Here is a 117,240-nt window from a genome sequence, read left to right as displayed (position 1 = left end):
TAGTTAAAATGCTACACTGCACTTGTGATTACTCTTCGGATACTTGTGTGATCTTAATAAGAAATTACTTCATACATCCACTAAAAACTGTTTCGATCACTTGGTTTGAAGTAACGATAAATAAATAAAAATCAAACAGTCATTTAACAAGACAAATGAAAAACACTATACTTTTGCATCTTTTAAATGATGAATATTCTAACTGTTTAGTCAAATCTTTGTCCCTTATAGTCTGTGAACTCCACAGCAAATTAAAACGAGGGCATGTGGAGCAGAGAAAACAGCACATTAAGTGAACACATCTTGCTAAACTAAGGGATCCTAAGGAGCTCCCTGTGGATGTTCTGACAACCTCAAAAGCAACATCAGCAATGCACTAGCAGTGAAGCAACCCCGATCTGTTACTGTGATGTTTGGGTTACTCTGATAGCAAGAATTATTGGGATGATAACATGTTCATGATTGAAAAAGCAGGCAGAGAGGGTGGACTCATTTGATATATCACCAGGTTTATCTTAAATCAAATGCTTCTGAAATTTAATAATCTCATGTACACCTCTGTTCGGTCTCAATTCAATGTTAAATAAACAACAGCAAATCATCACAGAGGGAATCCAGTATATGCGTTACTGTTTATTGTTCTTGAACACAATAGAGATATATAAGGGGAAAAGGGTTAACTGCTCAAAAGATTGACAGTGAGCTTATCTGCACTTATCTGCACTTATCAAACCTGTCATGTCTGATGAGGAGAAGACAACCATATGGAAACGTCTGTATGCCATGTGTTCTGAAGATACAAATGTAAAAAAGAAAACGCAGATCATAATGAACTCTGAATACAAATCTCTGTGTGAGCACAGATAAAACAGAGGACTTTTATTTTCATGCCTAATTAACAAACATCTGTTCAGCTCAAGTATTCGTTTTAAAGTAATAGAAGAACAAGAAAACTGTTTCTCTATGTTGCTTTTGAGACTGGAGAATGTCTGAAGGGAAAGATATTTGCGCCTCACAAACCGTTGAAGTAAATTGAAAAAGCGCAATATTGCTAATACTATTTTAAATCAACAAGTGTTTGTGTAGATGAAGCTGCACCAAAATCAAGTTCTAGTCAACAAAAAATTGACAAAACACAAGACAAGACTCAAACCAAAGTTGGTTTGATGGATGAGAGGCTTTCAGGCCCACCACACAGCTGCCGTGTCTGTTGATGGGTACAAACATATGGCTCGGTCTTGTGCCAAAATCTGAGAGTTCAGGGAAAAAAGAACCATTGGAATATTCCATCTCTATGGACATGCTCATGTTTTTTGTGCTCACGATAAATAATAGGCGTAATAAGTAACATGAGAACTCTGTGTCTTCAGATTTAGATGGTAAATATAGATGTTAGCAGCAGTCGGAGCACAATATACATCTTCCAAGTGTGTGGAGAGGGACACGTTAAAAACTGTATCAGCTCATGAATATTAATAAGGTAAAGTTAGCATAACAATCCTTGCTGAAAGGCAGGTCAATGAGCGTTTAATGAGTAAATGATCACACATTGGATGAGTTCATTTAGCAGGCAACTTTTTTTGGAGACTTCTGCTGGGTCCCAAAAAGCCTTTATTTATGCAGCCTGCAATTTACCTAAAATGTGGGGGTCATGGGCTGGAGCAAGAAAACTACTAAGTGCTAAGTGAGTCATTTGAAACAATCTGACTGTTGTAAGTTTTGAAAATTTGAGGACTGTAAGAAATAGTCTGGCATCAAAGAATTTAAAGGAAAATATAATTGAGAATTATTTCTGGTTTCATTCATTTTACACCTGTTCAACTGTTAAATCTAATTTACGTTACTCAACTGAATTGCTCATGATGTCATAACATTGACCTCATCGCACCATATCAGTATGCCCACACATACAGTTAGGTCCATATATATTTGGACACAGGCACAATTTTCATACTTCTAGCTCTGTATGCCACCAGAATACAATTAAAATGATACAATCAAGATGGATTTGAAGTGCAGACTTTCAGCTTTAATTCAAGGGGTTGAACAAAAATATCAAATAAACATTTTAGGAACTGCAGCCATTTTTATAGACAGTCCCATGCCACCACACTGCCTCCACCATGTTTTACAAATGAAGTAGTATGCTTTGGATCATGAGCTGTCCCAAGCCTTCTCCATACTTTTTTCTTCCCATCATTTTGGTACAGGTTGATCTTCGTTTCATCCGTCCAAAGAATGCTTTTCCAGAACTGGTCAGGCTTTTTTAGGTGTTTTTTGGCAAAGTCTAATCTGGCCTTTCTATTCTTGATGCTTATTAATGGTTTGCACCTTGTGGTGAACCCTCTGTATTTGCTCTCGTGGAGTCTTCTCTCAATTGTAGACTTTGACAATGACACTCCTACCTCCTGGAGGGTCTCCTTCACTTGGCTGGAAGTTGTGAATGGGTTTTTCTTTACCAAGTAGAGAATCCTGCGATCATCAACCACTGTTGTCTTCCGTGGACGTCCAAGCCTTTTTATGTTGCTGAGCTCACCAGTGCATTCTTTTTTTCTCACAATGTACCAAACAGTTGATTTGACCACTCCTAATGTTCCGGCTATCTCTCTGATGGATTTGTTTTGTTTTTTAAGCCTAATGATGGCCTGTTTGACCTGCATGTTGAGCTCCTGTGAACGCATGATGAAGGTTCACAGCAATAGATTCAAAATGCAAATACCACACTTAGAATCAACTTCATACCTTTTACCTGCTTAATTGATGAAGAAATAACGAAGGAATAGCCCACCGCTGTCCATAAAACAGCTTTTGATTCAATTGTCCAATTACTTTTGGTCTCTTGAAAAAGGGGGGTAGCTACTCTCAATAGCTGTAATTCCTAAACCCTTCTTCCAATTTGGATGTAAATACGCTCAAATTAAACCTGAGAGTGTGCACTTTCAGCCCATATCCATTATATCACTATAGCTTGAATAGGTTTAGGTAAAAAAAATAAACCTAACAAAAATAAAAATTGTGCCTGTGTCCAAATATATATGGACCTAACTGTACATCATAATAAGAAATCATCTAATGTAAACATTATTATACCAAGTCTGCCTGCACAGCATTTAGGACTACAATCTCAATGAGAAAAAAATGATATGATATGCAACTTGTTGTGGCTTTAAAGTATTAAAAGACTTGAACGGGATATAGGGGATTCCTCAGTATTATGAAGCAACACATTTAAGGAGCTCACTTCATCCAGGCCAAACAATAAACTCTTTTGCTACAAGATTGTCAATATTTATTGCCTTGTTTGCTGTTCAGGTGAGAAGGGAATGGACAGTTTTAATGTTAGAAAACACTGAGGATTTCTGTCAATAAATAGGTAACTGGGCCTTAAAGATTATATATTATACATTATTATGTATGTGGAGTAAGTGGAAAAACTGACCCATTTAATTCTTTTGTATCCATAAAATCAGATTTGTATCTTTTAATATAGTGTTTGTGAGTAACTAAGCCAAGTTGCTCAGCCACTGTTACGTATTGAAGAAACACTTCAGTCTATTTAAATGTTTCCTGGCTGTATTTTTGAAATGTATCTTCTGTGTTAAAAGGGTTTATTTTATAAACGATGCTTTCAGCCGTAAGTGCTTTACTTCCAAAAAGGTCTCATTTGGTTTGTTTAAAAATCCTTAAACCAGCGGTGACATAATAGTAAAATAGTAATCCTTCACATATCAATAGAGGTGTTTGCTATTTTTTGATATATGGAAACAATTGTCGTAGTTGTCCCTGAAGGTGCCAGTAAATGATAACACCTCCAACAACAACTTACATTTAACACTTATTGAGCCAAAACAATCCCGCCTCTGGCATAAACAAGCCTGCAGCAATGTTTTAATTACAGCTATTTATCTTGGCAAGATGACGAGGGTAAGCTTAAAGTTCAACAACATTTATATGTGTAAACACACTATAAAAATATTTGTATAGATACAAATATTCAGAACAGACATCATAATAATTTTCCGCACAATGCCACATTCACCCCTTCCTCCATGTCATATTTTCTTGTAGCAGATGCTGATGAAAAATTGATAAATCTTTGCACTCCTGCGTTATTGTGGCTTTTGATCTTTGTTTTAGCAACAGACTGTTCTCTGTCAACATCAGGGGAATGTCAACCTCAGGGTGTTGTTTCGATTTGTTGTCCTTGTTCTAGGTGTTGAGCTTTCATCCAACTCAGAATTTTAAGGCAACCAGGTAACTTATTTTTTTAAGTTGAACCAACATTTTTATTTACAATAGCCAACTAAATTTGGGAAATGTCTTACTTTTTAACAAAAAATGTAACGTAAAAAGCTTGGGTATAAAATCTACTAATTTTATCTACCAATCTATTACTTTTATTTTGTTTGAGTAATTTTAATTGAGCAAATGATTAAGTAAATCCAATAAAATTGTATGTTTAACCCATTTAAATTGGTAAAATTAAGTTTACTTATTAATTTTGTGTTGAGACTATAATTTTTGTAGATATTGCTACACTGGCAGTTGATCTAGTTCCAGCGTGCTTTGCATCTGACTGCGTTAGAAGATTCATTTTCCAAATTAACTGTCCTTAAATGCAAAGAAAGACTTCTTTGCATTTTGTGTTGATTTATGAAGGAGAGTTTTGGTATTATGTTTAAGTTTGGGTTTTTTGACTGGTTACTGTTGTTCGGGAGAGCGGTGCTGTGCCTAGGATGAACTATAGCAGCACAATTTACTTGAACAATATCTGTGCTAATTGTTACTAGGATTTTATTAAGTTATTTTTTTCAGTGTGAAAAAGTTTTTTAAAGTTTTTCTTTTTAGGTTGTTTCAAATATGAACATTTTCTTTGTCATTTTAAGACCCACCATGGGTTAAAACTAACACAATATTTTTTAAGTTTATGTTTCTAAATAAAGACAGTATAAATATATACAATAGTAAGCAGGACAATAGACCTTCATCATATCAACTGAAACTGGTAATGGTCTCTCCCTCTTAGCCTCTACAGGAGCAGATGTTCTATCATCTTCTGCTCCCTTGTTCTTTTCAGATTAGGTGCTGTTATTTGATTGCTCCATTTAAGAGCTTTGGAGTGCACTGGTGAAAAGTGTTATTCCCTTGTCCTTGTTTGCTCTGAATACTGTTGAAGAATAACACTTCATGAAAAGAAAGAGCAAGATTGTGAAGATGTTCCATTTATAACCATAATTTTGGACAGCAGATGTTACTTTATAAATTCTATGAATGTATGACAACTTATATAGATCAACTTGCCTTCATGAAATAATGGCCCATACCTGACAACAATCTTTCATAATTTTTGTTCTCATTGTTTGAAAGACCATCACCCAGATGTATGTCAGTTTGATTTTATTGTGTGCAAAATACACTGTATTGGGACGCCCATTTTAAACATGTTTATCTAGTAATTCAAATCCAATCAAATATTAATGCTACATATTAAAGAAGTTTGTTTCCAGCTTTTTTACAACAGTGTTGGAAATGACTGTACCCCTGTGTACAAGTCATTGATAGGTTTGGATGATGAGTGTTTGGCTCAAAGGTGTTCATGTTCTTCCACACTAGACTGAAGGCAGCATTTGGTTTTTAACTTTTGCTTTGTGCACGAGGGCATTTTCATGTTGGAAACCATGTAAACACATTTGAGTAATTGGCAATTTGACTCCAAACCTTACAGTTAATGTGTCAATTTCACCGTGTGACAACTAGCCGACCTTCCCTACTATATATTAAACAACTGTCATAGTCAAGGATATTTTTTTAAGGAAAATAAGGTGATGAAACTGAATAAGGTATTAAGTGATATAAGTCTTGTGTGATACAAATATAAAACATTTAAGAAAGTGCAAATTTCATCCTGTTTGTTTAATTTAAGGATAGCCAGCAGCAGTCATTTCATAAAAATTCAATTCGGTTGATGAAATTCTCATATTAAATGCATGTTACTAGGCATCTATTAGGTAATGCTTTAGTACCAGCAATATCATCCAGCTCAAGTAAATATTTGCTATTTGTCAGAAGGACATTCATGGTAATGCGTTTGAGCTGCGGGCGCCCTTGCATTGAAATATCGTAATCATCGTTGAAGTGCCGTAAGGGCCCAGTACCTGGAGTTAGGATCCAGACAGACGCTTCACTGAACCCGCTTCCCGATAGCTGTACAAATCAAATCATTGTTGTGAACACACACCCATCTTTATTACTAGTTCATATCTGTCACCGTGGATACCTTTCGGGTTTGGAGGCGACAGACCACATTTTATACTGTCGCCTCGCGACACCTATTGCTTTGGTCTGCATGGACCCTCATAAAGACTAAACTGCAAAATGATCTAATTCCAACCTACACGACCCTTTACCACAGCTGATTGCTCTAATTATGTCTGTCCTCATAGAAAATGAGAAACACTCAGGGGGGTGCTGGACACTTTACTGCGTCTGGTCATGTTTTATTTTTTATATGCTCTTTCAAACCAATAATATATCATAAAAGCAAAGCATGCATTTCTCTGCTTCATCTTTGTTGTCCGAGCCCATGGCTGTTGTAGGTCTAATATGTTTAGTGGTCATACTGTAGATTCTCTGATATGTTTGGGATCCATACGAGACGTTGTCTGACTGATATTTTTATTTTTCTGACTAATATTTTATTGATTATTCCATGTATAATTTTCTTTATATAATCACAGCCAACCAGTCAAATATAATTAATAAATAATGTATTGTGCTAGGTAGCTGTATACTTTATTAGCCATTCATTCAGCCATGATTATTACTTAATCAAAACAATACCAATGCAGTTTGATTACTATTCATTGGAATGCACAATTTAAATAACATGATTGTTTTTGCTAATGAACTCTTCAATAGTAAACCCATCAAAACCATGGAATAACACAATTAGAATGTCCATCTATGCTGTACTATTTTTTAGTTGCTTTTTAATCATTATTTGGTCCAAGAAAACAATTTAACAAATAAATATATATAACGAAAGACATTCAATATGTTGGTCTCCATATATTTTTGTCTACAAAAGTATTTTCAAACATTGAAACATACTATACACCTTCAGATTAAAATACTTGTTAGTTCATGAGACACGCTTCAGTCAAGTCATCCTAAACTTTTGATCAGCAGTGTAGATACTGACCTGTTTGTTTCTCATTTTTTGTTAACTAAATAGATCCAGAAATAGAAACAAAAAAGGTAATCTCTTTTTGGATGACAGTATATTGTGCATTGTAAATTTTTGTACTGAATTTAACTGTTATTTTTACAGGTTTTCACGTTGAATGTAAAAAACATGTAATTGTACAGAATTTCACAGGTTTTTTTAAAGATTTCCTTCGTCTTTTTGAAATATGCACTCCAAAAATGGTTGTGTTAATTTTAACATATTGTTTGTCTTATCCTATTTAACACATACATAAAAAACCTGTTGTCCAAAGAAATGTGGACAAACTGTGTTGTTTTTAACACAATTGTTTTTAACATAACTGTTTTTAGAGTGTGGTAAAAACCCGTCAAATTACAGAAAAATATATAAAACATATAATTTCGCGTACATTTTTTATTTACTGTATTTTTTCCTGCCCCAGCTGCCAGATAATTGCCATTTTTTGACAGGCTTTATTTACAGTGTGCCAAGTTAATCTGGCTGAAGCAGTTTAGTAATGTCAGAACACCACCAATACCAGAAGTCTAAAGTGACTTCACTGCTTTGAAAATTGTTGCCGTCACTGTAAACAGGCAGTGAATCACAAACTTGTCTCTCCTGCGCAAAACAACCGGTTGAGACCAGCATCAATTTCCATATTGATCGATGCTGGTTTGGTTCTGATCTAGCAGGTGGGCTAGCAATTGTGTTGCAAAACCCTGTATTGTCAGGATAACAGGTTATCCTGGAACTTCTTTCCAGGGGCAAAATCGAATACTCAATAAATCAGCAGTGCCACAGACAAATCATCTCTATCTTTCCTCACAGGGCTCCTGAACTATTTGCGTGTTCTTTACTTGGCCTCAGATCACAAGAATCCTGTGAATCAACCATGTTCGCTGAGGTTAAAGAGTGTGGACTGACATGTCAGATTTTTACACCATCAAGAAGAAATTAGTGAGAGACAGGAAGAAAGCATGCTTTCACAAAGACACTAGGAAAGGCTCTATTGGTGCAGTGGGGCAGATGATACTGGCTGTCTGGGGAACATGTCTCCTCTCCCAGTGGCATTAAACTGCCTCGCAAGACGGTGCACTGTCATTAGGGTTTGGTGGGAAAAGGATCAATATTTACCTTGTGGTGTTGGTCTACAGAGGCTGTCTCCAAGTGATTACCCACAAGGATTGCTTGACGATGTTTGAGTCATCTATTGTGCTGGAGGCCAAACAAGACAATTAAAGTTTGTGAAGAGGATTGGGAAGAGATGTGTGCCAGTTGGGAGCACCCATTAAAAAGTTTCTTTAGTTCTTTATTTAAAGTTCATCAAAACTTAAAACTTCATGAAAAAGTATTTAAAGGGAGTTACCTCAAAAATGAAAATAATTTTATCATATACCTTCAGGTTGCTCCATATCTGTGTTCTGTTGAACACAAAGGAAGATATTTGGAAGAATGCTTGTAAACCAAACATATCTCATCCTCCATTTATTGCCATAGTAGGCAAAATAAATACTATGGGAGTCAATGTGGGATGAGATCTGTTTGGTTTCTTCCAACTATATTCCCTTGTGTTTTGCAGAGCAAAGACATTCATATATAAGTTAATAATGACAAAAATTTAAAGACGGTTCACCTAATCATTTATCCACCATTATATTCAGCCCAACCCAACATGTATGACTTTCTTCCAGACAAAAAATATTTAATTTCTATAAAAATGTAGAAAATTACAAAATGATATACCTGTCACATACATTTTTTATTTCTTAATTTTATTTATTGTGTATTAAATCACATCAAAATACGAGTGTAGGGAGGCAGAGAGTTTATGACCATTGTATCAAAATGTTAAATGCAAAACCACCACTTTCTCCGTTAAATTGTCAAGCAAACACTACGGTAATATCACGGTTATGGTCCATACCGGTGTATTGTGACACCTAGAGCAGGACGGAAGTCAAACTGAAAAATATGTTACAAAAAGCTGTGCTATACTGTTAATACAATAACAGCTGAATTAGGTTATTAGTAATGACGTGAAACCATTTTCTATTTTCTTTATTAAGGGGCATTACGCTTTGTTGTTAGATGGGAAATAGAGTTTTAGCCTTAATATCACTTTTGCCAGCTCAAAGACAATTTAGTGCTATTGTATCCTTGTATCCTCCTGCCAAGTCTGAGGTAATGACAGGTGTTGAGAATGGACTTGAGCGATTGGGTTTATTTTGTTCTCTCTCTCTCTCTCTCTCTCTCTCTCTCTCTCTCTCTCTCTCTCTCTCAGCAGAGACATTATTTCTCGTTAAAGGGAATAAGATCAAAAATCTCTATGCTGCTGACATTTAAATTAGGCAGAAGGCATTTGTGGTTTCCCTTGTGTGCTTCCTCCACGTTGTTGCCCGAGGTTGCTCACATCAAATATTAACCGCTGTCTTATGTACCTGCATCGCAGCCACAACAAATGGTGTCCCTGAGGCTGAAAATGTCAGTGAAACCTTTACAGGCTCTTATTTAGCTCCTCCAGGGAACCGAATGTAATGGCAGCATTTGGCCTCTTCATCTCATAATTTTCTTCTGTCAGATTCCCCTGCTGTCCATTTTAAGAATACCTTTTATAGCCAGCTGACTGTTTCATCCTGAAGCCTTTCATCCCTTGGATTTTGCTCTACTGCGTCTTGACAGGGTTTAGGAATGGTCAGAAGATATTAGATGGCCGCCATTCTTTGTCAACGTAAAGGTCTGCGTGAGGTATTATGACGAGGAATAAACTGCAAACAACAAGTGGAATATCAAGCGATTAGGATACTTTTGACCACCATATCCTTTTGTGTAATATACCATCAGACATTAATGAGCAACATATCGCTGCTGTCCTTTTATAACCTCAAATATTTCTTTTTTTACCATAAATCATTATTGTTAATCACAAACAAGCCATTAATCGTCTAAACAACACACTGATCTGCTTTGTTTAGCATGGCAAGATGAACATTCTTCATACAATTAATTTATATGCATGCAACAATATGCATGCACTTGTCTTACAAATTATTTGCCGTTTGTAAAATTAACAAAACGAAACTTCTGTAGGTCTTAAATCATGCTCCAATAGCGCCATCACCTGTCTGGGAAGTCTAACACCACATTTTCTCTTCCACAAAATGCCTTTTTTTGCAACAAACATTCCAAAACTTGTTTTAATTTCCGACTGTAGTAAAAAACGAACTAAAATAATTATTAGGATATTCTTACATTTACTAAACTGATATTCTTACATACAGTCATTTCACCACTGTAAACCATTAACACATTAAACAGAAAAAGTGTCAAAGCACCTTTTGTAACTACATTGCAGCAATTCAAACCATTTAAAACGGTTGTTCATATGACGTTATAAACTTTTAAAAAATTGTTTTGTAGGCACGGATCATTTGATAAATCTGTCATAATGTAACCATTGGTATTTTTTGTTAACCAAATGCCCCTTACTGGAGATGATCATTTTATGTTCATCTCAAGTCCATCATATTAACGTATTTGTAAAAGCCATTTCAAAAATTTAAATCTTTGTCATATCGTCAAGTAATTCATCCACAAAGTCACATACCAATATATCAATCATCAATTTATTAAAACCATTTATGTACAATTACAGCGAGAACATTCACTGCATTAATATCAATATTTCATAATTCATAATGCACCATCAGTCTAGTTTGATGTTTCAGCATCATCCGCCTTTTTGTTTGTGCTGTCCTTTCTGATGGGGAAATTCAGTGATGTTCTGAAGCGAATAGGGATGACGGGCTCTTCTGGCGTCTGCTCTTTAGACTCTTGTGACTCTATATGCAGGAGACCATCTTGCCCAAGTGAGCAGGTCAAGGTGGCTGGATCCAGGTGATCAGGAAGCTCCACACCTTGGACAAATCCCTGCGCCTGTGAGTCTGCATTTGTGCTGGTGGATGAAGAGGAACCTTCTTTCTCTGTCTGCTTGGCTCCCATGACCTCCAGTCGTCCCCCAGATATTGTCACAGTGACATCTTGTGGGGAGAACCCCTGAGTGTCCAGAGTAAGAGACAGGTCGCGCTTGTTGTTCTGCTCTGTTTCTGCGCTAGAGGAGCACGGATCATCTAGACTCCGGAAGAACTCTCTGTGGAGATCCTCACTCAGTTCCTTTAGCAAGCCGCCTCTGATCTCATTCCTGAGGCTCTGAATCAGTTGTGCTCTGCGCTGGAAGAAGTCCTCTCTGAAACTGGAAAGAGCCATGATGGGTCTGGGCCATAAAAAGTGGGAGTGTGTGAAGAAAGGGTCATCTATGAAGAAGGTATTGGTGGAAGACTGGGACATTTCTTCTTCTTTCTGTTCGTCTGGGAACCCAAGAGCGTTTGGAGGTTCTTCTGTGTCTTCTAGGCTTGGTTGTGCGCTGACCAGATGCTCTGTTTGCATTAGGTCTCTCCAGTTTATATATTCTTTTAACCGCGTTGTAGAACCTCCCACTGTAGGTTGTTTTACAGCTGTGAGGTCATCAGTAAGAATTTGAAGCTACAAGTAAACTGTTCACTCTCATACTCAGAAGGCTATAATAAGTTTGCAGTTGTAATCTGATGTCACTTTTACTATCTGTCTAACGGCTCTCATTGGTCCTGCTCCCCAGTTTGGGAATGCAAAATGACATACAAAGAGAGTGAACTCACCATACTCATTTTACACCCGAATGTGTTTATGCTGACTACATGCTGAATGCACTCATGATGTCATTTCCTAAAAGCAGGATAGATAACATCAAAAGTTATAAAGTAAATATAACCAAGATAATAATAGTGTTGAAAGATATAAGATAAATGACAAAATGTGTTTTTAAAAACTGAATATTTTTTCATAAACATTAAATATTATTTAACTTCACAACACATTAATGCTTTATTTGCATTCATTCATGTTTTTAAAATGTGTACATTTGAGAAAACAAGAAGATCAATGTGAATGCTCATATTTAAATTAAATTTTTTATTTTCAAAATATAAGTAATGTTATGTATTAAAAAAATGTGAATTTGTCTGATTTCATCAAAAACAAATTTTGTCACTTTCATCAGACCTCTGAAATGTCATATTTAAAATATCACAAGACAAAAATAAGTCATGATGCTTGTTTGTCTTCTCTATATAAGACGTGTCCCCCACATTCCCCATGAATGAGGAGTTTCCCGGTGAGCTAATGCAAATAGAATTCAGCCGTACACTGAACAGAAGCTGTGACTAAAGCTTCCTAACATTCAGAGAGAAGAGCAGACATCTGTGCCTTGACCACACATCTATATTTAACACAGAGATATATTTACCTATGACACAGTTAAGACTAATGACACGCATATGGAACCACAGGCCCAATGTAATAACATTTAACCCTGAAACTAGAACAAACAAAGAATAAGGTGAATTATTTCATCTGAAAGAGTGTAATTAAAACAAAAGATATCAACAAAAACAAAGTAAAAAGACTATTTGAGTTTTCTTAGCTAACACTTCCCATTTTTGTCCCCATAAAAAGTTACTGAACTTGATACTAAATTCATTTCTAACCACAAGTTGACACAAAAGTTTGTTGTGGTACACATGGCCTTTTTCAAGCTCAGTATTTTAACTCCACTATGGAAAGATAAAACACCTTTATTCGTAGATTAAAATGGACTCATTCACTGTGATGTTATTTTGCTACATTTTTTGGTACGTCATGAAAATGACAGAAAATAGATTAAATCTACTGTTAAAATACCCAGAAATAACATAATAATTTTAAAGTATAAAATGAAACACTAGGTGGGGCTGTTAGGTAAACATCCGGATATAACACAAACCTGAACTCATGCGGGTGTCGTGCACAACAGTGACTCCTGAGGGCGCTGTAGGATTTTATTTTTTCATCTCCCTCCCAAATCATTCCAGAAATCATACAACTGGTATAAAAAACTGTTAAACAGGATACATAGACACAATCACATAGGCCTACATTAAATAGAAATGAAAGACTTTAAAATCACATTGTTTTCTACAATCCCCTTAAGGGGACTTCACGTTTACTTTCATCGTTGTTATGTTTTTCTCACGCAGCATTAATATGCTCACTATAAACATTTTATGCTTTAGATGCAAAACCTTCACTACACAGAGATCACACGGGCCTTCCACTGGACCTGTAAAAACTTTGCTTTTATTATGTCCCAGCAGGGAGGGTTTTCCCCTCTGTTCACATCAGAGCTAAAGAGGAAATCTATTAGTCTGACAGCTCCCCCAAAAAGCCTGGCCGCAGCCACTCCCCAGAGACCTTCCCACTGACGGCGTGCGGGTGGAGGAAGGGAGTGTTGTGATGGGGAGAGAGAGAGAGAGAGAGAGAGAGAGAGAGAGAGAGAGAGAGAGAGAGAGAGAGAGAGAGAGAGAGAGAGAGAGTGAAACAGAGTGGAAGTTGCTGGGGGGTATGAATTAGGTTGCAATTAGCTTTGAAGATTAGCTTTTGAATTAGCTTTTTATCCTGAACACGTTCAGATTATAGACACTGAATTGAAACAAGAGAGCAAGTGTTTCATCTCGACAGCACTGGTGCTGAAAAAGAGCAATGAACTAATGCTAGTTATTCTGAGGCAAGGTCAAAACTGCAGGGAGTTAGATCTTAACCTTCAAAGTCTACAAGCTACGGCTTACCAATACTAAAAGAGCAGAATGAGAGAGAGAGAGAGAGAGAGAGAGAGTGTATTTTGTCATTTGTTGCAATCGATGAAATATGACTGAGGCAGTATAAGGCTGTCTCTACGTACACATAAGTCATCATGTGTCACATAGCACTGTTGTAACTCGCATACAAAGCAGGTGAGCTTTAACTCCTTGTGTTACAAAAACACCCAAGTATGACTGGAATGCAGTAGAGGATTGTGGTATAAAGGCTATTCAAACCCCTTTTATGTTTTGAGTGCAACCTATGAAATGTGATCAAATTTGATTTAGGTAAAGCAAGTTTTACAGATAAAAATAACAACAAAACAAAATACGTGCGCTGCTCACTTTCATTCGACGAAAGATGGTCAAGAAGCTTTTACTGTAGCCTACCAGAAACGGAAACATCACAGAAGGTACGAGTAAAGATCAACAGCTGCTTCTAAACAGGTATCTGGTTTACATACCACATGCTCCACTGCTGTGCTCCGAACTCCAATAAAAACAAGAAGGTAACCTCTGTCAGAAAAAGAGCTGACTACCTTATCTCATGACCTGGGAGTGAGGTTTGCGTGAGAAGGCTGGCCGCAAGAGGAAGTGAGATGTGTGAGAATGGCAGTCACCGCAGTCTCATCTCAGAAGGCTCGCCGTCGACTCATGCCTGCCCTCACTTTCAAACCTGCTGCTTGTCTTCTCCCTCGCGCTTCCTGTCTCATTTCAAACCAGCCTCGGCTGTCTGTAATACTGTTTGAACCTCAAAAAAAACACAGCTGAACTGTACAAGGTGCTCTCAAACACTGAAGTAAACCGATTCTGTGCTTCAATTATCTAAGTTTACGGGAAAGAAGTGATTTTTGTCTAGTTTATGATTTTCTTGGAGACAGTCCATAGGTGTAATGAATTTTATGAAGTAAAAACTGTATATTTTATCCCCTACCCAAACCCCTAAACCTAAAGATCATAGAAAGCTTTTTGCATCTTAAGATTTTCAAATTCAAGCTTTTTTGCCCATGACGACCTCAATTTTGGTCCCCACAGTGACACGATTCCCCATGAGTTGGTGTCCATTCAGGTTTAGGTCCCCACCAGGAAATAAAAACAAGACCACACGGACTTACGTACACACACAGAATAACATCTGGTCTGGTGGCTGTAGATGCAGGCCCATTAGAGTGCTATTCAATAAAATAACAGTTGCTCTTGCTCACATCTCAAGGACAATTCCTGCCTTGACCTGAGAACAGCTGCTGTCTAGTGAAGATCCTGTACGTCTTTCACTCTCAGAAATATAGAAGCCATTAAATGCCCCAGCCTGCTGCCCGGACACACCCCTCGGTCCTTAAACATTGTGTGCATGTAAATGCTTATTATTGAAAGAGACACAGAGAGAAAAAGAGAGCGAAGGGCTCTTACAGAGAGAGAGATAGAGAGAGTTCCAGGAAAGTAGATTAGAAGTCAAAAAAGGTCAACATTGAAAAGTATGTTTGGTTTGTTTAGGTATAAAAGGTAATCGTTATAGATTTTTAGTTGTTCTTTGTTTAACCTAAAGTGCATTCAAGGTAAATTTACTAGTATGCTCTACCAGGTATGTAAACAGTGTGAGACTTCTCAAGATAGTTTGTGTGGAAAGTACAGTTGCAAAAGATGCAAAATGCTGCTTACTGGAGTAACCAGGTGTGCATAAAGCAGTATATAAATCTTTATTATAAAGCATATCGTTTGAATATTGTTTGACATTTTTTCATATCATGCCTGTGTGTGCATGCCAGTAATTTCTCATGACCTTGAGCACTGAAATGCTCATCAAAGACTGAAACTTCGATCTCTGCCACCATTGCTGCCACTTCCTGTCTCAGTACCTACATCCTGTATTTTCACATCATGACCCTGAGTTACCACACCTAAGCGGGTGGCCTAAGTGAGAAGCCTGACTTTCGTAATGCGCTCTGGTGCTTATGTTAATCCTCAAAGCAAGTAAATATTGGCGTACCCTCCTTGCTACTGGAAATAAAGAATTGAAGTTCAATACTAAGGCAACTTTTATTGGGGTGTGTGTGTATATGAGCATGTGTACAAAGGGAATACCAAATATATTTTGCAAAAACTTTCTGCACCACAGAAATGTGCAGGTTGTGTATAGTGTGCAGTCAGAACTAGCTCAATAAGTCTTTCAAACTGCTTAAATAGTTGTTCATACCATATTTTTGCGATATCAAACAAAAGTGATGAGAAGATTAACATATGCAATAAAATGCTAAAGTTTGTTCGCTTCAAACATTTCAATTTCACGGTGAAATCTAGGCAATTTACAAAAGCATTGCTAATTGAATGCAAGCCTAACAATCTACCCCCATCCCCATTTTTGCATCTACTCTGCTTTCTCTCTCTTTCTCTGATCCCCCCATACTTCCTGTTGTGCTGGCTAGACTCCATTGGCAGATTTACAACTGTGGGGTCAAAGTTTTACAGCAGCCTCAAATAAATCTTGTTCCACCCTCTCCCCATGTGCCCTGCTCTCTTTCCCCTTTGCATCCTCACAGTTACAGTGCCCAACCCCCTGCACTTTCATGTGTCTCCATACCTGTGTGTGTGGCACTGAGAGAGCAAAACACAGAGAGGGACAACACAGTCGGTATTTATAAAGTTACGATATTTAAAGGTCCAATATGTAATTTTTATGGAAGCTCTATTGAGGGACATGCAATATAATAAACATAACTATGTCTTCAGAGGTGTATAAAGACCTTACATAATGAAGCGTTATGTTTTTATTACCTTAGAATGACCTATTTCTATCTACATACACCGCGGCTCCCCTGGCATGGAATTCACCATGTTGTTTCTACAGTAGCCCTAAACCAGGGGTTGGCAAGAGCCGCATGTAGCTCTTCTGCCCCTCTGCTGTGGCTCCCTGCAGTCTTTACAAGGCCCTATTTATGCCTGGTAAAGAAATGCGTTTTGGCCGATCGGATCGCAAGTGGATGAAAGATGCACATAGACGTTAACACCTGCTGCTGTAATCCATCTATCTTGTCCAATTATAAACACTCCTGTGTCGGCCACCGTAATGCTTTGAAAAGGAGGGGTGGAGTGAGTCGTTGGTTGCAATTTGCAACCTCAGCCCTAGATGCCGCTAAATTTCAGACAATGGACCTTTAACATAAAATGATAATAATTGTATGTATTCCACAAAAACGCAGTTTAAAAAAATTAAGGTCAGTAAACAATGACAAAATGTAAATTTTGGGGGATTCAGCATTATTCTAAAAACAATTGCGCAACATTTTTAGGGTTGTGATCACAACATGCAAATCGTAGCCGTAGCTGATTTTGTCTAAAAACCCAAACAAAATCAAGTGAGCATAGCCGTCTGTACTTCAAACCTTCACCACCTTTCAAATCTTAACTTGCCTTCCTAAATGACTCCTCTACAAAGAAGCCGACAGGAGGCCGAGGCCCAAACTCCTTCTGTTTTCATGCCGTGCCCACATGCAGACACGGAGCGCAAATCCGAACCAGATGCAGCCGTGATTCCTCACACATACACACTCACACACGGCATGTCGGATCGATAAGGTGTATTGATTATGCCGGGTGCTGACAGACCCTGCTGCAACTCTGCCTGCTCTGATTAATTCTGAGCTACGCTGAGATGACTCGGGGTTAATTATATTTATAGAGGCAAACAAATCAAGGGTGTGTGTGTACGTTTTAAGACATGGGCTTAGACAACACAATATCAGTTTGAATGGGAGGTTGGGTTTATTTGAGTTTTCGTATGATTTATATGTACCTTTGAGCCCAGTGGGTGTATACGGGCAGCTGCTGTATTTTATAACCCTTCAGGAGTGTGTGTGTGCATATTTGCTCAAGGCTGTGCGCAATTTGTTTTCTCTTTTTTTCGGTATTGCTCTGTGTTATAAACATCTAAAGGGTGTCTCACTATATTTGAGCATCTTCCTTATGCTTTGATGCTTAGTTATTTATGCAATTCTGCTACATGTCGTGTGATGTCCATGGTCATTTCAGCAATGCATTGTAGATTGTGGTCAGATGGTGCAACAGAGATGATTAATGAATAAACAGCTTCTTCATTTTATTGTATTTTTTCTTCCTGTCTGAGATACAACTGTAATGGTTGTATGTATCTTATTGCTGAAATGTTACATTTGTTAAGATTTGTTTGTTGCTCACAAGTTAAGGCATATCTGTGTCTTAGGAGATTCTCAACATACGCCCATATACTTCCACATAAATTGCTGTTCACAACACTTACATTTACATAATATTTGTATTACAAAGGGAATCGGATATGATACAAAATGGGGCGGGTAGCAGGAATACAAGTTTGTTACAACAAAACAGCAACATGGTGGAAAAACTATTTTAGGAGAAGGCCATTATACATTTTTAACAAAGATTACGACAATAAATCTTTTTTAATTTGCAAAAAAAGATTTTAAATGTTAAACCACCCCACCAAAGTGGCACACTATGTCACATTATTCTGCTTTTTATTCAACAAAACTTGAATCAGTTCCGTCTGTTTTTTGTCAAGGGAGTTTTTTTTTTGCGGGCATGTCTGTGCCCCTGGAGTAACTACAATGGCCTGAAGTGACCTAGGTTTCATTTCTGCTTTGAGAGGGTGTTGATGATAGTGCTTGGGCACCAAATAAACAACAGCAAGAGGAACAGGAAGCCCTCGGCGAGGAGCATTGCGTGAGAGACAGCGAGAAGTGGGCTGAGGTTTCAAGCGTATGTGTTCTACAGTGCAGATCTGGGTTGGTGTGTACTACAGGGGGTGAACGGCAGGCAATGCCTCTGCGTTTCTATTTAAAAAAAATGTGGTGTAGAAAGCAAAGTTTTGGGGTGGTTGGCAAAATGGATATCTGAATCTCTATAAAGATTGTCATTCAACACAGTGTCACTCACCCATAAGGTAAGAGGAAATCAAATTTAGAATGAAAATGACAGAAGGTGTAGGTGGTGTTTTTTTAAATACAGAGACATATTGTTGGGCCTTCTGGAGGAGAGGATGTGTGTTTGGTGAGGGGCTCCCGTTCACAAGGGCCGAGCGCCCACTGCCTCCTGACTGTAATGTGAAGCGACAGCTAGTCTTTACGCACTAGTGGACTCTGTGTCCTAAAATGGACACAGGAGGACTCTTTTAGCAAACAAAAACCAGGGTAGAGGCAGGAGTATGTAAGAACATCTTTATGTAGATAGGGAATGTGAGGGACATGAAATATCTGATGCATTTATTGTGTCATTTTATTTATATCAACATTTAGCAGACGCTTTTATCCAAAGCGACGTCATTGATATAATGTTAACCTCTATTTCTTCAGAGGTGTATAAAGACCTTACATGGTTAAGCGTTATGTTTTATTACCTTAGAATGAGATATTTCTATGCATGGAATTCACCATGTTGTTTCTACAGTAGCCCTAAACGTTCTCCTTCGGCAGGGAGAACCTTACAACATCTTTGTCCTGTGTTAGTCATCGTAGTGCTTCAAAAGGGAGGGGTGGAGTGTAGCGCTGCCTCATTCGCAACCTCACCGCGAGATGTCGCTAAAAATCATATACTGAACCTTTAGAAAATACCATGGTATTAGACAAAGACATGTGGCATTACCCGTTCCCATCAAAGTAATTTATGTTTACAAAATTAAAACTGAAAAAATTTTTGTTCATTGAAATCAAAGAAAATATTGGCCTAAAAACTATTGGAAAAACTTAAACTAAATGAAAAATTTTAATATTGCCGATATTACCTTATATAGAATAAAAAAAAATATATAAAATAAAATGACAAAACTAAATAGCTAAATAACTAAATAAAACTAAATATAAAAATGAAACTAATTAAAATAAAAAAATATTTAAAAATAAAAGCTATTTTCAGTATTAATGAAACTAAATAGAACAAAAAACTAAACTATGATAGCTCTGGTTGCCATGTGTAACTGGTCCTTCTCGTCACTGATAGTCAGGGAATGAGGTTGATGCTCATTTTGATCTCAAAATGTAACAATTTTGTATGAATTTGTATGATGTGAATTATCCGAAAATGTACGATTATTACAGAAAAAGGCCCAGACCTAAACCTATTGTCACAGATCATACTAGAAAAGCGCGAATGATATCACACAAGTTCATGCCATTTTTCAACTTCCTATAATAGTTTCAAAATGTTGTCTTTGTATTTCTGTTGTTTGTTTGTATTATAGGTGACACCTGACATTTGTAACCAAATTCTTTTTAAGACCAATACACAATTACACAAACACATGCACAAAAATGTATCAATACAGACTAGCGCAATGATCTCTCTTTGTATCGTAACAGAAGTAAGACTCTTGTTCTTGCCTGCTGTCTCTGAAGCTCAGTGCTTTGATCAATAACTAATTAAAAAAGGGAATCAGCACACGGGACAAGCATTAAAAACAAGAACGTCTCTCCAACATATGCTCCAAACGCAATGTTTGACATGTTCGTCAAGTGTAAAAGTGAATTTAGATGTTAATAAGCAAATCGTTGCCTGCAATGTGCAGGAGGTAAATTAAGTGGCTATTAAAGATCGGCAGGCATGATGAGTCCACTTCTTAAACTAGCTGCCTTTTAACAAGGAGCCATTTCCATCTAATTGGTGCCTAGGATTTTAATTGCAGTTTAGAGAGTTGTTCAGTTTTATTGAGCTTGTGAATGTGTGTTTGTGGAGAGGCCTGGTGTTACACCCCAAATACAGCCCCCTTCAAAAACACACAAAACATCATTGGATGGGCTTAATAGAAACCAACAAATATGTTTTGAAGATGAATCTGAGTGTTGACAAAACGGTTTAGACAAACAGGAGTCATATACACATGAATCAGGTAAATATCAGCAATGCACTGATTCAGTATATCTCATGGAAACGTTTTTCCTGTGAATGTGGGTCAGTGGATGTGCAGAGCATATGAAGAAGACAAGAGGGGAAGCAGTAAGTGCGGTGAATAATTCATTTGTCTGTCTTCCGTGTGTGCCCTGTCCACACTTTCATCACCCTCATTATGCTTGTCATCACTGAGCTCTGTCCTCTCCACCGGCCAGCGGTGCCATTCACTCACTGCCTCTGAGAACTACTGTGCCTAATGGGGATATATTTCAACAGATTAGTTACCCTGAGAAGAGAGGACGGATCGAGTGCTTTGTGCCCATCAATCTGTACCTACTGTAGCCACGTTGGATACCAGTAGAGAAATAATGGTCTTTGTTAGGGCTTTTTTATCAAACACGCACACAAAAAGAGATAAGTCAAGTGATATGTCAAGTCAAGTGGGCGTTTTGGTCATGGACAAGTCTAGTCAATAGCTAGAGAATGTAGTCAATGGATGAAAAGCAAACATTTTAAAGTATGAGGAAATCCTTTTAAAATATAAGAGAAATGCTTCTCGCAACTGCACTAGGTTTCATTAGGTCTTCAGGATTAGAAACTGGGCAAAATGAGGGCTTTGTTTGGGTAGGTTGGACATAGACACAAGTTCTTCTATTGGAAATGCTTCAACTACACTGTGAAAAAGTAATTTTAAAGGTGCTGTGTGTACATTTTTTAGAGGACCTATTGACAGAAATGCAATATAATAAACATAACTATGTCTCAAGAGATGTTTTCAAAGACCTAGACAATGAAGCGTTATGTTTGAATTAGATATTTGATCTACATACACTGCAAATCCCCTTACATGGAACTCGCTATGTTGTTTCTACAGTGGCCCTAAACGGACAAACTATTACAGAGCGAGCTTCGTAAATACGTTATCTCCTTCGGCAAAGAAGCAAAAATGCGATGACATTTTAGTGTCAGCCATCATAGTGCTCTCAAGGAGGAGAGGTGGAGTGAGCTGTTGGTTGCATTTTGCAACCTGACCACTAGATTCCACTAAATTTCATGCACTGGACCTTTGAGGAAATTTACTGTTTTACTTAAATTTATTTTCAAGTTTTTTGTAAATGGGGCAAAAATCCCAAACTACAAAAATGACACACAAAACTTTAATTTTAATTTTACAAACGTTTCAATGGCTGCTAGAAAATCACAGTTTTACTGTAGACTGAGCGGAGTCAAACCAAACAGTAAAAAATATTTTTAATATAAATATCATAAGGATTACTATGATGACTCAAGAAACAAATTTAATCTCTAGACTGCCATAAAAAGTCAGATGGTCCCATCAGACTGAATGGAAATAAAAGGTAACAATAAAATATAGGGTCCTATCCTTGACCGTTCCTAAATCCTTTCAGTTATTCAGGTATTAAATCATTCCTTGAATGTTGCAAGAGCCAAACATTTTTGTGTAAGCTGTCTGACCCTGTAAAAGGCTATCAAGTCGGAAGATTTAGTCTCTTTTCTGACCATTAGACTGCATATTGGGGGTTTTATGTAGTCTGATAAAATGTCTTAGGGTGAGTTTTGTCACAAGGAGAAAAAGCATTAGGCAGGGGCACAAAATGGCAAGCGTTAGAGATCTGTCCCCTACCATCATAAATAACAATGTTGGACAGGCCAGGATAAAGCAAACAAAAAGACTAAACCGTAAAACAAAAGACTAAAACCTTGTCTTTGTTCTATACTATACAAAGTGTCTCTTGAAAAACTTTTTTAACAATTCAGAACTGATTGTTCATTTACATTAACGCATTTGGCAGATGCTTTTATTCAAAGCGATTTACATTGCATTGTACTATACATTCATTTCTGACTATGTACAATCCCCTCGAACCCATGACCTTGGAATTGCTTGCGCCATGCTCTAACCACTGAGCCACAGGAAAGCTGTACAGTAGAGAAATCTCCTCGCATCAAAAAACGAACTTCCCCACCCCACAAAATGCTTTGGAGTAACTCAACTTGTCCAGTCGAATGGAAGTACCTCCGAACTACATTCTATTCTTTTACTTAACTTTTTCCACACTCACTTGGTTTTGTCTATTGTTATCAGTCTGCCTAATGGGCTTCATTCCAGGGCTTTGTTCTGGCAGGCGAACGAGTACAGAAGGGCGGGGATGGGGGTGAGAGGGGGGAGTGGTTGGTGAGAGAAAGGGCACTTGAGTTCATTTCTTTAAAGGATATCAGTCATTTCGATATGATCGGCCTCCCAAGCAGCAGATTCACAAACACAGAGTTCCTCTCTGTGAACCAAAAGCACCAGCCGTCATATTGAGCTGTAGTTTTTCACACATGAAGGGTGTTAATACTTCAGTAAAACAACTGTAGACATGTTTGAAAGCTAATAAATGGCATGAATAGTGCAATAAAACACGAATAATTATTGTCATAAAATCGATAACAACAATGTGCTACTACATCAGCTGTGAAGTATTAAGTTGACTGAACAAGTGTTTGTGAGTCGGGAAATCTGCCGTAACTTGTTGTTATTGTTCTGTATGTTTAAAGTTTTAATGTCCCACTCTGTTTTTGTGCAAGTCCGACCCCCAAAAAAGCTGACCAAACTTGGAACGGCTTCTTGATATCAATAACAACATACTAAATAAGTGTAAACCGCACTTTTAGTCTTACTGATACGCATAACTCCCACAATTCAAACAGAAATTCACGAAAAGCACAGAAGTACTGCAAAACATCAATTTATAATTAAACTAAACCTGTTTCCATTGCCTATTGATACTAAAGGGTTAACCCCGTTCACTGCCCGCATCTGGGAGTCATTTAAAACATTCCACAAGGCTTACCACATGCTTTCAGACAGCCTTAACCCCATGAAGCTGAATTTGCTTTTCAGGGCTAAACGTTTTCAAAGAGTGTATTTCTGAAAAAAATAAGCTGTGTTTTAGCTTTTAAAGTTTTGCTCCATGAAATTGTTTCTCTTTCTCACTGAAGACTTTGGTCTAAGCATGAACACATCTGATAGTGTGTGACTGTTTTGCCTACCTTTGTATACGATGGCGTGTGTGGATGAGTTGTAAAAACTACTCTTTGAAGTGCAGGGATGCTAAAGAGTGCTAGCTCTTTCCCACCCTCCGATAGGATCTTCACGGGCGTGTGTTCCCAGCTCATTTCCTCTGGTCAAGTCTTGTGACCCGTCAACACAGAAGGGTTTTAGGTGATTGCTGTAGCTGAAACACACAGACCATAGACATTGAGTGTGTATATTTTTGGAGGATCTATTGAGAGAAATACAATATAATATACATAACTATGTGTTCAGAGGTGTATAAAGACCTTACAAAATGAAGCATTATGTTTTTATTACCTTAGAATGACCTATTTATATCAACATATGCCGGGGTCTCCTTGCATGAAATTTGCCATGTTGTTTCTACAGTGGCCCTAAACTGACAAACTGCTCTACAGAGCGTGCTTCGTAAATATGTTACCTCGTTCTGCAAAAAAAGCACTGTAGTGCTTCGAAAGGCAGGGGTGGAGTGAGTCGTTGGTTGCCATTTGCCACCTCACCACTAGATGCCGCTGAATTTCATACACTGGGCCTTTAATGCTTTACAGGGGTGACATTTCATATTAACACAGTTGCTCATCAGAGTCAGAGGTAAAAGGATCTGAAATGAGGCCAGGTTTACAAATGTTTAAGTTGTACACAAGAATATTAAAGGTTTCCTTCAAACAGAAATTACATTTTTACTCACGCAAAGTCATTACAAACTTGTGTGCTGCTGTTTTTTGACTTCATATGAGCTATGTACACTGTTAACGATTTGCTTGTATTTTTACAGTAACTTACTGGCAGCACGGTTGCCAGTAAGTTACTGTATTTTGATTTACAGTGCTGTACTGTAATAGATTACTACAGTACAAAAAAATATTGCTGTATAGATACAACACAGTACTTTACTGTATTTTTACTATATTTTTACTGCAATTTACTGTAATACCTATATTGACAAATTACTATTTAATTCGTATTGGCAATAATTACAAATATTATTATATATTTTAGCTAGTTTGGATATAAATCTGTAGTTATTAATATTATAAAACTGCTATACTTGACATTATGAATCAAAAGGCAATCCAGGCAAATTTTTTATTGAATCATTTCATTGAAACAAAAAGTATTAAAACATTTAAAACAGTATTGAAGAATGATGTATTACATTAACAACATATAATGACTATGTACAGTAGTCAACATTTAAAGTGGATCAAAAAGGCGAGAACAATACCTATTCTTGTAACTTTTTTGACCCACTTCAAATGTTGACTACTATATATATTACAACATTTAAGTGAGCAAAAATATTCATACATTACATATCAAAACAAACAATAGCAACAAAGTGACAGGATTCATCTAACACTGGCAAAGAAAACACTGGTCTGTAGTTAAAATGTTCCATTCAAACTGAGTGTCGTGTGTAAGAGTGTTGTGTGTGGCTGTGTGAGAGTGTTGTGTGCGGGTGTGTGAGAGTGTTGTGTGGGGCTGTGTGAGAGGGTTGTGTGTGTGTGTGAGAGTGTTGTGTGCGGGTGTGTGAGAGTGTTGTGTGGGGCTGTGTGAGAGGGTTGTGTGTGTGTGTGTGAGAGTGTTGTGTGCGGGTGTGTGAGAGTGTTGTGTGGGGCTGTGTGAGAGGGTTGTGTGTGTGTGTATGAGAGTGTTGTGTGCGGGTGTGTGAGAGTGTTGTGTGGGTGTGTGAGAGTGTTGTGTGCGGGTGTGTGAGAGTGTTGTGTGGGGCTGTGTTAGAGTGTTGTGTGTGTGTGTGAGAGTGTTGTGTGCGGGTGTGTGAGAGTGTTGTGTGGGGCTGTGTGAGAGGGTTGTGTGTGTGTGTGTGAGAGTGTTGTGTGCGGGTGTGTGAGAGTGTTGTGTGGGGCTGTGTGAGAGGGTTGTGTGTGTGTGTATGAGAGTGTTGTGTGCGGGTGTGTGAGAGTGTTGTGTGGTGCTGTGTGAGAGTGTTGTGTGGGGCTGTGTTAGAGTGTTGTGTGTGTGTGTGAGAGTGTTGTGTGCGGGTGTGTGAGAGTGTTGTGTGGGGCTGTGTTAGAGTGTTGTGTGTGTGTGTGAGAGTGTTGTGTGCGGGTGTGTGAGAGTGTTGTGTGGGGCTGTGTGAGAGGGTTGTGTGTGTATGAGAGTGTTGTGTGCGGGTGTGTGAGAGTGTTATGTGGTGCTGTGTGAGAGTGTTGTGTGGGGCTGTGTTAGAGTGTTGTGTGTGTGTGTGAGAGTGTTGTGTGCGGGTGTGTGAGAGTGTTGTGTGGTGCTGTGTGAGAGTGTTGTGTGGGGCTGTGTTAGAGTGTTGTGTGTGTGTATGAGAGTGTTGTGTGCGGGTGTGTGAGAGTGTTGTGTGCGGGTGTGTGAGAGTGTTGTGTGTGGCTGTGTGAGAGTGTTGTGTGTGGCTGTGTGAGAGTGTTGTGTGCGGGTGTGTGAGAGTGTTGTGTGCGGGTGTGTGAGAGTGTTGTGTGGTGCTGTGTGAGAGTGTTGTGTGGGGCTGTGTGAGAGTGTTGTGTGGGGCTGTGTTAGAGTGTTGTGTGTGTGTGTGAGAGTGTTGTGTGCGGGTGTGTGAGAGTGTTGTGTGGTGCTGTGTGAGAGTGTTGTTTGGGTGTGGGTATTTTTGTCGAGAAACTACATGACTTGCAGTTGTAACTGGACATCCTGGGATGACTTGCTTGGTTTAAAAATGACCAAATCCAGCCAAAATATCAATGGTGAGACTGTAAAGCCAAAAATAACAAAATCTGTTAGCCATTGAAATAAGTACAAATTGTGAAGTAAATGGTGAAAGAAAATTCATTAACACTTTACTATAAGGTTTTATTCCATAACATTTATTAATGGTTTAGATAATATGAACTAACAATGAACAATATATTTTTCAACATTAATAATATTTGAGAATTCATTATGAATTAACTAATGTGAACAGCGATAAATTGATTGATTTAAAAATGTATTGCCAAATGTTAAAATGTATTAACATCCTATGTTAACAAATTTAACCTTATTGTAAGTGTTACTAAAAAGTCAGAAGTAAAACCAGAAACAAATTTGAATAAAAGTTGTATTATATATACATGGTGAATACTTACAGAAACTCATAAGCCCAGGGTGCAAAAGTGGACCAAACTGTGACGTTAGAGCTGTAAGAAGAAATATATAATGATATGTTACTTGCTGAAATTTAGAAACCATTCTGTTTATTATATACGCTTAAGATAGTCAATCAAAAATGTAGCAAAATGATCATTTAAATGTTTTTCCCTGTATACATTAACATTAAGAGTTCAAATATTTGGGATTGCATTTTCTATACCGTTGGTGTAGCGAAAGTCAATGTGTTTTTGGAAATGCATTTAAAGCTGATCGCGCTCCTCTTTCCGTACAGCGTCATTACGTAAAGGCGGAGTCAGCAGCGCTCTTTAGCAAAGTACGAGCATTGATTTGAGGTGTTGGAAGCAATATCGCTACAAATATATTGTCATACAAAACTTTTTGGCAAACTGAATGTAAAACACTCTAAAGAACATCATATCTGCTTCTGCGGATATACCGTAAATACAGAAATAAGCGCCGCAAACACATTTATAAATCTGTTAGTAATGAAATCTGTATGGATCGCACTCATCACAGTTAAATATGACGTTTCATTTTGTGTAAAGCAGTTTGGTAGCTGTGTGGGCTACTTTACAGTGACTTTGTTATTTCGTATGAGATTTATTTAGGAGGAATCTTAGTTGAATTGGTCAAACATTATTTTATTTGAACACAAACGCGAGTTTTTCTATTACCAAATACAAGTCGGTTTACCTAGCTTGCCATTATAAACGAACTTCAACTATTCGACAGAAAATAAACTCACCAAAACCCTCATAAATGGTTGAAATAATCCTATATTCATTAAGTGAGATGTGTAAAACGGGTTTAAGCAGTGGGCTGATTTAGTTTAATTTCTGAGGTAGAAGCAACGCTTGTTGGCGACCATATCTCTCTCATTCCACGTTTAAAACAACACTGTGACAAACTGTTGTGCAAAATACAAAAACAAAATATTTTTTTGTATGAAACACATAAAATAAACCAAACTAAAAACTTACCAAACAGCCAGAAATCGATTATCCTCCTCCAGCTGCAGCCAAGATGTGCTCTGTGTGATTTGACGTGATGACGTTGTGGCGCACTTTCGTTACACGTTACAGCAAAGCTACAGCGAGGTTACAGCGAGACCAAAATTTACTGTAAAAGTTTCCCGCTCAATGAAAATTACCCAGAATGCATTATGAGCTGCAGTGTTTTACTGTAATATACAGATGCAGTATTGTACTGTGGATTTTTACAGTAATGTGCTGCTAATCTACAGCGACATCTAACAGTGTACAACCGGTTTGTGGAAACAACAGACTGAAAATGAAGTTAATATTTTCCATCCGCTGTAATTCTCTGCATACAGGGATGAAACTCGAAGTTAGAAAAATCAATAAAGCATTTTTGGCCAAACAATTTATTCAAGGGAAAAAACTTGTAAGGATTCATTACTGTAAATGATCACTAGGCTTTAGCACTAAGTTGCACAGTACAACAACTGGACCAAGAGACAATGAAATAAAAGCTGAAAAATACCTAACATATAATTTAGGTGTTCGGTGTTCTATGTTGTTTGACAATCAGGGCTAATGGCTTTGCCAAAACAAGAGTCTAGTAGCATTAAATGGGGATCACCATGGTTGTCTTGACTGCAAGCACCATCTTAGATATAATCTAATCCATCTATAAACACTTGTATGTAATCATAGTTAGAAATTTTCTAAATAAAGAACCAAGAAAGTGACTTTTTCCCAACTGCCCCACATTTCATTTTTATAACATACAGAACAAGAATCATGAGTCATTAGAACAGCCATTTAAGCCCTTTAGCCAAGCACAGCACATGTGATTTTGACTCCATCTAACAGTTTATTTTTTCCTTCTGTTAATGGGCCGTCCCCTCATTTGCTGTCTGATGGGGCATATAGGCAAAAGGTCTTGGCATTCACATTGCGTTATAGGAAGCCACAGTGGCCAGTAATATAGTCTACAATGATGTGTAATAAACATGCCGAGGCACAGGCTGCTCCTAGAAATAGCTCTGCTGGCCTTCTTGTGACTTGGAAATACTGCCCCACGTAAACAACTCAAGAGGAGACAAACTGACGACACCTTGCAGAGGCCGTGCCAAAGGCCCGAACACTTTGAAAAGGGAAAAGTATGAGGACTGTTGATGCCTGCTGGGTCAAACAAACTGGCGTAATGGATTACTTCTTTCACGGCTATCCAGTCTGTTTTATTAAACCTTTGCTGCGGACAGCTTATTTTCCAACTCAAACTATTCACTGCAAATGAGGAGGTTTTGCCACATAGCAACAGAGCCCTTGTTTTCATATGGAGACTCAGAGCTTGTGAAAATGCAGGCCATCATTACAAGATCAACGGCGTTTGCAGTTGTTTTTCACACAGCATGCACAGATGATGTTATGAGACCACAAAAACAGAAAGCAAATCTTGATTGAAAGCCTTTTGGAACGCTTTTTCAGCAAGTGAATAACCTCACAAAAACTTATAGCTGATTGTGAAAATTCCTCTTAATGTTGCTCAAAATTGGCATAATACAGCCGTGCCAAAACGGGGACGTTCTCAAATGCTTAACGTGAAAAAACGCTTAATGTAGCTTAAGGTACCTAAAAAGCGTTCAGTGAAAACCAAAATTCTGTTAAACCTTCATTGTAATAAACACCAGCTGCTGTCAAAACATATAGTCCTTATTTTACAGATAAAGTGTTTTCTCCCACATAGAAGTCCATTATAAGGAAACGGCTTAACGTGGCTTAATGCATCAATAAGTGATATTAAAAGAAGAAATTTACTACACAACTTATAAATAAAGCATTGAATAGGCCAACTTTTGAGCCCTGAACACAATATGCAAAGTTTTACGTTAAGCCTATTCCTTTAAGAAAAATACTTAACATGGTTTAATGGATGAATTTAGTGATATTAAAAGACAGATTTTACTACACGCCTTATAAACAATGCACACTATGTGGGCAACGTGTGATCTGAGGAGCCCTTTAACATTAATGCAACAAGCTAAATTTCACTTTATGCATCTAGTGTTTATTACAAGGAAGCTTTGAGAGAAATGTTAGTTTTCACTGGTCGTGTTTTAAGTACGTGAAGTGTTTTAGTATGTCCCCCATAACGCAGTGCCTCTCGTGCTTAACACCTTCTCGTGCTTGCATAAAGACAGGCAGGCACCAGCTGAGCTTATGCACACTCAGTGGGTATCGTCCCCTCAAGTGACACCGCGGAAGCGAATGATGGGAGGAGACGGCGGTAGGCTGGCCGGTTTTCGGTTTCACCAGCTTACACGTGACCGCAATGGCTGCTTCTCCGTTCCGTGCAGCGCATCATTCCTCCTCCGCCTAGTAAGCACTGGCAACATCCGCTGAATCCTCCGTTTGCCTGAGCAAAATTCATCCACGCCTTCATGCGGACGGCTCACCGGCTGCGAAGAACGAAGATATTCTGGAGAGAAATAAAACCTCCGGGGGTTGAACTTCTAGCGAGCAGCACGGCAGTAGGAGGAGTCAACAGGTATTGGCGCTCTCTGTTTACGTGAATATACGATTGTAAGGCTGACAGGTGACCAAATTGCCGGACTAAGCACCTCTGCCCGTGAGCGTGAGATCGCGTCTTGACAGATGCGGGGCGGAGAATAGACGCGTCTTTCCTCACTCAGATGCGGTGTGCTGGTTAACTGTAAAGCGGTCCGATGAGTTTGATAGAAACCGCATACGGGGTTCATATAATGACCGCGGTAATGAAATGCGATGCATTGTTCGCTCACCTGAATGACGAGTGTTTCATTGGGAGCTTTTGCAGCAGGTCTTTCATTGAAAGCGTCGCTACAGTGGTCTGAATACAATGTCGCGGGTAGGATTTGGAAAGCAATCCTGAGCATTAAGTGTGCAATGTCATCCTAAATGAAATGTCTTTAAATGGGTCAACAAACGAAAGCAGCACATTTCTGGATCAAATGCATTATCACATTATAAACCGATTGTGGGTGCTGAAGAAGCAGCTATAAGTTTTCGGTTTAGTTGTGTTTCCCCTCTTAAATGGGAAGTTTCTAGACCATCTGTCTGCAATAGAAAGAGGAAAGGGTATATTGCTCGATATTTGCTTCCTCAATGCGCTGCCACTACATGTCTTTGGTCGGCTGAGAGTGACACATGCCACCGAGTTTGACATTTCGCTTTTTCTGCTCAGGAAAGCACGTGCACAGTATCACCTCCTGCTTTTTTTGTCTCAAACTTTCCATCAGAGCTCTTTCTCTCTAATGCTCTGTCATTCCAAAATAGCAGGGTGGGGGAACACAAAAGCTGACTGAATCAGGACACTCTTCATCTCCAATTCTGTCGTCGTTGCCATTTAGAAATATTTTAGCAGCCGCTGGCTGCTGGATATGACTACTCTCTCTTGCGCACTCTCTATTTCTCTGTTTTTCCTTTCTGTTATCCAGTGGATGGGTTTTGGCATATTCATAAGTCGTTTCAAATTGTCTACAATAATGTCAACTGATGGATGTGATGAATATTAGCCCACTGAACCCATCAACTGAATCACTTTTTATTTGAAAATAGTGTGAATATGTTAAGAGATGCTGGCTTTTAAAGTGATAGTTCTCTCAGACATGAAAATCTGTCATCATTTACTCACCCTCTTGTCATTGCAAACACGTTTGACTTTCTTTCTTCCACAGAACACAAAGGAAGATATTTAGAAGAATGTTTTAACTGAAAAAAACACTTAAATCTTTCTCCCCAAAGGTATTGGTCTGGCTTTTGTCGAAACTAGTAACTTTGTATCAGCACCTTTTGTATTATTGCTCCTGTATGACATATCGCTTATTGCTCCCTGAACTCTTTGTAAATTGCTTTGGATGAAAGCGTCTGCTAAATGACTAAATGTAAATGTAACTGGGCCCATTCACTTGGGCTTATCAAAATAACTTATATGGTGTTCTGTGTAAGAACAGAAGTAATAAGGATTTGATATGACAAGAGGGGGAGTAAACGATGACAGAATTTTCATTTTTGGGTGAACTATCACTCTTCTGTGCTGCTCTGATTTATAGATGAAAAAAGAACAAGAGTATAGATGCTCTGATACCATTTTTAAAGACCAATATGAGTACCAATACCAAATGGTTTTTCTGGTATTTGCCGATTCCAATACCGATGAGGTGGCCATTTTCCAAGCACAACACACTCAAAATAATTACTTGGCTTCAAAAGATATAATTAAAAAAGATCTTTTTATGTGCTTGTTACAAACTTTCAAAGCACACATTTCAGTCAGTTCTGTCAGGTACAGTATGTCACATGAGGTATCGGTGTAACTATATGTGTACGAGTACGGGTACATGAGCTTGATATCTGCCACATACGGTTACTGGTATCGGTACATCCCTACTTTTCATGCAGTGAAGGAATTCTGAGTTGGCAGTCCTAAATGTTTATTCTAAAGTCCATTTCTAAATAAGCTGATGCAAGATGTTGTCACACAATACTGTTCCACAAAAGAAAGTTTTTACGGTTTGAAATATGAGGGTGATTTAATAACGGCAGAATTTAGATTTTCATTGCTGAATTCTCATACCAGCTTTGGGGCCTGATGTATAAAATGGGCAATGGGCATACACAATTTTCCTTGCAAATATTGTGATTTATAAAAGGAAATTTAGCATAAATAAATATGTGCAAACCCTGCAGATGCTCTTGACTGTACATACGCACACTACAACGATGAAATCTATATCTAATCCTAGAATGGAGTTTTATACATGATGCCTCTGATCCTTTTTAAATAAAAAAATTATTTGACCTTCATAAATAACCATCAAAATAAGTAATAATGTACCACAAAAGAAGCTGTAATCTGTTGGCCAAAACACTAAGTGAGACAGTAACACTGAAATGGCTTGTGAAAGTTGATGGGTGTTTTGCTTGAGTCTTTTTATTGCTTTGCTGTAGTTTTCTACAGTAGCCCAGCTGATGTTTGTTTCTTCCAGGTGTTTAGTCCTGTACGCAGTGTACCACAGTGCTTTTGGCATCTTTCTTCTTCTTTTCTTCTCTGGCTGCATTTCTTCCCCTCTTTCATCTTCTTGGGACTCATTCAGGTAACTCTCCCTTCCACTGCCAAAAGAAGCAGCCAGGCGAGAATGTGCGCTCAGGCGCCCGGCAGTGTTAGAGCCTCATTAGACCTGCCACGCGCTTGTGCTCTAAATTGTTAAGTCGTGGAAAAGGTGCGAATAGATTTTGCGACTGAAGTGGATTTTTTACTGCGATCACAGGGCTTGTGATTTCCCACCATGTCATGTAAGGACCCGAGAAAATTGCTGACCTTTCTTTTAAAGATATTCATAGTCATAGACTTTCGCTCTTTGTTGGGTAAACAGACAACTTGTCTGCTAGCTCCCCGTTTTCTGTTTACGCTCATGTGTGCTCTCTTGACACTTCTTGACATCTCTTGGCACAGGCTGATCTAGACTCAGCGTTTTTAAGTTTGTGTACAGTACAATGTCTCTTCTATATATTTATTTTTTGCTGCCCTCCTAACTAAAGCTCCCGATTTCCATAGTTTTCCTGCAAGCATCTTGCGTCTTCTGACAAGTGTCACCAAATGTCTCAGATTAGTCCCTGTTATGACTTTTTATAAATCCTGTTGAACTTGCTCTTACGTACAAGATTGTCCTGTGGTAAATTCATAAAAGATGTTATGTCTGCCCATCCATTTGTATATTTGAATTAAAAGGGGCCACCCAGGCTTCGCTCGCATGCCTGAAATCTGCTAAAACATCTCCGCACAGAGACAAGACATTGATGACTAAAGCATTAGAAAGAGAAGCAGGAAGTGGGTGTGTTTATTTCCTGTCAGTCATAATTTCCTTTGTAAAACATGATTTTCAGCTAAGCAGTGTGTCTTTGTTTTGAAACCCGTCGCCTGGTGAGCAACGTCACATGCAGCTTTGGGCAACCCAACCTGACGACACTCTCGATCAGAATGATTTAAAGAGAGACATCCGCTCGAAGCCTGTGACTCACATGCTTTGTGTCTGATATATTTATACTGAAATGTAGCGTTTGTAAGGCACATTTGCAATGGGATTTGGCATGTTTTCGATGTAGGCATACATTGTGAGCTCTGCAGCAGGAGACAGATGGGTGGAGGTAAATTAAACAAGCCGGTCTGGTCTTCTCTCTTCACTATGACAGTGCACCAGCCACGGCTCTGAGTCTCTGTCATTATTTAAAGGCCAGTGTTAGTGGGCTCTATCTGCCTCGATGCCCACCAGCTGCAGAGAGAGAAGAAAGCAGATTTAATTGAAAGGAAATGTAGTGTAGTTGATCATTCACTGTGGTTGAATGGGAGTTTTCTTGTTTCCTCTCTGAGTGTTTTGTCATTGAACACTATTGCTGGTGGTGATTTAGGTTCTGCATGGATCAATGCTGCAAAAACACAGAACTGTTTTCAGAGATGATGTATTTTTGAATGGAAATCCAGGAAGCGAGATAGCATTTTAGCACTTCCGGTTCCATCGCCCCAATGTCTATGTTTTAAAAAAAAGGGTTTTTGATCAATTGCCTGAAATCAGATCCGTGGTTAACAAAATCGCTAAATATGTTCACGTTTTAATCTATGACATAAAACACACCAGTTATAACCTGCTGGTGATTTTCTTAAAGCTTTATTGGGTTTTAAAGACGGAAGTTGTTAACAAGTGACTAAAAGCGTCTACTTCCTTTGGTGGGGACGTTAGACGTCATCATCGCTCATATAAATCTCACAAATAATATAACATGGGCACAAATTTCTAAAAACGTGGATGGGGATTCATTCACGCAGTTATTACTTACCAGCGATTTTTTTTAATAAAGTAAGACAAAGTTAGCAGAGCTTTGATGGAAGTGATGTTGATATAGACAGTTTCATCGAATGTGCGCGTGACTGACCCCCAGTTAACTTCCGGTTTGTGTTTGGCTAGTATTTTATTTAAATTATGTTAATATTAATTTGTATTATTATTTTACTGTATAATTGTATGATAATAATTGTATTAAATAAATGCTTTGTTGAATTTGGTTGTATGTTAATTTGATTAAATAAACACTTTGTTGAGTGGTTCCTGTAATTCTATCACATTTAAATAATCTGTATGATACATTGACATCTAGCGTTGAACTTGGCATCAGTGTAATATTGGAGAGACAAGTTTAGCCAAGTAACTGTTATTCTTTCAGAACTGTTATTGTAATCAGAAATAATCTACAGGCACTCTATCGTTTGTGAATGTGTACCGGAAATTCGGATGGGGTCGTAAAAGTGTGCATGCGCAGTAACGATTGTTTATGTTGTTAAAATGAAATTGAAAAAAGGTTTAGTCTGTTTATAGCCTCGTGTTAGCTTTTCACTTCTGGTGATTGTATTTAGGCTTAAAAAATATAAATATTGTGTTAATCTGTAAATATTATCAAAACATGTAAATATCATAAACTTTTGTTAATCGCTGATCTTATGTTTTGCAATTTTCCATAAATCTATGGGAAAAATAGCACTGGTATATATGCATTTTATGTGGTGAACTTCTGCACTACCTTTTTAATCTTTTTAGTCTTAACTCTGGGAGTTGCGCTCTTCAAACAGGTTAATTTTTACTTGCTTTTTAATAGCTTTTTCTTATTATGCACCCTGGTCATGGAATAATTAGCAAAAAGATTTACAGTTAACTACATTGATATCTATAAACGAATTTAAGATTATTATAAGGAATGTGGTAAAGCAGACATGTGATTCATTCCATTAGAAATATTTGTGTGTGATTAAGGGGTGGTGTATAACTTGTATTTTAATTGTTTGTATTTTAATCTGACTGTGGATGCTACCTTGGCCAGATCTCACTTGTAAAAGAGATCATTGATCTCAATGGGACTTCCTGGAAAAATAAAGGTAAATAAAATAAAAAATCAAAGTCACATGAGGTACTCTTAAGTTTCATGCAATACGCCTGTTAAGGGGTATCTATCTCTTTTAAAATGTTCCCCCTGCCGCGGGGAAAGGACAGGACCTGGTGTGGTCCCATCAGTTGCACTGCCCAAAGGACGGCCCTGGTAGGAGTAATAGATAAAATGAGACAATGTGATATGTGGAGGCTGACAGGTCCAAGGATTGGAAACAATTCATGGAAAGTGACACACTTATGAATTGTTTATGTGATTTTTCTTATGATCTGTCTGTCTGTCTGTCTTTTTGCATGAGCGTATGAGGGCGAATAAAAAAATTTCATGCTGGAGGTAAGCCATTAAGTATACAATTACTCAAAGACCTACCGCACTTTAGGTTTGCAAAATCATTTTGCCACACTGCTAATATGAATTCCAGATATTGGGAGACGAGTGCACTTTTTCCAGGCTGAAAAATATCCAGTTGAAGAGAGAAAGGCAGACAAGTTGTTCAGGTGGTGTAGATGGTTTGCATTATAGTCCAGAATGGATCGTCCGAAAATCTTATATCAGGTGTAAATTGTTAAAGTGTAAACTTGCAATGTGATGCTGTGTTTAGAAATTGTTAGCATTGTTATATTTGTCCAATGCAGAAACGGCTGTGTGGCCTATGTTCAGATGTGGAAAAGGTAGAAAATATTTTGGAACAAGTCTGGCGGATCCACTGATCTTTGGAGGTGCATGACAGTGGGCCTCCTCACATCTCCCCTGCGAGTCTTTTAACCTTCTCGCGGCATGACACAACAGTTCAAAGGTTCCTCTCCTTGTTCAAAACTCTCTTAAAAACACACATAGGGCGTGTAAATCTGGAACAGAAGTGTCGCTGTGCTGGTTCCCTCGCTCTTGATTTATGGCTCCTAGTGCACGATGGACACTGGTTCTCAGATTTAAAGTCCAATGAAAGAAAAAATAACAATGCCAGTTTTTTTCATGAAATATGGCAGCATTTATTGTAAATAGTTTATCAATGTGGGTCATTCTCTTTTTAAAATGTGTGCGCCCTCATAATCTTCCATCCTGTAATGACTATCCGTCTTAAATGACGTAAATTAGATGGCTTGGGCGGAGCATCCATTAATTCCTCCCCTTCAACTGTCAGTCTGCTGCCAGTTCCATATCAAATTTTTATACATCCAATCAAATCGCAGAGAATGACAAAAGCCAGGCCAACTCTTTTTCTCATACAAAATTCCATTTCACTCGGAAATGCATCAAAATACCGAAGTAAAAACGAATTCAACTTCCAGTTCACAGGGACTTTTAATGAAAACTCTGGATCAGACAACAGTCACACTCTGTTCTTTGTCAATGTGTGATCAAAATTATTTTGTAGAAAGTGATTTGGGATTAAGGATGTTAAGCTAGTTTTACAATGATGTGATGTACATTTAAACGGATGGAAGTGGAAACCACCGGACCGAAGCATAGTCGAATTATTGTGATTGGCAGATATATAGAGACTCTTGGAAACTGGGGTGAAACATAAATAGATTTTTACAGATCCCTGTTTACCACTCCAATTCTCCAAACTTACTTACCTAAAGTCAGTTTATAGTTTATTTAATTGGTTCTGTCTATTGCCTGAAGTAGTTTTTTTGTCATTTTATACCATAGTGGATTATATCAAAGGATGTTTTATTGCTCTGGTGTTTTGTAGTCTACTTCGGAAATGTTTGATCTTGGCTGCAGTAGCATCAAAAAGTATTGTATTACACTTACGTCTCTTAAAAAAAGTATGAATATGTTTGAATTAGATAAGAAAATACCAAGAAAGGGGTTTTAAAAGAAAGTGTAAGCTTGTAAAATATCAAAATGAATGGAAAACTATTTGGAAAATGTATGGTTAGGACAGTTGTGGACTGAACTTGTGGACTGATGGAGAATTGTGGGCAAAAACAACTAGGAAAAGTGAAGTTGTTTTTTAAAAACGTGCAAAATTCAGACACAACTTAGTTGTTTATTAAGCCATTTAATGCTATGAAATGCATACATTGTAAAGTGTGACTTTTATGTCCAAAAAGGTACATACATTATGGGGCCACTGTAAGCCTTGTTGGTTCATCACATTAACAGATCTTTTCATTTTGGCAGAACTTGTACTTCTTGACCTCTTGAAACAATATATAAACTGAGGGAGATGTTTCCTTCTGAGAACAAGACTTGACAGGTGGCTTTGCCAGGGGCCATTCTAATGGACATATTCTATGATGTGATGTATGATTCCTCTATTCTCCCCTTTTCATTAAGGGGTACACTACTATGCTCTCAGACAATCTGCTGACCCTGAAAAGTGAGGCGATTTGGTGGATTATCATGACAATGGTGCCCATATGAGCTCTGAGAGTAATTTTCCTATCTAGGCTGTTTTTGAGCACTCGCCATTATTATGTCTGGTCTTGATGTCCTAGGACTGTATTGAATAAAGCAAAAGGAAGTGTTTTCTCAGTTTGGTGCTGTAAGGACATCCTAGTGATACTAAACGCACCGGGTATTTATTATTCAGTTCTGTTTGACCTGATGGAATCAATGAAGGAAACACTGTGATGTTGATCAATGAAAGCCTGATCGAGCCTATCTGAGTTCCCGTTGTAAAGAAAACAGCTGCTTTAAAGGAATGTTAATCCGTAGCACGTTGTCCACAGATTACCAGAGGCTCTCATTCGTATTCGTCATACAGTTTGTTAAAACAGAGAACATTTATTTTTGCATGCAAACCTATAGGACAATTTATTTTAGGGTGTTTAAAATGGGTGTTTTTTTACTTTAATGGATAGCATGTCACAGTTGTTGTCAGTGCAGGTGCAGCCTAGCTTCTAACACACGTGCATAACTGAGGTGTAATCGAAAATATTAACACTCATCCCTAAATGAACCTCTTGTAGATAAAGAGTGCAGTTTGAAGTACAGTCTTCAGAAAGACTCATTATACTTCTACACCTGGTTAATAAAATCAATTAAAAGGTACCTATGCAAGTGGACTGGAGGTTAGACGGGGTGCTCACGTTAGGTCTGCTGATACCAGAGACACAGGATATCCTGTGGAGCAGGGTCTGGAATAGGAAGTACCGCCACACCATTGGCACCAGAGCAGGAAGTGGCTCTGAGGAGACGCCTGGCTTCTTGGCAGCCATTTGAGAGGTGTTAAGTGCGCCAGTTGCTTCTGTTGTAACAGGGACTTCCCGCTTTTGGGGAAAGTGAGTTGCCTTTCCTCTGGAAGATTCTTTCCTTTCATTGCAGATATTAATATATGTGCATGCGTTTGAGGAATGTAGTAAATTCTTCAGTATTTCCTTAATTATTCATGTATGTTTCGATCTGAACAGTATATTGATATTGATTCAAGTCATTAATTGGTTGGTTGAACTTAATTGCGGTGTGTTTATTATTGTCATTGATTTATTGCATGATGGGGACTTGTATTTCTTGGTTTAGGCTTCTGAAACTTTTATTGAAAAACTGGCAACTCTACAGCACCACTGTCTAACTCTAATCTTAAAATACACACTGTTAGAAAAATATAGCCACAAGATGTGAATTTTGAGTTGACATGATTTAAGTATGATTTAATTACCCCAATGTAAAGTTACAAAATAAACAGCATTACATCATCATGGCAACATTTAGTAAGTTGCAAGGTTGTATTAAACTTTAAACACATAAGTTATCAATATGATTAATAAGTCATAAATAAACGCATAAACTTGTGGATATAAAACAGAATATATTTTTAACATTTAAGGATATGCCTTAAAGCATTAAAGAATGGCCAAGAAGATTTACTCTTATTGTAAGTTCAAAGCAAAAGAAAGGATGAGTTCACATGGTATCAACATTGTGTCACAGATTGTGCTTAACTTGTATTGAAGCCTCATTGTGTAAAGGGGGTGCTAGCCTCTACAGTAAATGCACCGTGAAGCGAAAGAGCTGCTTAAGAGCTGCTTCACGCTTTGTTTGTCACACTGTGCTTTTGACCTTCAGTAAGACTTTTAGCCATCTGCTCCTTGGTCATTCTGGCCTCCTGAGCCCTCTCTGTCATGCTTATAAGATTAGGAAAATGCAAACTTGGTATAACACAATGCAATACAAAAACTGCACCTGTGCTTAACAACATAGTTTCAAAATGAATCGTCACCTGGCATCCTGAATGACTAAGATTGAATGTGGAATTTTTCGACGTATAAAGGTGTAGGTCTAAATAATTGTTTGATTGACCTTAGAGTTCATTCAGCTTGATCTTAAAGGAATTTGTAACTGTTTTATGAGGTGTCTGGTTCATACAATGTGAAAAGTAGAAAAGTTCATTGGCATGAGAGTAAATCATACTAAAACTTGCATGTAAGACCATTTAACCCTGTTTGAAAAAGAAACACAAAACCTGTCCTAAATTAAAAAATACAAGTTGAGGAAAAGATTAATCCAATATTCGGTGATAAAAACAAGCTCTCTTTGGTAGCCGGATCATTTTGACCAGGAATCACCACATGTGTATTGAGGTGGGGAAAAAACACAAAAAAAGCAACAAACAAATACATTATTTTTGTGAGAGGTTGTTATAGACTTTGTGAACAAAATCACCACATTTCAGTTCAATCCAACTAGTATTTTGGGGTAAAATAACTTTTTAGCCTACAAAGAATCAGTTCGAAAAACACAAAAACCAGTATTAACTGAAAAAAAAGTTGCTTTTCTTTTTGTTGATTATAGCATATCGACTGAAAGCTGAGTGAGCTGATTTATAAACTCTATTTGGTAGGTGGGTCATTTTGACCCGTAAACACAACAAGTGTGATTCTGTGACATTTTGTACACAATTCTTTAATTAATAAAAGCATTTCAAAACAAACTTTCTGGTTAAACGTTAAAGTAGGCTAGTCTGATTTTGGTCAGACTATATTAAATATTGCAAAATTATTCACAAAAAAAGCTTTTTTCAGTCAAAGACTTAGGTGCCTAAACTCAGATTACCTAAAACTATGATTAATCCATTTGAAAAAGAAACACGAACGAATATTGAATCCAATATTTGGTGATAATATTGCATATAACAAGTGATTTATAAGCTATCTTCGGTAGCTGGGTCATTTGGACCCGGGAACACCACAAGTGTTTATTTAACACATTAAATTCATACGAATTAGCAACCTCTTAAAATAGTTAGTAATAGATTGTTGTAAGCATACATAAACATAAAGCGCAACGGATATTGCATGATATTGAAGACAAATGCGCTAACCTTCTAAATTATCCAATTTATGACGCTCAAAGTTATCAAATCGGTGTGAACTACATTAAAAATATATTTATAAACTGAAAATTATATAATCATCATACATGTTTGACATTCTGTTCATCTTGCCCACGCACACTTGCATTAACATTTGCATGCTTGTCTCTCTAATCTACATTAACCTTAAACAAACTAAAGCACAGCACGTAGCCAGCATGCAAGACAATGCTGCTGAATCTAAACTTTGGAAAAAATGACAACTTAAAGAAATATCTGTGTATGTTCAGAATCTCCCATGTTATTCCGGGATACATTTGGAACATAAACACAGGAACGCATTGAATGGTTGCAATTTCTAGGTGCAACTTGAAGCCAAATCCCCCAAAACTTTACGAATTAAGCTAGATCGAATGAGAGTATAGAGAGGATGGGGCGTTGAGACTATTGAAGCTAACTTTTAGCTGATTAATCAAAAACTTATGGAGCGCTTAAAAGGAATCAAAGTCACAGTTCAGAAGCTCTCTCTCTCTCTCAAACTGCAGAAAGCTCGCGCCACAGCATGGAAACTCCTTCATTCTTCGCCGCAGTTAGGTGGGTCCTGATTTGGCTGCTTTTCTTGGCACACAACAAATCTCATGAAGTAACCCGGGGCTGGAGTGTGTGGTCTTCGAAATCACCTGTGTGTGTGTGTGTGTGTGTGTGTACCGATTACTGTGCGTGTTTAGTGCGTAAGGGATTGAATGCAATGATGTCATTGCTCTTTTGTCTTTTCTATGTGCATATTGTTCCCTCTTGTCTGCATTGTCTGAGTGTTTGACTGAGTATGTTATCTGTGGTTATGATTTGTTAGCGTCTAGCTTAATGATTTAGGAGGGTGTGTTTGTGTTAGAGAGTGAGTGAGTGAGAGCGGGGTGGAGGAAAGTGGAGTATGTGTGGTCTGGACAGGCTTGTGGGTCTCAGTCTTGTAAAATAAACACTCGAGTCCACTAGCTCAAGAGATTACGCTACATTTTTGATTGCCGCAACAACCCAGCTGGAAGCATCGCATCATTTCCTTGACCTCATTCTGGCAAGATATCATTAGCATTTGTCAGTGTGTGTGTGAGTCAGATAATTGATATACTTGTATATTGGTGAGAACAGAATCATGTGATGCTTGATGGTCGGTTCCTGTTTGTCATCAATAAAATGTTAGGAGACTGTTGATTTGTCAGTAAGTTATGTTTATGCGTTTTGTCTCAATGTGTAACAAATATAAAGGCTTCTTTTCTCCAGATCCTCTGTTGTAAACCCATCAATTGTTGCACGGTAATTCCATTTGACACGTCTGCTCCGTGGCTGCCAAATACCTGTATTCCCTGTCCTTCTTCTCCATGTTTTTAATGTGCAATTGAAGACAGATGGGGCTCAACATCTGTACAGTGTTGGCAGCACCGCTGTGTTTCTACAGCTGATAAATCGGTGAATCTGCCAGCGTTGAACGTCTCATGCTGAAATTTACTACCCGACGCTCACTTTTTCGACCTGCAGCTGGAAGCGCTGTACCTGTGGACGATTCTTGAGAATAAAAATATGCTTCCCCGTGCAGGCTCCTGTTGATACGATCAAAGCGATTTCCCTCATCTGTCCAGCCGATCAGTCATCCCTGATCCCTTCTTTTCATGATCACCGTGATGTTATGCAGTGACCTTTGCTCTCAATTTTTGGGGGGTCAGGGTCTTTAACCGCCTGAAAGTCAGATTTTTTACTCTAGCTGTTGGTTCAGATTGAGAGATTTGGATATGCTGGAGAGCTTCAGAAGAAACGTAATACGCATGAGGATGAAATGCACTGTAGAAAATAAAGTGCTGGAGTAGTAAAAAATAAGCCCGGAAGGGTGTGTATAAAGAGTACATTTTCAAGTTACAGAACAATTGTGTCAATTCAGCCAAAAAACTAACAAAGCAAAACGAAACAATATTTCATGGTGTTAAATTACAAAACATGATAAAGTTAAAGTAAAGGTAGAGATATCTACTGATTCTGAATATTAAATGAATATTTCTTAACTTAATGAATGTTATGTGAGGTGTAATGTACAGCCAGTTGTTAACACAGAAATAAGCCCTGACAGTGTGATCAGGACCCGACGCGAAATATCCCGCTTATTACACGGCTACATGAGAAAAAACTGGACATGAAATGTGAATTTTGAAATATTTTATTAGCTCATTTTTACAGAATGCAGACCCTCCGTGAGGAAAAGCCATTTACTTTCGGTTTTAAGGTAAGAACCGATATTCAAATGTCAGGAAAAGGCAATTTGGTTTAATCAGTTGTAAATTAAATGTCATATGTTATTAAAAGACTACATTTGTCGAAAAACCTGTCAAATGATTTGCTGCATCCGGATTACCGTGTGTTATTCGTTTTGAGAGGTTGTTATCTGGGAATAACGAACCTGCAAATGTTGGGACTGGCCAATCAGAATCAAGTATTCCGACGAGCCACTAGTGATATACACCGAACTAGTGATATGTCTTAATATTTTTTATATTATTGGCCGATATATCGGTGCATCTCTGGTTATTATGATTATCTGTTGTGTTGCAGGCAATTCAAAGGACTTTATTCTGTATTCTTTTCATTTTCACCTGACTTTTGTTTGTCCAACTGTGTTCTAATCGTCTCAAAGGTCTTAAGACATTCTTATCAGGAAATGGACTTTAGTATTTTAACTGGACTCTGATTGAATACTCACAAACAATGAGATAATGCCCCTGTCAGCATGAACAACAGACAGAGGCTGAACTGTAATCTGGGAAATCTGGTTCTCTGGACAGGTCAATGGTCTTCAGTTTTAAATCCCGTTGTAATTCTTACCTTCTCGCGATGATAGCGCATGGCTGAGTGGATGTTTGATGTTATTAGAGGGGGATGGAAAAGAGGCAGGAGTTCTGACGAAGAACTCTCTATTTATGCTCATGGGCCCAGAGGGGGTAAATTTCAATTTTTCATTGCAAAGCTCGCTGCTCCACTTTCCAGAGTTTTAAAAATACAGAGATTAGTCACGGCGTCACTCTGAACGCACAGGTTTTCTACACCCTTACGGAGCTTCTCAAAGCGAAAGCCAGTCTGGTTTTGATTAGCTGTTTAAAATGACAGGTTTATAAGGACTGATGCGTCATAGATCTGCGATGAAGATAGACCGAGTGACTCGATCGTTTCTTATGTTTACATAAAAAACAAACATAAGCAAGTAAAGGTTTTTAGAAATGTAAATATTTTATTGGTTTAGGTTGATTCTATAGATTTTTGGTTTTAAATGTATTATTAAATATACAATATCATGTGCATCTTGAATGTAAATGTTTTTGATCATCCCTCCTAAATATGCACATTGATTTTTTGTCTGAATTCTCTTTAGTTTGCATGCAGCTCCTGGCCGTGTACCATCTTTTATAATATGTTCTTTTCTAAGACAGCCCGGACACACACAGAACAGAAAGTACTGAGTTATGGAACTCAGAAATGCAGTCTAGTATTCATTCGGGCATACAGTACCACGCTGCTTCTGCGAGCAGTCTCCAGTGGCTATTTCTGGGCAGAGAATCGATCTACATGAAGTGGAGTCTGGGTAACTGGTCGATAGCAGCCTATTAAAGAGATGTACCTGCTCAGAGTGCCACTATGTGCGGTCACTGGCTTGTGGTATGTAGAAGAGAGTGTGTGTCGAAATAAAATACGCTTTCTCTTGTTTTAGCACTTATTAGTAGGAATTCAATACAGATACTTACACGGCTTTACATTTTTAATAGTCCCCTGAGGTTCCTAGTTGATAGTCCTAGTTGATGCTGTGTGTGTGTAAGTCACCTGGATTTCTATTGTTTATATCACGTCACAAAAATTTGGTCAACCTAGTGCTTGAAAGTTGGATTGTTTAAGATAATGGTGTGTCCAAAGGAAAATGTTTTTTGAACTAAGCTGGTACTGAAGACATGATATGTTTGGAAAGTGTGTAAACATTTCCAAGTGTATCATTTTTGTACTCTAGGCACTAGCCTATAATATATGAAAATATTTGTATATATTTTGCTTGAGAAAACTATTTATTAAAGGGACAGTTCAGCAAAAAAATTCTGTCATTATTTACTAAACACAAAGGAAAATATTTGGAAGAATGTCAGTAACCAAACAGATTTCGTCCCCCACTGACTCCCATAGTATTTATTCTTCCTTCTATGGCAGTAAATGAGGGATTTTGGGGGGGTGAACTATCCCCTTAACAATAGACAACTGCTTTTGAATTATGGATTGTATGCTTTTTACCTGAAGAAAGGTTTTGCAGGAGTAAACCATTCAAAAAGGCAAACCTAGACCTCCTGCTAAGTCAAACACCCTTTGAGAAAAATTATAAACATAAATATACATTTTATATGAATATAAAATGATCATGATTTACTACAAATAAAAACAAAACATGTGTACTACTATAGTTTGAACCATGGTAACCTCAAGAATAACAAGTTTGGTATTTGTTGTAAAACTGTAGTTATACAAATGGTAATCCATGCAAGTGTTTTTCTCTACTCAAGAACAAGTATTTAATTCATCAAATTGTTTTTACTTTGGAAAATTTTACTTCACTGCATTATAAAGCATATATCAAACTCATTCATGTCTACATTCTTTACTTATCAAGGTCTTGTGTTTAATTTTGTGGAGGATCTGTTGACAGAAATGCAATATAATATACAGTACATAACTATGTCTTCAGAGGTGTATAAAGACCATGCTGTTTCCATAGCCCTAAACGGACAAACTAATCTACAGAGTGTTTCGTAAATGCGTTATCTCCTTCGGCAAATAAGCGAAAATGTACTTTTAGTTCTAGTTACAAAGCCAGCTTACCCTCTTTGATACAAAAAAATTACATTCCTAAAAATACGTTTTATACATCATAAAACAGTAAAAAAAAATTGTATTGGCACCTCGATGAAAAGTCCATATCAGAGGGAAGAATGTTTCAATTTCAATTCACATTTTAGTTCTGTTTCAGCCACCGTTGTGTTTCACAACGCACAACTCTTTTCTATCAAGCATAGAAATACTATGTCATGACAATGTTAAGCATGAGAAGCCAGCACTTTCAACAGTGTAAAGAAGTCAGAATGCATGTTACCTCCACTTTATAGTTTTATCTGCACACTAGGATAGGGAAATATATTTTTAGACCCAAAAAAAGATCTTTAGGTTATTCTCAGGATATAGATTTTGTGCTGTATTGCTAAACAGACTCCGTGATCCATGCACAATATCTTCCTACTTTTATTGTGATTCTTTATTTTAGCTTTCAGGTGCATTATATCTATAATGTTCAAGCTAAAGATAGCTTCAAACCGATAGCAAGAGACAATTAAAGGATATGCTCTATCTATCAATAAACCAGATTACACGAACACGTAATGATCATCCGAAAGTAGGACAACCTCATCTAATCTGTATTCAGTGGAGCTACAAGATGCACCACATTTCGAATCACATATTCACATTCATGGATCCCTTGAGCATTATAGCAGGTTACCTTGCGGCATGACTTTCTATAATGGGATATATTAAATATTTTCAGAGATTTTCCGATATTCTGATGATCTCTGCCTCTCACATTATACTGTATATGACTGTACTGTTATCGATCGCTCTCCTTTTTACTAAAGGCAAGATGCACCTCGCCTGACCCGTCCCTGTAGAAGCAACTATTCAATCTCCTGCCTCATTTCTAAATCCGCCTCCTTTCCCAATACATCTCACCACCGTGATCTCTGGAAAAAGGGTTCAGACAATAGCATGACACAGGCTGATCCCGAATCAGCTCCTGAGCCCACAGGGGAAACACGTGGTCACGCTGTGCAACGACACACACTTTAGCAAATACAGTCCTCTCTTTGACTCAGGGGATTCGAGGACGGTTTGGTTTTTATCACTCGATTCCCATCAATCTTCAGCTTCCAAGGACACCGTGTTCCGAGTGCAGGGGATCCCTCCAGGGATTGCCTGTTCCTGTGATTCATCCAGACTCTCATCTCGGCTAAAGCCCAGCGCCATGTCGCGTTTAGTCACCCGCTTCGTCCTTGCTGGCCTGCCTGCTTTTACTCATAGCTTATTTTAAGCTACAGTCCTGGCTGCCACGGGAGGCGTGGCTTGGCCTGTACAGGCAGATGTACAACCTCCCTGTTTTATCCAACCTCCCAGTATTTGTTTATATGGGTTCTCGCTCTCATTTTCAATGTTTTACTGTTTCGTTGGCTGTATATGGTGTTCCGATATGTGTAACTTATCCTAGTTTAATATGCAGAGACAACAGTAATAAAGAATGTCTTGAGTTATTCCCTAAACGCTTTTTCTCTGTGTTGTCATCGAAACACTTCTCTATTTGTATGAACTTGTGGCTCAGGGGTTATAGCATGGTGCTAGCAACGCCAAAGAGTTCCATCCCATGCAAGTCGCTTTGGATAAAAGTAAATATACTGGTCAGCATAGCAACATGCATGCAGAGAAAATCCTGCAAGGTCAGCTATTTGTCTGTCTGACAGATAAACAGTTTGTCTTAAGATCGTTTGCTTGGTGTTTTTCATTACACAATATTGATTGGTGCTTTTCATGACTCCTGTGTGTCATTTTGTGCTGAAGCCATCCACATTAAAGGGATAGTTCAGCCTAAAATAAAAATCTTTCATTATATATACTCACACTTATGGCATTTAAAATATGTATGACTTTCTTGTGCAGAACACAAAAGAAAGTTACTTCCACATTGACTTCCATTGAATGGACACAAAACCACTGAGACATTTCTCAAAATATCTTCTATTGTGTTCCAATTCTAACTTGCAGGCTTTTGAACGACACGAGGGTAAATAAATGAGAACAGAAATTTAATGTTTGGATAACTATCCCTTTAAGATTATGTACACTCATATCTTATTATGTATTTAAGGGACGTTTGTATTGCCAATATTATACAGTATTGCTAATAGTTTGTCCCTCTCATTTTTCGTTTCTGTTTCAATCCCCCCCCTTTTCTTTAACTTTTCTAATGCACACAGACACATTATATTCAAGACCCCCCAGTTTATCTCATTGGGACCCCTGCTATTGAAGATTGTTGAGTTCAGCGGGTAGAGATGCTTTATCTTGTGTCACTGGGAGGTGGTCTTATTTAGATTGTTCAGGGTGGGGTGGGTGATGGGGTATAAGGTTGACCTTTAACCTTTACAGGGTCATCATCCATTAGGATGCGAAGGGCGGATGTCAGTGGTCATCCTGCAATGACTATTAGTCTTCTAGAATCATTTTTTTCTGTCTGTCGGATCTGTCAAGATCAATCCACTCCTCCATAAAACAAAGAGGTGATGCCCCCGTTCCAGTGGAGTCTCTAACCTTTACTCCAGTCCACTCTCGCACAGTCCTGTTGTGTCCTGCTCTGCTCTCTCTGTCTTCTGAAAAGACTCGGGTCTTTCAAGTAAACAGCATTCGACAAATCTGTTCAGCTCTGTGGCCTTGCATTCTCATTTATGTAATGTGAGGTGTTGTTTCAAAGTGTGTAGCTCGTACCAGTTCATTTTGGAATGCCAGGAAAGCAATTTCTGTCATGCAACTAGTCATCATGTAATCTAAAAAGATTAGAGATTAAAAATGACTGGATTGGCCACAAAGTAGATAACCTAATGTTTAAAAAGGAATACAATCACTGCCGTATATGGGAATTTGAATCTCATAACACATGTCAAGAATATCTGCATTGGGGATGACTGTATGGCCAAAAATCTGTTTCACAATAAGAGTCATTTTATTTCTCAGTGACAATATATATCACAGTCTTTGCTGAATGTTTCTGAGATTTATATTTATATTGTTGTTTTTTGGAATATAGATATTTGTAGCAGTTTGTCATTCATCAGAGTAGTTGGCTCGTAATTGCAAGTTAACTAAATGCTCACCATAGTTTTTAAATCTTTATTTAATTGTTGAAAATGCAGTGAGGATGAATAATATTAATACAGCATATTTAAGATTAAGTTTGAAAATATACAGATACTCTAATTGCATGTTTATGCAAAAAATTATGCTTAAAAGGTTATTATATGGCATTGTGTAGCACCTCTAGTTTTTAGAGTGTAATTCACTCAAAAAATCTAAAGTAGAGCAGACTGTGTGACACTACAGGCAATGGCTATATAGTCAATCAACATGAAGTAAAATTGTGTCATCTTTATGCCGGTAAAGCACATATATAACATTTGAGAACAGTTGAGAACATTGTGTTGCCCTGCGCTATTTCTGCTAGCTCTTTTAAAATGTCACACACTCAGTGCATGTAGAACCGTGTGAGAGTCAGACCGGCTGATGGCAGAGCACTCTGACAGAAGAGCTTACCTGCTGACAGAGCTTCTCTTCTTTGGTCATCTTTGTTATCTTTGTTTGGTCATCGTTGTACTGAGAAGATGTCACATGTGGCCTCAGCACTGTGCACAATGACATCTTCGTGTCCATAGGCATACAGATTCTGAAGGAGACATTCTTTTACCGTTATTATAATCCGTGTGTTCATTTGAAACCTAAAAATGCCAGAAATACAGTTAAACATAAATATGGGGGGTGAGAATAAGCATGGTTCACTAAATAATAATACTGTAATGTCTCAGAGAATTAAATATAAAACACACTCAAGCCCTGTGAGGAGAGGATGCGACATACATTGTTATACACTCTCAAGGTTATTCGATAAGAACATAAGAACCTTTTGGTTCCATAAAGAACCTATAACATCTGAAGATTATATTTGTGGAACCAAAAATGGTTCTTCTATGGCATCGCTGTGAAAAACCTGTGAGAAAGCACCTTTATTTTGAAGAGTATACTGGTGTGGACAGCCGGATTAAGAGAGTAAATCTTTTATATCGTTTGCTGTGGTACCGATGGAATCTAGAAACATTACTTTAGGTAACAAAAACAATCCTCACTCACTCTTAAAGAACACGTAGTGCTTTGGTGTGCTGTCAGTGAGAGGGTGAAGTGTGCACATACCTCTTTTTACTGTCATATTTCTCAGCGTTCAAACACAATATGCACATGATGATACAGATCACGCTACGGGTTTCCTTTTGTATGTTCACATATGTACTTGTAATCGCTCTGATGGGTTTAACCCCTGATATGAGCTTTACTAATCAATGAATAAAGACCTTCAAACTGACTGACAAGCGTGACGCTTTGTTTTCACCTCTTTTATTATTCACAACAAGATGAGAAGAGGCTCTTTTACATCACTTTGCTGCATCTTGAGAAGAGCAGGAATCTTTGAAGTCAATGAATAATATATTTTGATATGTATTTGATGTATTATGATGTTTTACATACAAAGGAACATTGAAATTCTTTGTCCAGTTTTTATAGTATTAGTATTTAGTTTTACATTCATATTTTTGGGGAATAGAAGAGGGGTAAAAGTGAAATGTACTCTAACATCTACCTGAACTCAGTTAATTCTCCTTGACAAATATACTGAATTAATTAGAGGTCCCATTCCTGTTTTTCAACCTTTAGTTAGTGTGTAATATTGCTGTTAGAGCATAAACAAAACCTGCAAAATTATAAAGCTCAAAGTTCAGCGTCAAGCAAGATATTGTCTTTAACAGAATTCGCTTTTCAAGGACGACAGAGAACGGCTGGAATCAGACTACAGCCCACTACTTCCTGGGTAAATGATGTCACTATTCCAATTGCTTTTAAAAACCTCCGCCCAAAGGAATACGCCAACAAAGGCGCGATCCTTCCTTAGAGAGGAGGAAGAGCCGCTTGAGTAGTGTTTGGTTATCAGAGATTGTAAACATTTGACTGAGCTACTTTCACTTTCGTCGCAATCCTACAGCTGGTAATAAGAATTCAGCTACACACATTCGGATAACCAACAGTCAAATAAGAGCTTCCATGACTTTATCATTGGCTGTGAAAGCTGTTCTGTGTAATACACTGATATTGTGTGTGTGTGTGCGCATATCTCTTAAACACTTCTATGAAACGTCCTTTCAAGTCCTGCTCGCATATGTCTCCTGGTCAAAACTAGCGCTTCTGTTGTTAGTGTTAATGAATATAACCTGTCTGACGTCATTCGGTCCAGTGTCATTTCCCTCGCCATAGTAGGAAGAGAATTGCAATCTCTAACAAGATTGACGTTTGCACATTTACTAGACCTCTGTTACACTTCGACCGAGCCGCATGTTTTTAACTGATAAAGTGAAGCTGACGCCATTGTTACTGTTTAATGCTAAAAGCCAAACTTTGTGAATAAACGTGCACTGAGAGGGGTTAGTCATGTACCCTGTTTATATCCTATTGTGTTTATAGATTTTTTTGTTTTGTTTCATATGTGGCAGCACCGTTAAACTTCCCAAAGTCTTTGGGTAGTTCTCTCTCTTATTTTTTCAAATCCTTAAGAATGAAAGACAAAATCTGTGAGAATAAAAGATCAGTGACTATATACTAAACCCCTGAATCACCCTGGTCTCTTACAGAAGACTGTGCAGATGTTTGTTCTTGATAGAATTTCTTGAAGTAATGATGTTGTGCTGACATCCAAGCAGCAGGTAACAACTCTGTTTTATTTGCTCTTAAAGTGATAATTCTCCCCAAAATTTAAATTGTCATTTCAAGCCTGTATGACATTCTTCTTCTGCAGAACCCAAAAGAAAACATTTTGAAGAATGTCACCCAATTGAATGGACACAAAACCAATGCCAGTGAATGGGTGCCAGTTAACAACATTCTTCAATTCACAATCTTCTTTTGTGTTCAGCTGAAGAAAGAAAGTCATATAGGTTTGAAATAACATGAGGGTGAATACATTTTGGGGAACTATCACTTTAATTCTGCAGCATAGAAACAGCCAGAGAAATGCAGGGTGGACATTAAAAAGAATACATAAAGTATAGACAGGACATATTTTACTTTCATGCAGCTTCTTATCATCTTAAAGAGCTTTTAGAATGTCAACGAGGATATGAGCCTCATGTGAATGTTTCCCTCCTAAATCCATCATAATAAATCACGTCTCTTTTAGACACACAGCAGATGCAAATAGATTCAGTCTTCCTGAAAATGAATGGTGTTGACATTTCACTATTCACTTCAGTTACACACCAGACGAGTTATTAGTTTATAACTCAAAGCCTTTGTATCGTGAATCAATTAATGTTTACACCGCCGTTAATGAACCAGACCCACAACTCCTTTCTGTTCCTGTGCTTTAGCATTTTAAATTATTCTTCATTGTTCATGTTTTAGTTACTGTTAGTTCTTTCTGTACTTCGAACGTTTTCTCAAGGCATTGATATCCGCAGGCAAATCAATTTGCATCAAAAGAGCGTCATGACCTCACAATGCCCTGTTAGCTAATAAAAAAACACAGCGAATTATTTATTGTCTCCTTTGCTCATTTACATGTAATTTGCATGCTTGATCGTAGCAGAAGAAAACACACGGTTTCTCTCCTCTACGAGCTGTTCCCCGTGGATTCATGAGGGAACTTGGCGAGCGCACATCACCCCGAACGCTTCGGTGTTATCTTCTCCACTTCCTCCTCGTTCCCACCGGGACTCTCATCCTCGCTTTGAAGTAGCAGCGCTTGAAAAAGACATCTCATGCACGCTGAGAGGAGTAATACAAAAATGTTGAGAGGAGATGGGTTATGGCTGCTCGAGTTAGAGGGATTTGCGGTCAGACTCAGAAACTCCACAATGCAGCAAAAGAACATAATTGTTGTCATTGCTCAAAATCAAGCAAGTGCAGTTACATGAAAAAGTTGCCAAGAGCGCTGCATGCTGTCCAGGCGATGCGACACGCTGTAAGTCTCTTCCAGCCCACGCATAACAGGAAGCACTTGTGATCTCATTTGGTTGCAAAAAATTACTAAAGTAACTGCATTTTGCCTGGATTGAAGTGTAGCTGGACATATGTGTGCTTGCTCTTCACAATAGCCGCCGGGTCCCTTTAATCCGGCTATTTTAGTTTTGATGTTAATTGAAGCCTGGAGTGATGGCATGCTAGAAGTGCTGGCAGGAACAGCTTTGTTTCTAGAATAAAAATAAATATACAGGATGCCGCTTTTTGCCATTTTCAGTATGGAACACGAGTTATCCATCTGTCAGAGGAGACTGGAATTGAGCTGGAATATGATGCTACAGGCTTTCGTAATGAAGGATTATGTGATGGAGACTTGCCTGAGCATGAAACAGCTGGCTGACATCAATTTAGGATGCTGCTTCATGATACATATTCCATGATTTATACAGATTCAGGTTAATCGATTTGAAAATGAATGGTTAATGTGCATAGTTTTGTTGTTGTTTGGTATATGCATTCATTGTGAGAATTGATATTGTGGCTAAACCCATTATTTTGTTGGTTTTTGGCTGTTTGGGTTTATTGGCATTGGTCAATAATAATAATGCCTGTTTGGCCGAATAGAACTGTTTATTTTTGTTTCAGTGGATAAATAATGCATACAATTTTGGTTTTCAAATAAGATTGGTCAACCATTGGATTCATTGGTCTGATGCCCAATATTCAAAAAAATCCTTTGAATTGTTATCTGTCTTTGTCAGGTGATGTCACACAAGTGCATCATGGTTATCACTGCCATTTGCAAGGTATCAACGCCGAGATGTTCTATCTTCATTTAATTTAAAAGACAAAATTGTACATTCTTGTTGTGTAACATGTTGTTATACCAAGACACAGGATAGAAACCAAAAACCATCACCACTAGGAAATATTTTTTTGGTTTCCCACTTGGAAGAAAGATTACGGACAGCATGTAATAACACATTCTGTTATGCAATTTAAAACAGATTTTTAGCCCACAGTAGTTGACGGCCAAATTAATTACAGAAAATGTTGAACAAACAGGGTAAGGTTTAAAGACCCCCCCTCTAAAGTATGTTGTTTACAATTGTGTGCAAATCAATGATAGACAAATACCGTAAATATAATAAAGTATAAGTAAAAGTACGTTTTTATTACGTAAAGAAAATGGTTAATATCGAAAAATGAGGTTGGATGCAGCAATGCCGGGGGACTCTACTATTTGCGACCAGGTAGTATGGATCTGGGTTTTAAAAAATTACAAATTATTTAAATTATGGTTCCTGACATCTTTGGTGAGATTATTTTGATATCGTATGTACTTGGTTTGCTTCTGTTTCTCCAGTATGACAATTTAATGGGTACTCCAAAATGGTGCCTTGGTGATATCACAAACCATATACCCACGTGTCTGACAAAGACCGATTCACATTGCATTGTGCATATTATGCATCTTTGTTAATTGTAAAACAATACTTCTTAATTTCTTAATTGACTTTGCAAATGTAATTTGTGTAAATTGTGCATTGCAATTAGCATATTATGTTTTCAAAATATAATATAATATAATATAATATAATATAATATAATATAATATAATATAATATAATATAATATAATATAATATAATATAATATAATATAATATAATATAATATAATATAATATAATATAATATAATATAATATAATATAATATAATATAATATAATATAATATAATTGAGAATCACTACAGACTGCTCTCAATCATTACTGACATGCCATCTGTGTTTCTTCCAAAAAATTCTTATAAAAGTCATGAAAGGGTTAAGAGTCATACGCTTGGTTTCTGGGGAGACACGCTGTTAACTCCAACGCCTTCGGAGGGGGTTTGGCTATTGGCGGTAATAGCATCATTAGGGGGAGAAGTGTTCCAAACCATATTAAAGCCTTATAGCTGTATCAGTCATGTGAAATGATATGCCTTTGTTAGGCCAGACTTAGCCCACCGTTTCATCTACCTAACCCAGAGATATGGCTTTCATTGCTATTAGGTTCCGCTGTCGTGATGGATGGTGTTGTTTCTTGTGCCAATGGAGGCGTATCTCTCTGCTCTGAACTTGTTTTTAATTAGCTTTCCTATGTTAATCAGAACGATTGTATCGACTTGTTAGTTAGTCTAGGTTTTTTTAAAGATCTTTTCCAACAGGAGTTTTTAGTTTTTTCATTGCTCATGTTATGTAATACAACTATATACTGTACCCCAAAACATCTATTCATGTTTGCAGAGTAAGAAATTTTTTTTGCAATATATAGGAGAACTACATAGTGGTACAGACATTCAGTATAAAGAAGGAAAATTACCTTAAGTGAGCAAGGTTTATCTTACAAAGACCTTAATGTGACTTCATATAAGACATTATATTAAAAACAGCATAGGTTAAATTTAAAAAATGATCGTAAACACCATTAAAGGTCTTTTTCAAAACATAAAAAGATAACATTTCAATACATTTATTGTTATTTAGTCAAATGAAAGACCAAACGAAACACAAGGACAGTGTTTCATAGTGTGAAAATGTCCTTATGTTTAGTTCTGGCCAAATTCGTTTTATCTGTGTAAGATCTGCTTCCTATGTAATGTTGAGATGATGTGAAACACTTCTACCTTCCGTGCAGAAATTTTGCACGCCATCCTCGAAGTCGGTGCCCTTTACAGAGGTTTTTACGAGATGGTGTGAGAAGATATTCCTCTCTCTCTCTCTCTCTCTGCAGTGGAAGAAGTTGAAGGGTGGAGGGAGGAGAGGTATGCATGTGGGGGAGAGAGTTCGTCTTTCCTCAGTTAGGGTCATGTGATCCGCTTGACGGATAAGCCTCCGTGCAGCGGCAGAAAGCGCTGGAGGCGCAGTACTGATTAAAACTCAGAGTGCTATCTATCATCGAACCCCCTTCCACCCTCCTCCAGCGCCGTCTTCTTCGTATTCTTTTCTAGTGTGGGCACCACGTAACAGATGGGTTTCCCAGAATCCAATATCGTTCGGTGGGGTAAAAATTAATTTGCATGCACCCATCACACACTTACAGAAGACCCCTTCTCATTCTCTCTCTCTTTATTTTATGTCCTCCTCTCTCTTCACCCTAATTTCATTTCTCTGAGACAGTCAAAGCTCTTTCTCTCTGTTCTTAGCCCTTCATGGTGTCTTTCGCTGAGAGTCCTCATGGCATTTGTCTGAGTCTTTTTTTCTCGACTTTGAATTTTGAGTCAACGTTAAAGCTTTTAATAACATTGAAGTTTTCAATAAACTTGCTAACGGTGAAGTGTCTTATTTCTTTGATGTTAGCCTCAATATGCAGATATATTAGGTTAAAGTAAAAACACTGTAGTTCTGTGAAACTATAAGTGCATTGCTCAGTTTAATTGTTGGTTTTAAAACCGTCATTGCTTTTTTATTCAGTGACTCCAATTCCACAGAAATTCCACACTTTAGCTTTTTCATAATCTCTGTGCAAAAGGTGTGATCCTGTTGTAATCCATAGGATTTTAACCTGTGGATTTAAGTTGTTTATATCGATTTGATGTCCATAGGAAATTGTTTGGCAGTTTGCAACCAAGAGAAAAAAAGTTGACCTTCATTTGTGTAGTTAGGGCATGAGGTCAAGAATTACAATTCTGTCCCTCCCTCATTTTGTGCGCAATGAGTGCACAGCATGTCTTCTTTAGCGTCTCCTCTCTCTATCTTTCTCTCTGTCTCTCTCTCTCTCGCCCTCTCATTTTCTGTGTCCCGGTGGCCTGCTTTTGAAGCCTCACTGTAATAGGATTATGTGTGCCGTGGTTGACTTTGTGGAAAAAAGGAAAATAGAGATGTCAGCACACAATGTTCTCAATGGGCATGCAAAAATAGGGCCTTTAACAAAGATCACCTGGTAACATGAGGACACACTTGGATGTCAGAGAAATAGCCTACTGTAGGTGGGAGATCACTGCAAAACAGGCAGACAAACACCCGAGAGACATGCACAAACATTGTGTGGACAAAACTCATATGTTTTGTTACTATGGAAACACATTCAGACACAGTGGCTTTTACAATGGCTTACTCATATTAATATTTTGTAATGTATGTATAGAGGCATGCACTTAGTCTTTCACTCTTTAAGGTTTAGGTTGATAATAAAGCTATATTTGCAACTGTTACATGTTGCTCTCTATAAAAAATCGAGCTGTAGGCTGCGCATTTGCTTTTGTTTTATTTTTTTCTATGTTTCTATCCTGTCTTATTCATCACTTCCCTCGCTTACATAATGGACATAAAAATACTCTTGAAGTCTGTTTCTATTGGCTCATGAAGTGATGTTTTTGAATGTGTGTTTCTGCTAAATTCAGTTTTAGCCCTAATGCATCACTGCTGTATAACAGATACTGTCGTATAATATATTGAATGCGTGTTTGTTTGTTAAATATGTTGATTACTTTGATGATGCTTTCAGCTGACTTATAAGGAAGTAGAAGTATAAGCTCTGTTTAACAGAATTTTCAATATATACCGACACGTCGCAAAAAGTCTGCAAATTCTGGTCACAACATGTGTAACCTTTTACAAATGTAGCAAACAAATATAATATTTAGCTGTGATTTTTGTCTCTGTGTCTTCATTATAGTTTGGATAGTTAGACTTTCATTAATCCAGTAAATATTTAGCGCAACAATAGGTGCTGTGGAATTCAGGACACATTCTTATCTTTGATGGATGCTATTATTCTTCTGACCACCCGCAGATAAACACACTCAGGGGGGGCATCGACCGTCAGGTCTGTAACCTTTTCTAAAATACCAGGTGTGTGTGTTTGTGCTTGTGTGTACTCATATGGCAAGGAGCCATCCTTGAGGACCACTTGTCAGATAATAATATAGGATTGTACCGGTGGTACGTCTGCTCTATATGTGTAGTCATCTAGATTAGAAAAAAATGCTTTAATACAAGAAAAAATCTGTCATCATGTACTCACCCTCAAGTAGTTCCAAACCTGTATAATTTCCTTTGTAGTCAAAGGTTCCCCAGAACGGTTTGATTTTCTTCAAAATATCTTATTTTGTGTTTGACAGAACATACAAAAATACAATATCTTTTTCTACTATTGTATTCAATGGTGCCCCAGAAATCTCAGTTGCTATCATTCATCCAAATATCTTTCTTTGTGTTGAGCCAAACAAAGACAATCCCTTTAAATTTAATCTAAGCATAAAAATATGTTTTTTTATTTCATCACTTATATTTTGGTGAAACATCGGTATAGAGCATCATAACCCTACAAAATGTACCATCTTACCCCTACAATGGCTGTACTACGATCAGATGACAATACCCTGTGATAAGTACTTTGATAAATGCCTAAATTCCACGGTACTGGCATTTCAGTGGTATTCCAAGGTTCTTTATTATGATTTTGGTGGGACCATGTACAAATCAAAAATAAAATAGGTGTTGCATGTTGATAGTAAAAAACACTCTGGACATTAAGGTCCCGTCAAATTGTACATTCTTAAAAATATTGGGTTATTTCAATCCAGCATTGGGTCAAAAATGGAAAACCCAACCGTTGAGTTAAATTAACCCAGAAAATATAAATTTGACCAAGCATTTGGGTAAATACCAATTTTAAGCCAATGCTAGGTAACCCAACCATTTTAAGAGTGTATGCAATAAATCCACAGTATATACAGGGATTCAAAAATCGAATGCAACAGCACAATTTCTGTGGCCGAGTTGAAAGGCTTTGGAGGAACAGTGATCATGTATGTATTTATAGAGTGTGCATGCTAGCGTGGCTTTCTTCCTGTATAATTAAAATGCTCCCTCGGCGTGTTCTATACGCATGATGTACACGTCCATTTAGCTCTCTCTTCCTCATAAAGGTGATGGTGTGCTCGTTTAGTGGATAGATTTATTACCTCAGTTCATCTCATACCTATAGTAATGATTTTTGAAAATTATTCTCCCTCTCTCTCTCTGCCTCCATCTCTCCCACTTGTCTCCTTTACCACATGTCTGCAGTCTCAATTCATTTCCCTTCATTTCATTTGGCTGTCTTAATGGAAGAGGGGAAGGGGAAATGGAGCCCATTACTGGGCTATGGACTTTCATCATCTCTCTCTCTTGCCTTGTCTGTCCCTCTCTCTCCCACCTCTCTCCCATGGGCCTCTAATGGCTAATGCTAATGAACAGAGACATCCTTAACAAAAAGACATTGAAACAAAAAACAACCCTCTATTTCAGAGAGGAAATTGTGTTTTACGGTTCTCCTATTTCTTTTCTTTTTTTTCACTCCCCCACTGTCTGAGTGCGTGTAAATGTGTGTGTGTGTGTGTGTGTGTGTGTGTGTCTTGCGAGCACTTTATTTCAGAGTGTAATTCTTGCAGACACGGCCATGCCAAGTGCAATGCATTGACCTCTGGCCTTGAACACAAATGCTAATCAATAAGTCCAGCAGTCCAAGTCCAAGAAGTCCTATGGGATGATATTCAAAACCCCCTCTGTTCATGGTCTAGACAGCGGTCAAGCCCCTTTAGAAATCATCTTTATTCTACACTTCTGACTCAACACCATCACCTACCCCTCAAAGCATGTCAGGATGGTTGGCAGGGCCTCATTTTCCATCTATATTTATGTACTTTGCTCTTTTCCTGCATTTGTCTATACACTCTTTCCTTTAAAAGGTTGCCAGATCCTCTTACCTTCACATCTAATGTGTGGTCTCTTTCCAAAGGTTTTGGCTTGACGTTGTTCACAGCACACTAAAAGTTCCCAGAGGAGCGTTCTGACGGAAAAAGTGTCATATTCCTATATTGTGCTTCACCTTGCATGTGCTCGCACATTTCCTCTGTCTGGCTTTCTTCAGTGGCGCTGGTTTTCTTCAGTGGTTGTGGTATGTTTGTAGCAAGGCAGCAGTTGGCCCAGCTGCCAAACGTCATTACGTGTCCATGCAATCGACGTCAATGGGGTTGTTTTTGGGGTTATCAACATTCTTCAAAATATATGATTTTGTCCTCTGCAGAAGAAAGAATGTTTTGAGGGCGACTAAATCATTTCCATTTTTGTGTGACCTTCCATTTGACATTCAAGGCTACTGCTAGATTCTTTCTTAATGGGTTATATCTTAATGGGATAGTTCCCAAAATGAAAATTCTGTCATCATTTACTCGCCCTCTTGTCATTTTAAACAATTTAAACTTTTTATCTTCTGCAGAAAACTAAAAAAGATATTTTGAAGAATGTTGGTAAACAAAAGCTGCCCATTCCCTACTATTTTATGGACAGAAAACCAATGCAAGTTAACGTTCTGTTACCAACATTCTTAAAAATATCTTCTTCTGTGTTCTGCAGAAGATAAAAAGCCATACAGGTTTAATTACATGAGTTAACAATGACAGAATTATTATTTTTTCTGGGGTGAACTCTCCTTTTAAATAGGTGTGTTTATAAATTAATTTCGTACCATGACACATGTCTTGTTTCATTACAGCAAACCTGATGTCATTGTACTGCATAGGTGTAATATGCACATATCTTTGAGACATGAGATCTAATAAAAGGCTTCAATTAAAACTCCCCATAGGCAACTTTGCTCATGTTTACAGGTCATTAAGTCGAAGAAGATCTATTAGCGAGAGACTATTTCTGGTTCTAATTCACATCACACATTGCATATGTTTTTCCTGATAAATTATGTTACAAGGTTATAGTTTGACATGGTAATATACAATACATACGGTTGACAATTGTAAATATGTGTAAATATGTGAGATATGATCAGGCAATGATAAAAAGTGAAAGGAAGACTGAAGTATGTGCGTGAGCTTTTAAAGCACATCTGCATGTGTCTCCTAGTTATGCTAAAATGGCAAAGGTCATTTCTTTTGAATCTTAGGTCACAAACCCTGGCCATTTGTTATTGCGCATTTCCCCCATTCTACCAAATGCTCTGTTCTCTCACACACAAACACTCTGTATTCTCATCATAGCCCTTAAGATATGTCATTTTTTCTCATCTTTTCTTCACGGTTTATGAAACCACTAAGTAACATTCAGGTCTGTTTTAAGCATTTACATGACACACCATGTGTGCTGTCCACAGCCATTCAACAGAATATTTTCACACACATGTCAGCGTGAGTAAGTGCTAAAACATTTGTACGTTGAGATTATGAAATCAATCTGTTGATCAGTATGCAGGAGATAATTGTCATTATTTATCTGTTTGTTTATTCTGTGCATCGTCATTGAATTGTGGTTGCCGTTACATGATAGGGCATCATATATAGTATAGAGGGAAAAGTTTTAAAAATGTATTTATGTAAAATGTATTTTCTCTGGACTTTCTATTATGTTGAAAATGCTAATGTTTTAAATGGTCAAAGGTGTCCAGCTTTGGAAAAATAGTCCTCTTTGTTCCTATTATTAAAAATAGATTTTAAGAAACGTTTAGTGAAAAATAACACATTACACATATTTTAAGTTTACTAAGTCAAGACCCAGGAGAATTGTTACAAAATATGACTGTCTAGAAATGATTGTGTCTGTCACCAAAGCTGTCAAGTATCATGTTTTTAACTGTATATTTACGTGTGCGTATGTGTGTCCGTGTGTTTTTTTTCTGTCAAAGAAATGGTGATTGTCTTCGTTATTTGTCTGTTTTCGATTAAATCTTTATATCGCAGTTAAAATAACTGTACCCAATAATGATAACTATATCGATAAAGATATAAAGATTCCTGGCTTGAGGTCCTTTGCCGATCCCGTGCCCATCTCTCCACTACGTACTTTCCTGTCTTATGCTTAGGCACTAATGTCACTAAAATATAAAACATATACGTACTTCAAAAATGTCTGCAGTCTTCCATTCAGGCAATAGTTTTGTACCAGTTGCAGAACAGTATTTTACTAAATGCTGGATCTCTCAAATCTCATTGGTCGAATTTCAGTGTTCACATTAGTTGCGTCATACCTGGTGTGACCTGTCTTGACGAAATAAAATTTCAGAGCTTTAGTAAGTTTATCAACGAACATAACTTAAATTTCAGGCTTTTTCTCACAAGAAGCTATCATATGACTTCAGAAAGCTCCCTCTCCCTCTCCCTCTCCCTCTCCCTCTCCCTCTCCCTCTCCCTCTCCCTCTCCCTCTCCCTCTCCCTCTCCCTCTCCCTCTCCCTCTCCCTCTCTCTCTATCTCTCTCTCTCTCTCTCTCTCTCTCTCTCTCTGTTCCTTTCTCTATCTTTCACACATACACAGCATCGGGTCCTCTAATCTCTCTTTATCACACATTCTCACACCCTCTCTGGCATTGAATTAGTTTGAATTAGTGGGTTCATTGCTATGTAAAGGGGACCTGTGGGGTTTAACCTACTTAGTACGATGTTTAATAATGTATGAGTGAGATTTGAGAGCAGTGTGCAGCACAATAAGGTGTCTTCGCTTGCTTTCCGACTTTGATCTCTCTCTCTCGCTGTCTTTTTCCGCGTTTCTCTCTTTTTTTCTCTCACATGCGTGCGTTCCTGCTTCAAACATCTCCAGCAGAACTCCCATGTTTCCCTGCGTGCCTTTAGGGAGATTCATAATCCGCACTCCATATGGGAGGAAATTTGAATTCGATTTATTTGTGCAGCATTTGGAATCTGTGGTGCAGGCTAGAGAATGGATGGGTAGCGTCGAGCAGAAAGATTGAGGATATAGATACAATAATACAAATGGGATCGACGAAGAGGCATGACAGGCTCGAAGACAGACAGATTTACAGATAGATGGTTGTTTTTCGTACATCGCTGCTCCCTCAGACAGTGTTTTTCTCCTCCTCTTCCTCCTCTTCCTCGTCTGCTTGCAGTTTCAGGTCGTGCTCAGATAGATGATGTTAATGAGGGTTTCTGACAGACGGTTTGTGTGTGAAGATGTTCTCTGCACTCCTGAGGGAACTCTACAGTTAACAAGCTCACTGGGGAAGACCTTGGCAGCATTTTCCCACGCTGTCAGGGTTGGTTCAGCACTCAAGAACAACCACTGAGTGTAATTGTGGTCTTTCCCTTTATCGTTCTAAGTCGACAGTTTGTTTACGCTTGACTTCAGCATGTGAGGCGTGGTTTATTTTAGATGTACTTAATGCCCGGGAGCAAAAATGAAAGAATGCAATTCATGTTCCTACTGTTATTAAGTCCAGCATCTATAATAGTTTGGCATCTGGAGTAAATGACATTATATCATGGGTTTTTATTGGGGAACCGGATATCGACAGAGCAGATTTTGACATTTATTTCCATGTCAGTGTTTTTGTCTTGTTTTCTAGTACAAATATCTAAAAAGCATTTTCATCATAAGCAATCCTAAGGGCCAGATACACTAACAGCTTGTCGCAGCACAAACGGCTCTTTTGGTGTAAAAATCCTACTGTCGGTATTTATTTGAGACATGCAGTGAAAATTGGACACAGCTGTTTTGCGACTGACTTTATTGCATATGCATTTGTTGAAGTTTCCTCTTCAGAGGCAAGTACTTAAATCAATCACACGACACGATTTACTAAGGTTTGGGCCAGTAGTTGTACTGGTATTTGGCTTTATTTAATTTAGGTAAAAGTGCTATAAACGACAGCTTGTTAAATAATGCGATATACATTAAAATATATAAAAAAACTGAAACCATCATTTTCTTTCTGATTAGTGACCATCTTCTACACGTATCTGCTATCTGCATCAGCCTAAAACCAATGCAATAATGCACATGTGCAATATTACGATAATTTCATATATTGTGTATAATGTGTAGCCATGTTATGTTTATGATTAAAACAAGTCAAAAGTCTTGGGTCAATTTTTTTATATTTCTACTAGAAAATGCGATAAAGTACTAAGTATATTTGAAGAGTTTGGTTCCAAAATTATAATTTATTGTGTTTTATTGTGTTAGTTAGCTGTATTTTTAGAGTTATTATGGCTAAAATAAAGAACAACTGCAGTTTGATTTATATAAATTGGACTGCACAAAAAAGATACATGATTTTTTTTCATGTATTTTTTCATGATTTTTTAAATTATTTACTTACATTCTCTTTCTGTCTTTCGTAGGTCAAGGAGTTTGCTGTTTTGGATTGACTCATTGTGACAGGTTTGACCCGAAAGCATTTTGTGACCTCTGAAGCACCCCTTCTCCATTCTTCTTGCATTGCATCGTCCTAAAACCAAGTTAATCAGACTTTGACTGCTAAGACACAGCCTCTGCAAACTTCTGGGTCAAACTTCTGGCTGCAATTTCAGTCTTCATTGAAGAAAATCGACAAACAGTGCTGGAATTCACAACATCTCACTCAAATACTTTGGGATTTCATCCAGAAAGTTACATAACACCAAAACGGAGACTCGTATACCTGTGAGCTGTCACTCTGGTCCAATGGCGTCATAACCATTCCACACCCTAGACAGGCAATTATTAACCAATTCCTCTTCCTCACAGTCACACACACCCACTATAACAGGCAACCGCAGGGACAGTCGGTTACAAGACTCTCCTGGTGGGATTACCAAAGCAGCACATGATGGGAAAGTGAGAATCGGCCATCATGGATAACCGCCACAGAGGTCTGGGACTCAGTATTGTTTCTGAGCGTGCCATGTCTGGAAACGGCAACCCCTGTCCAAGCCCCGGAGGGCTGGGCACACCTCTAGGGGGATTCCCCATGCCCCACTACCCTTACTTCTTTTCTCATGTGTTAGGTGGGCTTTCCCCTCCAGCCTTCCCAGGACTTCCTGTCAGTGGATATAGCACTCCATCTCCTGCAAGTGAGTATCTGTGACTTCCTGTATTTATAAGGGGTAACATGCATCTGCTGTTTGTTACCGTGGTAGATGCATTTACATGTGACATATGAAGCTTCATTTCCATACAAGCACGATGGAATGATTTAAAATCTCCCTCCTTGAGTCTGGCTTTTATAGCTCCATAAAGAATGGTCTGTGTGGTCATATTCCTATAAATGTATATGAGATATATATAAAATCAATATGCAACTACAATTGGTGATTGTTTATAGTAATCTCTGTAAAGTTTTGTTTTTTGCTCGTGTGAAGGTCAGGCCCACAGATTTGACTGATGTTACTCTAGGCTCTGCTCAGCTAACATGCATTGAGTTTGCTCACAACCTGTATACATGATCGCTGCTGTTTCGTGAGGCCTATTGCCTTGATGTGTCAGATCTCATTGGTTTATTCAGCTTATCACTAGTATCTGTTGTTTGGCCTATTCTACACTTGAGGTGCAGAAACCACTGGAATGTTCCTGGGCAAAACGAGATGCTATGCTGCCCACGGTGCCTGGGGTTATGGACGTCCTTACGTGAACTTGAACTGTGTGTGTTTGCTTGTGTCTGTTTGTGCATGAGTTTAGCATGTGAGTACTTGATGGTTTCTGAATGAAACATCATAACAGATGGTAGCGTAAGCATGGGTTCCTCTTAGCTGTTGTGATATATATATATAAATATCTAGTATTAGGACTGTGCAGGTAAATTTGTGAATGTTTTGGCCTGTTTACAGTATTAGTGTGTTTGCTCTGCAATGATTTATCAAGGTGTTTTTTTAAAACCATGATTTCAGGGCCCAGTTGCATAAACGTGGGCGCTAAGCAAATTGATTGACTAGCAATCTTACTTTTCATATTTCAATTAGCCCAATCTACCTTTTTGTGTAACTGATTTAGAGAAGAAAAAAATGAGATGACTAAATTGTAAGACAATTCTTAGCAGTTTATGCAACCAGCTAGTGGTGTCAAAATATCCAGGTATTATTGACAGTAATTGTGATATTAAAAACAATGATTATCCAATTTTTCAGCACCTGCATTAAGTTTTGCCAGAAGAGCCGCAGACTTTTTCACATCACTACACACAATATTTTGAGCATGATTCATTGGCCAAAATAAACAAAGCACAAAATTATAAAACTTAACCATGAATTTAACTTAAAAATGAATCACATTATTTAATTATTTTTACAGTTTTTTTAAATGTATTTATATTTTTACGGTTTATAATATTTATTTATAAAACTAGAACTTTTACAAAAAAAAATTTGTGACAGCCCTTATTTCAAGAACATCCTTTTTTATGAAACCAACACAAATCATAGTGTAGTTAAAAAAATCAAGTAAAACATTCCTCAATGTTTTTCTAAAAGAATAAAAAGAAAAATAATTTTTGTATTAAATTGTATTTATTATTAATAATATTTTTAGTAATTTTTATGAATGTATACATTTTGTTATGTTTATATGAACCAGTATAACAAAACATAGCAATTAACAGCGGTTAATATCTTGTATTATTTTTGCTTTTGAATATACGAAACATGCCAAGCAAACTTCCATAAGTATAAATCATCCTGTCCTGACCATTATTTGAGTAAAGTAGTTTGATGGACTAAAAGTTGTAACTTTACATTTTTACCTGCAGAGAGAAACAAGAAGTTTCAGAGCACATACCCTCTCTGTTGTTTAGTGATCTGAGAGAAATTTCTGTCCACTTTGCACACTTCAAATGACTGTATGTAATGTTTTGACTCCGTGGGTGCTAGTGCATCTTGAATCAGCAACCGCTGCAGCGACTGCTGCCAAATGCTACTGGCGGAGAGGCTTTGGCTCTCAGTCAGCGACGGCTCCCTCCTGGGCCCGGAGCTACTAATGTGCCTCTCTGCATAGCGCTATATGACAAACAACCCTCTGAAGTTCACAGGGGATAATTATTACCCGGCCCCTGTCGACTTGCGGAAAGACTCTGCAAGCTGTCGAGCGAGAAAAGGCGCACAGCAAAATTTGGTACCCCATGTGAGAAAAGAAGTCGTGATGTTGGAACATTATTATTTTGCTTCCCGAGGATGATGCAAAAGTTTGCATGGGATTACCTCCGATAAACCTATTAGTCAAGGAGACTGTATCGCCATAAATCCCAAATAATTTTCTGTTGCTTTTGCTGTAGGCGGTGTATTTGCATGAAGTCCAAATGAGAGAACATTGATGAATAGGGTGCAGAGCATTTATTTTTTCTACTCTGAAAGCATTGAGCTCGCATTCCACATGAGTGGTGAGAGATATGGAATATGGATAGATATGGAGGTGCCTGTTATTCTAGAGATTGCCCAACTTGGTTTGCTCTCGACTTGAGCAGGCACTAGAAGGGTTCCCCAGGGTGTTCCTTGTCACTTGCTGGGCTGTAATGAAGTGTCAACTGGCAGGCATAGAATTCAGCCAGCTGGAAGGCAGGGTGATTATGTGGGCTCAGTGGAGTTATGCAGACCTTTACCTCCGGTGTGGACTTCTTAGTTAGGATGAATTATGAGTGTTTCAGTGTGGTTTCATAGAAGGCAGCGGGAAGGAGAACAAATGTTCTCCTAATAAAGATTGAAAGCTAGTCTTATTCTTGTTTTGTATGCACAAAGTATATTGTACCGTAAGATTAACTTAGAAAACACAGCTTGCAAATCTTTTAAAAATTGTGAGAATATGTCTCAATTCAATCTAATTGTGAGTCATTGGTCTTTAAGAGTGCACAAACTATAGTAAGTGATCCAAGCCACATTTTAGTAGAGGTAATCGGTAGAAGAAATCATTCGACCTGTGTCTATTAATATTTTAAACATTAAGATGTAACAAATTGTCTTGCTATTTGAATGATTTTATTGTTTATTGTGTGTTGCATATTGTGTGTTGTATTTTGTATATTGTGTTGAATTGCCACTAAAAAACTCAAAATTGTGCATCTACTACTAAGGAAGTGAGCGTAGAAGTTTTATACACACCGAATAAGCAACACACGCAGAGAAGAATGTCATAATTGTTACAGCTCATATGCGTGAAGCTTCCATTCAAGTATATTTATGAGTTTTGCAAGGCTCTATAACGTTTCAGTTGGATGTCACTGGTGTCTGCAACCAGAATTCTTTCATCGGTGAATTGGCGAACTACTATTCCGGTAGCTCAACTGGAGCAATTTTAGCATTATAGGTAGACATTTACAATCTCTAAATGATGTTTTATAAACAAGGTTCTGGAGGAACACAAGCATATAATTAACATGGCTGGCTTTCGATAATCAATCAGCCAATCTTAGCATCCACCTAAAAATAGTAAAGACGCCTTACCTTCTTTCCCTATGATCTCTTGCAAACCCCTTCTCCACCGTCTCCTCACCGTACCTCTTCAGCTCAGCATCAGGTGATAGCCCGGGTCAGGGCTCACTCTGGGCCTGGGACCCATTCCATCCCACCTTAATTATCTGTAAGTTGATTTTAGTGTGTTTGCATTTAAGAGGAAGAATATTATACATTTAGCTGAAAAGCTACACTTGCTTGACTATGGAAATTCATAAACAATGCTTTAAAAACGTTAATACCTCATACAGCAATTTAAACCAAATAAAGTGAAGAAAAACTTACACCTAAAAACTCGGTCTTGCATTGAATTGCCCACTGGTGGAGTGTTGAATATACTGTAGCTATTCAACATAAACATCATAAAGCTACATGACATCATGACTATAGCAGAAGTCTTGAGGACATCTGCCCTCCAGGACCGAAGTTAAAGTGATAGTTCACCCAAATTTTTTTATTCTGTCATCATTTACTCACCCTCACATTCACTCGTATGGACACAACCAATGCAAGTTAATAGGCACCATCATTGTTCGGTTAAAATCATTCTTTAAAATATATGTTGTCTTCTGCAAAAGAAATAAAGTCATACATGTTAAAAAAGACAAGAGGGTGAATAAATGATGATTTTTTTTGTGTGAAATATCCCTTTAAATTAGCCTGATCTAAATGATCTGTCACATTATTGTTGGCATGGATTGATGGCTCTTAGCGTTAAAATGAACATGTTAGGATATCCACTAGTTTCTTCAGTTGTCTGTTCTCTCTCTAGTGAACATGAGGCTAATGAAGTGTTACACGGTGAGACCTTCCAGGCATTGTGTTCTGCTGGGGCTTTCATATGTCTTTTAACAAATCTGGGCTGGTGTTTTTTTAAGTATAGCCTTAATCCTTGATAGCTCCATTTCCTCTGATTCAAACTTCTATTCTGCCCTCAGCACCCAAAGCGCCACTTGAGTAAAATATCAAACGCAGTTTAATGCCATAAAGTGGATAGCATTACAGAAACTACCAACAACCCCTGGCTCCTAAAGAAAGAGAAAGACAAGAAATATTTAAAGCAGGTCGACTTTGTTAGGCAGGGAAATGAGGATGAGTTGAATGTATAATTTTTTTATATGTAGCTTCTGCCGTCTCATTGGTGTTTCATAAGCAACAGAGTTAGCTAATGTGAACGCGAGTATTCTTATGCCATCCTAACTTTGCATGATTTTCAGCTGATCTTCAACCTTATGGTGTACTGTTTTGAGTTATTCCTTATTCTTGTCTTGCATGACTAAAGTAAAAGAAAATAAAGTTCTACTGCACAAAACAAGACGGCTGGTAGACTTGACATCATTTCCCCATTAGGACAATGTTTCCCATAGTAGAACATGCTCCCAGATTAGCATTTCTATTAGCCAATTAAGTTTTAGATATGGGGTAAGGGACGTGAGCAAAAAAATGGCAACAATGTGGAAAGAATATTTAACACAGAAGATAAACAAATATACGTATACCTAAACATCAAGAGAACAGCTGTTTATAACAAACAGAGACTTTACTGCAGGGGCTCTTGTCAAAGCGCCGGGTCAAAAGTAAATCGCAACGCGCACTTCATTTATTTAATAGATGCAGACGCGTGTTGAATTAGCACTTAAAGACATTAACAACAGCTTTAAACAGCGGTACAAGTGAAGAAATACATAAAAAGCTTAATCTACTACACGCAGCACATCGGAATAGAGAGTGAGATCACAAGCGCCTGTTTGCTCCCGCTCTGTGTTTGAGCTGCCCATCACGCGCCTGAGTTACATCCCCCAATCAGAAATAAACAATCATTCATACAACTAGATTCAAATTGCACATTGGCTGAGATGTATTCTGTATTTATGGATCATGTATTAAACATTTGAAATTGTAATTTAAAATGTAAAATGACCGGGGTCTCTTCAAGTACCACTAGTGGACGTGTGCCACAGTTTGAGAACCACTGCTCTAGATGAAGGAAGTCATACAGTGTCCGAAAAAAGGCTTTTCTTGTCTCTTGACCATTTCCCCAAAACAGCACTTCCCCTGCTACATCCAGATCTGTGAGTTCTTCAGTCTGGTGGTTTGCAGTCCATTGCCAAAACAACACTTGCCTATGCTGCTCCAGCTGTCTGGAACAGGTTTTGATAGATGTCAGGCAGAATTCATTCACTCTCCCCTCGCAGCGTGTGTGCAGCGATGGGCTTGTTGCTGTCAGAGCATCCCTGGTTTCGCTCTGGAAGTGTGAAAATGCTGTCTATCCGCTCTGGCAGGGGCTGCCCAAGTCGTTTAACTTTCGGATGTCATTTGGATTCCCATGTACTCTGAATGAGGAGCAGACCACCAGTGTTTGTCAAGCCAGCTGTTTTTCCTCTTTATCGCAGTGGATATTCTTTATGCTGGTCGTGTGGATGATGGATCTGCATTTGGCAGCCTCCACCTGGGATGCGCCCAGGCTGGGCGTTCAGCCTGCCGGCCTGTCAGGGCGCTATTTATGTCTACTAACCTTCCATCCAGGGCCACCATGTCACTGGTTCATTTGTACTAGGGCTAGGATGTTTTATCACACATCAATTGCTTGTGGCAGAGATTGGAACAATTAGTCTCATGTAGTAATTAACAATAACTTCGGATCTCCAGTGATGCATGATAAATTGCCCACCCCTTGGGATCCAATATGGAATTAGCCATCTACCGATTTGAACTCAAACTACACTCAACTGTGGTGCTGAAGCAGGAGATGCAGGAGCGAATCTAGTCCTTTCCTCCATGACTTTTATTTACTGTGATACATTTATGGCACTGAAAACCAAAAAAGTTGCACCTGTATTTCTGAATCCCGTTGTTGCCGAGAGAATTGTCACTGCTCATTTTCATGTGTCTAATGTGGCAGTCATTCTCTGGATGCCTGGAGCAGCAGATCGAGTTTATGACAATCGTACTGTCACAGCTCATATCTGAGACTGGTACGGTTGTCATTGTTTGAGCAGTCTGATTCTGATGCATTCTGATGTTGTTTACTTGTGTCTGACTCGAACGCTCATCGTATTGATTTCACAGTTCGCCTCTGATCTGCATACGCCCGATCGCTGGTTTGATAGTTGTCAAGGGGGAAAACTCTGTTGCCCACAGACTAAAGTTTGGATACTTTTCACATTTGAGCAGCATCTTTATTATTTTGGTAGACTTTCCCCTAAAGGTTTTTTTTTAGCTCTAGGTATGGCTATAGGTGTTGTGGCTGTTGCTTACAATTCTCTGTAAATTCTCTACAAAAAGACTGGTGCTGTTGTACTTCATTGTGACGTTTTAAGGAATTTTTGCTAACTTTAACCTCGTCAAATTGTGTTGTCAGTGTTTTCACTTCCTATGTTTTTAAAGTTATGAGAGGTCTGGAATATAGTGCATGAAACAATGAACACACCAGTTTAGATCAACATTAGACGGAAAAAAAGACAGAATTTTCATAATTTCTTCAGTCTGAAGCTTTTTACAATGGATTCATGTATAATGAATAATGAAATTAAAGTATGTATGTAGTACGTAGCATGAGCATCTTTGCTCAATGAGACCACCTTAGACCCGCTCCTCCTCTATTATGACTGAAGTCTACAATCTTCAACCAATCATTTCACTATGCTTTTAAAAGGACATTACTCTCAATATGAAGGATATCAAGTATTTTCACAGAATGTTCTTTACATTATGTAGAATGATTTTCTGTAGAAAAAGAAGACTTGCATATTGCACGAAATCACCATAATTCTATTTAATAATAACCACAAATGTACGTCCATATACATCAGTACCACTCAACAAATCACAAGTTTTCATCGCTGACAGGAATGTATATGCAATTTCTTTGAACTCTTTGTTTCAGGCCTGTGTCATAGACCGCACAGTCTTACTCACTGTGAAAAGGTGTTACAAGTAGCAACAGCGGAACGTCTCATGAGCGTGTGTGGGATGTTATCTGTTCATCACAGAATGTAGTGCATCCTCAGGCTGGTCGTCATTACCATCTGATGAGTCATTGGCTCTTACTAAATGCCATATGCAGCTCGCGTGTAGCGCATCTCACGTTGGCTCAGGCAGCATCAACTAATCCCAGTGTCTGTACGACGTGCAGCGGGGGGCAACCAGACAGGGTGGTGACCGTGCAGCCTACAGGCATCTTAAATCACCATGGGTCAGGCGGCCTTTCAGAGAAGAATCTCCCCTTTTGGGTCTTGAATTTCTTGCATTCTCGCTCTGTTTTTCTGTGCTTTCTGGGACAAATCTTTCTGACAAAATGACAGCACCCTTTCCGACGCAAGTGTTTGTATGAATATTTCTCCAGGAGGTTTGGACACTCATTTTTAAGGACTGATAAGCTGAAGAGGAACTGGATGTATAATTACAGCCATTATACTGAGATATTTTAAACGAAGCCTTGGTGATAATCTTAACGAATTCCAACAACCTTAAACAGTCATGTACTCATTGTCGCCTTTATGATGAAGGCCGTTTTAGTTGAGGTGTGGAAAGGCACTGAGGTTCCCTTGAGGAGAGCAAGCTTTTAGCATGCTTTTTAGAGGCCGCGGGGTGATACTGTTAAAAGTACGGCGCTCACAGGTCGCTAAAAGCCTGTTAAAGAAACTGCTTTTATTGCTGCTATTCTGATCCCGCACTTGCTGGCTCGACCTTCGTAAATCCTTGTATTGGAAATGAGGGCAAGCAAAAGCATTAGGCATTAAAAGCGAGGGATGTGTGCGAAGGAAGGTTTGTGTATCTGCACACTTACCTTTGGGGTGAGAATCTGGGTAACAACATTGTGAATTACAATCAGTGCAATGTTTTGAGGTAAAATATCACTATACTTTAAAGGTAAAATTGACCTAAAATAAAAATGTATTATTTCATCATTTGACCACCGTCTTGTCATTTCAAACCTGTATAAATTTCTTTCTTCTGCAGAACACAAAAGAAAATATTTTAAACAATGCATGTAACCGAACAATGGCGGTACCCATTGACTTGCATTGTTCTTGTGTCTATACAATGGAAGACAATGGATACCGATGTTCTTCGGTTACAAGCATTCTTCAAAATATTTTCTTTTGTGTTCTGCAGAAGAAAGAAAGTCATATAGGTTTGAAATGACATGAGCGTGGCAAAACATTTTACTCATTACATTTCAGAGGGAAAACAAAACATTGTTCTGTTTTCCTATGGAGTAAGAAAAATAATCGAATTCAAAAGGGAAAAACAAGATTTTTACCCTACAGCCTAAACTTCACACATTCTCCCCAAAAAGATGAAATATTGTTTTAAGGATGTTAAAAAAGCTTTGGTGGAAACCAAATAATGTGTCAAGAGACGTTTAGTTTAGTGAGGCAGTGCATACCAGTGTATTGAATAAATGTCCCAGAAAAAGGCCTACCAGTGAAATGAGTCTTCACACTCCATGCGCTCCAGATCTGACCTGCTCCTTTAACTGAACTGAAATTCACATAAACAGAGTATCCACTGAGATTATTTGGTTTTCGGACTCATCTAAAGGCTTGTGTGTGTGCTTATGTGCTTGAGAGGCTGTTAGAGAGCCCCTCTTCAATAAAACTGTGTTTGCAATCAGATATCAGAAGTCCCATGCATAAAGCATGACACATTAAGTCATGTGGTTTGTGTCTGATCATTTTTCTTTCCTAATATGACATTGAAATAATACATTCGACAAAAAATGTAGTGCAGGGTTTGATGTATCCTTGATAAATGAATGGACTTTGAAAAGTGGGCATTCCAATGCCAGACTTAATGAAAGCATGTTTGCTAAGATTTTGTTAAAACCGTGTAAAAGAAGCATTGTTTTCATATCCAAGTGAGTTTTTCAATATTTGTTATTATCATTTCCTAGCTGTTTTACATGATTTGTTCTCTATGCATACTTGCTTTATTTAGTTCAGAACTCAACTCGGTATGCATGCTTGCATTACGGTTTAAATGTTAACATATATATGGACATCCCCATTTTTTTAACCCATAAATAATTTCACAAGGACATATGGGGTATGTGTTGGCCGTGTTGGCCGTGTTGCCCAACAACAGTGGGGATGTGTTGCTTTTAGTTCAGATTGAGAAACATGGCCTTTCATACAACCCATTAATATTTGCACATACAAACAGCCACACACGTACAGACACACACACACAATGTCCCGTAAATCAGGGCCCCTGGGGGGCGCCTGCTGCAGTTAACTCCTTAAGCAATTTAATAGGCCTATTTGGGGTGTATTTATAGAATGATTTAGCACGTGTTGATTTCCTGCGCTTGTTTACACAATTCTGGCAAACTCAATTCAAGCAAACTTTTATGAGCTCTTAAAGATTTTCAGTAGCTTTCGTTGAGAGAAAAGGAACTGAATTCAAACTTGTATCAGCTGCCTGTGCCACAAAAGAGGATTGTGGCACTGCGAGTTCTTAAAGCCATGCCAAAAACATTACAGCACCAGTTCTCACCCACAGTGTCATAATGAATATCCTTCCTTTTGGGGTTGGTGCATTCAAGTCATTGATGTAAAACAGAGGAAAATTTGAGCAGATTGACTGTTTGGGGTTGTTGTTTGTAGTTCTCAATAAAATAAAATAAAATCTATTTCACAGCTTTGAATTTTCCATTTCTAGCTTCATGAATATTTAAAATGTACCAGGCCGATACAGTTTGTGAAGAATTCCAAACTTTCAACCAGTTTTTATACACACTCAGACAAACAAGTCCTCAAAAGCTTTCCACATGCTTGAGTTTTTTCAGCTGTGATGTTTTAGGTAAATCACAAAAGAAAGTATAAACTGTAACACATTGTGTTTGCTCTTGGTCTGATTTTTCAGACTGAAGAAATTGCAAACATGTGTCATTTTCATGCTCCAAGTCCTGACTGTATTCTGTCCAGAGCTGGATGTTGTGTTCTGGTGTACTGTATAGTCACAGAAGCATATGTTTGTATGTTTGTGTTAAATGAGGGAGGTTACCTCTAAGGCTGCTGTGTGCATTGACAGATGTTCACAATCCAGCTGTGACAGACCCTGTCCTCTCTGGCCTGCTCGAATACACACACACACCCACATCCACACACACACAGGAAATGTAGTTGTGTAGCAGGCAGGATTTCTCTTGAAGCAAATGAGATCATACAGCACAGTTGGTTCTAGTCGTTGACAAAGTGTGAGTTTGGTAACAGAATGTTTTCTGTGTTAACTGTAAGTGCATATTACAAAGTAACATACTTTGTCAAATGTTAACCCGCAGATGATGACCTACCAATTAACCACACCTCACACTTATAATAAACTACACAGTTGTTAGAATGCAATTTTTATATCTTGAAATTAAATGAAAGTAAGAGCTGCATGCCGGCGCTGAGTGAACTTCCAATCTATTAGGCAAACAGATTTAATTTGGTTAATTACTTATTAATGAAAGTTTTAATGCTTCACAATTTCTTATGCATTGCAAAGCAATTTCTAGTTTTGGGAATTGAGAGTGGATTTCAGTGCACACACTTTTAATCAAAGAAATGGACACACCAGACAGTTCTGCTTAAAACATGCAATTAGGTGGGACCGAAAGAGCCCCTGTAAGTGGGTGCGTGCACCTGTGACCACCAAGATTTATTGCTTGTAATTGTAATTGTCAGCTGCCATCAGTAGATGAGAAGAAGCTTTTCCATTATTGGCAGACGTTTATGGTGTATCCGTATTATTTCAGTGCTTCGGCTGCTGGTCATCTGAGTCTGCTGGTCATCTGCTGCCAATTAAAGTTGCAGCCTTCCATTTCATTTGAAAATCTTTGGTGTTATATCCGACAGCTCTTTGTAATAAAATAGAGGGTGCACCTTCCATTGTAACTGCTGCATGTTGATCCGTTCCAGTAGTTGATTCTATGGTTTCAATTGCAATTAACTAAAAGCTTTTGGAGTTATATACTGCATAACAACAATGCATATTTGCGCGTATAACAGCAGCAAATGCAGTGGCTATTTACTGCTCCGTCCTGCGGTTGCCTGCTCCCTTGTACTTTGAGTTTTACTCGCTCCACACGCAGCAGGTGGTTTTGCCTTTACAGGATAAATTTGCTTGCCAAATTGTAGTGTAACCACTTATTACAGAGTTAGCCAGCCGCCATGAGTAAGCGGGTGTACTGTGGCTTTAGGTGCTGTATAAATGAGCTGAAGCACAACGGTAACTAACTGTAATGTAATTCTTGTAATTGAACATAATATTAAAACCAAATTAAGAAATTAGCTTTGATTTATACTTTCTAATGACTTTCAAAGTAAATATTTGTGAACGTATAATCTGTTGAAAGTACGTATTAAAAGAAACATTTGTGATTTCTTGATTTACATGCATTTGGACTTTTGGAGTCTTTTAGAGTCTTGTTGATCATTGTTTCTTTGTGGGAGTGTGTATAAATGTGTCTCCTGTGTTTATTCCTTGTTTGCACCTTTGATGTGCTTGATTTACACCATATGCAGGCCTATCTTGTCCCTCGAAATTTGTTTATCTTCATATTTGTTTATCTTCCATTTGTGTACATTTCTGAGTGTGTGAGGTTGGTGTATGTGTGTGTGCACTGCTGTGTTCCCTTCCTGTGGGCCTCCAGACCAAAGCCTCCTCACAGTGAGAGAATAGACTGGTTTATTGGAGGCCTGTCAGGCTCAGACTGAATTTACTGCCCACAGACAATGTTTATCACTCAACAGAGGGTAATGTGAGCAGAAAGCGGTGGAACAAGAGAGGGAGGGATGGAAATAAAAGACTAGAAGGAGGCGGCAAAGCAGATCCAAAGCCGGGGAGGGCTTTCTGGCCCACTTCTCACTATAGCTCATAAATCTTCAGACCCCATCCTGAGATGTGTGTACTTGCAGAGAAAGTGAGGGAGTAGGACAGAGGAAAGGAGGGAAGGGAAAGGGGAGGAGAAACGGCACAACTCTATAACTTAGGTTATAAGTTAAAGCATTTAATCTTTTTATCTCTCTCTTTTTATCTCTTTATCTGTGGTGTTTGACTCATTGTGTAAGTGGTCTTTTTGGGGGTTTGTGTTATGAATATAGGTTGCTCTGACCTAAATTGTGGCATCATTCTCACGAAAGGTTTGGTTACATGGCCTTGGTGGAAAACTATATTTTTCTATTGTGTTTCATGTCAAATTGGGCATTAAACCATTATAATGAGTAAAAACATACTTTTAAAATGTCATATACAAAAAGTTTATCTGTGATGATATAACGAGAACTGTAAATTTCACCTTTTAAATGAGCTACTATTGACTTTCTAATTTTCCTGTTCGCATGCTGACTTTCATAGTACATCTTGTCGTTGTGTATTGTCATATTAAGTTCTCTGAGTTTCTTGTTGTGTTTATATGTTGTGTTTGAGTGCCTGATGGCTGGTGTGAAACTCTGTGAACCAGAATCCATCCTCTCTCACACCCTCACATTCACACTTTCACACTCCATGCCTCCTGACATTCTACTGTGCCATTGTCGATGTGCCGGCCTGACAGCGCACGAGAAGGGTGTGGGTGTTTCTTGGAGCGTTAGATGTGAACTTACATGCGTACAACAACATGGTGAATTCCATGAAGAAGGACCTGCGGTGTATGTAGGTCATAAAAACAAAACTACTCATTATTTAGTGAGGTCTTTATACACCTATATATACACTATATAGTTATGTATTTTATTATATTGCATTTCTGTCAATAGATCCTTAAAAAATGACACTCTGGAGCATATCTATTATCAAAGATATTAAAGGTCCAATGTCTCCATAATGTACAGCATCTTTGGCAGCTTCATTACCTTTTACTTATTCAATACCTATTTGTGTTACCTCTTACTCACTTACTCTCTCTCTCTCTCGCTGTCTTTCACACTCCCTTCTTATTTCTCTCTCCTGGCCGTAGGGTTCCCTATCCACTAAGGTGCTGAATAATTAATGGCGGCAGGCTGGGTTGATTAAAACAACACATCAGTCTGACCTCATTTAGTAAAGGCATGACTCAATGACAGGAAACAGCAGTGTCCTCTTAATGACGGATTACTCCTGACTGTGTGTGCTACTGTACAGGTATTAGCAATTTATACACAGACAAATGCACAGTAATCATGAACTGTAAGTAATACAGTACACATACTCTTTAAAAGAATCAACACATTTAAACTCTTGCTGAAATGTTTAGGAGCTCGTGTACAAGACAATGTTGAGAAGCTGCTAAGCTAATGTAATTGGTTAATGAATTACATCAAGTGGAAAAAGGAATGGAAACAAATGTTTATTTTGGGCAAATTCTTTTTTACAATATTGAGAATTTGTGTAGTGAAAGGAAATTTCATTTAGAACTTCCGAACAAGTTCCTTTATACATATTACTAAAAGTTTTAAGCCAGGAGATTTTTATCAGTATTGTTTGTGTGTTTTATGTCTTAAAGTACTGAGATGTTTTTGTGACATTTCTGCGAGAGCATATATAACTTTAATGTCTTTGGTTTAGATACAGATTGAAAATGCACATTATATGGGTAGCTGACAAATATACCGTAAATGTGTCTTAGAGTGTGACAGCAAAAATGAACCATGAAGATAAATCTCTCTTATGCTATTTGCTGTAATAAATATGAAATTGATCAAAAATGAAATATTATCAAAAGTTTGTTTTCAAACATTTTGCTGTGTCATACCATAGGACATGTGTACGGTATATTTGTCAGCTACCCAAATATATATATACACACACACACAAATAAGAATTTTGACATTTTTGCCTAGATAAATTTGTACTGGTGTGCCTAGTAAATTCGAGTATATCTTGAAGGAAGAACTGTGCGGTATTTTCATTTTTTGCTTTTATGAACATGCAATAACACACTGATGCAGTGACTTATGGATGAAGTCACAAAGACCCTCCTATATGAGACGGATGTTACTTCCAGGTGTATAAGCAATGTGTCTCCGCTGACCACTTGTAATGGGATTTCCCATGATGGATTTTAATACCAGGTGTAAAAAGGCCTTTGATTTATGCCTTCGTTTTTTTCTGCTGGCATAGATTCAGAGAATTTATACGTGAAGAAATCTGTTCTGTTGAAGAATGTAATGTTATCTTGATTATGCAACAATTTTGTTTAAGAGGGAATGACCGCCCGGTAATCTTCCTGCCAACCCTTATGCCATCATGTCTGTATCAATCAGGTCTCAGTTCAGCAGCTTTCTGGAATGCTCTAAAAAGAAATTATTGAAAAGGCTGGCGGTGAGGCAGGGAGATGAATAAGCTGCCTTATTCGTCTACTCCAAAAGGAAAAGTTAATTTGCTAATCCTTTGTGGCACATGGAGCAGAGAGTTCCTTTTCGCTAATTGTGTCCGAGAGATGCTATTGGCTTTTCTGCTTTGATTTTGTACCCAGCCCTGTGGTCGCTGACAACTGCTGTTCTTTCTTCTGTGAGGGGAGGGTAATTGGGACAATTACCAATTGCTAAGGTTAAACTGTTAATGGTTGCAGTTTAAAGGTAATGCTTGAAGCTGGTGTGACGTGTGAGCCTAACTAACATTCTGTTGTAAGGACACCTGGACAACCAAACCTTATGTAGTTATTTCAGTTAAAGGTGATTGGATATCTAAGAATGGATCTAAGAATATTTAAATAAGTATGTTTATCTATGACCAAAAAACTGTATCAATGGCTTAGGTTATCACTGTTCTCATTTATAGACATTTCGTTTTTTTTGAATGATTTTAACTTTTTAAATTAAAGTTGTATTTTACAGCTCCAATGAGGTCCAAATTGTAAGATCACATAATTACCGAAACAATCCCACTCATGTTTACTTATGAATGGAATGTGTCATTTCTTGGAACTCTTTTGTGGTTGCTCTGTATCACATCAAGTCATTTTGAAAACATAGGCTACATGGCCAGCTGTTTTGAAGAATGATATAGTTTCGTTATATAGTTTTCTCATCGGTTTTCCCTGAAGACTGTTTACTTTAAAAAGTACTACCCTGTGTATTGATGGATTGAGCAAACTTTGAAATGGTGTTTTTGTGCTGAGCATATACTGTAGTGTTAAGAGTGAAGTTTATTGTGAGTTAAAAGATATGTGAACCCTTGAAACTAGAGGGAAGATGGAAAGGGGCCGGTGCATGCATTCGCTGAGCTCAGCTCTTTTGAACTCATTGCTTTTGGCTTGAAGACAAACTGAAAATGGTGTATTGACATTTACAGGAACGTTTCGCTTCTGGCATGAAGGGTGTAGATCACGTAGAATGAGAGAGCGTTAATGTTGTGTCTTTGTGCATGTGTCTTATTCCATGTATAATTGCAAGATTGTTGAACCCAAACAGAATGTTTAATTAGAAGGTTTTTGGGAGGATCGCTGCTAGTGCGTTCAATGCAGTGTTTTGTTTTCCTCTTTTGATCAGGAAATCTTGATCAGAAATATCTCTCTAATAGCATCACACAGATTCATTCAGGAAAAGCCCCTGGTTCTTTCACTTTCGATTTTTCCATATATCACACAATGCAAATAACGGTACATAACAAAACAATAATAGCAGTGGAGTATGATCCTCCCAAGATGGCGGCGCCACTGCAACATGCAACATAGGCCGTGACATCAGCTTCACATTCTCTATATTCCCTATTCGGGACATTTTGATATGGGAATTGGAGGGCAAATCTATTTTTATTGATTGTGCCAACAATACTTGTTTAATCATTGTCCTAGACTGTTTTGGAATGTCAATAAGAAGTACATCATCAACTGACATATTCTCCAGTCAAACTTTCATTTCTCTGGGCTCTGCTATTACAAATATGTGGAAAGGCTTTTGGAGTGACAGTCTGGTTGTTTTCTCAGACTGGAGTTTGGAGACGGGAAGTGCAGTGGCTCTCGGAATGAGGGACCAGAGTGGCTGGCCAATTGGACCGGGGGTCAGTGTGTTTGTTCCTGTTCACGCAACCCCCCCAACCCCACATGGGTCTGCAGCTGCTCGGGGGAATTAGGGGGAATCCCAACCTTACTAATAGTCTAAACTGCAGACCAAGAGATGCATGTGCAGGAATAGAAAAGGACCAATATAGAATGTGATTAAAGCCAAGAATATGCAAGAAAGTCATTGAAAATATAAAAAACTTTTAATCTTAAACATGCAAGTAACCTCCAAAAGTCAAAATATCATTTTAATATAAATATTTATTTTATTAATTTAATATTTTGACTGGACAGAACCAGACAGCTCTGTGGGCAGCTCCCTTGCTCCCCGCATCTGATAAATTCTCTTCCAGTGGTTTCACATTGAGACATAATAAATTATCTCAAATTTTGTGTTATCACATGGGAAGGGTTTTGAAACAAGGTAGGGGACATTGTGTGTCTAGGTTCTTTCCAAATAATGCAAAACAGCATCATTCGTTTGAAAGCAGAAGTGAGTTATTCCTTTAAAGGAGGACCCAGATGTGAGAGCTGGACTGTTGATGAAGGGGGGCTGGTTCCAGATGGTCCACCCGGGTCTGGTTAAATATTATCAGTCCACTGGCTTCCCCCACTGCCTCCATGAGCCTGTAATCCATCGTAACTACCCAACCCTCTTTCATCTTTCTCCTTCCCTTTTCCACTTCTCATTTCCCTCAGAGGAGTGGATTATAGGAGGTGTTTCTTGTTCTGCATGCAAGAAGCACAGTTAAACAAAAAGGAAAGGAGAAACGGGGAGTGACAGAGAGAGAGAGAGCTCTTTATATCACACTGCCAAAAGCAGATGTATAAATACTAGGTATAAACTTTAACAGTTTTGACAAATTGTGAACCTATCATACCTAATGCATTAAACTTTAAAATTCTGTTTGTGTGTGTTTATGTTGTGTTTAGCTTGTTATATTCATACACTGACAATAAATTGCGTAACCTGACTTTGATCCAAAGCATCTAATTATACATTTATTCTATATTGTATCTTCTGTTCCCTGATTATGGAACCTGTGACCTTGGCATCATTACTGCCTTGAATATCTTAATATATTACATGATAAGCATTTTTGGCAAACTAGTTCCCTTCATTTTAAACCCAAACAATTAATCAATATTTTGTGTTCTTGTAGCATAACTAGTAGAGCAAGGCACTTAAGGTCATAAATTCAATCCTGGAAACATGCATACTGATAAAATGTATACCTAGAATGTCTTATAAGTCACTCTGGTAAAAGGGGTCTGTCAGATTCTTAAATGTAAATGTAATGTTTGTAAATGTAAGTTACTTGTGCAATTGTCAGGGAATAAACCTGTTATCTATAGGAGGTGAGCATCACGACCCGGCCAACAGCTTTGCATCCTGCTGTTACCCCTCTTTCCCAACGCAAGTGCACGAGAGAGCCTGAGGAATGCTGTGCCTCCATTGTAATTGTATCAAGGGGAGGGGAACGATGGGTTAATTACCCTCTCAAAGTGGCCAGTGCACTTGGAAAGGAGGGTCAAACAAGTCATAATGGCGCATTTGCCAGGCCATTGTGAGTGCACTGTAGCAAACTGACTGGCTCTTTTTCCGAGTTCAGACTGCTTTAGAGGGCTTTCGCTGATTAAAGGAGGGATTTGCGTTGGCTGCATTCATGGGTCCTTGGCCGGGAGAATCGATATGTCAATAGGCTCCGTATCTATATGCAAAGCAGGGGTTTGGCCAGCACATTTGGGGGTTTTTGATATGCATGGAGCTTAGGCTTAAGCCACTGGCAGTAAAAGCTGTGCATTATCACAAAGGCCGCTTGATGTTCTCATGTGTGTTGATATGGGGTCCTCCACAGGGAGTGGGTCTGCTTTGATAAGATAGAGAGCTTGGTGGCCTGGAAGGCTGGCTCTGGGCCTGGCTTGCCGCGCGGCCTGTGTGACAATTCTGAACTCTTTCTCTCATATCTGGCTTTTGTTTTTGCCTGTGTATACAATGTTCCAAATTCTTCCTGCCTGGGGCCAACTATCACCAAGCAGTCCCACTGGGTTTTTGTATGTGTGTGTGTGTTTGGCTCTATGTGAAAGGGAGTTGGAAGAGAGAGAGTGTCGAGGGTGAGGGTCTTTCCTCTAGGGGGTGTCAAGGTAATAGGCCTGTTTAGAGAGCAGACCCCTATTTGTCTCTCGCCCCTCTCCCTGATGTGGTCCCTGTAGCCAGGAGCAGAGATGATGGGGGCTTCCTTTCATGCCATTACCATCCACAGAAGATGGAGTGTTGCAGGGACACTGGTCGGGGTCAACAGACCTCCCCCACCCGCACGCTGCTCCTCCTCACTCTTGGACTCTTTGAAATGGTGATGATGATGGGGTGACCCCCGCTGCCCCCCTGTGCGACTCCCTCAATGAGGCTTGGGTTTGGTAGATCATTCCACTGCCCCCTCTTTTCCCTCTCCAGAGCTCCACAGCAACCGCTGCCCCGGTCTCAGCAGCATTTGTCATGTCCAGACCCTGCAAGCTGCACCTCTATGGGGCTTTTGTTCCCCAACCTGCTGGCTAAGCAGGGGATTTCAGATGGACCATTAACATTTGAACCAACACGCCACATTTCCCTATTACACAGAATCTGCGCTTGGGCCATTGCTAGAGAAAAGAAAGAACATTTATCATTTTGGTCACTACACATCTTAGCGGTAAAGGACCTGCGGCAACACGTTAAGAGCTTGGCTATTAAGGAGAATTTTTTAAATGATGGGTTAGATGATAGCGGTAATCATACATAGTAGACATTTATAAAGCACACTTACTGCATGTAGGTTTATAGATGTAATACAAAATAGTCATTTGTGATATTGAACTGTTCATCTGTTGGCTGGGACACAAGGGTTCAGAAGGTCAATAGGCCATTATGATGCATAGCCAGGGGACAGGGGATGTGGATGCACAGACGAGGACTTGACCCTTCGTGCTACACCATGATAGAAAATAGTTTAAAACTCTCTTACCCCACCTGTACAAATTTAATTGTATCAAATGTTTGCTGTATAAATACAATAAGGAACTGTTTTAAAATAAATTATTACACATTAAAACTCATAATATCCCACATACATCTCAAACACAAGTACACATACCCACATTCAAATAAACAAACAAACCACCATAAGGATGACTTGTGCAGGCCGGATCTATTCTCATCACTTAATCCTTGACCTTGAGCCAAGAGTAATGAGATCGGACTGCTCAAGCGATCAGGATCATCAGCAGCTTCGCAGACCAGTCGATAGCCTTCAACCGCAAACATTACACATCTGGAAGAGCGGTGGTCCACAGTAGCTAATCTCCACCACATGTTTACCACTGCAATAAGCATCAGCTGCTATATAGTAAGAGTCAACAAACACCAGTGCTAAAGTCTGGTTATACTCTTATATTGTTCCATAACTTACAATGATGTATGAGTTTTGAGTAATAATGACACTAAGCGCCTTTGCCGGTATATGTTATATAGGTAAGATAGTCTCTGTGAATCGCTTCTGCAAGGTTCACAGAAGGATTAATAGTGTGGATGTCCTGAGATTGAGATCAAGGACACTAAGATTAAACCTGTGAGATCATGTTTTATAACTTTGCTTTGCCTTATTTTTTATACAAATGGGCCATTTGAAATGGCCTTTAGTGCTGTGATAGTGAAGTGGTGAATAAATGGGTCAGTGTCGAGAATGTGTGAATTTTGATTCACAATCTTATATTTTAACCTTTATCTTGATAATACATCCATACTGTTCTACTATGTAACGGGTCAGTACAAGTTCTCATTGTAACTGTATTGAATGCTGGCTCCTCCCCATCTAGTAGATACTGTGGGTAAATACAAACACCCATCTGCTCCCAGGGTGCTAACACTTTCAAAACTCACTTTCAAAACTACATATTATCTAATTAAAGACATTGCCCAAATGTCATGTATCTTCTACTGACAATCATATTTCAGCACTGAGGGAACATTGATAAGATGTGAAGCTTAAAGAAGCTTTTCAATGCATATTTAGAGGAGGTGAAGGGGAGGAGGCAAATTGAGGGTAATAAATAGCCTCACACTTTCAAGTTGCCAGCAGGTTTGCTCATGCATTTCCTCCTAAAGCTCCATAAAGTCTTTGAATTCCTAACAGCGGCAATACAACCCCTCCTCCCCCACTATACTGCCCTTCTCAACTCCTGCAATCTCAGGGTGTTGAGAATGTAAGGTTGTTTGCCCCCATCGATGACACATGTAGCTTACACTAGAACACTGCAGTGGAACCAAATCGCAGTGGTCCTCAATATGGGGGCTGGGGGTCCCCAAGATGGATTTAATTTTATGAAATGAAGAATGGTATCATACATTTTATGCAGTCAAACATCAGAAAAAAAGAAAAATAAGACGACCAACCAAAATAATGAATGTTCCATTAAAGTTCTACATTAAAGATTATACATCTGTATTTGGGGAGCCGCAAAGCGATGCACCCTACACAACGAAAAAGTTTGAGAACCACTGCCATACCGAGGGATTCCTTGAGACAATTATTTTACACATATTTAACATTCTTTAATGTTATGCATTTGAGCTGTCATCTTGTTATTTGTTACACATACTCCTGATATAGTATGGCCTATTTTATCTGATGTGTAATGTCCTTTGTTAACCATGTAAAGCGGCAAACGTGAAGCGTTATTCTAAGAGGCACTGTATTTTCTTGACCTTTAAATAACGGTTATTAAGTGATCTGGCTGATTCAGAAGGACGGTCCATAAATAAACGTGTATTTGTTGAAAAAGCTGCGTTTTGTGCGCAGGCTAATATTTTAGATGGTGAAAAATCAATACAGTACCTCTTACATGTCAAGGACAAAAATGTGAGGGCTGAAGCCGGAAAATAAGGGGAGGCTAATATGTCGTTTCACTGATGGATGGAGCCATCAGCGGAGGGCAGGAACCTTGGTGCGTCGAGCTGACGGATGCTACATCCCAAGTGTTCATTGCCTTGTTATGAGCACCACTTTCCAGACAGTGTCTATGGATTTTTGGCTTGCTAGATAGTGTTGCAAAATGTTGTTTACACCAGTTTGAATTGATAAAGAAGTCCAGAGGTTTGAGATTGTCTCCTTTAACAGCATGGTGGTTTACTTAAGTACTGACTAACTTGTGCAGAATACGTTAAGACATTAAGGAGACATTATTCATGCTGTAATACGTCTTATATATATATATATATATATATATATTTGTTTTGCTGCTTTTTGTATTTGTACCTCATTATTTTATTAGTTTACTTGCTGTATTACAAAGGTTGTTGTAAAAAGCTTTTAATGAAAAGATAACTGTTGTCAGAACCATGTACACATGAGTTGTGCAAACTTTATCCTTTAGTTTTTAATGGCGACAGATTATCCTGCATAGACAGCACATTGATAAGATTGAGATTAGGTTTATCAACAGCCAATGAGAGAGAGCCGGTCGAAGTGGGGGTTGATGTGGGCGGAGTTTCTGCGCAGCTGCTGACACTCGTCAAGAATTGCGGTTTGGGATAGCCTGGGAAGTGCGTGAAGATCCGAGTTGCCCTGTCGTAGAGTGCTTTTGTTTTTTGAAGAGAAATTCCCCACAAGTATGCGAGCCGATCGACACAAGATGCTAAAGACATTACTTTGAATTCGCGTCTTCGCAGGGTATTTAAACACCGGAGCAAGTTCCTCTCTCATCGGAGCGGCAGCCCTACAACCGGATTATTCATAAGATTTAGATCTCTCATCGACTCGGACGGCTGAATGTGTGTGCGTCTACTGCAAATGTACGTCAAAACATCGTCTTTTAACACATATTTTTTCGCAGACGCTTCGTTTGGAGCGAGGAGGCGAATGAGGCATTTGTGCGCTTTTTAAAACATTCGCTCGAGACAGTATCGGACGTGTCTGCGCGCGGGATAGTGCGGTTGATCTAATGTTTAGGTCCGATACACAGCTGCGATTTTAACAGCAAGCCGATCGTAGCATTGCAACAACTGGTGCAGGATTTTAAGATCTGAAGAATGTAGTTCATTCCCCGTGGACGGCGCGAGTTTCTGCTGAACAGACTTTCACAAATAACACGTTTTCTTTAAAGTTGTGTTTATGCGTGCGTTTGTGCTACATTGCATTTTGCACAGAGACGCTTGTGTGTCATTGTCGTGACACGAGACGTTTTACTTTAAACGCAAACTTTGCCAGCGTTGTGTTATTTCCTTTTCACACTGAAAACGGAGTAGAAGAAACATAACACGCAGACTGTTTAAAGGAGGCATTTAACGCTACGATTGGAGAATATTTGCTTTTCCCACGATGTACGAGAGTGTGGACGTCGTTGGACTGACTCCAAGTCCGAACCCGTTTTTGAGCATGGATTACTACCACCAGAACCGCGGCTGTTTGATCCCGGATAAAGGCCTCGTGTCGGGAGCGGCCCGCGGGTTCAGAACCCCGCACTGGAGCGGCTCAAATCACTGTAGGTGGCCTTTTGTTTTCTCCAACGGAAAATCCCCGTCCTTAACATGCTCTCTGATCTAACATTATGCGGACAATTTGATTTCGTGTTCCTCCCCCGATGGCTTAATGTTTGGGGGGGTCAGGGGGGCGCTCACAAGGGGCAACTACACGTCAGCTGATACGAGTGTGGGTATTTTCCTGCATGTACGACATGTAGGCTGTGTTTCAAAGTCTAGTAAGCTGCCTACCTAGATAGTATATGTATTTAAACGCGCAAGTAAACAGATGACTAGGGTTATTGAGTACTAATAAAACACTGTGTTTATATTCGTGCATGTGTCACGTCAAGTTCCCTTTGAAGGGTTTTTCCCTAGTCAGTAGTCTCACGAACTCATTGAACTGTAGATTTAGATTGAAAGACTGTCGGGTTACTTGGTTAACACATTTTATTGTGGTGTATTATGGCCCTCTCTGGGAGAAGTTGTGAATAATTGATGGCTCTTAATTTAAAAGCTTTTCTCCATATGTTGGTACCTCTTAAACAGGATGTTAATCGAAATGAGTTCATTGTATGTGACGCATAGTGGATAATATGTTATTTACACTTCTATGTCTTATCCCGAGTGTATGTTTCTTATGATTTATTTTCATCAATAGAGAATACACGCAGTATTACAGCCTCTACGGTCTTGTCTCAGCGTATGGTATGTGTTTGCAACACAAGCGTGACATTTCGGGGGGCTGTGTCTGTCTCGAAACATGGTCTCCAGTGATTGTAAGGGCATGTCAACATTGCTAATCTTGTGTAAGCCTGTTTGAGGGATGATTTGTTCTGCAGCTCAGCATCCTTTCTTACGGAGAACAGTCCTGCCAGCCAAAGTATTATGCGTCTTGAGAAGGGCATGAAGAGCATAACAGAGATGCAATGATGTGTCGACAGACATCTTTTAGAGACAAACTGTAAATTATCTCATTTTTTTCTTGTAAACAAGCATGTTACGGTATGATATAGATGTTGTTGTCTTAGTTGGCTTCATTTGTCCTCATATTACATTTATGCATTTGGCAGATGCTTTTATCGAAAGCGACTTACGTTGCATTGTATTATAGATTTGTTTCGGACTTATGTGCAATCCCCTGGGATCGAATCCATGACCTTGGCGTTGCTAGCGTCATGCTCTAACCACTGAGCCTCAGGAATATTGTTGCAAAAGAGGTGGATTACACAGGTCAAGTAACCATATGACTGTTATCTAGAGCTTTTCATGCAGCCCATCAGAGTTTCCACTTGGCAAAGCAAATCATTGGTAACCTGCACAAAGAGCTGAACAGACTCTAGAGAGCCATTGACAGAAGTGCAATGACTTTCTGTATTGCTCTTTCAGATAATCCCTAGAATAATTAAAACCAGACAGCCACTTTCTGTTTCTTGCGTAAGAACATGAGACTTTGAATAATTGATGTTTGCAGAGGTGCGTTACTTTGACATCGAGCAAGTGATGTGTGCTCTTGCGTATCGCATTTTCATGGTATTTATGTCTTATTTCATACCTTCTCATGTAGTGTGTCATATGATTGGTTCTGTTGTGGCCTTCAAACCCCAGAACCATCATGGCCATCAGAGGCATTTTAAGCCCTCAGCCTGGCTGACCTCTGGGTTCTGCTGCCTCCGCACAGCGAGAGACTCCAGCGCTTGGTTTCTCAGGAGGCATCCATCACGGAGTGTTTGAAAAGCTCTCCATCATTCTGAAGGCTGCCTGGGACACGGCAGAATGAAAGCAGGCAGTCTGATCTTTCTGCTTCCCTTCCCCCAGTTCAAGACTGTTAACTTTATATTCATCAGTCTCCTTACAGCATTCCAGTTTAGCTGTTTTGTTTTTAATGCACGTGATCAGTGGTTAACATTCGTTCATTGAAAGATGTCAGACAGAGCTGAAGCTGTGTGGTGTGAAGCTATATCCAGCGTAGTTCTGCTATACTGTGTATTTGTTGGAATGTTAGTGCTGCCATTTACAAAATATGGCACACAGTAAATGCCAGTCTTCCTACAAATGGGAGCTTACGATGTTGGCCACTTTATTAAGTATAATAAGAGCTGTTTAGCTTGTATGCATCGCATCCCTCTGCTTGAGTTGGCGTAAACTATTGGAGCATTAATGTTGTATTGCATTTCATTTAGCTATTTATGTCATGTGTCCTGTCTTTTCCAATTTAACCTTTTAGGAAGCAGATGTAAAGAATATAAGCAGTTGTTTATGATTAATCATATTTTGGATTGCATCCATCCAGTTCCACATAAGAGAAAATAAGTTTAAAATTTTTGCATTAAATAGCCATGATAAAGATCTGCTTTGTGAGAGATACCTATAAAATTACTCATACCCTTGCAGGTAATTTTGGCAATTTTGCCCACGCCTGGACAGCGCAATGCTTAAATTTTACGTCTTGTGGAACGTGTAGTGTGTAGCTGTAATACCAAAATATCTGTACAGTATAATTTACAGATTGGCAGAGAAGCACCTTTGTCATTAACGGTGTGTAGATGAGCCTGACATGGAGCTGCAGCATGGAAGGCCTAACTAAGGAAACGCATGTGGCGTTTTATTGTTTCCCATGAACTGAGCGGTGCCGGCAGGAGCAATAGCCCGGCCAGTCTGCAGTCGCGAGGAGAAAAAAAGAGAGGGGAATTATAAGAGTATGAGAGGGAAATCGTAAAAGCAACGAAGAACAGCCCTTGTCCACTGGTAAACCGAGGCTTACTGGAGGATTGGGGTTTATCTGACCTCCAGACAGCATGGCAAGCCTGCTGTTGAACACAGAACTGGAGAGCTGCTAGCATGCATTTTGCCTGCAGCTCTTGTTGGCAAGAGCATTGCTTGTGTTGCTGAGGTTTTGGCTGGCTGACCAAGTGTTTATTTCTCTTAGCCTTAAATACAGAGCTGGGCTAGCAATAGATACCGGGCCTGCTGGTGTTCTAGCGGCTCACATCCATGCAGATCAGCAGCGCATACCCCCCACATCTGTGCCATGTTGAAGGGGGGAAGCTGAGGCATAAACAAATGTGACCAGCTGGTGGTGTACCATGAATTGCTGTGGTCTAAAATGTGGACAGCACAGTTAAAATGCCTGTTTAGGGACTAAAACAGAACCCAAAATAAAAATAGTCCAGTAGTCATGTGATGTAAACATTACAGATGATTTAACAGGATCCAAATCATGAGGAGGGAAACCAGAATCTCAACACTTGACTGCAGATTTCCCAAATGCGGATTTTAATCTCAAAGTTTATTATGGATGAAAGGGTGAACTAAATTCATTTAGTGAGGATAACAATGACCCTTGGCAGGTTAATGGGCAGATGTTTATAATGCTGTATGCCTGGCATGCACAACACCCGTCTGGTGTCTTAAAGTTTTAGATCAGAGAGAAGACTTTTACCCGAAGGCTTAACATTAGCCGTGCAGCTCTGTAATCATGGCAGGGAAAGAACAGTGAGGTTTGTACATGCACAAGGCCATGAGGCAAGATTTTGCAACACATGGCGCCTTTCCAAATCAGATGTGCAGCCCTCCAGCTGTAATGGCTGTTGCTTACTTTAATGTACTGCCTTACAGCCGCATTTCATATGAGACGATCTTAGTCATGTGCTATCAGGTTATGGATATCTGGGTTTCTTTGTGGGAACGACCAGCACACAAAAGGGCTAGCAAGGACAAGGTTAGAGAGTTCAGTGCCTGTGCAGATAATGAGTGTGTTTGTCGCATTTGCTGACACAGGCGTGGTCTTCTGGTTCTAGCTTTCTTATTCTATCTTTTTGGACTTTAATCAGTTTGAGGAAACACTGCTGGAGTGGGAAGCTCTATTTATGTAGCACTAAGGTGGATTTGGAGGGTGCCGTGCCCAAACACGTTGACAGATTTTGGGCTAAGGTTAAAGCCTTCTAAAGCCATTCTGCTCGGGCCCTCGTACTTCAGACACTCTTTGACTCTCTAGTGATTATCTTGATAACAGATGGATGGCCGTACATCTGTTTTACTTCCACGCGTACAACAGAACGACTGTAAATACCAAAGGCAAGGTATAAAACGAACATAGCGATGATGTGAGAATGAGAGCGTTGAAACTAGATTTAAGTGGTGGTAGCTGTGTGAATACGACTAGGAAAAATCTTGAAATTGTGTTTTTAAATTGTAAGCTGTCTGGTCAGAGATAAATGTTGTCCAGCTGTGCATGATCAATTTCAAAAGACTGCCCACGACCCATTGTGGTGTTTCCTGACAGCCAATGACATCAAGCGAATTCCTGAGGGCCGGATTTCGACGAAGAAAAAAGAATTTGTGGATGAGGTACTTAAAAACTCAGACGGGGGTGAAGGGCGTCTCTTATATTGCACACCATAAAATGTCAAGGAAAAGAGGGCAGAAGGAGAAACCAAGACCAGCTATAAACACAGGCAATAAAAATAAGGCAAGCCTGGGGGTTGAAACCTGCTCTGGCAAGGGGCCCATCGGGAGGGGGTTTGGCGTGTCTCGGAGGGCCATCAGGCTGCGGAAGGTTAAAAGGAAGAAGGCCTGCTAAGATGGTTTTCAGCATGTCTGTAATGTCCAGCAGGCTTCTTTCAACCGAGAAGGTCTGGTGCAGTTGTCCAAGCTCCCTGCGGGAACGTTTCAAATGGGCCTTTCATGTTTCACTTGCTTTCACAGTGCAGCATTGTGATTCATGTCTTGTATCGTAATGAATTTTGTTTTATGGACTTCCCTAATGTGACAGCAGGATGAAATAAAGGCTTCGTGCGCACAGCTCATCAGTACTGCTGTTTTTGTTCTATGATTTTATCTTGTTTCCCCGGCTAAAAAAAAAGTCAGAAGTGTATTAAACATCATTGTGGCTGAAATATTCCTCTGCGGAGGGTAGAAAACGAATGGCTTTGTCCTGCAGAGCTCGCGTTTTCCTCACTCGCTAGATTGTTAATTATCAGAATGAATTCTGTAGGGCGCCACAAATGAACAGTGTGGTTTAATGAGGCGAGTGCACTTAATAGATAATAGAGTTGTGGCAATGGCTTCTCTACCCATCCTGTGATTATCTTCATCTTAGTGAGGAGGGGAAATAACTCCTGGTGTCTGATGGCCTTTTGCTCGCTTTAAATCACTTGACAAAAACATAAAGAAGTGATAACGCTGCCGCTTTGTAGTCATTCTCACAGTAATTAAAGGGAAAGTTCACCCCAAATAAAAATTATTCACTCGCCCACATGTTCCCAGCCAGTATGACTATTGTTTCATTTCCATAAAACCAAAAGGGCGGATTATGATGAATATCTTGGACTGTGTTTCCATTTTCCTAATGAATAAAACCTGTTTTTATGGCATTCAGAAATCTTGAAAATACAATACTTTTATGGTGTTAATTTTTGGTTTTAGGTTTTGAAAGCGATTAAATAATGACAAATATTTACATTTTAGGCAAACTGTTTCTCCTTCACAGGAAAATACCCCAGACTGATGGTATTTATACCTGAGAGAAGGCTTAGTGACTCATGCACCACTAATACAGTGTATGTGTTTTTATACCCTTTTGTGTGAGGCGTGTGTTTGACATTCTGTCAAGATGAAGGGCTAGTTACGGCAGTTGTTGGGTCGAACTGCAATAAAAGCAGTTAACGGATCCTTGACAACCAGTCAAACCAAACAACTCTCTAATCCCACCTCCACAGAGTCTGACATTTGACCTAGTTTGATTTCCTTTACCTGCTGCTTTGCTTGCCTGCCCAATCAGCTTTTCTCTATCTTGCCCTCTCATTCATTATCTCTACGCTCCAACAGCTTTCATTTGCAGTGTTGCAATAAGCTGTAGCTATTCTTCTCAAAGTGCACACAAAACCAAAGGGTCCTTGGCCAGTTTTCTCATAATACTGGAGCTCCTCACATACCCCCAATGATTGTTTACTTTACTTCATATTTTATTCCCTTTACATTTCTCTCTCTCCTTCTGTGTGTCTAATGTAAAGCTATTTTACGAGCTTTCTATGTAACAGCAATGTTCAAAAGGCTTTATTGACTGTTAGAACTAGATGAGTTATCTTTTCACAGAGACGTCCTCAATTTCTCTTTTATTTGTAGTGTCTCTCCACACATTCACTGAAGCATGTGCTGTTGCGGATGAATGTAGGTCAGTGGCTATTAATGGGGGAGCAGGGGTTCCTCTGCGATGGCCGGGCTGGCCCTGTTGCCGGGACTTTTGAGAACGGCGGTGTTGTACGAGGTCTAAAGGGCTGACAAGCTATTTGGAGGCAAACCAAATCTTTTGGGTCCTGTATTTTTCTTACAGCTGTACATGTACATGTAGCTCCTCCCAGACATTTTGATGATAACTTCTCATTACTGACCTTGATCTAATTAAATCCCTGTTTGACTGTCTTTGTTTGTGCCAGGTTTTTGTCTGAGGAAAAGGCAAGCACGTCCTGAGTCCCAGCCACTCTCTTACGCCGTAATAAGGCTCTTTGGGAAATGCTAATTTGGCCTCCACGTGCTGCACCGCACTTATTTGTTTGCTTTTAGGACTTTCCTTTTCCCTCCGCTGTCCAAGGAACCCATAAAAATGTGGCTTAATTGGAAAATTGCTACCTCTTGGTTTTTACCACAAAGAGCCCTGGCTTCACCCTGCTGTTTTCAGCTGCTGTGATGAAAGGGCGTTGTTTCCTTGTGCTGTTACACACCACTGTGGGCTTAACTAACAGAGCTGGATGTCAAATCGGCCTTTTTCTTCTGGTGTAGCGTCTGTGTGGTGGAATGATGCTTGCTGACTCTGATTATGTGTTACATCTACACCATCAAAATAAATGATTATGAGGTGCAACGAATGTTAAATATTATTCTGCTGCCCAGTTTTTTTACATTTAAAAATATCATTTTCAATGATAATGAAGAGATTCTGTTGAGTAGTGTGAGGTGGACATTAACTTTTCGCCTTAAATTGTTCACGGATGCTATCATTGCGATGTTGCAAGATGGAATTTGACCTGCCAACAGTGTCTGTCTACTGCTAAGACATTTGTGCTGAGTTAGTCAGTCATCCGACACTCTTTACTCATGAATTGATCTTCAGCTGACGTTCTTAAGAACTTTGAGGTCTGCAGAAAACTGCAGTACAAATAAAACGGGTTCTGTTTTCGAGGAAACTAAGTATGAGCTACAGAGCTGTTTGTGTGGCTAAATGTTTATATTAATGATACCAATGTGTTGTCCGTTTTATTCTGAGTCAAAGCCCATAAACATGGTGTTAACTAAGATGACATTGGTTCAGTTCCAAAACCTAGTGAGCTGCCTTCGAATGCCGGACATCTTTAGGCACATTTATGACAAAGTTCTTCATAGGCAACATAATTCTGCGTGTGTAAAGCAAGACATTCACTTATAAAATTCCATTTTAGTCCCCTAGAAGGCAGCTGCAAATGCGTAAGAATGACGTCTAAAAGGTGCTGTGTGTAATGTTTTGCTGGATCTATTGCGCGAAATGCAATATAATATAGATAACTGTCTTCAGAGGTGTATAAAAACCTTATATAATGAAGCATTATGTGTTTATTACCTTAGAATGCGCTATTTCTATCTACATACACCGTGGGTCCCCTTGCGTAGAATTCTCCATGTTGTTTCTACAGTAATATATCGCACAAATGCTCCCAAATATATTTTGAGGTCACACAGGTTAAATTTAGGGAGCATATGTGACTAAAAAGCTCGCAATTTCGAGACCAACACTCCATCATGCCAATTGTGTTCTCGCAAGACACATCGATCTCGTCACACCCCTAGTCCTTATTGACTAAAGGCGGGCGTACACGGTGCGATTTTTGCTGTCGTACGAGTTCGCATGCGATTTTTTTCAATCGTGTGGAAATCGTGTATGCTCGTATGGTCGCGGCTCGTATCAAGTGCGAGGAATTACGATCCGAGCAGAGTGCCTTACGAGCACTTCCCGACCTCCCGAACATTTTTAAACATGTCTAAAAAGTTCGTGAGCTATCGGTTTGAATTCGTGACATGTGTGCGGTTGAACGAGCCGATTTGTTGATCTATCTGAAGTTGACCAATCACGAACTAGGAAACCACAGAAGAAGATAGACTATTGAAAAAGAGGATAAACTCGCCGAACTCTGGCAGGAACAGCGAGCGCTGTATGATGTTTCCAGCAGCGTGTACCATGACAGGGTCATCCGTGATGATATTTTACAGCGGATTTAAACATATAACAAAAGGCCTAAAGGCAGTTTTTTGCATCATGCTGACTCTGCATCACTTTTCTCCCACAATACAATATGTAGGCTATTCCATATCAAACATTTGGCCTGTAAAAACAGTATGTATACAATTATTATACCTAGACTATCCAGCAATAACATTTGTTCAAAAAATATATAAAAACGACGTTGCTATATGCACAAACTTGCGTGACACGCTATGGTTATATACTTTGCTATATCTTCCACGACCACATCAAAGCATGCGCACACAGATACACGGCTGTTTTTGAAGAACTGAAAGTCCATGCTTTTCTCTGCTCTTCAGCCAAACTCTTTGCCATGCCCTTCTTTTTCTTTTCTTTTTTATTCTTTCGCAAGCCATTGCTGCCACAAAAAAAGCAAATCTTCCTCTGACTCCATGTTTTTGGCGCGGAACTTTGTGCGATTGCTTCGGAAATCGGCAGGTCGTAAAATCGTGTCGTATATCACCTCGTCCGTATGATTTTCAGATAAACTCACTCGTGACGTGTGCGTGGACATACGATCTTCCGACCATCAGAATTCGCACCGTGTACGCCCGCCTTAATGGGGAAACGGGGACGGAGCTTAAAGGGATGAGTCACCAGCCTGTGGAAGCAGAGACTGATCCAGTCCTGTGAGTCACCGCCACTCTGGTGCAAAGTGACCTACATCATAGTCTCACATGAGTGCGTGCTTTTCACCCCCCCCAAACGTTTCCTCATTTTTCTCCACTGTCTCCATCTCTGTGCCCAGCAGCACTACCCTATTATCATAATGGTGTTTGTAATGATGGACCCTTGATTCCATTTGTATCCAACATCCCCCTCTCACCGGGTTAACTTTGAATAACACAAAAAGAAACGGGGATCATTTTTTATCGAGTAAGCGTAGGGAAGCTTAATTGTTGTACCAGGATCCACTTTCCCCCAGAGAACTACCGCCAACGCTGAAAGGTATGCAGTGTTTTCCTTTCATGTTCTGCCCTATTTTTCCTCTCACACTCACTCGCTCTCTCTCACACATAACTTAAAATCTTTTCTCTATTTTTCTCACTTGCGCACACACACGCTACCCATACAGTCAAGTCTTTCACACCGTAATCGTTTTTTTCGCTCTGTGCACTATCATGATTGTGTCTCTGTAAGTGGTGTCTAATGTAGAAAATCATGCTGAATATTGTCTGTGCTTATTGCAATGGCCTCTGGTGAACTACATCAGTATACAGTAGTTTATTAATCAGTACACAAGTGATTTAATATGTATATATTGCCAGTGGTTCTCGTATGGCAAAGATTCGACCACATGTATGTGCTGGCACGGTCGTGGATAGCAAGCGCCTCAATTTCCCTTAGTTTCTTTTGTTTACGTATGTGATTCGTGACCTAGGCGGTTTCAGTTCCTCTCTATTCCACATGTTGATGTATGCTATTGGTGTGTTGTCATTAATAGAAAGGCCTCGCTTCAGGTCACTGAGGTTCAGTTAACCATGTCAGGGGGAAGCTGAGGTATATGCGCAACGCCTCTCTTCCTCTGACAGAACGTCAATACCAGCTGCCTGTACAGATTCTGCTAGAAACTTTCGAATTACATTCGTCTCTCTCTCTTCTGCCATTTTTGTCCACCTGGGTTGTCAAACCCTTACAAACTGATAAGATCATTGGAACTAGCTTTGTATCAGTTGCTTTGTTTTTTATTCTTTTTTGTTGTCAAGTAATGTGTCTTAAAAGCAATATGACGAAAGTAGGCAGGTTTTAAACGGAGGTGTTTGTACTTTTTAATGTGATATTTAAGTAGCCTGGCAGGAATAGCAATAGCAGATATCTTCCGTTTATAAGAGTGGCATTGTGCCGGGTATCTCAGACAGGTGGTACAGAGGTTAATGTAAAGAGTTTCTCCTCTAGGAGCCTCAGGGCATAATTAAGTTTGATTTCAGCACAAGGTTGAGCTTTCCAGAGGCCAGCAGAACATCCTTGACTCTTCTGGGATGCAACGGAGTCCGTAATTAAAGCGTGGCACCTGATCACAGCTTTTCTGTGCAGGAAGCCGCTAGTGTTGACAGTCCTGTGGTTTAGCTGGGTTATCCAGGTTCATTCTAACCCTCAAACTTTCACTTACATAAGTGGGAGGGGTTTACCCCAGTTCAGTTCAACGAGGGTCCAAGATGGTAAATTTTTTGATCGTGCCATTCATTATTGATAAGATCGAGTTTAGGAAGTTGGAGTCATTGTGGTGCAAGATAAGATGGAGGCTGCTGTCAAAAGAGCGTTTTTAATAACATTGTGCTGCTGGATCTGTGTTGAGCTCTGTCCCTGTTATGGAAAATGTGTCACCAGTATTGGAGATCGGCAACAGAAAGAGGTCAGATGGAGCTCTGGGGAATGAGTAAATGACAGAAAGAGGGAGAGATTTGTGAAATGGCAAGTGAAGCATGAGAATAATTGTGGGGGAGAGTTGAACCCTTTGACACCTACAAGTGTCACACTTTCTGTAAGCTCTTGTGTTCATGAGTACAGGAAGTATGATGCCAGCCGGTAGGTTTTGTCACTTCCTGTTCTCTCTCTATGTGAAATTCGAACACCATCTGCAAGTGCCTCACACTGAGATACCAAATTGTTTTAATATTAACATGTTTGGCGGTAATGGGACTTTTTTGTTTGTTTGTTTCGATCGTAAGCTCTTCAATTATTTTAGTTTATTTAACAGCTTTATATTTGTGTGTAGTAAATAAGACTTCGAACATATGGGTGTTTTCTCTCATTAAATACATTGTTCTGATAATGAGATCAATAAAAACTGAATAAAATACTTGAGCTTTGTTCACTAATGGATGCATTGAATATAATAAAAGGGATTGACAGAAATGTGAAAAACAAGTTTTTAACTAGTTTATTTAAATGCTCCGCTGTCTGCCATTCATCAACAAACAGGTTATCTTGCCAGAAGCAAGCAATATTTGGATTATTAAAGGGATAGTTCGCCCAAAAATAGTAAATTTTGTCATAATTCATTCACCCTCATATAATTCCATACCTGTATAAATTACTTTGCACTGATGAACAAAGATATTCGGAAGAATGTTCACAGATTTCAGTTCTGGGATATCTTTGACTACCGTAGTAGACAACATTCTTAAAAATATCTCATTTTGTGTTTAACAGAACAAAACAAAAATTGTGAATGTTGTGAAAGTGATAATTTCTAACAATCTTCCAAATATCGTTCATCGGAACAAAGACATTTATACAGGTGTGAAACAACCCTAGGGTGAGTAAATGATGCCAGAATTTTCATTTTCACATTTGGGGCTGTCTATTTAACTCAATGCTTTACAGTTGTTCTGATTGCTTTAAGCATCTTCGTATCTTCCCTCTAATTGTTTTTATTTAGTTACATGCCTCCCAAATGATAAATTGCATTATTTTCATGGAACTCTTCCCTTTATAGTGTTCTTTCAACAGTGACTTAACCTGTCATCGTTCCACTCAATACTATTGTTTGACACGTACAAAATAACACTTGCCTGCTTTCTCAACACACGCTGCACTGTACTTTGTTGTTCTTGCGTTTGAACCTGTAGAGGGATGTGTGTTTGCGTGTGGATGTTTGCTGTATCTGTGCGGTAAGAGATAAGAACTCCACATCCTCATTTGACTCTTTGCCGGTGCCAGCATGTGTATTTTTAGCGTCGTCTATGCTTTTTCTGAACACAGGAAATAGACAAACTGTTGCCCACTGGCTCGGCAAAACTGAACGCATAGTTTGGTAGGAAGGGTTGGTACGTTATTTTCCATGTACACGATGCTGTTCAAAAAACGTAGAATACCAAGATGTGAAGTACAGGTTTTGTCATTGCTACTTTTTGCTGCGAAAAAAACATCACAAACAAGACGTTTGACCTTTATTGTGTGCTATTGTAATTAGATGCAAAGTGCAATGCAAAGCTTCTTTCCAGACCAGGAGAACTAATCTCCAAACAAGGGTCATTCTGAAATTGTGACGGACATCCCAACCGTGAGCACATGAAAGTGCCATTTGCATATTGACACCTATTAAATAAACAATAGTATAACACTCAGGGTTTTTCCTGGCTCAAAATGAGGCGGAGGTGGTGCAAACCTGATATTGTACACACACGCATATGTAGGCCTACCATACCGTTAAGTGGCTTAACAAAACACTTTACATATTTCAACATACAAATTTGATGAAAATGACAATTATTAAGTTAATAAGTATTACTACTTTAATTCAACCAGACAGAATTATTTTATAAAATAAAGCTTTTTAGCCTTTTCAACTAACTTTTTAGCCCAAAACAGGCAACTAAATTTACCAGTCTTACTAAATGAGCAAAGCTCATTCACTTCCTGCCTTCTCTTATGGTTCACTGAGCTTTGAATAATTCACTGTTCTTTTATATTTGCTAGTAGAGTTCTGCGCAGGACTGTTTATTTCGTCCCACCAGCTACATTTTATTCCGCACATTGCAGATCTCTATTCATTAGTGACTCAAAAGTTTAAACAGTTTCAATGTTCAACGAGTCATTTGTTTGTGAGTCGTTCTGATCGCAATGTGTGTATTCTGGCAAACTCGCTGTCTACAGTATAACACTGAACATCTGAACATTACAATCTTAAAACATTACAATGATGTATGCCACGTTAATTTAAGAAACATTTGAAGATATTCATCATACTTGGATGCAAAACAAACAATATTTACCTGAACAGCTGTGAAACCCAGCGAATACAGCTCCTATTAGCTCATGTACTGTTACTCTTCAGTGTCTTATTGAGCTAATAATTAAACAAATGACTGTTGAATACACGCAGTGGTATTTGTGAAGACACCCGGCATAAGTTTGGCGAGAGTCTGAGGCGGCACAAAATTTGGCGGAGGTAATTTTTCTATGCAGGAAAAACCCTGACACTGTACGCAAAGATCAGTCATGAAGAAGACATTTTGACTCCTCCAGGTAATCTTGGAGGAGGGACTTGTTAAAGCAAGGCCTGAATCTTTGCATAGCTCAGACTGCAGACAGATATAGACTGCACCCGTATAGTGGTGTGTTGTTCTTGCTCTCTTCATCTTTTGTCTTCCTCTACGCTGTGGCATTTGTGAGGGACACGGTGGATGAGAGGATGGGGCAGGTAAGAGACGCATGAGAGAGCAGAATGTCTTGTTTATCTGTTCTTTCTGCGTAATGAAATATGCTGGTTCCCTCATCACCACCATATAGGCGTTCATTTATATGTGGGTGTATTTACATTATGGTACATCGACACAACCATTATTCAAATGCTCCCTATATGTGAGGACTATCATTGTTTCACAGCCTTGATGCACAGAGCGGCCAGACAGGCTTTGTTTGTGACGTGTTGCGGGTGTCCCTCGTGGTAGTTTCATTCACACTTGCTCAGTGATTTTGTAAGCTCTCAGTCGTGGTAGCTGTTTGACAGCATGGATTGTACGCCCCCTCTCAGCTCAAGCAGAGCTTGTGGTTTCTGCCTCCACACCCCGGCTGACTGTCATGTCTTTATTAATTACAGCTGGCACTGGTCCCAGTCAATACCAGCTGAAACTGAGAAGAATAAAGAGCATGTAAGGAGAGCTTGACCAGGAATGGAGACGTTCTCGACAAGCGTGATCTTAGCTGCTCATTGAGAAGATTTGAGGTTTACGCTATCTTTGCCTTCAGGAGTTGCCATCTCCTTTATGTTTAGCAGCAGTGCTTTATCTGTTAAATGCTTTCCACAGTAACCTTAGGACCTGTATAAAACAATGTGAAAGCTTTAATCACAGCATTTTTTCTGAATCAAATTTAAGCCAGTTTCTCTTCTCTTGTAGCGGTGGACACGCAGAGCACGAGCTCTGAGGAGATCGTACCCAGCCCTCCTTCTCCGCCACCTCCGCCACGGATCTACAAGCCCTGCTTCGTCTGCCAGGACAAGTCCTCAGGCTACCACTATGGAGTCAGCGCATGCGAAGGCTGCAAGGTAAAACTTCAACCTGTCTCATCCCAAGAAATTCTAATAATGTATCAGATGTTGAATATCAAACAAAGTGCCATCCGTAAAAAAAGATGCTTAAAACGATCTGCACTTAAGTTAATTATGCAATTCCTGCGCTCGGGGTCATTTTTAATGGTTGTATGAAGTTTATGCAGATTCCCCAGCAATGTTACCACATCTGTAGCTCCTGTGAACATTTACATTACATTGTTGACTATTATTTACACGATAAAACTTGACAATCGTCAAGCTAGGTCATGCGCAAAACACACACAGCAAACACGTGGAGGAATGAAGCGAAAGTACCGGAGTTACTGGGATCATGTCATATTAAACGGTGAAAACGTCCACTGCAAACATTGCGATCTTAAATTAAATTAAATTTACATTTATGCATTTGGCAGAGGCTTTTATCCAAAGCGACTTGCGTTGCAGTGTACTATACATATGTTTCTTACTATGCGCAATCCCCTGGACCCATAACCTTGGCGTTGCTAGCGCCACGTTCTAACCACTGAGCAACAGAAAATACAACACTGCAATGACCACAGGGCTGCGTTTCCCGTTAACGTTGTCTCTTAGAACACTACAAATAGGGGTTGCACAATGTACCGGTGCTACGGTAGCATCGCGGTGCTAAAGCTTCAAGTACCTGCGATGACTCTATTTTTTAAACTAGTACCGTAGGTAATGTTGCACATGCACATTAATATTCATTCGAATGCTTACATCTGCCTTTTTGCTGTGTTTATGTACTAAATGAATGTGTGTTTTGAATGACTCTGACGAACAAATTGATTCAAATTAGCGTTTTGAACGAGTTTGTTAAATGATTCACTAACTCTCAAATTGAGATTTGAATTATGAACATTGCACAGCATAGTGAAACTACTTTGTACCGAGATACTTCAGCTGGTATAGTATCGAAGACATGTTTATGGTACCCTACTACAAAGACTCTAAAGGTACACCGTAACCATAGGTTTACTTTTTTAGGCGTGTTTCCCGAACTATATCTTCGGAAGTTATTTTATTACGTCCCACGTTACCAGGTGCTGTCCATGGCGGTGGTGCTGAATTATTGGGTTATTCACTCTACAATAAATGATTCACTCTTTGCAGGGACCGCTTCACTGTAGCGTCACGCAAAGTCACTTGCTTCTGCGGTGCTTCAAAAAAGTTTTTACAGCCACTAACAATTACTTGTATAGTTCACACGTTCATTGTGCTTGGACACTGGATGCGCAAACGGTGCACTTAAAGTATGTAGCTTTTAAAACATAACATGACAAAGTATGCAATAATTGTGCAGCCCTACAATAAGGTATTTTGATATTGAAATTAAGCTTATTCATGACAAGTAAAATAAAAGTTAAAGGGAGTAAATGTGTGTTATTTCCCTGTTTTTTTTTATTTAAAAGGTGTCCCATGAGATATAAAACCTGTGTTTGGGAACTCCTTATTTATATTATCATAATATATGTTGCTATAGCGTCATTACTCAATAAAAGCACAGAATGCAGAACATGTAAACAACAGCTATAGCAGAAAATAAGAGCTGAAGAGCTTTGGGGCTGCTCCTTTGAGTTTGTCTTGACAAAAGCAGTTGAATTTCTGTCACAGAATTGAAAATTACTAACATTCTTCCAAATATCATTCTCGGTGTTCATCAGAACAAAGTATTTTATACAGGTATGAAAAGACATAAGGGTAAGTAAATGATGACAAGTTTCATTTTTGAGAGAACTATCACTTTAACAGTGATAAAGTATTGCTAAGAGCGCTCCAGACCTTCCGAACGTATGAGATAAGGTACAACGTAAGGTATAACTTAAAGGGATATTCCACCCAAAAATGAAAATTCTGTCATGAATTTCTCACCCTCATGTCATTTCATACCAACAGTTCTGAAGCAACATTGACTGCCATAGTAGGACAAATTTAAATGGTGGTCAAAAGTGTCCGAGAACAGTTAAAAATACTCATGTTGTTCCTACTATGGCAATGAATGGTGCTTCAGCAACTGTTGGTTGCTTGCGTTATTTTAAAATCTCTCTCTTTGTGTTCAACCGAACAAAGAAATGTATACATGTTGGAACAACTAGAAGCTAAGTAATTCATTACTGAATTTTCATCTATGGTACTGCAATTTACACTCAATAAATCACCCATTGGTTCAACTGTGAACTCCAGCTTTGTATTTCAGTGCTCCTTAATATTTGAACACTGTATAAAATATGATGTTCACAGAGTCTCCCAGAGAAAGGGATACACATGGGTTTGGAGTTGAACTCTGATAGTTATAAAGCCCCTTATCAGAGCGCAGCCGCAGGGAAGCGTGGGTAGAGAGTGTACACACGGTGGTGCTCGGCAAGAAATAAACATGACTTCATTAAATTTGCATGTGCGCGCTATCTTCTCTCTTTCTCGCTGCCTTAGAGGACATATCACCACTTGTCTCTATTTTCGAAAAAGCACCTTCCCCCAACCCTATTAACATTTTAAAATAGAGATGGAGACATTGTTTTTTCGCATTACGTCTCAGCTGTGAAGTTCAGTTGTTGATATGGTAACAAAGACAACATCATGTATTTCAAGTAACTGAATTAGGCAGGCACAGTCTAATTCAATTCAACAAATTTCATAAATCGCACAGTTTCGCTTCTGGTGAAGTTGTCGTTAATTGGTGGTTTTGGAAGATTGTGACCATCTAAGACCATCTAAAAACACTAACTTGTTTAGCAGTTGCAATTCTCTAAAAGGCACATTTGCTACCTTTAGCTAGTATGACCTTGACATAATGCATAAAAGAAGCCTAGAATCCCTATAAATGTTGCCTATGTAGACAGCTCACTAGGATTAAAACAACTTGTGTGTAACCGCATGTACACTTCTAATTTGAATCTCCTTTGTGGCTACTGTTATTCACAACTTCTCAGTCACACCAAAGACAAACACACATAAGGGTGTTTATCATTGACTCTACACTCACAAAAACATGCACACACAATGGCTTCACCATCTCAATGTGCCTTAGGTTTGAGCTCATGTCCAGGATTAGTGGACACGCTAAAGAGGTTTAGCAGGCCTGCCAATGAGAGCCACGGAGACCACAAATCGTTTGCTTTCTGCCGTCCCCTCCGCACTGCTGCTTGCGGGATCTTCCTGACAGGTCAGGGCTGGGTCACTGAGGCACACAGAGGTCAGATGATGGAGATCAGCCCCTGAATTCGCAATGCACCTGGAATAACCTATGTGTGCTTTTTGTTTGAATCTGTTCGCCAAGCACTCCTGTATTTTACAAGCAAATGTACTAGGAATGTGAGAAGTGCTTTTTTACATTTAAGTATTGTGGTAAAGATAGCATACAGGAAATGCATCACGACAGTGTCTCATTTAACTTGCCTGGTCTCAGTGTCCTTGTGCCGCAGTCCTAATCCAGTGGATTTACCCAGCTGCCCCTCTCCGGCCAGAACATTCTTCACATCTTGTGATGATATTGAGCTTCATTCCTGTGGTTTTCAGGCCCAACCAACAGCGGCGCAGAGAAGAGAGAGTGAAAACAAGTGGAGGAGAGGAGGTCTTTTGATTGTGGACTGGTGTCAGTTTTGTCATGGGTTTGTTATCAATGAATTCAATGTTCAGATACGGGAGCTGTCGGCCTTATGAAAGCTGTAGACATCTAGCATTCAAACCGTTCATGTGAATAGACTTTTAACACCGAGCGGGATTGTCAGAAGCGTCCCTGTGCATATAGATAGAGAGATGGAAAGATATACATTATATACATAGGGAAAGTCTTGCCAAGTGCTGTTTCACTGTGAAAGGAATTTTGCACCTTATGCTGGTCCACGATGAACCATTTCATCTCCATCTACCACATTGACCTCCTACAACGACCTACAGAAGATCAGAGTCTGTATAAATAAAACATGGCCAGTGAATGAGAGCACTTCTGTCGGCAGATCAAGCTCCTCTGGGCAGTGCATTAGAAAAAAACATTTCAGCCTAGCTAGGCGAACGAACGTTATGTCACACATCTAGCGCTCTCATCTTTTCCTTTATTACTTTTTCATAGGCGCGAGACTCTGCATGAGAGGGACGTGTCCTTTCAATATGCGAGATGTCCTTGGACACGCTCTGGTGAAATGACAGTGTTGTTAGATTGAAGCCATTGGACAGACCTGTCAAAAGCATACATGTGTACACACACACACTAAAAGCTTTCCTGGGTGGACTGGAATGTTGAAGGTATTCTCACAAAGAGCCTTCGGGATTGTTGTTTTCTAAATTGGTTTCACTGTGGCCATTGTTTGGGTAGGATGTATTTTTTTTATACTGCAGATAAAAAATGTCAATAAATGTTTCCACATTTGATTCTTAATAATACGTAAGCTTGATCTTTATTCTCCAAGTCCAATCTATTTAATCTAAATACACTTGATACTGATAAAGTCACAAAAAGAATGTTAGCAGCTGTTAATGCAACGAGGGATCAACAGATCGAATATATTATCTGAAGGTGGACGGTAGGATTGCAGTGTAATCCTTAAAGGGATAGTTCACCAAAACAATGTTTAAGCAATTTATTTAGCCTTTATATGACTGTTCTGTAAATTACGAAATAAGATTATCTCAATGGTTTTGGGCCTAAACGGTGGAAGTTTTCCAATTACATTTTTAAATATTCTTTTTTGTAAACTATGCCTTTAATATAATAACAGAACTGAAATGCTGTCACATCTATTTAGCTACTTTATACTAGATATAGAGCAGAAACGTGCAACACAAGATATTATTTAAATTTGTTTTTATTGACCATTTTCCTAAAGATGCCGCACTACAGAGAAGAAAATATTAAGGCAAATGTTTTAATATATTTCTAATAATCATCCCAGAGCGTTGACTCCATGTTCTGCATTCCTACTCGGCTCAGACGGTGAATCCACCCACATGCCCTGTTGAAGTCACGAGGAAAGCTTTCACTGTTTAATCCACTGCAGCACAGCAGCTCAAATCCCCGTCACGAGCCTGCATTCCCCGTTTGACGTCTGCTCTCTCATTACATGCAGCGTCACCTCTTTCATCTTATCTGTGAGCCCTAGAGCATTCCTAACCTCAGACTGACCCTCTGCCCCGAGAACTTGACCAAGCAGCCTTCGTCACCATAATTAAAAGCAAGAGAATAACCTCGACTGTTCGTCTCCTCCTTTCCTTCACTCGGCTCGAGTGTCTTTGGGTTAAGCCTCGCAGGGTGTTAGCCAGAGGGACCTACAGACACTTGAACCGGGAGATAACACCCACCCGCCATAGTGCTGAGCTCAGTGAGCCATTACAATGAGAATGTGCCTCATAGCAGAATCCATGCTGTAGTTGTTTATTTCATGCGCTCGCCCGTTTCCATATGTTTGCGTTCTCCGATAATTGTGCGCATAATGTGAATATATGAATTTATCATCTCGGGTGAGTCATTAGAGGCTTTATATAACGGTCCTGATTCCTGTAGGTTGGTGTTTATTTGCATGCGCCTGTGTCAATGTAAATATGACTGACTGTAATGAGGCTTTTCTCTCCTCAGGGCTTTTTCAGGAGAAGTATCCAGAAGAATATGGTGTACACCTGTCACAGAGAGAAGAGCTGCATCATCAACAAGGTCACCAGAAACCGCTGCCAGTACTGCAGACTGCAGAAGTGCCTGGATGTGGGCATGTCTAAAGAATGTAAGTGGCGTTGAACATGTTTTGAGACCTCCCCGCATCTTCGGCGCACAGATAAAGATATTTAGGTTACATCTGAGAGATTTCCAGGCCTCCTCATAGACTTTAGGGCTGTTTGCTTCAGAATTGTTGATGGAAAACTTACATTTTGACATTGTCCAGATTAAGGTGTGTACAGCTGTGTGTACAAATCGGCCAGATATGATTTTGGGATGAATTTACCCTTCGGCCGTCGAAATTCCCACTGTCATGTAAAGCCTTTCAGGATGCCATATTTGAGTCTTTTCTTTATGAGCTGCTCTAGATATTTCAGAGGCTACATGTTTCTCGCTGTAAATACTTACAAATCCAATTATCATAAATTACCAAAAAATCTGACATTTCTTTGGTGTTTTTTTGTTTTCTTTTGCTTTCAAAAAGGTTTCGTCAGTTATATATTGCACTTACAGGGTGTAATCTCTTTTTATATTTCAAACATGGACCTTCAGGGAACCCTGTGAAGTGCTGGACCAGCCAGAACCTGAAACGTGAATTACTAATCAAAAATACCATGATTACTATAGTACACTCTTCTGAGCCTATACTATACATTCCAGAGGCAACTCTATACATGGGTATTGAGTACCTCAGAGATGATGTATTTTTGTAGGCCAACCCAGAAGTTAGCGCGCACAGGTTTTCATTACCAAAAGTAATGATCCCATAGACTTTTGTATGATCGCAAAACCTTAGATCAGTAATCAACAAAAGTATGATACTTGCATGTTCTTTAATCTTTAATTAAATAAAAAGCAAACATGTGGCTTTAAACAGACCAGACTACGGTTGCTCGATTTCAACATCACCACCACCACCAAGAATCCAACTTTTGGAACTTGATTAAAAACGTACTTGAGTATGAGACGTATTTAATATTAACGTAGAGTAAATGTTAGATGACATTTCCAGCTAGATGGATTTGGGGTTTGCTTTCAAGAATAAGGGAGTGCTCAACACACATAGTATCCCTATCTGGCTTCTCTGCTGAACTATCTGGGGTAGAGCTTTCATCCCGTTTAGTTATTTTACATATTTCATTTTCTCCCCGTAGGTATTATCTGGCACCCATGTCACCGTAAAGTTGTTTGCTAGCGGGTTTTGTCTTCTTGCACATGTTGTGTGGTGAAAGATTACCTCCCCGTGTTAATAGTTCTTTAATGGCTCCATTAGATTGTGTTTTCCGAGCTCACGCTGGCACCCAGCTCCCTCTGGAGAAATGAATATGTGACTGTGGGGAGAAGTGAGAGAGAATCATTCTTCCCACCCACCCTCCCTGCTTTGCGGGGGGAGGAAGGAGAAGAGCCATTAAGTTATCTTTAGACAAAGAAAACAATCCAAAGGGTAAAAATGCATGAAAACATGAGATACAGGAATCATTGAGACTGAGGACCAGGAAAGGGCGAGATCGTGGTGGGATGCAGGCGCGGAGGGAGAGACACTTTAAATTGGGTTGATATTCTCCCTGTGACGTGATTAGATTAGGTCGGATTTTAGTGAAAGCAGAGGACATTCGTCACCGTTATAAACAGCCACCTGCATCTATTTCTTGTGTGTGTGTGTGTGATGAAAAGCAGTGTGTGCGTTTACATGTACAACCTTAAACCTTTTGCGACCCTAAGTGCTGTTAACAGCCTTTAGATTAAAACCTGACTTGGTTGTGTGTGTATACACGGGATGTGTAGATATCATCAGAGATTGGCATCACAATAAAAGCTCTTGCATTTTAATAATATCAAGGTGCATCACATTGGATTTAATGGCCCTAATGTAAAAACTTACTCTGCTAGTCTGGCAGCGTTTCCATTATTTGAATTTTGCAAATATGTTGACATTATATTGAAAAACGGTCAATTTTAACTTTGCCTTTAAAGATTTTTGGATATATTCAGACACGTGACTGTTAATGCCGCCGTTTTATTGTTACATGTTATACAGGTGTTCTATATTTCTTTTGGTTTTTATTGTGAGATCTACTTAAACGTCTTTGAGATATATCACTTAATACACATTTTCTGTTAATGGGAAGTACATTCTCACATATGGAGACTTAAGGGAGTAGTAGTTCACTGTAAAACAAGGCCCCATTGACTTTCCGTAGTAGAAACAGAAATGACTATAAGTCAATGGCGGCTTTTTTTGAAGTTCCTTTTATCTTTTGTTTTTTTCTTAAGAGCTTTTTTCAAATGCTTTTGCTTCTATATCAATTGAGCATGTTTGCAATATCACTCTGTCATCTAGAGAATAAACTTGATTCTACTGCCATCTTGTGGTGGACGTTGTCATAGTACTACTACTTTCATACTGCAAGTTGGATGATGCATGGTGGACAAAGAGCCTGACGGTTGTTTTCATTTTGTTCCATTTACAGCCGTTCGAAATGATCGGAACAAAAGGAAGAAGGACGAGAAGAAGCAGGAGTGTTCGGAGAGTTACGTGTTGAGTCCAGACACCGAGCAGATGATTGAGCGAGTGAGGAAAGCTCATCAGGAGACCTTCCCGTCTCTCTGCCAGCTGGGAAAATATACCACGGTTAGTCTAAGCTGATGATAGTGTTGCTGGATCCCAGCTGATCATTTGGTTTTAAAACGTCAGCTAAACCATCTCATTCTGTCCCGTTATCTTGCAGAACAACAGTGCTGAACAAAGGGTCTCTTTGGATGTTGACCTGTGGGACAAGTTCAGCGAACTTTCCACCAAATGCATCATTAAAACTGTGGAGTTTGCCAAACAGCTGCCTGGCTTCACCACGCTCACGATCGCAGATCAGATCACCCTGTTAAAGGCCGCCTGCCTCGATATCCTGGTAGGACAAAAGCCCATGGATAATTTCAGACACATTAGAGACACTGAGTGCGTTTACAGGCAGAAAATTATCGTATATCTATCAAAAATCAGCTTATGCATGTAAACACATGAAAAACGTTTTATTTTATATCAATAAACAATTAGATGCATAATTTTTTAACGTGCAGAAATTTTGGATGCAAATTTCGGACTCCATGTGCAATGGCCTTAAGACTATGCATGTAAACGCACTCGATGAGCATTTCAAGCACATTAATAAAACGTCTTGTCCTTCACAGATTCTGCGAATATGTACAAGGTATACACCTGATCAGGACACCATGACGTTTTCGGATGGGCTGACACTGAACCGCACGCAGATGCACAACGCCGGCTTTGGTCCACTCACAGAACTCGTATTCGCTTTCGCCAACCAGCTCCTGCCTTTGGAGATGGATGATGCAGAGACGGGGCTTCTTAGCGGCATCTGTCTGTTGTGTGGAGGTACTGCACCTTTTAAAATCTGAATCAGATAAACTTTCTTTTTCTGAATTTGTGATAATTCTGCAATAATTTTGATTTATGTTAGTTTGTGCAATATATTAATTTTATGTGCTTGTGTGACATCACACTCAGATCGGCAGGATTTAGAAGAGTCAGATAAAGTGGATATTCTTCAGGAACCGCTGCTGGAGGCACTGAAGATCTACGTGAGGAAAAGGAGACCTCATAAACCACACATGTTCCCCAAGATGCTGATGAAGATCACAGACCTGAGGAGCATCAGTGCTAAAGGTAACATTCACTTCCAGTTCTGCAGAAATGTTTGCCTGTGTCCAGTAAAGAGACCCAGATTTCAACAACTCTTCGTTCATCTCTCATTCAGGAGCCGAACGGGTAATAACGCTGAAAATGGAGATCCCTGGTTCCATGCCTCCCCTCATTCAGGAAATGCTCGAGAACTCTGAGGGCCTTGAGGGTGGTGGCGGGGCGAGAGGTGGAGGAGGAGCTCCACCAGGAAGCTGCAGCCCGAGTTTATCTCCCAGTTCGGCGCGCAGCAGCCCTTCCGCTCACTCCCCCTGACTGTCACCTCCGGACATGGTTCCACGCAGAACGAAACTGGTTAGAAACCAGAAATAAGCCACAGTCGACCAGCACCAGAGACCTGAATTCCGGTAGACTTTGATCCGGGGTTACCGGACCCCGAACAAAACAGTAAATCTGGCTGGCTTTCATTAGGTGAAGACCAATTGAGTTACACACAGGCGGAGTCTGATCAAAACTCAGTCATTACGTGAGCCCCGCAGCTGTGCATGTGGGGGATCAAGATTTGCCCTCGATTTGGAGGCGCAGACTGAAAGAGAACTCTCAAAGCGGAGAGCCCCTGTGTGCGTTAAGCAGCGTCTCCTAGCGTCTTCATGACTCCCTTCAGGACACTGTGAAGGCCACGGGAAGTTCTTGAGGACGATTCATGTCAGCCTGTGGCGCTGTTTTATAAATTTTAATTCCTGAGGACACGGAACGCCTAAAGTCAGGGACTTTTTGAACTTTCCAACCATTTAGGTTCCTTTTCTTTGTTTTCTTACAAAAAGATATATGAATATATGAAAATCTATATTGACAGAAGTATAAGATTAGAAATTTTGTCTTTGATGGAATGCAGAAGAGTACTTGTAATGATCATTCTCACATTTCTCAAGAGTTGAATACAGTTAAGTCAACCCACTGTTATGCTCACTCCGAAAGTGTGTCGTTGTCGTTCTGGAAATATTTGTATAGAGACAAAAACAGGTGATCCTGTTCACTTTAATGCACAAGGGCACATTCACACTGAAAAAGACAAGAGAGGCGCAATGGTGTTAGAGCAGATGAATGGTTTGGAGATATACTATCAAGACAGTTTGCGGCTGACAAATGAAGGATCTCGTGTAAAAGAGCGACCTACTCTCGTGATGTATTGTGTTAAAGATGATCTCAGTTTTAAAGAAGCGGTGAGCTCTGCTTTCCTGTAGCTTTTTAATAATGCATTTTTTAATCGTCAGTCCCCCTCTACACAGTGTTAGCAGATTATAAAGTTTTCAAAAAAATATTTCACAAAGAATATGAAGTCTATTTTAATGCATACTAGACCACAAGAACATCACCACGTCATTTCAAAAGGAAGAACAACTGTTGAGCGTTTCACACAGATTGTTGTTTGGTTTCGCGTTGTATGTTTTTAGTGATCTCTACCACATGTGAGCTGTTGTGAACACCCTGGAAAACTTTCACATTGCCGCATTTCCCTTATGTATCTTACAACATCACTGCCTCTGCTCTCCTGCAGCAATCATTTATAAGTTGTCAACAACAACACTGCCTCCGTGTGACAATCACTTTAATTCACAAACAACTCTGCCTCTGTAACGCACTGATCTCTGCCAGGCTTCTGGATTGGAGAGTTCCCATACTTTAGTTTTAAATCCAATTCATTCGATCAGTTAGCATACATTTTTCACAATGATTACTCAATGAATACTTGAGTCGGTTCAGTTTTCACTGAAGTACAAACTTCAGACCAGTGAAATAAAAATATGTTCTCATTTTACATGTCCGGAAGGTTGGTTTGTTTTGGGGAAAATTTTGAATCCAGTCCTGTTTTGGCAGATCAGTGTGAGCATATCATTATTGTACCAGTTTACAACAGCTCTGCCTCTACATCACGTCTGCTGAGCCTGTCGTCATGAACCTTTGTGCAGTGCGACGGCCGAAAGGACTTCCTCTATGACTATTTCCGGCAAGAGAAGCGTTAACTCTTATCTAGAGTGTTTAACTGCAACTATGCACCATTGACTTCTATCTAACCATTAAAAATCACTTGTCTCTTCCAGTTGATGGATGTTGTTAACTTTTTCTTCTGAGTACAAATGTGTGCGTTCACTGCCCAAAGGTTCATCGCTATTGAGCCGTAATGTCACCGACCTCAACGGGCCTCTATTCTCACTCCAAGGATGATAAACGTCTTTCAGAGATCTACACAACGTACAGCACAAACTCTGTACTGCTTTAATGGTTGTTATACAGTCAAATGCACAAACATGTTTCTGTTGTGTCAGGTCCCTGGATGATAAGAGTAATGTTTAATAAAGACTTCTGTTGTGTGTGTTTCTGACAATGTTTGTGTTTTTTTGTGGGTCTTTACATCTGCATAATTCTTGTGTCTACTTTTTTCATCTGGAGCTACTAGTAGCTCGTGTGCTGCAGACTGCATGTATGGTAATGTGGCTTAGTGGTTCTAACTCTTAACTGAAAGAGTGCAGATCTGTGAAGAATCGTAACTTTGCGCTTATGCAAAATACAAATATTATTGGTTTTGTTTGGTACTAACCACTAACAACTAAATAAGTTTGTGTCAAAGACTGTTGAAGCTCTGTAGTGCCGGAAAGCATAAATGAATAGGCTGGTTCCAAAATGAGAACTCCTTAATAAAAACATGATTTTTGAATTTTTTTTAAATATGTTATGTTTTATTGTGTTCGTTAGCTGTGTTTTATAGTTATGGCTTTTATAAAAAAAATGCCAACTTCAGTTTGATTGAAACTAATTGGAATGCCCAATAAAAAAAAAGATTTTTGAAACCGATTTATCTCATTTAGGAACCAAACTCTTCACAGATATAAATAACACAGCAAATATATGAGAATAAGTTCTTCGGGGGGGGCATGCTGCAACGGACATGCTGCAGTTACCAGGAAGTCCTGCACTGGTCTGACAAAACCAATGTAGCTTGATGGTTCTTGCACACATTGAACCGCAAGTTTCAAACATCCTCTAATGTGTCACTTCAACATTTTGATGAACAAGCCTTTAAACACTGAAGTGTGAGGACAAAAACTTTGCCCTGTTGAATCTATTCTAGGCTGTTAGGTCTATTCCCGTTTTTGCTTTTGCAGCAAATGCTACTTTAGTGCAAACGGACTGCTGTGTCATTGTTCTTTCTCATGAACAGTGGTTACGCTCTGAGAAGTCAGCCTTTTGAAGAGGGCAATTATTATTTGTCAATCTTAAACCCCTTTCTAATATTTTGATGCATACATATCTAAATTGTCTGCCGTTTTGATCTTTTTCCTAATATGGTGAGCGACAAAGAGACATACAGAAACAAAAAAAGCAGAAACGGAACTGTTTCATGACTACGTAGAGCTGCAGTCTCTGTTAAACTCAGTGGTTTACACTTGAGTATGTATGCCGCTGGTCAGTGGAGATTGACATCATATACTTTCACTAATGGAAATAAAGTGAGCAAAATGGCGAGAACACTGCTTGGCTTGATATTTGGTAAAAGCTGTTTTTACATTTCTTACTACTAACAGTTAAACTTTAGTAATGATAACTAGCAGTTTATGTGCTGTACAAATTGTGTTATGATTAAAGAAAATACACTTTGATTTGTGAATTGTGTGTGATTTTAAAAATGACACATTTTGCTAAAAAGAAACATGTTAACAATAGAATGCAGAATTGTTAATGAAATAAAAACATCTCATTTGTGTTTTATCTTTGACAGCCGTGCTTTTTAATAATTTCTTGTTTGCTGGTGAGTGGTCTCAATCTTACAAAACATTAAGAAATCGTTTCTAGTTTTTATTTTAAACACATAGCCACAAAGAATCTTCAAGATTGATCTCTTAATATTAACATTCAGTAAAACATTTGTTTTATAGGGGGTTACGACATCAGACTCGGTCATTTGAATTACTGCTTTGGGAGAGTTGAGATCCAGGATAATGGCACGTGGGGAACAGTTTGTGGTGAATTGTGGAGCATCAGTGCTGCTACTTTTGTTTGCACACAGCTGAACTGTGGTAGAGCTTTTACTGCTCATGCTTGGGCTCTATTTGGGGAAGGGAGCGGCCCTATCTGGAGTCCTGTCAGTTGTGGGGGAAGTACATTTTCTATTAAAGACTGTTACAAACGATCAAATGGCTGTTCTCACGATCAAGATGCTGGAGTTGTTTGTTCAGGTATGAAAATAGTAAGTTTTATTATTTAATAATTATTTCCCACTCATTCTCCTTCACTACTCCTTCCTGGTGGAACATTCTTCCTAACTCGGTCCAGTCAACCACATCTCTCACAACATTCGAAAAACTACTTAAAATCCATCTCTTCTGTGAATGCTTGACAAACAAATGAAAAAATTATGATGTTCACTAACCATCTCTCTTTCTCTCAACAGGCAGTGGTCTAGCTTTTGTTGAAACTAGTAGCTTTATATTAACACCTATTGTATTATTGCGCTTTGCTCCCTGAACTCTTTGTAAGTCGCTTTGGATAAAAGCGTCTGCTAAATGATTAAATGTTAATGTATTAGTCTTTCATCTTATTGGAAAGCCTTGTTTTAAAAGTCTAAAGGGCCAATAAATTTTACTTTTGGCTAATTCATTACAGTTTAAGCAGTATACACTGTGTGCACTGCATTATGAGAAACACACTTGACTGACATATATTGCATATGGTGGCAAAATGTGGTACAAATGTGAGGCTTCCCATGCAATAGTGCATATACAGTATACTATGCATTAGCTGATGCATTATATTTAAAAATGTATGTAGTAGCATGTATGTTGCAGTATGCCTTTCAGTGTGCTATTTATAGTTTAACATTTTCTTTCAGCTTCTCTACTGGTCATCATAGGTGCTGTGTTTGTAGCTGTGGTGTTTTTATTATCCATCACAATAATTATTATCCTGGTGGTTAGGAGAAAAAGACGAAGTAAAAAACAGCAGATCAGTCCAAGCAGTGAGTTATATCTAAACCATTTAAATGCTATAGGTTACATGATAATGTCCTTAATTTTGGATGTTGCTTGAAAGACACACAATATTTATAGTCTTTTTTCAATATAGATTGTATCCAAGATGCGGTTACTATGCATGACATGCCCCCTGAAGACAGGTATAAAGAGAGTGATGATGATGAGGATGACTATGAGAAGGTAGATGTTGATGTAGACCTTGAAGATCTGAATTCAAACTGCGAGGATGACTATGTTAATATGGATGAGCATGTACTAACCAATGTGGAGCCACACAATGTGGAGGATGTGAATGTGGAAACAGAAGACTCGGAAGAGGACTATGTTAATGTGGAATCAGAAGATTCAGAACAGGATTATGTGAATTTGGATATCACAGAAGACAGATGTACATTGGACGAAAACTTTTAAGATGCATGAAAGCTGTTTTCATATAAAAGACATGAACTGGTAATACAGCGGAATTTACCACAATAGGATTCAAACCCGAATGCCATGGAGCTGTGGACTGACATTAGGATCCTTGAGCATAGCAACACTAAGTTCATGATTCCCAGGAAACACATAGTAATGAGTACCTTCAATGTCACATTGAAGGAAAAGATCTGTCAAATGCATAAATGTACGTTTGCCTTAATATGTTATATGATTGAAGAGGAACATTTAAAAAAATATATACGGTGACATCACCACAATAAATAGACTATAAAACAAATAAGATTATGGTTTTTGTGTGTAAAGTCAAATTGTGTCTTAGTTTCACAGACAAGGCTTAGCTTAATTTAAATAAGGCATAGTCCTGGCTTAAGTTGCTTTTATTGAAATGCCTTAAATGATGATTGGGTGATACCCCAAAATTCTGTCATCGTTTATTCACCTTCGAGTTGTTACAAATGTGTATACATTTCTTTGTC

The 117,240-nt window shown here is 38.9% G+C and overlaps 3 protein-coding genes across 6 annotated transcripts; 2 read left to right on the top strand and 1 right to left on the bottom strand.

The window, feature by feature from the left end:
* Positions 1–10,820: 10,820 nt before the first annotated feature.
* Positions 10,821–11,798, bottom strand: hspb9 (heat shock protein, alpha-crystallin-related, 9). The gene has a single exon (XM_079455787.1). It carries the CDS (start codon positions 11,648–11,650, stop codon positions 10,916–10,918), a length of 735 nt encoding a protein of 244 aa, XP_079311913.1. The 5' UTR covers positions 11,651–11,798; the 3' UTR covers positions 10,821–10,915.
* A 6,820-nt stretch (positions 11,799–18,618) lies between these two features.
* rarab (retinoic acid receptor, alpha b) lies at positions 18,619–113,672 on the top strand. Of its 4 annotated transcripts, none has more exons than XM_079455696.1 (9): positions 18,619–18,850; positions 64,170–64,880; positions 101,825–101,973; positions 107,567–107,708; positions 110,113–110,273; positions 110,371–110,547; positions 110,828–111,032; positions 111,165–111,323; positions 111,415–113,672. In XM_079455696.1, exons 2-9 carry the CDS (start codon positions 64,661–64,663, stop codon positions 111,609–111,611), a joined length of 1,410 nt encoding a protein of 469 aa, XP_079311822.1. In that variant the 5' UTR covers positions 18,619–18,850; positions 64,170–64,660; the 3' UTR covers positions 111,612–113,672. The 4 variants fall into 4 exon arrangements, with proteins under 4 accessions (XP_079311822.1, XP_079311821.1, XP_079311823.1 ...); XM_079455695.1 differs by lacking the exon at positions 18,619–18,850 and adding an exon at positions 30,159–30,484; XM_079455697.1 differs by lacking the exons at positions 18,619–18,850; positions 64,170–64,880 and adding an exon at positions 86,712–87,729.
* A 1,009-nt stretch (positions 113,673–114,681) lies between these two features.
* Positions 114,682–117,033, top strand: LOC306894354 (uncharacterized protein). Its single transcript, XM_079456827.1, has 5 exons — positions 114,682–114,845; positions 115,075–115,104; positions 115,232–115,531; positions 116,185–116,310; positions 116,418–117,033. The coding sequence occupies exons 1-5, from the start codon at positions 114,749–114,751 to the stop codon at positions 116,735–116,737; spliced, it is 873 nt and encodes a 290-aa protein (XP_079312953.1). The 5' UTR covers positions 114,682–114,748; the 3' UTR covers positions 116,738–117,033.
* The last annotated feature ends 207 nt before the right edge of the window (positions 117,034–117,240 follow it).

Source organism: Barbatula barbatula, assembly GCF_947034865.1.
Source record: "Barbatula barbatula genome assembly, chromosome: 5".
In the NCBI taxonomy this organism is placed as follows: Eukaryota; Metazoa; Chordata; class Actinopteri; order Cypriniformes; family Nemacheilidae; genus Barbatula; species Barbatula barbatula.
Note: the sequence above shows the minus strand (reverse complement) of the source record. Positions and strands in the feature narration are given on the sequence as shown.

Coding starts and splice junctions, on each gene's coding strand:
- LOC306894354 (XM_079456827.1), top strand. CDS start 114,749: ATGTATGCCGCTGGTCAGTGGAGATTGACATCATATACTTTCACTAAT. Junction 115,105..115,231: donor TAATAATTTCTTGTTTGCTG/GTGAGTGGTCTC, acceptor TTTGTTTTATAG/GGGGTTACGACATCAGACTC. Junction 115,532..116,184: donor TGCTGGAGTTGTTTGTTCAG/GTATGAAAATAG, acceptor ATTTTCTTTCAG/CTTCTCTACTGGTCATCATA.
- rarab (XM_079455696.1), top strand. CDS start 64,661: ATGGATAACCGCCACAGAGGTCTGGGACTCAGTATTGTTTCTGAGCGT. Junction 101,974..107,566: donor GCGCATGCGAAGGCTGCAAG/GTAAAACTTCAA, acceptor TTCTCTCCTCAG/GGCTTTTTCAGGAGAAGTAT. Junction 111,324..111,414: donor GAGGAGCATCAGTGCTAAAG/GTAACATTCACT, acceptor TCTCTCATTCAG/GAGCCGAACGGGTAATAACG.
- hspb9 (XM_079455787.1), bottom strand. CDS start 11,650: ATGCAAACAGAGCATCTGGTCAGCGCACAACCAAGCCTAGAAGACACA.